This window comes from Protopterus annectens, chromosome 6.part0 (assembly GCF_019279795.1).
Source record: "Protopterus annectens isolate FY-2018-M chromosome 6.part0, PAN1.0, whole genome shotgun sequence".
Lineage (NCBI taxonomy): Eukaryota > Metazoa > Chordata > Ceratodontiformes > Protopteridae > Protopterus > Protopterus annectens.
This window is the reverse complement of record NC_056737.1, coordinates 537,670,025-537,814,203: the sequence shown is the minus strand read 5'-3', so window position 1 is coordinate 537,814,203 and position 144,179 is coordinate 537,670,025. Positions and strand designations below refer to the sequence as shown.

Below are 144,179 nucleotides of genomic sequence, written 5' to 3'. Positions count from 1 at the left end.
AATTTGTCAGGCAGTAGTTTTTCTATATCTTCTACCTCAGTATAGGTGACTCCATTAACAATGAGTTTTACACACAATTGTATATTGCCTTTGGAGGTTGCGGACTTAACTAAGGAATTCCTTGTGATTATCCTTGGCCTGGGAGGCCAAATGTACATCAACTTTGGCTTTGGTAGATTTTATTTGTTCTTTGAGTTGTTTGCTTAGCTTGATGAGAGTGCTTTTATCCTGCTGGGTGCACCTCCTAATTTTTGCCATGATTTACCTCCTTCAGTTGTACAGCCTATTGATGCGATTCCACCAGGGTGACTTTTTTTTTTTTTTTTAGTTAATTCTGTACTACTTCCTAGTGGGTAGAGCTGCCTCTGTGCAGCTCTTAGCATGCTTGTCTAGGTTGTTTTTAAACAGTTCTCCATAGGCATCAGTGTTCTCAAGGTTTATGGGGTCTTGAAATTTTGCTAGGTTATCACATAATAGGAAGTTAGCCTCGAGTTTTCAAAACATTACAGGGTTAGCAAGGGTTCCAGGTTTTATATTTTAATAGAAAAACTTTACAGACTGCAGAGAAAGTCCGATCCCGAATCAAAAAACAAAGTAGAAGCAGAAAAAAAAACGGTACGGTCAACACAGCCAAGGCCCAGTTTAAAACCACTTTAATAAAATAACAAGTAAACAGAACAGATATGCACTTTCAGGCTATATCAGCCCTTTATCAGATCTAATATTCTAACACAAAGACAAGCCTTTAAGAGAAAGAGACTGTAACAGGCATTAACAACCCAGCCAATCAGGATCTTACAACAGAAGTACTTAATAGGGTAATTAATGAAGCAATTTGCGTGCTCTCAATGCTGGCTTTAAAGAGGCAACCCCATTCAAGCCAGGTGATCTATTAGCTTTTAACTTCACTATCCATCTCATCTCGGCCTTCTCTGTGTTTTGCACATTGTCACCTCCCCTTTTGTCCTTAAGTACTGCCAGCCATAGGAGGAGGCAAGAATTTCTCTGGTAGTCAGGCCGGCCAAGGGCTTTCACTGCAGGAAATCCCACAAGTCAGGACTGCAACAGAATACACTCTGACATCACATGAAGATGTGCAGAATGTTCTATAGGAGGCAAGAAAGCCTGCTACTAGAAAATAAAATATATTGGTAAATGGAAGCAAAGTTTTAGTTAGTGCCTGTTCACTAACCAAGGGCCCATTAGGACTCCTGTATCACTGTTGTTCAAATGTATGTTGGTGTTACTTTACTCTGGTCTGTCTTATTCCTCTATAAAGTTCATCTTGTGACCATTTCAGTATGTCTGCCCAAGAATCCTCCTCTTTCCTCTCTGTGGTTAAACATTTTCCGAAGGGAGTTTTAATCTGAGGTTGCTTCTTCGTGGGAACCTCAACTTTGTGCTGGAGAAGTTGGCTTTGTCACCTTTTGAACCTGCCAGTCAAGCCATTTTAAGATTCTTGACTTGTAAAACTGTACTCATTGCTCTAACATCAGCAAGAATATCTGAGTTGCAGTCTCATGGTGGGTGAACCATATCTAATTTTCAGCATGAATAAGTTCTTTTTAAGAACAAACTCCTCTTTCATACGCAGAGTGGTTTCAAAGTTTACTTAAATCAAACCAGCAAGCTTCCTGTTTTTCTCAAGAACCTGAAAACTAGGGAGAAAGTATTCTGCATACTCTGCACATATGTGGGCAGCTCAGGTACTGTCTTCAAAAAACTAAGTCCTTTAAAAAAGCTATTTATTTCTTATCAAGTGGCACAAGGGACACAAGGGACACCCTGTGTCCAAGCAAACAATTCCCAGGTGGTTGTCCTCAGCTATTGCTCTTTGTTACTCGTGCCATGAATAAGCCATTCCAGACAGTATCAAGGAGCATTCTTCTACAGTCTTGTCTTCTTTGATGGCATATTGGAATGTGTGGACTCCAGAAACATTTCTTGGAGCAGCTATATGGTTCTCCATACATACTTTAGCAAAGCATTGTAAACTGTATTCCTTTTCTCCAGGGACTTCTGGATCAGTGTCCTTCGTACTCCCAGCTTAGATAGGCTTTGCTGAATGAGTATAGCCTAAAGGCTACTGCAGCAGTGGGCATGATGAGCATTATACAGTTTTGTAAGTTTCACTCCCCGATAACAGTAGATGTTCAAACTCCTCATTGCTGCAGTAGCCACACCCACACTCCACCCCCTACTCTTTTTTTTTCTTTCAAGCATCTTTATTGAATTATCACTTGTGATGCAGGCAAATTTACATTCATATAAAAGTAATCAAACTATAATTAACATAAAAAACATTAATTCACATATATTGTTATATATCGTGTAACCTAAGAAACATTACATAAATTATTCAATTTCTGCCTTTTTTTTTTAAACAAGAAACATCTTTATTAAACCATCACTTACTACATAGGGAGTTATACATTTATATAAATGAAAACAAACCACACCGACACAACCCTAGTTGCAAGCATTTTACATCACAAACCATACTGACACACTCCCATTTGGAAGCATAATAAATCACTTATAATCTACCCAGTCTTTTTCAGTCAAACATTACATAGCTCACGTAAGTCCTGCCACCTTTTAAACCTCATTTGTATATATTGTTTCAACAATTTTTGTTTTTTCCAATGTAGTTTGTTCCTACCCTTTTCTAAAGGTCTCAATTCCAGTGATTTTATCTCGTACTATAGTCACTTCTTGTAGTATATTTGGTTTAGATTCTGATTTCCATTTTCTAGTAATTGCTTTTTTTTGGCAGCCACCATTATTAGACACAGCAAGGCCTTACCACGACTAGGCAATTCCGATTCTGTATCATAGCTCAGAAAAATCATCACCCTCGTCAGACCAATCTGCCCACTCAGCATCTTCAACAGTGCATCCTGCAGGGAACTCTTAAAGTCCGCCAGTTCACTGCACGCCCAGAAAATGTACCCAGTTATGTCTTTCTTCCCAGTCACACCTCCAACATTTGCTGTCTGCCTGAGGAAAAATTCTCTGGAGTCTACTTGGGGTATAGAAATATCGGTGTAAATGTTTCCAGGCAAAAATCCTAAATCTTCTAGATTTTGTTGAATGTTTGGGAGATATACATATATCCTCTCATTGTTTCTTTGTGAATTGCTTATCCAGTCTCTCTTTCAAATCCTTTCTAAGCTCCTCTGATTGATTCTTATAGCTATCATGCAATATTTTATATGCTGTATTAATTATTCCTTTTTCAATGGCAGCTTCTATTCTGGATTCTGCTAAAAACTCTAAAAGTGCTGGTCTTTCTTTTAGGTCCCCCCTATTTGTTTCTCTTTGACGGTACTCTGATATGAATCTCTGATAGAGATGGTAGTCTCTAACCTGCAGTCCAAATAAATTCTTGGTGTCTTCCCATTCTATCATCTTTTCCTCTCTAGTTATTTACTCCCAGTACCTTGGCTCCTTTGCCAGTTTCTTCAACTAAATTCCACCCCCGTCTTGACAATTGTCTGTATCTCTAATTGCAGTCATCCCTCTTGGCAGAATCTCCTTTCTCCAATCCCATGTTGGCTTATTTCTTAGAATGCTTTCTGCTACTGTACGGATATAATATTCTGAGTCTATATTACCATGTCAAAAGACATGTTCACCGAACATGTCTTAATTGACACAGTAATATCGACTTGTCTAAAACTCGAACGGCCAGGTCAGCAAATTTTTTCCCAGAGTAAAAAATTGCTCGGCCGTACAGAAAAAAAAAACACAGTTTCAAACCCTACAATGTGGGGGGGACTCAATCCCCACCCCCAACTAAATATACCAACCCTGAGATTGCACAACAGTGGGGAAGAGGGCAATTCCCCGATGATGGCTGAGTGATTTTTTCCCCCCTGGGGAAAAAATTTGCTGACTCGGCCATTCAGGTATTAGACAAGTCGATATTACTGTGTCGATTAAGATGTGTTTGGCAAACATTCTTTTGACACTGTAATATAGATCCAATATTCTGTATGATTGTTATTCTCCTTAAAGGCCTGTATCAAAAATCCCAATCTTTGTTTCTTGAGTTTCCCCCCTGTTTCATCATTCCTTTCCACGTTGAATTATAGTTTTCTGTTTGTGCTATGTATAGGAATGCTAACTGTGTAACTCTGAAATACCTCTTCAAATTGGGTAATTCCAAAATCCATCCACCCTGTTCTATTGGAAGAATAAGCTTATCCCATGTGACACTTGCCATCTTCTCCTCCCAGATAAAGTCCTTCAGCTCTGTATTAATTGCTATCCACAGCTTCTCCTCTGGTTGATAAAAATATGCCTGACCCGTGTATTAGACTAGAGGCACTCTTCAGAGCAAAAAATTATCCCACTTCATGATTTCCAGACCTCTGCATACTTCATCCTTAAAGTTGATTGGGAGCCAATGATGAGGACCTTTTAAAGGCCCATGCAACTGGGCACGATCCCACCCCCCTCTGTTACCAGCAAAGATCAGGTTGGTCTCCCCAACTGCTTTTAGCTCCTTCCCTGGTACTGTTTTCTCCATTGGCGGACTTTTTGTTGGCTATCCACCCAGATATTTTCAGATCCGCACCAAAATCCTTACCTGTCTGTGTCATAAGTATTGCATCCAACACACTACTCCAGCCCTTGTGGCACTGAGTGAGTTTTTTCCCAAATGTTCAAAGTCAAGTCTTCATTGCTGTCTGCTGGAGTAAGGCACTTGGAACTAAAAAAAAAAAAAACAGAAATGAGCGACCAATATTTAAAAAACAACGAAGAACACCACCACTAGTGTTGTAAGTGCAGGAGTGCTAACTCGATGCAAGATAAATTGGAGCCAAAATGCAACTGAGTACTACCACTACAAAAAAACATTTATTTAAAAAAAAGTTAAGCTCTTTCATTTCATAAACAGGAACTTCATCAGAACTATACACTTGGTCCCATTCTCTTTGTTGGAATCTGTGTTTGAGTTGACAGTACCAGTCTCCATCTTGGGGCCATCTGGGTGTTTGGTATCAGGGTTTCCCTCCTTGGTGCCATCCACTTCTGCTTCATCCTGAGATGCCCATTCATCAGGTCCTCAGCCAGGTTCCCAGGAATAGAGCAGAGCTGTATCTTTTGGGGATTTACAAGTGTGATATAACTTTTCCATGTACACCAATCAGCCATGGTTGGAGATTCATAGGAATAGAACATGTAAAAGTAAACACAGCAGACTCCCCTTCAAAGCCTGTTACCTCCAGCATCAACTTGGTTGAAAGTGTGTGTCACCCCAATCCTCTCCTGTAAATGTCATTTTTGACAAAGTCATAGAATTAATGAAGCAGATGGGATCTTGGCCATCTGACCCACCCTCTCAGGAAGAGGAAATACTTTTTGAAGTATGTGGATCTGCCTCTTCTACGCCTTGAGTGGTCCCTCCTGCAGACCATTTCAAAGATGTGGTTGTGAGGAGGGCTTGGCAGGAACCTGACACTGAGGAAGCCATCCTACAAAAGAATGGACAAAGTCTTGTGCCCCTAATTATAAACAGTTTTGGTCTAAGGGATTCTCTTGTGGATTCAGCAGCCACTAAGAAAGAACTCACAGATGAGTTGTCTGCTCTCTGTCCCCTTAACAAGGAGTCCAGGTCAATCAACAAACTGGGAAGGTGTGTTTACACCTTAGGCAGTTATGCCTGAAGTCTTACATTACTTGACCCATATGAACAGTATCTAAAGGGACCTAGTTAAAGAAGCTATGGATGCTTTGCATCAGCCCATAACATAGGATTCTGCTGTACATCTACAGACTACCCTGAATACCATGCTCAAAATTGCAGATCTCTCCAAGCATGTATTTCACAATACAGCCATTGGGCAGCCAGGGCAGGAAGCACTACCACAGCACCTGGGAGACCATGCCTGGCTTTGCCTGTTTAACTTTATTGACAACTTTAAAGCATGTTTTATCAATGCCAGTTTTGATGGAGTCTCACTCTTTGGACTAACTGTTAAAAAGCTGATCAGATGTGAACAGGATACGAAAATGCTATCTGCTGTAGGAGTCAAATATGAGAACCCACTAAGATGCTTAAGCAGGAATTAAAAGGCTTCCAAATTTCTGTGGGTCTGAAGATCCCAGCATCAGCCCATTCACACCTTTTCTGATAGGAAATGCCATTGCAAAGGTGTCTCCTTCAGTGGACTCTGACAAAGAGGTCAAAGGGGTCTGTAAAATCAAGGGCACAGAAAAGCCTTCTCAGAGAGGCCAAATCAACACTCCTGAAGGCTTGCCTGACAGTCAACCTCTAGAGGCAGTTATTTTGACACCTAACTGCACCAGGGGGGCATCAAGCAGCATAACTGGTTGCAAGAAATTATATCCAGAGGCATTTTTACAAAAGTTATCACTTCATAAGCCACCATTACCAAATGTTCCACCCCACCAAGTGCATGTAGCTCATCCAGGGGGTTTCTGTCCTAAAAGAAGTAAGTTCCACCAGACCAGAGAGGGCCAGCAGTTTATTCAAGATTATTTTTGATTCCAAAAAAAAGGACCTTCATTCCAATTCTGGATCTCAGTGGCTTTAAACTTCTTCAGAAAAAAATCAATTCAGAATGATCATTGGTGTCGGTAATTTTGCCCTGTCTCCAGGCAGACAACTGCACTTGTTGTTGGATCCAGTGTTATGGTAAGGACATAGCTACCATTTCTGCAGTAAACCTTCAGTGAGTAGTGATTGAGGTGTATATACCTCTTGAATGATCAGGCTGGTATTGCTAAAGCTATCAGAGCTCATCTGCAATGCTCATTTCACACCCCCAGTGTCCACCCACTCCTGTAGTGGCTGTCACCAAGGACCTCTGTGCCCTAAGTTTGGGGACATTGTGCAGACAGTTTATTGATCACATGATGACAGTCATTGGCCAATCTGCACATTAGTGATATGAAGCTCAGAGTGTTCCTCTCAATACAGACCTTTTATAACTCCCTGCCCTGAGTTGAGATTGCCATTCACATTGGTGGCATTATAGTGATATTGTTCATAACAAGCAGGGGAGAATTTGTGTTAAAAGACTATGAGAGTATAGGAATAAACAATGATGACCAGTTGCTTTCTGATAGCAGTCCATATGCCTGAAGAAAGCCATTTTTCTTGCAGACAGGCTCAGCAGTTGCCTGGAGATGCCATATAAATAGTCTTTTTATCAGTAGCAATGGAGATCTTCTTTTGTTAAGGAAGCTTTGCTATAACCTGTTTACATTCCCAACCTGTACTAAATGCAGCAACTTCTATTTCCTTATCCCCTGTTGTAAGGTAATTCCCTTTGGATGTTGTCATCAAGAAGTGGCAATTAGGTTTGCTTTATGGCTTTCTCTCAGTCTCCCTTATACCAACGTTTTTTCCCCCAGAAAGCTTTGAGTTACAAGCCAAAAACATTATCATAAGGCCTGTATTGGGTTTAACAATTTAGGCTTCCTCTGCTTTGGCCTCACCTCCTGTAGGGGCTTTTATGACTGACTTCATTCAAGACCCTGTTAAGTCATCCATATGGCAAGTCTTGCCTAGGTCTTCATTCCCTTCATCTGACCACATGGTCACTTCACTTCTGTTAATGGTCAGGGAAGCTGCATACTCTTCTTGGATCAAATGGGTTCCCACTTCTAACTTTATAGATAGTATGAAGAAATCCTGTAAAAGCAAATTACCACATTTCTCCATTTAAGTTACATCTAAAGGATGGTATTATTTTTCATTGCCTGTGCTGGCTGTGTTAGATTATATCCTGTATTTTTGACATGCCTTGGCTATTCTTTCAAAATTCACTTTGTTGACTTGTCTAATTTTCATAAGGGACTTCACATTTCCCTTTTAGGTTCATAGATGGTTGCTAGGCTATCAGCCCAAAAGTCATTTTAAGCCTAACCAAGCTTACCCCAAATTAGCCAAATTATTGCTGACATATGTCAATACCTGAAGGAATTTCTACAGTTTCAGTATAGGTTTGCAGACATGAGGCAGCCACAGGCTACCGCTGTCCATTAGGGCATAGGTGCCAAACCAGGGGAAATTTGCAATTTTCCATCCATTGGTCGAAGTTATGTTTGAATAAGGTTAGGGGTGAGCTTTGCTTTACATGGATGGGAATTTTGTTCCAGAGAAGGGATAATCTTTGCAACACATTTTTTGTCCTGCCACCATATATTCTGTTTATGCCACAGACAAACCTTGTCCTTAGAATGGGTATCTCTGATGCTCTTTGTTTTGTAGATGTGCAACAAATCCTTCAGTGTGGGATCTGAGGATACCTTTTAGGCTAGGTGTATATCACCATACAGAGATCTGTAGGGCTAAGAGATGATCAACAAAATACTTTGTGTTTACCCCCTGTATTCTTTTTGTGAGAAACCATTGTAGTTTGTCAGGTTGTTTCATGTGCCTGGTCAGGTACATGCCGAATGGTGTGTTTTACTCAAAGCTTCTTCTGGTGAGTGCCTATTACAGTGGAACAATGACTTCCTTGGACCTGGATGCCATGCCCTTATTTATAATTTGTACAACATAGAAAGATTTTCTCACTACAGTAGACACGTGCTGGCCAAAAGTCAGGTTACCATCAATGTGTGTTCCCAGATCACTGACTACTAGGTCTACTTTTCAATTAGTTGTTACTAGACAGCAAATGTTTCCTGATCACTATAACTTTTGGGACCAGCCAGAGTTTCTCCAAACAAGACCAATACTAGAACATGCAATGTACATGCCATAGGAGCATGATCTGATAATACTTTTGGGTGTGTGGGTGTATCTTTAAAATTTTGTCTAAACAAGCATTCTGAGTGGTAATATGCACTTTATATTGTCAGTGTTGTGTATAATCAAATAAAATGTGCATTATATTGACTCGTAGCTAAGCTATAACCATTTAGTCTGCAGACAATTACAAGCCTAGCCAATAACTCTTATTCAGAAGTTCTCTACAGGCTTAAGTAGTAGTACAATACAAGGTAAACCGGAGGAAAATTTGAGGTTACCCTTCCAATTATCTAGCTTTACCTTAAAGGTGGCAAGGGTGTTACTCTGTTTGACATGTATTTTAAGTTTCTTCCAGAAGTAAGGATAAGTTATGATATGAATCTGTTGCACCAGCATCTTTGATTTATTTGTGTTGATGAAAATTAATTCAAAACAGATGACATTCTTTTCTGTAACCCTATAACATCAAAACTTTTTGAATTAACAGTCAGTCCATCTTTTTTCAAATCTCCAAATAGGATTAATTTAGAACATTTGAGATTGCCTTCTTTCCACAGTTAATTCTTTCCAAGGTGGGGTGGAAAGATGCCTGGCAAACTACTGCCACTTAAGACATCAACATCATGTGATCTAGTACAGTAGTTTCCAAGGAGTATTAGACTTGCACTGTAGAAGTTTGCATAGTGAAGAAGCAGAGATGGGATTATTTTTAAACTGCATTACATTTCAGCAGTCTGAGTGCATGTGTGTGAGCGAGCACACAAGCATTCTATATATATATATATATATATATATATATATATATATATACACACACACACACACACACACACACACACACAGTCGATAAAAAAGTGTACACACCCCTGTTAAAATGCTAGGTTTTTGTGATGTAAAAAAAAATTAGACCACAGTAAATCATTTCAAAACGTTTCCCATCCTTAATGTGACCTATAACCTGTACAATTCAATTGAAAAAAAATCTGTTAGGAAAAAAAATATAAAAAATAAAAAACATACAATATGCTGCTTGCATAAGTGTGCACACCCTTAAACTAATACTTCGTTGTGTGTGCACACCCTTAAACTAATACTTTGTTGAAGCACCTTTTGATTTAATTACAGCATTCAGTCTTCTTGGGTACACATCTGCCATTAATTAAAGACACTCTGATTAACCCAAATAAAATTCAGCTGTCCTAGTAGGATTTTTCTGACATTTACTTAGTTGCCTGCTACAGAAAAAGCCATTGTTTGCAGAGAGCTTACAAAGCCTCAAAGGAATCACATTGTTGAAAGGTATCAGTCAGGAGAAGGGTACAAAAAAATTTCCACAGCATTGGATATACAGTGGAACACAGGCCAGTCATCAAAAAGTGGAGAAAATATGGGACAACAGTGATGTTGCATAGAACTTAGCATCCCTCCAGAATTGATGAAAAGACAAGGTGAAAACTGGTCAAGGAGGCTGCCACGACACCTGCAGCAACACTGAATGAGCTGCATGAATTTCTGGCAAGTTCTGGTTGTGTACTCCATGTGACAACAGTCTCCAGTATTCTCCATATGTCTGGACTGTGGGGTTTGGTTCAAAGACAGAAACCTTTTCTTAGAACAACATCCAGGCCGAGCTAAAATTTGCAAAACAATACATCGAGTCTCCCAAAAGCATGTGGGAAAATGTGTTATGGTCTGATGAGCTCAAGGTTAAACTTTTTGGTGACAATTCCAAAAGGTACGTTTGGTGCAAAAACAACACTTCACATCACCAAAAAAACACCATCCCCATGATGAAGCATGGTGGTGGCAGTATCATGCTTTGGGGTTGCTTTTTTATAGCTGGAACTGGAGCTTTAATCAAGGTGGAGGGAATTATGAACAGTTCCAAATACCAGTCACTTTTGTCCCAAAACCTTCAGCCGTCTGCTAGAAAGCTGAAGATGAAGAGGAATTTCACCTTTCAACACGACAATGATCCCAAGCATACATCCATATAGACAAAAGAATGGCTTCACCAGAAGAAAATTAAAGTTTTGGAATGGCCCAGCCAGAGCCCAGACCTAAATCCAATAGAAAATCTGTGGGGGGGACCTGAAGATGGCTGTGCACAAAATAATGCCCTCATAATCTGACAGATTTGGAGCACTTTTGCAAGGAAGAGTGGACAAATATTGCTAAGTCAAGATGTGCCATGTTGATAGACTTCTACCCAAGAAGACTGAATGCTGTAATTAAATCAAAGGCGCTTCCGCATAGTATTAGTTTAAGGGTGTCCACACACACAACAAAGTATTATTTTAGGGGTGTACACACTTATGCAACCAGCGTATTGTATGTTTTTTTTTATTTTTTCCCCTAACAGATTTGTTTTTCAATTGAATTGTACAGGTTATAGGTCACATTAAAGGTGGAAAAAGTTTTGAAATGATTTATTGTGGTCTCATTTTTTATATCTCAAAAATTAGGCATTTTAACAGGGGTATGTACACTTTTTGTACAGGTTATAGGTCACATTAAAGGTGGAAAAAGTTTTGAAATGATTTATTGTGGTCTCATTTTTTATATCTCAAAAACTAGGCATTTTAACAGGGGTATGTACACTTTTTATATCCAATGTGTATGTGTGTGTGTGTGTGTGTGTGTGTGTATGTATATATATATATATATATATACACACACACACACACACACACACACACACACACACATAAAAATATGCCTTGCTTCTGTTTCCTGAGTCAGGATGTAGCACTTATGTGAGTTGCACGTTAGCTTTGGAAATTCTGCAGCAGGTAAACTAAAGCAAGTGATATCTGCTGTATGTCTGTTTTACGGTGAACTTCTGACTTTTTTTTCTGTAAAACGCAGAGAAAATGTGTATGCAGTTGTAACTGATGGAAACTGCGGTATTTATATATAGCATATGAAAATGTAATAATCCTGTCTTTGTAAGTCTGTAACTTTTCCTAGGCGAAGGATCCAGTAAATAATAAATGTGTAATTAGAAGATTCGTTAAGGAGATAGATTACCCAGAACAAGTAAACATGCTCATTAATATGTAAATGTAGCACTTTGCTCAATTGAATCTGAGATCTGTATGAATCACATGTAAACTAAAATAGTTGAGGCAGAAAAAAAACCCTAAAAAACTACTGCAATGGTGCTTGTTTATAATGACTCATTTTATTTTTTGCAGTTGCCTCTGCTTGCATTCTGGAAATTTAGTTAATGCAGCGTATTGGTCAGTAATTATTACAGTCAGGAATATCCAAGTAAAGATGAGTTTTCTTGTATTGTTTCCATGCGCAAGTCCAAATTTTGTCTGTATATTTAATTGTTCACTTCATTGCTTTACTCATTTCCAAAGTAAAGTATTTGCACAAGTGGAGGAATATATGCCCTGTTACTGTAAAAAGGATGGCCAGAGACAAGGCGGCAGAAATGTTAGCCTCTCTTGGGAGAGTGAGGAAGTGGGACATATGGAAGGACTATAAAGATACTGAGGTTTAGGACCTCAGACAGAGAGACTCAGCTATATTAGTGAACAGAACACATGAGGTACACAAGTAGGAAGAAGATTTGTGTTACTGATATTGGTGAATTACAGTAGGTGAACTGCTGAGTTTATCCCTTATAAAAACCCTGGGTTACTGAAAGAGGAGATCATGATGTCTTGTGAATAGTAAGGGAAATTAATTTTGTTGGACTGAAATTTGGGACTTACTTCTGTCATATGAAATGTTAGAGTAAAAATCTTTATTAGTAAGAAAGAGTGTTATGAGAATAAAACATTGCAAACTACTGGGTGACAAATGCACTGGGCAGACGATTGGAGTTGGGTTTCAGGTGTAATTCCTTGAAATAATGTCATATATTTCTCTCATATATATGTATGTATGCATTGTATACATGCAGTCTTTCTCTCTCTCTCTCATACATATAAAATATGTGCTCATAAAATCTTATCTCTTGCGTGCATTTTAAAACTTTGCTTACTTGTTATATACATTTTAAAATTTGATCTGTAAACATATTGCACAAATTACTGCATGTTTCTTTCACTAGATCCCCAAATATAAGGAAGTTATGTATGTGTATAAGGTGTGTATGTGTTGTATTTCTATATATATATATATATATATATATATATATATATATATATATATACAGAGAGAGAGAGAGATCCCAATCAGATGATAGAAACTTCTCATGATTGAAACTCATTTGATGGAGACCATAAGACTGAAATTTCAAAATACTGAAAAATCACTCGACTGAAACCCATAATACTGAAATCTTACAATGCAAAATTTCAACATACTGAATTGTAAAGTAGGCGATATAAAACCAGAATAGGTGGGGGGGCTGTGCCCCCCACGCCCCCCCTAACTATATATACTAACTCCAGGATCGCACTACAGTGGGGAAAATTACCTTTTACCCACTGTAGTGTGATCCTGGAGTTAGTATATAAAGTTAGGGGGGATGTGGGGTGCACAGCCCCCCACATTGGTCGGTCTGGTGGGCATAGCCCCCCCCCACCTATTCTGGTTTTATATCGTCCAGTTTACAATTCAGTATGTTGAAATTTAGCATTGTAAGATTTCAGTATTATGAGTTTCAGTCAAGTAATTTTTCAGTATTTTGAAATTTCAGTCTTATGGTCTTAGTCAAATGTATTCAGTCAAATGAAGTTTCTATCATCTGATAGGGATCCATGTATATATATATATATATATATGTGTGTGTGTGTGTGTGTGTGTGTGTGTGTGTGCGTAAAAAAAATGTGTGTGTTTATATAGTTGTAATGTATTCCTGTTTTATGGAACTGCTCATGGAAACCTATCCATTGCATGCATTTCAGATTAGTCTAATAAACATGCTAATTGATCTGAAAACTGTTTGAAAAATGCATATATGTATGTGCCCAGAAACTTACAAACCTCGCCAACAGGCTTAGAACTGTTGATGTGAAAACTGCATGTTCACATTACTTGAAACCTTAACAATTAATGTTTTTTTGGATAAGTGTTAAAGTACTTCTGACCACTAATGCAAAGTTGTCCTTTTTGTAGTAGACACCAATCAGTTTTTTTTCCTTACTTGTAAATAAAGTATTTTATAAAGAGTACAAATCTGGATATGTAAAATATAAACATTTGGCAGGATTTCTTGTTTGTAGTGTACTCATACTTAATACACTGTATCCGCCTCCCTCTGGCTGTCGGCAAGTTCACACTGTACAGATAAGAGGCTGTTTGTGCCCTGGGGAAAGTTCCCTCTAACTCAAGTTTGTTTTCATAGGTTTGATGCTTTCTTACTGAGTGGTTTGGCTTCCTGCCATGTGTTTTGGGATTTCAAAGTAAAGCATTTAAACTTTTAGATGTATTGAGGCAGTTTTATTTTCATATTAATAGCTAGTGCTTTGCCAGCACATTAGTGATTATTCTGCACATCATCTATAGAAATTCAATTGACAGAATTTTAGCAAATAAAAATGCATCTTGTATATTAGTAACATTTAAAATGTGCAAGTTCAGGTTCACATCCTAATATTTATTTCTCTTTCACACTTCAGCATTATAGATTTTTTTTTTAATTACAGTTTATTTTCAAAATGATCAAGTATACATTTATTTTTAATTGCTGGTTCTAATATAAGGCACTTCACTTCACTTTTTAATCATTTGAAAAAAATCCAGTAGGCTACTAATGGTCTACTGGATCAACAAGCTAATAAGACCCTATAATCAGTTTCCCTTGCTTTGACACTTGACCTTTCAGACAGTGATTTGTATGTGAGGAAATGCTCTGTGGACTGCATGTATAGCAGACATTTTTTTAATATAATGATGACTTGACCATATTACTGGAAGAAAAAGATGATCTAATAATAATGGTCATTAGCCATAGTATGTTATTCATTGAATATGCATGTGTATTTTAACTGTAATGATTCCGTCCGGTGTAGATGGCTGATATTGTTTATGAGGGGCTAACATAATGTTAGGGTACTTTATTAAGCACTTTTGTCCTTGGTACAACAGAACGTCTTCCGAGCAACTCTTCACAACAACTACTCACTTTTATAAGGTAATCAGTTAATTAACTAATCCCATCCCCCCAGTCAGTCACCATGGAGGCTGTTTAAGCTAGTACTACACACCACCTTCTTCTTTCGGCTTTTCCTGGTTAGGGGTCGCCACAGCGGATCACTTGTCCGCTCATGATTGGCAGTGGAATTTTACAGTGTCGAGTTGCCAGCCCGGCGCCCAACCTTCCACAGAAGGCACACACACTCACGCACTCACACCTAGGGCCAATTTAGAGTGTCCAATCCACTACACACCACCTAAAACCTTAAAAACAGATGTTACAACAAATTAAGTATGAATAACCATTGCATACATAAAATACATTCCTAACTAGATAAACCATAAACCATGACAAGTGATACTTAAAACAACTTTTTTATTTTGTTTTATTCTTTATTTTAAATAAAAAGCAACTCTCAGTTTTAGAATACTAGACAAAGAGGTGGTTTCATTCAGACCTGAGTATACAGTGGCATTAGTTCTTAACTGCCATCTAAGCTCCAGATATTCCAAAAAATCATTATGATTTATAAAGTGTGTATGTGTGTGTGTGTGTGTGTGTGTGTGTGTGTGTGTGTGTATATATATATATATATATATATATATATATAAAGTATTGATACACTGTAATGCAGTACACAATGGTAGATGTATGTAGATTTGCGTAAAATTACAGTTTTACCTTTAATATTAAAGACTGTAAAGATTAAAATAACTGGAACATGTTTCAACATTATTTGAGATGGTCAGTGTGCCATAGCTGAATCAAGACAGTGGAAAATCAGTCTTTGCTTTAGTAGCATGATAGCTATTAAATGTTGTTGTGTCTTTCGACTTTTCCCGGTTAGGGGTCGCCACAGCAGAACTCCGGTCCGCTAATGATTCGCAGTAGATTTTTTACTTGCCGAGTTGCCAGCTCTGATGCACAACCTTCAACGAAGGTACACCCATTCACGCATGTCTCCACACAGAAGACGCTCTAGCTGAGAATCAAACAGAACAGCGTCGTACTGTGAGGTGACAATGCTACCGCAGCACCACCACCGCAGTTACGATAGCTATTAAATATAGAATTTAAATAGATAAAACAAGTTAAAAAGTAAGTAATTCTGCCTTATTATAGGTTCTTAGTGTGCTGTTTTGATGTCATAGCAACTTAACTTTGCATGTTGAAGGAATAGAAACAGAGGAAAAAACTGGCACTTTATTGAACAAAAAGTTTAGCGCTTTCATCCCAAGTCACTGTTAGCAACTTCTTCAGAACAATAAATTACACACGTTACTTCCCCTTTATACACCCAATAAGACATAATTAAATGAACAATTACTAATCAAATACCCTATGCTTATGAATTAAGCAGTTAAATGTACAAACACGTTAAACATGAATAGTTATAATACAAATACTTTTGAAACACAATAGAATTAAGTTATTGAAATATGCACTTAAAAAGGGGCGTTAGTTCAAACCCATGCATACTTTAATTTTCAAACACTGTTGACACTTGTGTTATCATTCAAACCTGGGGCCATAGTGGCATTTAAATGTATTTGCCATCTAAGTTCACATAACTCTAAATGTTCTGAGACTACCCTACCCAGTGGCTCACCATTAACTTGTTGAATGACTAAGAATATAAAAATATTATCCTTATAATTATTTACATGTCTACCTATGCATTAGTTAAAACACCCTTGTTAATATCGCAGATAATATGCTCATATATTCAGTCCTTAAAACGCCTGGATGTTTTTCCAGTATAAAATGCTGGACAATTTAGGCACTTAGCTAAAGAAACATAATTTCTGGAATGACAGTTGTAGTGAGAATTAATATTAATCCTGGTCCTAGCCAAAATAAATTTATCCCCAGTTTCCAAAATGTGTGGGCATTGATTACACATGCCACATTTAAAATTTCCAAACCATTTATTGGTCTGTTTATAGCTATTATTAGGCCATCTTTCCAAAATATCTTTAAAAGTTTGATCTCTTCTGTAAATACATTTTGGTCTGTCCCCCATTTCTTTTACCAGGCTCTCTTCAGTACATAATAAATTCCATTTTTTCTTAACTATACCACGTACATCTGCACTAGCCTTATTGTAAGTTAAAATAAAGGAAAAGTTTCCATCAACCTTTTCCTTCAAAGTGGTATTCTCTATCACCTTTATGTTGCTATTTCCTAAAATAGGCTGAAAATACCCACTTTGCCTCTTATTTAATACCTTGTCTTAAAACTGAGTCAGTAGAGGCTGTGGATAACCCCCCATTTTAAACATGCTTAAAATAAAACTGACTTCCTAAGTAAAATCATACTAATTTGCCTTTCACAACAGACTTTTTTGATGGAAAGGGTGCCAACTTGTAAATTCAAGATAGGAAATGGAAAATGTGAGTTTCTTTTAAATCTTAGACATCAGTTTCTTACTTTCCTCATCCACACAAAACTCAACATCCAGATAATGAATCCTCTCACTACTATAGCTGTGTGTAAAATTCAAAAAATCAACAGTATCATTTATGTATCTCAAAAATTCTGCCAATTTGTCTAGTGTTTCACCCCAAATAAGAAAAATATCATCCAGCTACCTTGTATAATAAAGAATATACTCCTTGTATCTACTGTTAAACACATACTTGGTTTCCCAATAACACATAACATAATTTGCGAAAATGGGGGCACAAGCCACCCCAGTACTTTGCTTGTAAAATTGACCCTCAAAATAAAGTTGTTTTTGAAGACCACCTCCATTAGTTTGACCATGGTATTAATTCGATTTTTGTCAGTTATTAGAAGCACACAGTTGCCTCTCTAACCAAAATAAACCTTCCTCGTGAGGTATTACAGAAAATAAATTGTAAACATCAGTAGTGACAAAATCTGTGTTATCCACCAACCCTGCTTTATTCAGATGTGCTAAAAACAAGTGTCTTTGCAAATGTATTCAAAAGACTCCAATCCATTTTTTAAATGGTGGTCCAAAACCTCAAAATAAAAAATGTTTTTGATCTTTTAATACCTATAATGGATGTAACAGTTGTTTTTAATGATTTGTGTATTTTTGGGATACCAACGATTCTCCCAAACACTGGGTGTTCATTCTTCATTCATAAATTTTCATCAGTACTAATTTCACCCTTAAATAACATGTTACCCAACAACAAATCCACCTTCTTGTAAGCTACGTTAATTTCATTACATGAAACTAACTGGTATGTTCCATCAATAAGGAAAAGATTAGTAGAGTAAACATAATCAACTTTGTCCATAATTACTATGCCATTGTCCTTATCAGGCTTCATCACTCAGCAGCATTAACAGTACTTTAATTTGCATGATAGAGACCAATTGTAATTTTTACAGTTTGTGTTTGAATATTTATGTATTGCATTTGTATATTTTTGTGCATGCTGCATATATGTGTATATCTAAGAATGTATACATAAAATGTGTGTGGTGATTCTGTAATGCACTCTTAGCTCATGTACGCTATATAATGCTGCCATTATATCACTATCTGTTTTGAGTAGCTTTGCATCTCTGAATTGCATCTCATTGTAAGACATTTTTTCAGAGGACAGCTATATTACAAAACTGTAGCTGTCTTCGAGTTCATAGGTAGGTACTAGGCTATCTGCCCTAGGGCATTTATAAGCCTAGCCAGAATGTTGGCTTTCGCCTCCCTTTTAGACTAGATTCCTGAGCCTCTGTCCAGCAGGGTTATAGAAGTGATCCCAGGAGTAAATTTACGATTACCCATCCACTCATTAAGATTTCTCTTGAAGAGGGTCAGCGAGGGGCTATGCCTAACATGGACTGGGATTCTATTTCAGAGTGAGGGAAGCCTTTGGGATATTAATCTATCCCTCCAGCATGTCCTGTTTATTGTTGTGCTAAGGTTTAAATCCCTGGAGCGTGTAGTTCTAATGGATTTGGTTTTCTTGAGGTGGAGCATGTCCAACAATTCCGGGTTAGACATGGCCTTGAATGCCAGGCAGAGGTCGCCTCTGAGTAGGCGGTAAGCGACTGAGTAGAGCTGGAGCTTCTTTAGTTGAGCTGCATAGGGCATCTGTTTGGGGCCCACGATACTCTTGGTGAGGTATTTTTGAGGTCTCTCCAGTTGTTGCAGGTGTCGGGTAAGGTACAACCCAAATGGGGCATTGTACTCAATTATGGGCCTGATGAGTGATGAGTAAAGGGGCACAATGACCTCTTTTGATCTAGATGTGAACCCTTTTGTGATTAGGTGAGCTATATAGAAGGTTTTTCTAATTACTTTGGCAATGTGATTGTCAAAGGATAAGCTACTATCTATTTGGGTCCCCAGATCCCTAATTACTTCTTCGGTACTTAGTGGATTACCTCCTTTGTGGTAGTTTGTGGGCACTTTGTTTTTGTTGTGTAGCTCAATGTGTATGCTTGTCTTTGTGTCTATGTGTAGTAACACATCACTTCTGTAGCTGTACTATTCTGCTATCTATGAACTACAAGTTGACATTTTTCTATTTTTGTATACCCTAGCTTTGCACATAGTGTACTGTGTGTATGATTTAGAAAATGGTACTCTTAGATACTAAGAAATTTTGAAGCTAAGATACAGCATGATAGATGGGAAAAAAGGTATTTGCCTGTAAGTGCCCTAGTGTGCACCTATGAACTTTTGCAGGTGTGTGTGTGATTTCTTTATTCTTTGTGTCTACCATGGAGCATTGTGTGGTTCAAAAAAGGCATCTGGAATTGCTGAGGATCCGTCCATGTAACCAAGGGGCTAGATTACTGTGTACTCAGCAAATTTTATTTTTTAAGCTATTATTTTTGGGATGTGTTGTAGATGCAGATGTTCAATTCATTTACAGTGAAGGATAGATGCTCTTTGGCAAGAAAAACCTAATGGTGTGGGCAGACATAACTTTGATACTAGGAAGGTGCTGACAACACAAAAAGCATACTTCATCTCAAATAAGGAGGATTGATGCAGACATGTTCAACATTAGATCACTGTTGTAGTAGCCTAAGCTATTTGGGTTTTAAACCACAAACTGACCAGCTTTTCAAAGCTTTAAGAGCACCATCCATGATCTCCAAGTGTCAGGACCTGGAGCAGAGCTGTATATAAGAAGACCGTGCCAAAATGTTCAGAGCTTTCTTGCAACTAAAGTGGACTTCTCTGCTGGACTTTGTGGAGCTGTAAGATGACCTGCAGAAATTTTTTTTTGTTTAAACTAGGAAATTATATTTAGTACGGTCTTGTCTTGTCAGGGGATTATTTACTTTGTGAAGGATTCTGTGAGTCAACAGTAAAAATTTATTTTTGACACTGTTTCCTACATATTTGTTTAGGTTTTGTGCGTTAGGGCCAGGACATTATGCTTTTGGGAACTGTCAGTGGTTTTCTTACCTTAGAACCACCTTTTTTGAAGTTAGGATTTATAGACCATCTCAAACTTCTCTGCCTGTCTTCACTGCTCCCTTCTTGGGTGAACCTGTAGAGCAGTTATAGGTCTCAGGTTCTTCCTTCCCCCATCTGCAAGAAGAAAGTTGTGAGTATTTGAGTGTCATGCCAGCTCTAGTTATGACTCAGTTGATGATGGGTGACTCTTCTGTAGACTGGTTTGGTTCCTAGGACTGCTCATTTTCCCCGGTCTCTCTGGTTTAGCACATATAACCACTAAGGATGAAGGGATAGACATGTCCTCTACAGCTTCAGGGTTGCCCTTCATGGGCAAAGGAAAAGCATTCTTGTTGGTCTTGGGGGAAGGGACAGATGAAGTCTACCACATAACTAGGAAAGAGAACTTGAACCCTGGGATAGTAAGCTTGTTTTGAGTCAGTCTTTTCCCCAGGAGTTTATCAGAAAAAGAAAAGAAAAAGAAAAAAATGTCTTCATCTGTTTGTATTTCAGTGGATAGGAAGGATTTGCTGGGATTTGCTGTAGACTTAATTTCTGTTCTTCCTTTTCCTACTAGCTGTTCAGGAATGAAAATAAGGAGTTCCCTCATTTTCTGATTCTTAGTCAGAAGAGCATTGATTGGAGGACGAATGTTGTGCTTAAGGATTTTCTTCTCAGCCTGAAGATTCTTATTGTGAGGAAAGTGTTTCAGATTTTCCTCAGAAGTCCTTCTGTCTTTTTCTGAAACTTTATCTGAAATCAGAGTTTTTTCATTGGGATCAGAATTAAATTGCTATTTGCTAGCAAAAGCATTGTGCTTTTTTACAGATGGTTATTCCTAAGTGTGCAGCTGTTCCTCCTGTGCTATATGCTAGAGAATGATTTTCTGACCACTTGTATTTTACCTGATGGTCAGCCTCCTGCCCCAAGGAAGTGTGACAGGTTTTTCAGGGTATTTCAGCTTACAAATGCTAGTTTTTTTTAACACTAAAGCAGATCCTGTAATGATTTCCGTATGCCAGACTGTTACTGCTAGACAAATTGCTAATACTGATCCCATTCTCTTTGTCAAAGATAGAAAAGATTTTGAAAAATTTGGGAAGAAAGTTTGTTCTTCTAATTTAACATTTGGAATTTTAAACTGCCAAGCTCATATGTTGTTTTATTTTTGTCTATTGAGAACATGAAAAAGTAGACTGTTAACCTTTCCTTTTTTCACGTGAAAAAAAAAATCTTTGAATGCGTATTTTCTATCTGCTTCTCATGTGCTTAAACATCCTTAGTGTTCTTATGATGCTGATAATAATGGCTCCAAGGCTTCTGCTTCTGTTTAGCTGTGATAAGATTTGCTTGGCTATGTTCTCAAAATCTTCTGATGATAAAACTGATATTTTAAATTCTCCCTGGACAAGGATGTATTTGGCCCTTCTGCAGATGAGGTTCTTAAGAAGTTTGATGAGATGGGAAATTTGATTCAAAGGGTGACCCAAATTTTCCACCCTTTCTTTTTTAAGGCAAATAAGTTTTCTTTTTGCCTCCACTCCCTTTTTCAATAAGCGATTTAAAAGCAAGGTGCCTCTAAACAGGATTTTAATATGGCAAAGAGGCTCCAAAAAGAAAAGGAAAGCCAGTCAAATCAGTGACAAAACAAAAAGTCATGACTGTTGACCACTTCATCCGCCACCCTGGCAGTCTCTCTGAACTTACATATTCCTAGTGTGGCATTAGATTGTTTCAGACAAATCAGTTCTCCAAGTCACAGCAACGGGAGTTCCTCCTTCTCTTTCAGGGAATTCTTCCTTGACCTTTTTCTCACGGTCCCAAAGTTCAAAATGTTATCCTTTCAGATCCTGTTACCTCTTATTCCCTTATTAGCTTTCATGGTTAAGCCAGACTTAAACGATGCTTTTCATTGTATTCCTTTTGGCAAAAGTTTCAGGTGTGTAAGATTTTCTGTATCAGGCCCACATTATCAGTTGTCTGTCTTACCATTTGGACTATCTACTACTTCAAGGGTATTTGCAAAGTCTCTGTCTCCAGTAATTGCTTATTACAGATTTCAAGGCATTCGCATTCTTTCCATACTTGAATCATTATCTTATATTTGTAGACTCTTTTTCCAGTTGTCATGAGTCTTTTGCAAGTGTTCTGAATATTCTACTCAGTCTGTGTTTTCAGGTGAATTTAACAGAAATCTCCTCTTAGCCCTTGTCACAAAATTGTTTTTGCGGGATGGCTGTTAGATTCTGCAATGGAAGAGCCTTTCCTCCACCAGACAAAGTAGAAATATTACAAAAGTTCTTACTGAGCTTTTCAAGTCCAAGCAGGATATCTGACAGGGAATTTCTATGGAATCTAAAATACATGGCTTCTATGATTTTTAAGATTCCCCTGGCCAGACTTCACATGAGGAAATTCCAGTGGTACCACAGGCCATTCTGGACTTTGACTACACCCTTTACCTTTTCAGATCCCTATATTGGGGTTGTAAGGAAGGAGGTTCTATAGTGGGTAGAGCAGTTCTCCAATCCATCTCTCCCATTCTCACTTCCACCTACTCCTCATTTTGAAACAGGTACTTCAAACAGGGAGTGATGTGAGCAGTTTCAAAAGATGAGGAAGCACAAGGTCTTTGGAACAAACTTCACAGATAAAAGCACATAAAATGTTAAAGAGAAAATTGGATTAATAAATGCGTTGAGCTAATCCTTTTATGCCTAAAGTGGTCTGTTTACCTTCAGAAAGTCTGTTATCTCACTATGTTTTTTTCTTGAACCCAAATGCTTGGGAGAGAAAAATTCTCTATATTGTGGATGTCAGCAGGCAGCTAACTTACTACCCAAGCAAAAATCAGTCCTTCAGAAAAGCCAACCAGCTGTTTTGTCTCTTATGAAGGTTCAAGAAAGGGACAACTTGTGTCAAAGCAAATAATTTATTGATGGTTGTCTTATGCTGTCTATTTTTGATATTCTCAGCCTAACAAGCCACTTCCAGGCTGCAATCGTGTGCATTCCACTAGTGCTTTGGCTTCCTCTGTGGCTTTCTGGAAAAGGATGGACTCCAGAAGTAATCTAGATGCAGCAACATGGTCCACTATACATGCCTTTACAAAGCTTCACAAAATGGATTCCTTTTCCAGGTCAAGAACAGCCTTTGCTGGGGCTCCTGGATTCTCAGTTGACTTCCTCCCACCATTTTGGTTTCTAAGCTATGGAAGTGTACCCTAGTTGCTTAGGCTACTGTAACAGTGATCTATTGCTGAACTTTGAACAGTTGTGTATGTAAACTTATCATAACAGTAGATGTTCTTGTGTATCAATTTTGCTGTAGATGTCCTCTCCCTGCAGTCCCCTTTTGTTTTTGATGTGTTGCCAGGGTATGGATGTATATACCTTTGTGTATATAGTTTTATGTATTTTACTGTTGTGTTTCATTTCCTGGCATTTTTCTTTTCAGGGCTATAGCCTCCTTTCTTGAGGCAAGTAAGCTCTGAAGCTTTTGATGCCCAGTCTGCCTTTTTGTGTGGCTCTGCTCGAATCCCAGGCAGTTAGATGCTTGGAAGGTGCTCTGAAGATTTGAAAGCTGGGTGGTGGTCATATCAAATATAACCCAAATAATTTTATGGAACTGTAAGAGTGCTATGTTAGAACATCTACTGTTATGGTAAGTTTACTTGTACAACTGTACTTTGTCTATGCTTCCTTTGTGGTTAGATTTGACAAAAATGCTTATCTTTTATTCAAATGCATTCTTTTGTGTAAACTGATCAGAGTGCATTAGGAAGAGAATGAGGGTGAGAGTAGTACTTTTGTTAAACTGCAGAATACCAGAAAGGGGAGTTTTTCTTCTTTCTCTGGTATTGTGCAATTTCAGTGTGTGTGTGTGTGTGTGTGTGTGTGTGTGTGTGTGTATATATAAGTATCGGAGGGGTTAGTTTTTTTCCCCCTGCAAAACACTTGTTTTAATTTTTTTTTTTTTGAGAAGCCCATTTTTTATTAGGTTTGCTCGATAAAGCAGGCTTCAAAGACATTATTTGTTCATGTACTCCTTTAAACACACCTCTGAAATATATAAACTTGTTTTCTAAGAAAGTAGTAAATTCAACATCAGCAGAGGTTAGTGTTGCTGCTTCACAGTTCCTTTCACCCCGTGGCTTAATGCAGACTTTTGGCTAACCAGCATCTTTGTAAAGTTTACTTGCCCTTCTTTTATGAGCTTTTTAAAGAGGGGGTTCCTTAGATTGATTGGCTGCAGTAATTATTCTAGGGCTGGTTGTATGTGCCAGATGCTCTGCAAGAGACTGGGATGGGGGCTGGCATCCTATTCGGGGTGTGAAGTCATTTTTTCCAGTTGTTTCTAGTAGGTTATGACTAACCCTAAAATTGAACATTGCAGTTAAAGATGATGTTCTTCATCTCACATTGCTGCAGTCCTTACACTTGGGTAGTCGCATGACCGACGCCATATCCTCAGTCTTTGCCGCATGGTTATTTTTCGATTCGAGTTTCAATATTTTAGTTTTTTTTGCCCAGTGGTTTAAAAGTGAATAATTGTATTAGACTATCATACTTTGTGTATTCCTTGTTTAGGGCCTGAGCACGACGTTGTTGGGTGTCGCCGATTCAATAAGCCGCACTATAAAGAGAAGGTGGATTGTGCCAGGTTGGTCTTCGGGAGCGGTGCACTATAAATGCCGCCGGATGGGACAAAGCAGTTAAGCCTAGGTTAGAAGAAACCGCCCTGCACCGGCTGCCCTTTTTCTCGGTGGTGAGCCGGGAGTTCCCCGGGGAGGAGGTTTTTTGGATCCCAGGGAGAGACTTTGTTATTGCAGGATGTCCTTCCTAGGGTGGTTAGGCCCTCTGTTTCCAAGGCTTCTCCCAGAGGCAGGCCAGGTTTAGCTTCAGAGTTCTTCAGGAACTGTGCCCAAGAAGCATATGCTTAAAATGGCAGAAGATTTGATTACTTTGATTAGGGTTCTTTGCCCTCCTGATAAGAGACCTAGGGTGGAGCCTGAGCTAGGGAGTTTTGAGCAGGCTTCGGATGTTTCAGAGTCTTCGGCTGAAGACTTGCAGGAGTATTCCTTATTCTGATTCTGATGTGGATGATTCTACTCCTTCTGCTTCTCCTCCTGAGGATTTTTTTTTCAGAAACTCTTCATTCCATGAGGGAGCATTTTAAGTGGGAAGGTCAGGACTTCTCTGATTCCAGGAAAAGGCTTAGGAATTTTTGTTTTAGATGTGGTGGAAGATGTTTTACAGAGGCTTCTCTTAATCCTGATTCTTTGCCTCCTGCTTTAAGAGTCCTAGGGCAGACCCAGAAACTGTTAGTCAACAGATAAAGAGGCCAGGGCCTTGGATGGATGGGGAAAGAAAGTTTATACTTCTTCCACTCTAGCTATGAGGGCTTTGAATTGTCAGTTTTGATGCTCTGGCGGAAGGTATTGATTGTAAAGAGTTACAAGATTTAGTACATGTTTCTGAACAGGTGGGTAAGCATTCTTTGCAATGTGGTTTTGATGCTGTACAGGCCTCGGATCAGAATTTATCTGACCATGTTAAAACAAGGATTTTAGATGCTCCTTTACAATCTGATGTGTTGTTTGGTTCTCCTGTTGAGGCAGTTTTTAGAAATTGGCCTACTTCTAGACGTGGTAGGGGGCAGAGCTCAGGCTTTTTCAGGCCTAGAACAGGAGTTCTCCTGCACAGTCTTAACAGGCCCGATACCTTTTCAGCTGCCAGAGCCTTCTCGTCTGGCAGCACCTTTGGGAGGAAGGTTGGCACTTTTCAAAGAAAATTGGAGTTTAATTACCCAAGACAGATGGGTCCTCCTCAACAAAGAATAGAGGCTGAGACCAATTTTGGACTTATCTATCCTCAACACTTATCTGGACATTCCCAAGTTCAACATGTTGACGCTACAGCAGCTTTTACCTCTGCTGCCCCAAGGTCATTGGATGGTAACTTTGGATCTCAAGGCGGCTTATCTTCATGTTCCTATCAGACTAAGTTGCAGGTTGGCTTATCTAAAGTTCTGGCTCCAGTGATAGCTTTCCTCAGGTTAAAAGGAATACAGATTTATCCTTATTTTGCCTGATTCTGGCTCAAGAAAGTCCAGTCTAGTACCCTCTCAGGACATGTGCTTTCTGGGTGTGAGACTGAATACAGCATCCCAGATGGCCTTTTTGACCCCGGACAAACAAAAGAATCTTTCCCTTTACTTTCATCAGTTGTCTCATCAGTCCAGGCTGACTGCAAGGACAGTCCTTCAAGCCTGGTGCTTCCCAATGCCAAACTGCATATGAGGAAGCTACAATGGTATCTCAAAAATATATGGACACAGCACTGCCAGGATTTGGACACTGTCATTCAAATAATACCTTGCATTCAAAAGGAATTGTTGTGGTGGGCTCAGGAATGTCACCTAAACAAGGGATTCTCTGGACCCGCCAGAGGCCAGATGCCTCAGACAAAGCTTGGGGAGCTCATCTGAATGGAAAGTGGATACAAGACAAGTGGCCTGCCAGACTACAACATCTACATATCAACTTGAAAGAGATGTTAGCAGTCCAGTTTGCATTAATAGCTTTCAAGGATTTACTTTTCCAGGGCAGGTGTTGATTCTAACAGACAACACAACTGTCATGTGGTACATCAACAAGCAAGCAGATGTGTTGAGCAGACAAATTATGGATCCCAAATTGACAGTGTCATGGGGAACTCCAGACATAGATCTGTTCGCTTCTCCACTAAACCACCAGCTGCCAAAGTTTTGCACAAAGGTTTCATCCCACAGCTTGGAAAGTGGATGCTCTTTCTTTCAATTGGAGCAATCTTCATGTGTATGCCTTTCCGCCTCTGCCTCCTCCCAAAGGTACTACTAAAGGCCAGACAAGAGGATGATTTTGATAGCTCCAGATTGGTCTCGACAGCATTGGTACCCATTACTGAGAAGCCTGGTACGGAAGCCTCCATGGCCGATTCCACACCTGTTGTCTCAGGAGGACAGTCATTTGCTCAATGTCAAGCTTCATTCTCTGCACCTAACAGCCTGGCATATTCTGTTTTGAACCATAGTGGGCCTCCACTTCCACAGCAAGTTTTGAATGTTATTTTGAAGCTAGAAGGCCTGGTACAAGGAAAGTGTACGCAGATAAATGGAAGAGATTTTTAATTTTTTGATGTTTCTGAGCCTAATTTAAGTGTGGCTCTTCAATATCTTGTTGAGTTACTGGACAAAGGTTTGTCCTTCTCTTCTATCACTATGATTGTGACCCACCATTGTTTTCTCATCCTTTATTCAAGCAATTTCTTAGACTTGGGATCTCAATTTTGTGTTTGAGCCTGCAGCTACTACTGAATTAAAGGAAGACTGCTTTTTGTTGGCTATTACCTCTGCAAGAAGGGTTTCTGAGTTGCAGGCCCTTATGGCGGTTGAGCCTTTCTTAATTTTCCATAAGGATAGGGTATCAAGTGGTTTCTAGTGTGGCTTTAAACCAAACTATTCATTTGCCTACTTTTTATGCAAATCCCCAAAATAAAGGGGAAAAGATTTTGCACACTTTAGATGTACACAGGCAGTTGCGATATTATTTGGACAGAACTAAAGGGTTCAGGCAGTCTCAGCAGTTATTTGTTTCTTTTGCTTTGAGTTCAAACAAACTATTTCTAAGTGGATTGGGTTTTGCATTGCTTTCTGTTATTCCCATCATGGCAAGGAGATTCCAGCTGGGATTAGGCCTCATTCCACTAGGGCTACTGCCACTGACAGCTTTTTTGAGGGGTGGCAACTAAGGATATTTTGGAGGCAGCTACTTGGAGTTCAGTGCATACTTTCTCTAGGCATTATCACCTACCACTTTACTCTAAATCCAGGGCTGGTTTTGGCATTTTGGCAGCTCCTGCTTCCTTATAGTTTGGCCATCCTCCCTTACCTCTGCTTTGGGATTCTACCCAGTGTAAGGACTGCAGCAATGTGAGATGAAGAACATAGTACAGTTTTGTACCTACCATAAATGTAGATGTTCAAGATCCACATTGCTGCAGTCCAATTTACTCCCTCCTTCCCCTCTGTAGTTAGAGGCGGTTGTGTGGGTTGGGTTGTCAATATGATGTATATTGTATATATTGTACATATTTTTAGTGCTAGGATGGTTGGTTGTTTGTTTGCTGTCTTTTGGTTTTGACCTTTATTTTTAGGGTCTTCTGACATCTGGGGCAAGAAAAGACTGAGGATATGACGTTGGTCATGCGCATTTGTACCCTGACGTCCTGATGTCAGTCAAATGCGATGTCAGCCTTATACTTTGATATTCGACAGTGGACTACCCAAGTGTAAGGACTGCAGCAATGTGGATCTTCGAACATCTACATTTATGGTAGGTACAAAACTGTACTTTTCACTTTCTCCCACTGAGCAATGACCATCATATATGCAGATTTAATTTTATGATTTATATTTGCTATAGATTTATGAACTGATCTATAATATTGAACTGTTCGTAGCATCTTTTATGTAAAGAAATTTGTTGATTAAATTTTAACTGGCTATGGCTATTAGTTGACCATTTCCACAGCCTCATTCTGACAACTGAGTTGTCACTTTACTTTAACCAATGTTAACAGTTTTTATTTGCAAATTTTAAAAAAAAACTTTTTTGTTATGAGAATTTTTTTTCATTTGATTGGTGATGATTGCATCGTTATATGTAGTTTTCTGCAGAATTGTAATCCGAGGCACAAGTGTAGTTTCTTGCAGAATGCTAATCAGAAGTACATGTAAGCTAGTGATATGTTCTTTTACTTTAATGTCTGAGCAAAAATTCATGAATAACTAGAAAAAAATGAGGTAGCTATGCTAGAGGATTCATGGGGATTTTAAATGAAGCCCATTTAATCAGGGTAACACTGCTATTAATATTCATAAAGTCAGCTGGAACACAAATCATAGAATATACAGCCTCACGTTTTTTCACTTGGTGAATTTATTAAAAGCTGCTTAAAAAATTAATGGAATTTAGTTAATGTTCATGGAAATGAAAATCATTTGTTGTCCAACGCAGTCTGGAATTAGAACTTTCTGTAAAAAGCTTGTTTGAGGGATATATCTGACATATTGTAAAGGTACTTAATGAAATGGGTGCATGGACAATCATTTAGAAGGATTTAAACTCATTTATCACACATTTCTATTGATATGAATATTAAAAAGCTACTAAAAGTAATTCGCTGAAAGGCTACACATCTGAAACTGAAAAAAGGATACTGACAAAACAGGATAGACTAAAGAGGACATACATTGACATTGTTGGAATGACTTAGAATTAATAACTGCAGTAATAGCATTAGGCTAGTGATGTTTATTGTCTTGGTTTATTTGACATTCGAATTTCGAGCATCTTTGATTATCAGACAAAACAGATACTGTCACACATGTAGCTTATAATATAACATTCATTAAACTATTTTATATTTTGATTGCATATAAATTTTCTGAAGTATCTTAACTGTAATTTTTATGTAGGTTAACATTGTTCCTACCTATTTAAAAATCGCAATTACATCTTAGTCAGAGATGTTGTAGTTACTTTGTATTCAGCTAGTAAAACTGTTCATTGTTTATGATGCAGAATGGCCACTACAGATTTACACTTTTTCAGTGGGAGAAAAGCAGTGCATCTATCCAGGTAGTTACTGAGAATGTGTGAATAGTTGCTCATCATGGCAAGGAATATACAAGTATTTAATGTTTACTTGTATATTGTAGGTGTTCAGATTGCAGGCATTGTAAAACTGATTAGCATTTGTTGTGCATCTGTTCTGTACTCTTATCTGTTAGAGTAATATCTGCCTCATTGCTTTTATCTTTGCAACCACCAAACCCAGACGTTGTGCTGTGTACAGCAGGAAGGACAGTTTAAGCCTCTTGTGGGTCTACTACATTAGCTTTGCCCCAGTAGCTTGCTGGCTTTTGCCCAATACCATTTTGGTGTGGGATTCTTGCTTGGAGTACTGAGCTTAAATACTTTCCTTCTTCCTATTCCGTGGTTTCTCTCATACAAAGTAACATCCTTGCACTTTTTACATTAAATTTCTTGTGTGCCTTAATTGCTTCTTCCAGGTCTTGCTATAAGCTGGCCATGACAAATGGCCAGTATTATTTTGATATTGTCAAAAGTGAATAGATTGATCGTTATGTACTTGCACAATATGAGCTTTATGTTACAAATAGCACCCGGCCTGACACAAACCATGCGGTATACATGACATTCCTTCAGACAGTTTCCCTTTCACTAATGCTCTCTTGTCTATTGTCAGTCAACTAGTTTCTTGTTTGCGTACTCATTTGAACTTGCTTCCATACCTGTAAATTTCACTGCCATTCTTCTTTGAACTGCTTGTTTCAGCTCATTAGCTGTGCGAGTGTGCTAGTTTTACATGTCTTTGAATGCATACTTTGAAGACTCTCAGTGCTTTCTGTGGGTATTCTGGTTCCACATATTCCCATAAAAAAGCGTGCTCCATTATTTGATGGCTGATTTCATGTGTGATGTGAATTGAATGTCGCATGTAGACTTTAAAATTCAAGAATCTGAAATATGTAAACTAAGCTGTCTGGCAATATTCTACCTGTGTGTGTAAATATTCGTAAGTTGTTTTCATGAATTAGATTAGACAGGAGGGCTATTGCATTTGTGTTCCCCTGGAAGCAAGAATATTGTTAGTCAGTCATGTTTTGTTCCACTGAATTAAATGCTCTGTTTGGTCTTGTTCAAGGTAATATCATCTCATTTCTTGAGACATAACTAGGTACACATTTTAAATATTGCTCTTATAAACTTAGACAATTGCTAGAATAAAAGGCGGAGTATTAACATGCATTTTCTGAAGGATATGAAGTCTGAAAAACACATTTCATTTTGTGACTTCAGTCCTCTGTGACGTGCCGGAAAACCACCATTTTTATGAAAAACAGACCAAAATAGGAGTACAAAATCTGGACATTCTGCAGAAATCTGGACATTTGCAAGGTATGTAGGGCGATATATGTATGTTTACTATGGTGCAAGAAGTCAGTTACACTCCTTAGCAGCCTGCATATAAGAATGTAGCAGAATAACCATTAAAACATTCAAAATATTTTATACACTTTTTAGTTTACTTTGACCCATTTGGGTTGGATGGTAAGGAATTTTGTAAATTACATTTAGGTTTGTGATTTTAAAAGGCGTTGATAGTCATTCTAACTCAAGCATTTGCTTTTAACAAGTAATATGATGTGGAGAGATGTATTTTATATAAACTTATAGAATGCTGAATGTCCACAGTCATTCACCATTTTAAATTCATAAATTCATTCATTCTTCACTTACTTGCTCAATCCAATTTAGGGTCATGGAGAAATCTTAGCCTGTCTTGGCACTCACCAGGTGCAGCAAAGGTGTTCATTTCTGAATGGGGCTCTAAATCATCACATGGTGCACATACCCACATGCACACAACGCACATCTTTGGTCCATGTGGAAAAGTATCACTTCACCTATGACAAATCTGTAGAATGTGATAAAGTAAGTGAAGAACCCAGTGTAACCGTTCTTGGATACAAGGTAGACATGAAGACATTGCAGCCAGTAACTGAGCTGGAGAACTAAGGTCTTTTAAGCAAAGATGCATATGTAGATGCACAGACTGTGCTGCATAAATATTTTTGCGAGAAAATTTGCACATTTTCTTTTACAGATGTGTGCATCTTTAAATTTAAATAACTGTAATGCAAGATGCCACCTGTTTGTTTATACTGAATGTGAATATTGATGTAAGTCATTATTGTACTTTTGTCCAAGGTTTGGCAGCAGAAGGCTACTTGATAATTTGTGATGAATACTGCAACAAAGAATTATTTCAAACCTAAGCATTTAAGAAACGTAAGATGTAATGTGGTGGACTCGCCATGATATTTGATTTAGTTGGGTATTACTCCACCAGGTAGAATATAGCACTTACTTTTTCAGGATCCGTATATTCGGGGGCTTCCATACATACAACTGGTACACATTATGATTCTATGCAATGGCTACATTAGTGAACTCATTCCTGGTGCTTGATTTATTCCCCCCCCCCTGAAAAGTTCTTATATTGATCCTTGCTGTCAGTCGTCCACATGAGCATCACAGTGTGTCTATGTAGCTGTCAGACTACCAGCTAAGACCCACAACAGTGTTGTCTTTGCTGGCTGAGCAAAGAGCACGGCATTGGTAACTTCCATAAATGTTAAGTTCAGCCCAGCTATTCAGCAATGAAATCAGGAAAAGTTGTGAGCCCACTTTGTAAAAATGGCAGTAGTCAAATTTTGGAGATTATCAGTAGTGTTCTTTTCATTCACACCCCCCCCCCCCCAGCATATTTCAGAGCTCCACCACAAAGTCAAGCAGCTAAGGGTCCGTTCCAAGCCTAAGCATCTTGAAGGCAAGACTATTCATCAGATATTCCCCTAAACCCTTCAGACTGTAATGCTGCTTTTAACTATTGCTAAGGCCTTAAGCCTGAGGCAGGCTTCAGATGAGGGCTTCAAGGATGGGAAGAGAGACTGTTGTCTACCATCATAGGTTTTTATACTGTCTTAACACTTAGTGGTTGACTAAAGCATGAATGGTTAGCCTGGTCCCAAAGATTTATCCTTTGAGTTATCCTGATATGAATCAGGACTGCTAAGTTTTGAGGATTCTCCTCCTGGGACTGTTCTTCAGATTTACATGTGGCAGCAATCCCTGGTCCAAGAGGTTTCACCTAGTTATTTGCTTCTAGGCTTGCACATCAGGGCCAGAGCATTCAAGCACTTGTATGATGTCTGGTAGGCTCTTGAGATGCTATTGTAAGATTTCACAGTACCAGCCCTGGTGTAGGCCTTACCCCACATGATATTGCCAATAGTTAGCATAAGATACTGCACCGTTTCTCAGTTCTCCTGATGTCAGTGTGTGCCTTGCTTGATTTTGCACAAGCTCATGCCAAATTACTGGTGGCTAGGATCAGGATTCTCCTTTGCTTTCTGGATTATTTGAGAATTTGAGGCTGTTGAGACCGCTGTCTCCAAGACATGATAATCAAGCTAGTCTCCATCTGTGTCCCATCTTTATCATAGTTCATTAAGAGGAAAGTTTATTTTGTTTCACTCTCCAAAAAGTGCCTAGTGGAGTTTGAGGATAAGCCTGAGGAACTTTTGGCCATCCCTCTCTTGAAGCCTGCCATTAAGAATATTCTTGGAATAGCCTGGAGGCAGTCTTATTTAGCCCCATCGGTCCTGAGAAAATACGATGGCTTCAGAAGTCATTACCTGAGTGGGCTGTATCAACTTAGTATCCCACTGATGATGCCTAGCTCCAGTACAGGTCTAGAAGGTACAGCATTTTGCCATGTTGTTACTGAGCAAGGAGTCAAGTGCTTTAGACAGGTGTGGAAGGAGGGTCTACTTCTCTGGAATGTTGGTACTCGGGGATCTTTGCTGTCTCACCTGTCCCAAGAGGAGAAAGGTGACAGGTTAGAAGGCTTTTCTGAGTCTGTGCTTAAGGAGAACCTTTATGAGAAATAGTCCATGATATGATGCCATTGTTGTAATTATGACTGCATTGAGACTTTGGATGTGGCTGCAGACATAAATGCAGGCTTGTGCAGTATGTCATGGATGAGACTGTTTTCCCTCAGGAAGAAACTCATGACCAAGGTCTTGAATACCAATTTTGTTGAAGGATATGCTTGGCCAGATTGTACAGAACTAGTTGATGACATTCTGAAGAATCAGCAAGCCATCTCCTTAGTGAAAGTTATTTTGATCCTGCCTAGCCAATTTTACTCCTTCCTTTCCTAGACCTAGCCAAACACAGAAGATGAAGTCTCCTTGGTGCCTGAATAATGCCATTAAGCATCACCGTCCTGCCTGTTTGTACCATTGTAATTGCCCTCATTGTCCAATCTTCAGGAGGGCTTCCATCAGTCTAGACTGTGATCTGATACTTCCTCTGGTATGAGGTGGAGGGATGTTCTCTAACAAGAGACAAGTAAGGTCTAGACCTCATCACTTTTCTGTGGTATGAGATGGAGGGATGTTCTCTAACAAGAGATGAGTGAGATCTAGACCTCATCGCCTTAAGCTTTGTTCTGAAGCTGAGGGGCTGTGCTAGTTTGGGACAGGCTGATACTCTAGTGCTGGTATAGGTTGTCCCTGTGGGAGGAATGATGGGAGAGTTTAATCCTGTTTGTTGCTGGTTCCTAAGGGATTAGTCAGATTTTGACCCATTTTGTTCCTCAGCTATTTTAGCCATCATCCATGGTACATAGATTTCCAGATGGTCACTCTGTAGAAGGTTAAACCCTTCCACCAGAAGGGGGACTGGATGGAGGTCCGTAAACATGGTGAATGCCTTCTGTTATTTCTCATGAGACTTTTTTCTTCTGGAGTGAGTGAGAATCAGTTCTACAAAATGTCATCCTCTACCCAGAGCCTTCGTCAAGGTGTTTGTCATTATGGCCAGACCCCTGCAGGAGAAAGGTTCCCATACAGGAATGACTGGTGACAGATAGCCCCATCTGTGGACTCCCTGGAGGTCACAATCCTATGGATGCTTCATTGGGTGTAGACACTAGTTGTTACCATAAGTTGGAAGAAGTCCATTACTGTGGATCATATAAAGTCTTTTGTCGGGGAAAAATTAGATACACTCCAGTTTTGGCCATTCCTGCACTTGTAGAGGGTACAGTGGAAGTTCCAGGATTAACCTATGCTATGCCTTTTAAGCTAGATGGTTCTCCCAGTCTTCATGGTGGTCTTTGCATCCTTGAAGATGAGTGTTACAGTGGGCAGTGAGGCATCAGTAAAATGGGAGTCATCTTATGATTGTGTTGTGGTATTGATGCTGGACCTTGTCAACAGATCCTGCTTGTCTGATGGTGAGTATGAATCCTTTCATCCTGCAATGGATCCTGTCAGACTTCCTGATTACAGAGGCTAACACTGGTGGGATTGAGGGGAGGGTCTGGCTTGACTCTCGTATTAAAATGAGTTTATTCCATCCAGCCAGCCATCAAACTCTTTTCTCCTCAATCAATCCATGTTTCAAATGCTTAGTTATACTGTATCTTGCTGACATTATTATTTTCAGTAATGTATGCACTTCTAACTAAATGTGTATAATGTAAACTTTGTACTTTTTCTATCCAGTTGATGTGCTTGGAGTTTTTCTCCCTGTGCCTCCACTGGAAATGGGTATTGTTGACCCAGTCAGACATTCCAGGTAAACAAATGTCAGTAAATAACATCTGGCATTCAGAGTAGTTTTCCTGGCTGTGAAGGCCATGGAGGAAGAGATGCCTCCTGGGTGTCTCCTCATCCTGTTAGACAGTAGGTCCTTTTTTGCATTATATAAATAAGGACAAGGGCATGAGGTCATACCCTTGATCCATGCTGTTTTGGCATTAGACCTAAATACAGAGGCAATCATCAGTAGTTCACATCTCTGGATAGGCTAATTAGCTGACATATGCTCTGAGCTGCATTTACAGTAATTTCCAGAAGCTCCATATTGAGAAGCCATGCCTGCCTCTAGAAGTGAGGTGTCTTGATTGTTGATTTATTTGCCACTGATCTGAACTGAGTCCTCCAATTGTCTTCTCTATGCTCCAAGTTAATGGAGAAGTATGTCTGAACACTTTCTTTCATCTTTGGCATGGAATGTCCTGTATACCTTCACACTACTCTTCATCATGCAGTAGAAAAAAAAATGTGATTAATTTCTCATAGTACCTGAAAAGGGTATGGCTGTAGGCCTTAAGGGTGATATAGAAAACTTTTCCAGTCCTAACCACAGCTAATTGCACCTCAAAGCCTGGCAACTGATGCAGAACTCATTTCACCTGGCTTGCCATCAAAAGTGGTCTAGAAATGCCATTTTAATGACTTTTTTGTGGAGTTTGCTGTTTCAGCACACCAGTTCAGGAAGTCAGTTCATTTCTTTTGTTGCAATCAGAGGTGCTCATGTCATTTTTAAGTACAGCAGTACCCTGTGCCACTGTCATTATTTAGTTTGTAGGTTATTGCGCATTTCAGAAATCTTTTTGCCTTTGGCTGGAAAGGATGTATGTGTCAGTAGCTAGCTTGATATTGAAGTTGTATTACTTGAAATACATTTTCTGTTAGTCTCACATCAGAGAAAGTGGTTGTTGTGTAGGAAATTATTTGAGGGCTTTCACAAGGATAGGGTGGTTGTCAAAAAAGTCAATGCTCTTTGCTAAGGGGTCATTCAGAGGTTCCCTAAACCAGTCCATTCACCTTGAGGTGTTCCTTGTGGCAGAAGAATCCCAGAAAGAGAGAGTATGTGTGTACCTGCCTTCACAACTTTGTTGTACTCTGTCAACTCAGGTGTCACCCATGGAGTATGCATGATTTTATGAAGCTGGACCACATGTTCATGTGCTTTGCCTAGGGGATGGAATAGCTTGCATTTCAATGCATTCTGTTTCTTTATGGATTGCCAGCTGCATGGTAGCAAATGCTATAAAGTCCATTAGCTAAAAGAGTGCCTGCCTTCAGTAGTTACTTTCCAAATGTCTTTACTGCAGTCAAAGCCCCAACAGTTCAAGGCTTCAGTGTCTTCCACATATTTAGACCAGCAACCTCACAGACAGAGGCTAAAGGTGGAGTAGTCTTGTTCCACATCTGTAGCAAGCATACCTCTAGACTGGTTAAACAGAATAGTGCACTGAAGTACCTCCACATCCGGATTACGGTAGACAGTCCTATACCGTATCCTAGCAAGCTATAGCTTACCCTGTATGTCCCAGGAAACCCATAGCTTATACTTAGACCTACTGAAGACACTCCCCATTCAACCAGATGCCATACTTATTGAGGATTTTAATGATACCTCTATAAATCCTACAGACCCACAAATTAGTAGGCATAGAGAATCCTAGATTTAATAAACACAAACAGCCTGGACTAGTCAGTGCATATGTCTACTAGAGGTGCCACTATACTGGATCTGGTACTTAAAAACATGAAAGAATGTTTCCTCCACCCCCAAGTCATGTCTTCTCTGGTAAGGACAGACCACAAAGCAGCCTACTTCAAAGTCTGTATCCCCAGCAAACACTGTAACAGCTAGAAACTACTCCAAGGCAAACTGTCTTTTATTAAGTGATAACATGTCCAAATTTCAAACCCCTCCAAACCCAGATAACACAGCAGCCTATGTGGAATCATTCACTGAAGCTATGTGCAACCATGTCAGTGACTGCACAGAGGCTGTTATGCCTACCAGAAGTAAGCCCAAAACTAGCAACTATGGGGGAATGCAAAGTTTAACAGGTTATACAAGAAAAGGGAAAAAAGTCGTAGCTAAAATTAGGAAGTGCAACACCAAAAAAAGATTAAAACTCTGTCATCAAACTAAATGGACAACTCAGTGGACTAATTAAGTCCAACAAAGCAAATTTTGAGATAAAGGTAGCATTTCAGGCCAAGGACCAACCATAAGGCCTTCTTTATGTCCGAAACCTCAAAGGCAGCACACAGTATTGTGCCAAACTGTTGGTAAATAGAACCACATTCAGGAAACCAAGAAATATAACATATCTTCTGACTGACACATTCAGCTTCAGCTTGACACACACCCTCACCTCCCAGCAAATAACATCTAAGGTAATCCCTCCAGCTATCAGTAGGGAGAGGGTCTTAAATGCCCTCTCTAAGGCCAAGAATACAGCTTCAGTGGATCCCGATAATATTGCTTCATGCCATGCGAATGACATCTAGGTCCAGAGAAGTCATAAAACCACTGGACTCAGTCATCATCAGACTCATTATTGAGTGTAACTTCTCCTTCTGTATGTACCTGACCAGGCACTTGCAACAACTGGAAAGTCCACAGAGGTCCCTCACAAAAAGAATACGGGGTATAAACACAATGTCATATGCAGATTCCTCAAAATCTTATCTCTATACTCTGTTTCCTACAACCAACCGAGAGACAGTTTATACCTGGCAAACAGTGCATCATTGGATCCACTTGGATAGACCTTCTGCATATCTGCAAAATGAACAGCACTAGAACTACTAGATCTAAGGATTTAAACTTTGCTTGTGACTTAAATAGGACATATTGGAGGTGAGTGACATATCTCAGAGAATCCCCATTCACTGGAATAGGCTTCCCATCCATGTGAAGTACAGCCGTATTCTAAACCTATTCAAGCGCAACCAGGACCAGTGGATGGTAAGTTGAAAACTCATACCTGGTCTGACACTTATACATGTGATGGACAGAGGCAGCCATTAAGTCATGCTCTAACATACACCCCTTAAAATAACGTCTTAGGCACAATAACTCATAGGATACATTGGGTTGAATGGCTAGTCTTACAGAGGCCCCAGTAGTCATTAGCCTGTGAACCTGTAAATGTGCCTTTGTCCATAGCTAAAAGGGTGTGATCAGTGAATGTTCAAAGTGCAGTTGAAGTGCTGTGGCTGGATCAGAAACCATGTTGCTTGGAAGAGAAAAGGCAGCATTGACTTGTGTAGTTTGAGAGTTGATCATAGACTTTTTTCCTAAGATTTCCCAAGGGTTAGATTATTTGGAGAGAGGTATGATTTTTTTTTCTGTTTTCCAGATATTGGGCATACAGTTTTGAGTTAAGCAAAAGTTATAGATATGTAGCAAAGAAATATGAATCGGGGGGAAATGGTGTTTGTCCCTGCAGGCGAGTCAAGTTTTAGGTTTTCAAGGAGAGGTATAATGTCTTTGGTTATGATCTTTTTAAAGTTGAAGAGGGGAGTACTGAGAGGAAGTGAGGGAGAGGTTGAGTGAGGGAGTGAAGTAGGTGAGCTAGTGGAGGGTATGGTGGAGAAGTGAGTACTAAAGTCTGAAGATGAGAGAGAATAAGAGGAAAAGTGAGCATTAGAAGAAGTTTTTTGACCAGCTAACCAATTGACCTCTGCCCAGAATTGTTTAGGGGAGTGAAAAACATTTGGTCTGCTCTCATTTTTTTTTCACACTGAGCTGATCGAAGGAAAGACACTGAGGAAACTCGGAGCTATAATATATAACATTAAGTATCCTGTTTTTTGTTTATTTTGTTATTTATTTCTTTGTTATTTATAGCACTTTGTGTACTGTGTATTTTTTTAGCTAGTTTCACTGTGTGTGAGGTATTAACTGGAAATTGTCCGCTTTTATTAAGCATCTGTTAGTTTGTTTGTTTCTGATAACTTGTTGCAGTTAAACTCTTTTTTCTAGAGGCTCCTTTAGCTGTTTAAAACTTTCATTTAAAGGCTCACTGCTGCTTTTCAGCTGTGAGAAACATTTCTGCAGTTTGTTTCCCACCCTCCCTCGCTGTTGGTATAGCGTTTTTATAGTTGGTGGCTTTGCAGTTGCCCGCCCCTAGTGTAAATTTGATCTGGGACCCTCCGTCCAGTCTAGTGTCATTACCTCATTCTACCCAGTACAGGGAGAACATTTGAGAAGGCCAATAAGCTTAGTTTCTGCTACTCCTTTCTCTCTTTCCACTTAATTTTTTTTTATCTGCTTTTACTGTATTTGTGTTTCTTCCTACTTTATTTTGCTTTTGTCTCATCTTAAAAGTACTCAGTTGTATTTATTACTGCTTGGTGCAACTCATTCTAAGCCTTTTAGTTTAAGCACTTGGGCTTCAGACCAGTTGTTTTACATTAAAAAGGTTTGTGGTCTGCACTGTAGTGGCAGAACAGGTAGCTTACATCCTTCTAAGTTGGGAACTGCTGATTGAGGGCTCAGTGTCTGTTATTCTAAAAGTGTATTAATTATGGTTTAAGCACTTGGGCTTCAGGCCAATTATTTTACATTAAGAGGGTTCGTGGTCTGCACTCTTGTGGGAGGTGAGGCTGGACTCTGCCCTTCTGAGCTGGGAATTTCTAGTTAAAGGCTTATAGTGCCTACATATTTGAACTGCTTCTTACTGAAATTGGTACACCTTGTTTGCTGTAGCATAGACTAGATCCAGGCCTGCTGAATCTAGCTTTGTTTGTATAACTTGAGCACTAATCCAGGCATTCTTTAAAGTATTCAATTGTATTTATTACTGCTTGGTAGTAACTTGATTAAAGTGTGGCTGTCATTCTAAGTCTTTTGGATTAAGCACTTGGGCTTCAGACCAGTTGTTTTACATTAGGAAGTTTTGTGGCCTGCACTGTGGTGGCAGGACAGATAGCTTACATCCTTCTAAGTTGGGAACTGCTGATTGAGGGCTCAGTGTCGGTCTGCACTCTTGTGGGAGGAGAGGCTGGACTCTGCCCTTCTGAGCTGGGAATTTCTGGTTAAAGAATTATAGTGCCTGCATATTTGAACTGTTTCTTACTGAAATTGGTACACCTTGTTTGCTGTAGCATAGACTAGATCCAGGCCTGCTGAATCTAGCTTTGTTTGTATGCTTGTTGTTTGTTTGCTTGTTATTTCCCTGAAATGCTAATTCCATCTAAAATGCGGCTTTTCAGCGCTTCTGTGGATCCCTAGTGATATCTGCATTGCTTACTGTACTTATTTCCTTGTTTCACTTGAAAGAAAGTTACTGTTTGTCGTTTTTGCATTTAAGTCACCTGGCACTTGCTCACTAAGTCAGCACTAAAAAATTAAAAGCACTACACCCTCACAAACTCCCCTTGAGTACCTTGTTCCCCATTGGCCCTTTTTTCAATTATAAAGGAATTCCCAATACTATTCTAGCATGTCCAAAGGTCAGATGTCAATCTCCTCTCCGGTCCAGCTGGTGAATCTGGGAATCTTGAGGCAATGTTACAACTGCCTCATGTACACAGACAACCCTCTCCTCTTCCCAACAAATTCCAACACATGTGAGAGATGCAACCATATAGCCAAACTGGAGGCTAAGCTCTCTCAACTCAGTACTGGTGTAGCCAGTCAGGAGGAGAAGGAAACCACACTCACTACAATTCCAGTTTCACATAGACCTACCACGACAGCAAACCAAACACATAAACACATAAAAACATACTCGGAAGCTCTAAATAAAAATCTGCCTAAGTAGCAGAGACCACCAAAGCAAACACCCAAGCAACCGCTACCCCAAAACAAAACACGTGCAACACATAGCTCACAAAGCCAGTGTGCCGAACAGTCACAGCCCTTAAGGCTAAACAACACACCTGATACACTTGTAATAGGTGACTCTATCGTCAGGCACACTGACATCCCGCTCACCAGGCTGAACAAGGAGAAGGTCATGGTGAGCTGCCTGTCGGGCGTTAGGATCCGCCACACAACACAAGCACTCAGGTCACTCCAAGGCAAGTACAAATATGACTCATTGTCCATGCTGGTGTGAATGACCTGAGACGTACCTCCCTGGACTCCATGAAAAGAGACATAGAGGAGCTCTCTGAGCATGTAGCCCAGGCCGGTATGACCCTGACCTTGAGTAGCATCTTACCCTCACCAAGAATGATGCTACAATATGAAGACAAGATGATCAATTTCAACAATTGGCTTAAGTATTGGTGTCATTCAAAGGGGATCCAATGCCTGTCAGCCTGGAATGACATGCTCGACAAGCCACGATGCTTCGCTAGGGACGGCTTGCACCTGTCACCCCTGGGCTTTTGGATATTGGCAAAGGCTCTTGCTACCCCCATAGTGCCTTTTTTAGGCAAGGCTCAAAAGACAAACCCACCTCCATAGGTATCACATGGGATAAAAAGCTAGGAGTAATGCTACTCAGTGCCAGAAGTCTAAACCGCATGGAGAACATCGATATCTGTGCAGTAACAGAAACCTGGTTCAAGGCTCCCGCCCAGTGCTACCAGGTTATACCTCATACCATGCTTTTCGGCCCCAAAACTTGGACCGAACCACAAAAGGAGGGGGATTATCAATATTCGTCAAAGATACCCACACCTCCAGGTTGGTGGCACAGCACGAAGCATCAGAGACTATCCATGTGCAACTAACAGTGGGTAAAACTGCCTTCCAGTTTATAGCCTGCTACAGACCACCCTCCCAAACCCAGGAACCCCACTCGGCCTTCCTGAGAACACTGGAAAATATGAAGGTCTCTCCAAACACCATTATATTGGGCGACTTCAACTACCCAAACATAGACTGGGAGGATTACTCTAGCTCCAGCACCCTAGCCCAAAGGTTCCTAGAATTTATAAACTCAAATGCTATGGAACAACTTGTTACCACTCCCACAAGAGGGGAAAACATACTGGACCTGATCATCACCAACATACTCTATGCTCCAGACCAGAAGTGTATCCCTCACTGGTAAGATCAGACCATATTCACATCCTGACCCCACCCCCTGCCCAGAAAACCACAGTGAAAAACTTCTCTAAAGCAAATTTCACTCTCCTCAAAACCGAGGTGGAATCCTTCAAAGCTCCCGGGCCTGTGGAAAATCCTTCAATGCTCCTGGGCCTGTGGAAAATACGGCCCAGACCGCAGAATCCTTTATAAACGCATTCTATGAACACCTTCAGGAATGCATGGATCATGCAATCCCAAATAAAATCAAGACCCAATCCTCCAAAGGCAGACATCCTGTCTGGTGGAACCCCAGCCATAAACAAACTATACAATAGAAGGAGGAAGCTACTACATGATAGAGCAAAATCCCAAAAAGGGAAGGCATCTCTGATTAGTATTAGCAAAAAACTACGGGCACTCATAAAATCGTCTAAGGCCAGCTTTGAGAGAAAAATTGCACAGGACACTAAGGATAATCACAAGGCTTTCTTTAGTTATGTTAGGAACCTGGGTGGAATTCCCAGATATGCTCAGAATTAGTCCAAAATGACAAAAAATACACTGAACCCACAGACATTGCCAACATCCTAGCTGACAGGTTCACTGCAAACTTCTCCCCCCCTCCCCACCAAAAGGGCAAATATCTATCCCAGCAGAGTGTTGCCCCCCTGACATCTCAGATGCTCAGGTAAGAGCCGCCCTCTCCAAAGCAAAAAACACAGCATCAATGGGACCAGACGGTGTCCTGGGCTGCGTCCTACATGAACTCCAAGAAGAGCTAAACCCAAACATTAAACTACTGTTCAATCTCAGCCTTACTACAGGATATGTACCCAAAGAGTGGCGTACAGCAACAGTGCTCCCTCTCCACAAAGGTGGTGCCTCAATGGATCCTGGAAACTATCGCTCCATAAGCCTGACTAGCTTGGTCTGCAAAGCTATGGAAAGGATCATCATGGACCTCATAAATAAAGATATTGGGGACCTACAGACACTGTATCCTACCCAGTTCGGCTTTGTTAAGGGCAGATCCTGCCTCTTAAACCTGGTCGATTTCTTTGAAACAGTCACCAAGGCCATTGACGAGGGGAAGGTGGTCCACACAGCCTACCTGGACCTCGCAAAAGCCTTCGATACAATACCCCACTCGGGCATTATAGATAAGCTCACCAGCTTAAATATAAACCCCTATGTCACTAGATGGGTTGCAAACTGACTCAAGGACAGAACCCACATGGTTAGAATTGCTGGAGCCATGTCAGACTCCAAACCAGTTACAAGTGGCGTCCCACAAGGCTCAGTCCTGGGACCTCTCTTGTTCGGTATATATTTCTTGGAGGTACAGGCCAACACGGAAGGACTGTGGCTGACCAAGTTCGCAGATGACTGCAAACTGGGCGCCATAATCGACTCTCCAGCCGACACAAGCATCCTCCAAAAGGGCCTCATAGAAACAGACAACTGGTGCCAGAGCCATGGCCTCAAGATAAACGCCAAAAAGTGTATAGTCATCCCCTTTGGCAAAAACAAAGTGCCCACAAATTACCACATAGGTGGTAATCCATTAAGTACAGAAGAAGTAATTAGGAACCTGGGGACCCAAGTTGATAGCAGTCTCTCATTTGATAACCACGTGGCCAAAGTGGTTAGAAAAACATTTTATATAGCCCAGCTAATCATGAAGGGATTCACATCTAGATCAGGGGATGTCATCATGCCTCTTTACTCATCCCTCATCAGGCCCATAATTGAGTACAATGCCTCTTTTGGGATGTACCTTACCAGACACCTGCAGCAACTCGAAAGACCCCAAAAGTACCTCACCAAGAGGATCAAAAGGCTCAAACAGATGCCATATGCCCAGAAACTCCAGCTCTACTCAGTGGCATACCACCTGCTCAGAGGCGATCTGTGCTTGATGTATAAAGCCATGTCCAACCCAGAATTAATGGACATGCTGCACCTCAGAAAATCCAAATCCCATCGAGCTACGCGCTCGAGAGACTTGAACCTCAGCACTGAAATAAATAGGACATGCTGGAGGGACAGATTCATAACCCAGAGGCTCCCTTCACTTTGGAATAAAATCCCAGTCCAGGTTAGGTAGAGTCCCTCATTGACTCTCTTCAAGAGGAATCTTGATGAGTGGATGGGAAATCGTAGGTTTACCCCGGGTATCACTTCTGTGTCACTGTTAGACATTGGCACAGTATACTAACCTCGAAAAAGGGCATAGCAAAATTATTTTAAAATGGGTGGTGAAAGCCAAACACACTCTGGCTAGGCTTATAAATGCCCTAGGGCAGATAGCCTAGTATGAACCTATGAACCTATGTGACAGCTGTTATGGTGTCTAATTGCTTGTTTGAATTAATTTCTGAGGAGGGTTTAGTGTTGAATGGTAGAAGGAGCTGGGTCGGACTTCCAGGAGTGCCATGCTTGGTCTGTCTGAGAGATTGGAGGGTTTAGAGTTTGTAAGTGAATTACCACTTGTGACATAGGCAAATTTACATTTATACAAAAGTAATCAAATTATATTAACACATTAACAAACATTATATTTCACATATATTGCTATGTACCATATAACCTAAGCAACATTACATAAATTATTCAATTCCTGCCTGTTTTTTAAGCAAGAAAGATCTTTATTAAACCATCACTTACAACATAAGTAATCATACATGTATATAAATGAAAACAAGCCACACGGACACCATCCTAGTTGCAAGCATTTTACATCACAAACCGTACTGACGCACTCCAGGTTGTAGACACAGTATATCACTTATAATTTTCCCAGGCATTTTCATTCAGACATTACATAGCTCATTTAAGTCCTGCCTTCTTTTAAACCATATTCCTCCCCTGTATGTATTGTTCCCACAATTCCCATTTTTTTCCTATGTAGTTTATTCCTACCCTTTTCTAAAAATCTCAATTCCAGTTGTTTTATCTCTGTTACTATATTCAGTACTTCTAACATAAGCTGGTTTGGATTTTGATTTCCATTTTCTAATAATTGCTTTTTTTGGTAGCTACCATAAGTAGACAAAGCAAGGCTTTACCTTGTCTAGGCAATTCCGATTCTGTGTCATAGATCAGAAAAATCATTTTTCTGGTCACACCAATCTGTCCACTGAGAGTCTCCGACAGTGCACCCTGCTTGGAATTTTTAAAGTCTGCCACCTCACCGCATTTCCAGAAAATATGTTCCCAAGTACCTCTTTCTTCCCTGTCACACCTCCAAACTTTACTGTGTACCTGAGGAGGGTTTGTACAGTCTTGTGACTATAGGGAAGACTTGTAGGTTACAGAAAGGATGGGTGAAGAGGTAGGAAGCATTGTTCAGGTCTGAGAAGGAGGTATAAGGGCCCAATTGAGAGAGGATAGGTATGTTTTTAGTTTATTAATGTTTACTTAAGTTTTGTGATGAAATGTAATGAGTTTTGGAAGGGACTTTTTTGCAATTAAAGTGGATGTTGAAGCTTTTGGACAGTGATTGCTTGGCTTGGGAGCAGGGTTGCCAGACGTCCCTATTTGGGCGGCACTGTCTTGGGATCAGCAGCCTGATCCCGAGTCCCTCACTGCCAGTTTAAATCCTGGGCAGCCTCCGCTTTGTTTTTGATTGACCCGTATAGCGGCATATGGGTCAATCAAAAATCGCAAAACACAGAGCTTCTTGTGTTTAATGCGGAATATCGCAGTTCCGCATTAAACAGAAGTAGCTCTGTGTTTAGCAATTTTTGATTGGCCCGTATACCGGTATACGGGCCAATCAAAAAATCGCAAAATAGATCTACTTCTGTTTAATGCGGAACTGCAATGTTTCGCAGTAAACAGAAGTAGCTCCGTGTTTAGTGTTTTTTGATTGGCCCGTATACTGGTATATGGGCCAATCAAAAAAATCGCAAAACAGAGTTACTTCTGTTTAATGCGGAACTGCTATGTTTCGCATTAAACAGAAGTAGCTCCGTGTTTATTTTTGATTGGCCCGGGCCAATCAAAAAAAAAAAAACTAAACACAGAGCTACTTTTGTTTAATGAGGAACTCTGATGTTCCACATTAAAGACCTAGCGTGGAAGACCTTTTTTTTTTTTTTTAGTTTTCACTTGCTGTGAAAGACTTTTTTTGTCCTTACCTGGCCAGTCGGAAATCTGGCAACCCTGCTTGGGAGGGTGGATAGAGATGTGATAAGTGAGGGGTTGTCTGTGATTAGATCAATCAGTGAATGATTTGCTTAGAAAATATTTTCTGTTTGGTTCAGAGACAAGTTGTGTGAGATTAAATAGACTGAGAAGTTCAAGTATGCAGTTTTGTGAAAAACCAAGGAGATTGCGGTTAGTTACAGAGGAGAAGAATAACATTGTTGATGTTCCTAACAAGGGAGAGTTGGTTGTTGAGCTTTTGTAATGAAGCAGGAGGAAGGACATGGGCAACAGCTAGAATAGTTAGGGAGCTAAATGGAGAGTGGATTTGTGTTAGTAACCAGTTTGAAGAGAAGCTGAGAAGGCATTACTTTGAGCAGGGAAGTTCTGTGTTGATGTCTGACTTGAAAAAGAGGAGAGTAGCTCCTCCTTGCCCTAATCCTAGGATGGCATCAAGAAAGTAATCATAACTTTGGAAGTAGTTTCTGGAGGGATATTTTGGCTTAAGCCAGGATTCTGTTCATAGGTTGGTACTAGGCTATCGGCCCTAGGGCCTATGCAAGCCTAGCCATAACAATTCCCTGGCTATTTCTTCCCACAGTATTTACTTCCGTGGACCCCTGTCTAGGAGGGCGACTGACGTGATCCCTAGGGTAAGTTTCCTATCTCCCATCCAGTCATCAAGGTTCCTTTTGAAGAGGGCCAATGAGGCGCTCTGCTTGACATGTATGGGCAGTCTCTTCCAGAGTATGGGGAGTCTCTGGGTCAGGAACCTATCCCTCCAGCATGTTTTGTTCATTGTGATGACAAGGTTTAGGTCCCTGAAGCATGTGGCTCTGATGGACTGGGATCTCTAAGTGTAGCATGTCCAACAGCTCTGGGTTTGACATGGCCTTGTATGTTAAGCAGAGATTGCCTCTGAGTAGACAATATGCGACAAGAGTATATCTGGATTTTTTTTAGTCGGTCAGCATAGAGCATCTGCTTTAGGCCTGTGATTCTTTTAGTGAGGTGTTTCTGCGGCCTTTCCAGTTGTTGCAGATGTCTTGTGAGGTACATACCAAATGGGGCATTGTACTCTATGACTGGTCTAATGAGGGATAAGTACAGTGGGACAATGACCTCCTTTTTTCTCTGGATGAAAAGCCCTTAGTGATGAGGTGTGCCACATAGAAGGATTTCCTGACAGTTGTGGCAATGTGGTTATCGAAGGTGAGACCACTGCCCACCTGTGTTGCTAAGTCTCATCATACTTTCAGTGTTTAGTGTACTGCCACCTATGTGATAATTCATGGGTACATGTTTTTCCCAAAGGGGATAACGATACACTTCTTGGCATTGAGTTTTAGCCCATGGCTCTGGCACCAAGCATCTGTTTCTGTAAGGCCCTTTTGTAGAATATCCACATAATTTGGGGATTCAGTAATGGCTCCCAGTTTGCAGTCATCTGCGAACTTTGTTAGCCAGAGTCCTTTAGTGTTGGTCTGTACTTCAGAGAAGTAGATGCCAAACAAGAGAGGTCCCAGGACTGAACCCTGAGGTACTCCACTTTTCACTTGTCTGGAGCTGGATTTCGAGTCAGCTGCTTTTACATTGTGGGTTCTGTCAGTAAGCCAGTTGGCAACCCATTGAGTGACGTACGGATTTATGCCCAGCTTAGTAAGTTTATCTAGGATTCCAGAGTGGGGGATGGTGCCAAAAGCCTTGGAGAGGTCCAGATAGGTTGTGTGGTCCGCCTTACCCTCATCTGAAGCTCTAGTGACTGATTTGAAGAAGTCAGTCAGGTTCAGGAGACATGATCAGCCCTTCATGAACCCAAACTGGGCAGGGTCCAGTGTTTGAAGGTTGCCAATACCTTTGTTTATAAGTTCTATGATAATACGTTCCATGGCCTTGCAGATCAGGCTTGTCAGACTGATGGGACAGTAGTTCCCAGGATCCAAGGTGGATCCCTCCTTGTGGAGTAGGATAACTGTAGCTGTGCGTCACTCAGTGGGCATGAAGCCTGAGATGAGGCTATGATTAAACATGACACTTAGGTGAGGTGCCAGTTCATTTTGTAGCTCGTGTAGTACACAGCCCGGGATGTCGTCTGGTCCCTTAGATGCTGTATTCTTAGCTTTGGAGAGTGCAGTTTTTACCTGTGTGGCCGTGATTACCGGAATTTGGCAATCTTTCGGTATTGAGATGGGCCCTTTGGGGGATGAGAGGGGGGTGAAGTTGGCACTGATTCGATCTGCCAGGATATTGGCAATGTCCTTGGGATCAGTATATTTAATGCCATTCGGTTGTAGCTCAGAGCAGATCTGAGCATTGCCATGTAGATTCTTGACATAGCTATAGAATGGCTTGTGGTTCTCTTTGGAATGTTTGGCAATTTTTTTTTTCGTAACTAGTTTTGGAGGATTTTATGAGGGATCTCAGCTTCTTACTGAGGCTAGTAAGGGAGTTTTTTGCATCCTGGGATTTTCTTCTTTTCTGCAACAGTTTCTTTCTTCTGCTGTATAATTTGTTTATGACAGAGGACCACCAGATTGGCTTCCGTTTTTTGGAGGAGAGCATCTTGGTTCTATTTGGGATGACACGATTCATGCAAGAGTAGATGTGCTCGTACAGTGCTTTACTGTAGGATTCGGCAGTCGAACTTTCAGTTGTGATAGCAATTAGTATTAATACATTTGTGTCTTTCCTTATGATACAGATAGTGCATCCATTTGCGCTACTGGTGCCCAAGTTGATATATTAGCGTGGGTGTTAATGGACAGATGGGGAAGGGGAGTAAGTCGCCAGTGTCTGCAGCAGTATTGCTTGGGACAATAAGAGACACGCTCATTGTCTTATTGAAGTATCCATTGAGATGTGATGTGAGGGCTCCTGGAAGTCCTATATCACTGATAGTTGCATAGTGCATGGAATAGTGGAATACTGTGAGCATGCCACTGAGTTTTCCTATGTTGTATACCTGAATCATCTAAAAAGTCATGGGACAGCACTGTTACAGCCTCAGACACACTATCTACCCATAATAAGACATGTTTTTGCTCCGTATGGTACATGTAATCAGTAAACCATGCTGATGTATGCGTTTAACAGAAGTTTGCACATGTGGGTGTTGTAAGGCATAAGCCCAGTGGGTGAGGTCTTTATAGGTTAGTTATATAGCAGTGTTATTTTAGCAAATAACACAGCAAGCATTACTGTGCTTAAATTGTAGTTATTTGCTGTGTAGTCATTTTTTGTGTTTGAACATATTGTGCATGATCCTGTTACCCAAATATGTTTTTTTTCTCTTGGTCTTGTGTGCATATGGACACTTCTGCTTCTTCATTTCACTGCAGCCAAATTCAGTAACTGTTGATCTCTGTCAGCATTAACTCTTGATCTTTCTCTTCTTGAACTTCTGTTCCCACTCTTCCACAGCTGACTTACCCTAACTGTTCCTCCTTCACTGCTATGACCCCCTTTTGTATCTTCCTTCTTTTAACATCTGCTATTGTCACATACACACAACCCAAACTGTATCCCATATAGTTTAATTATTATTATAATTCAACTATAATAACTGTCCAACTACTTAAGCCAGCATTTCCTTGTAATGTCTTGCTTGTCACCCTTTTACTGAACTTCTCATTACAGTTGACATACCTTATCATCCCATCCTAACAAGTACTTATTATAATATCACTTCATTTAACCTCTCCTAATGAGACCACTTATGACAACTTGTTTGTAGTGTATGTACTCATCTCACTTAATATGTATTTATCTTGAGAATGCTGTTGTAACTACTGATAAGATTTTTTTAGTTTGCCACATTATTGCATTGCTACCATATTCGCAATGGATGTATTTTATCATCAGCTGATGTTTACTTGTGTAATTTTGCACTTAATAATGCTAATTACTTTTATGTATATATTACCTTCTAGTTTATATTCAGTACGTAATCCCTATACTTCAGATATTGTTTGTGCTCACAAACTGTCCGCTATAATATTTTTGTTTTTTCACTAAATATGTTTTGGAGCTTTTGTCCCCAGGACCTTCTGAAAAGGGGTGTCGTATATGACCCAGTCAGACCTTCCCAGTAATCAAATGGAAATTAAATATTTGCTATAATCGTGTATAGGTGTTATGTATTAGACCAATTGAATATTATGCTGAAATACCATTGTGTACTTTGGGTGGAGTGAGTAGCTACTGTAGATATGACTTGTGAACTTGTGCTACATAGTTGAAATGGAAGTTGGTAGAGTGGACTGCCACAAAAATGAGCTCAGTGCTGTTACTTATGCTTAGGAGATATGGAGTGCCCCTGTGTAAAAGGTACTTATTAAAAAAGATGGTGAAAAGTAATAATAGTGATGACATTAGATTTGTACAGCTAGAGATTGTGAAGGTTGGGAAGCATGCTACCAATGGCACACATGTTGCTGTTTTTGCCTCAGAGTAACTGGTAAACTACCATAGACTGAACAATATAACATTTGTTCCAGGAGTTGATTGGTGGTTTGTGAGCCTTAGAGACTTACATTTAGGTATTTATTACAGGGAACAGAATATGACTGAGAGAGAGGTGATCCTAGATGTGATCGGACTACAGATTTTGTTAGGAATTTTGTAGTTTTGTTTTTGGATTGAGACAAGGAAAGAAGCAATGCTTGATGTGAAAATGCATATAAACTGTACTGCATCATCAGTGGGCAAACGAGCCATCAGACATACAAGTATTACTGAACTTGTTAATGAGCTAAGTAAATGAATGTTGCAGGAGGGGGTCACAGTCCTGCATTATTTACAGTGGGTATAAAAAAGTTTACATACCCCTGTTAAAAAGTCAGGTTTTTGTGATATAAAAAAATGAGACCACGATAGTTAATTTCAAAATGTTTCCCACCATTAATGTGACCTATAACCTGTACAATTCAGTTGAAAAACAAACAAATCTGTTAGGAGAAAAAATATAAAAATAAAAAACATACAATAAGCTGATTGCATTAGTGCGCACGTCCTTAAATTAATACTTTGTTTTAGCACCTTTTGATTTAATTATAGCATTCAGTCCTCTGTGGTAATCCTTCAATACCATTGCTGGTATTCTTTCATTCTCTTTATTTACTTTCTAGAAAAAAAAAAAAAAAAAATCTGTATATATCTTTCCTCTTTACCTTTTTCGGTATTATTGGATTTGTATTGTGATACGATGTCTGATTAAAAAAAGGAGCTTCAGGGTTTAAACAGTGCGACAAGTGTAGTCGCAAGATGCCTAATAGTGATTCTCATGTTTCATGTGTATATTGTTTGGGAGTTCCCTATCTTTCTGTACAGCCTCCTTGTACTATTTGCCAGGGGTTCAGTTCCCAAACCCTTAATGAAAGAAAAAACAAGCTGATTCTGAAGAGCTTCCTTAAGACACCCTTCTCAGAGGCTATCTCTGCATCGGAGGGCTCACCGCCTTCCAGAAAAGAGCATAAAAAACATAAAAAGAGACCACATTCGGTTCCTTTTTCACCCTTCGGTGATAGGAAGGAGAAATCAAGACCAAAAATGCCCCTTTTAGCTCCAGAGTCGAAACCAGCTTCTACGACACCATCTTTGGTACAGTCAACAGTCATTTTATTGTCCGTGCCTATTTTGGCACCAACAACGGCTGCAGCACCAACCCTGCTTAAACTGCAAATTATGACTTCCACACCGACCATGGCACCGAGCTTGCCTACAACATCTGTTCCAAGTATGGACACCCCTGCTACACAGGTCTCTAAACTCGAGACATTGGTGCCAAAAGACCATACTGCATAGACCCGGTACTCCCCTTAAGTGAATCCTTTTTTTGGGCAGCAATTTTGCCCTTTCTTAGAATGGCCAGAGTCCTCATTGGGGATATCCACTAGATCAACTAGGAGCTTCTCGGAATTGGAAATGGTGCGTCTTGTTAACCAGCTGCTGACGGCCAGAGGAATTGCAACACCTTCTAAGACCCCATTCCCTTTTGGACTTGGGAATCTGTCTCCAAGGACTCCATCTTATCATCCTCCTTTGACCTCTTTGCAGGCTTTGAAGTACTCAGCACCAACACCTTTCTCTGTTCCCACACCTTTGGTGCCACTAGTAGATCCCACTGTGGCTCCGAGCCGACCCTTTGGCTTTTGACTCACTCAGAGCCAGGCCATCCTCAGGTTTAGGACTGGACTGCGAGCTCCTCGGAACCTGGTACGGCTCCGGGTTTTTCTATTATGCTGTCTGCCATGGTTCCAGGAGCACTGATGGTACCAATTCCTCTTGAGGCTCTGTCCTTGGGAGCAGGCTCATCAGAACAGAGTGTGACCTCGGTTCTGAGGTTGTCCTCCTCAGTTCTGGACTTCCATCCCTCTTTGGGCGGGCCAGCTTTCCAAGCGATAGAGAGGGCCCTTGCCTCTGCAGGCAAGCCATCAGCTTCGGAACCCCTGATATGTCCTTCCTCTGAGCCGCAGCTGACACAAGACACTGCTTTAGGATTTCAAGCACAAGAGCCTCAGGATACCTTACCACAGGGTGCCCCTTCTTCGGAGTCCTCTTCAGAAACTCCCGCTGAAGAGGTACCACGCAAGAGGACGTACAAGCAGAAGCAAGTGTACTCACCAGAGGAGTCTCTCACCGAGGACACAGACTATGATGAAAGGGAGGGATCCCCACGGTCACCCCTTGACAATGTCTCATTTGGAGACATCTTTGAAATATTAAATCAGAGAGGTGACTGGAAGCCCACCAATCCCTCCTCCGAGGAGTCCATGTTCCTGCAGGCTTTTTGTGTTTGACCCTCTACTTCCTGGGTGACCCTGCCTGCAGATGAGCTGGTTCAGCTCATCATGCAGCGTGTTTGAAAGAGTCCTGACACCATTGAACTGATTCCACAGAGGCCAAACAAAATTTTATCTCCTCCTGAGTAGCACCCTCACTGGTCCAAGGGACTTCAGTAGAAGCGATGGTGGTGGCGGCTAACACAAAAAAGGAAATGGCTGAGGAGAGCCCATCCCCAAACAGGAAATCTTGGGTGGAAGACAGACTAGGGAAGCAAGTTTTTGCATCATTGACCTTTGCTGTTAGGTCTTTGAATTATGTGGCGCACTTCACCAGGCTTCAGAGAGACTTAGTCCTCCATTCTTAATGCTCCAGTTGAAGCCTCTTCCCTTTTTGGCTTAAAGGTGAAAGACACATTAGCCAGCTGTGAGAAGGACAGTAAGACCCTGTCTGCTGTGGGCATATGTTTTAGCACTTCTCAGCATCCATACTCTAGGAACCAGAGGAGTGGAAAGATGTGGCACAAGAAATTGCAGGGTCGTTTCCGTGACACACATGGCAAGTATACTTCCTGGGGCAGAGGGGGTAACTCATCTGGATGGCACCCCTACAGGGGCAAACGGGGTCCGCATAACGAGGGCTCCAGAGATTCTTTCTCTGGACAACCCTGTCAGCGCCCCTGAGGAGTGGCCCAATTGCTTTGCAATGGAAGCAGTCTGAGGATGTTTTTTCTTTCACCTTTCTGCCTGGCTAACAATAACAATGGATCTATGGGTGCAACGGATCATAACCAGAGGAAACCACATCCCATTCAATCTTGACCCAAAGTCACCAAGTCAAATTTCCAACGTTCCACCTAGTCAAAGTGAAACAGCAGAGCTAGAAATTCAAAAGCTGCTTCAATAAAGAGTCATCCAGATAGTCCCACCAGACCAGTTGAGATCTGGATTCTATTCAAGATTATTTTTAGTGCCAAAGAAGACAGGGGACTGGAGACCGATTCTGGATCTCAGCATCCAAACAAAGTTGTCAAACAAGAAAAATTCCAGATGGTCACGATTCAGTCTATCCTCCCTTTCTTGGAGAAAGACAATTGGATGTGCTCAGTAGTATTACCACATAAAAATGCATTTATATCACGTTATTGAAAGATGAAAATAGCGAACGCTATTTCATCGAACCTAAAATATCGAGACCACATAATATCGAACATTCAGAGCAGCAAATTCTTTCCTTGGGAAAAAATTTGCTATTCCAAAACGCATACACACAACACAAGCACACCTAAAAAACATTAATACACACACATACACTTATAATCCTACAAATAACCCTACACTAAACTATACATACACTACTATCTATCCACTTACCTTAACCCAAACCCTAACCCTAAGGTCCGTCACTATCGCACACTCCCCTAACCCGTGCCCTAACCCTAACTCACTTAACCCACCCCTAAACCTAATTCACCTAACCCACACCCTAATCCTAACAACCACACAATCGCACACTTACCTGAACCCGACCCGTAAATCTTCACCATGGCTCTGAAAATAGAGAAGCCATAGAACCGGCCATCTGAATTCTTTCCCTAGGAAAGAATTCTGCATTCTGCAGCTTCGCTATTTTTAGCGTTCGATTAAAACAGGTCGATATTAGAATATTTGAAGTTTTAAAACTCTGATGTTCTGATATAGACCCCATAAAAATGGACAAGTTCTCCAGAAGATTTTTTCGCTTCTGGCTAGGGGCCAGTCACTTTCAACTTCATGCTACCTTCGGACTCTCTACAGCCCCCAGAGTGTTCACCAAGTGCATGGCAGTGGTAACAGCTCACTTGAGACTTCAAGGATTCTGGGTGTTTCCGTATCTGGACGTTTGACTTCTCACAGCTCCCACCAAGCTTCTACTGGAGATGGAGCTAAACTACACGCTCAGACTTGCAGAATCTCCGGGAATCTCAATAAACTGGAGAAAGTGCAACCTGATTAACCCTCAATTCTTAGAATTTATTGGGGAGATTTTCAGCACAAATGCTTGCCTAGTTTCTCTCCCGGACCACAGACTACACAGGATAAGATCCCAAATATGGGTGATAACTCTGTCAAGATCTAGTTCCAGCTCGAACAGTTTTTCAGCTCCTGGGTTCCATGGCAGCATCAACTACCATAGTGTCCTTGGCAAGACTACACATGAGAATTCTCTAGTGGCTCCTTGTAACTCAATGGTACCCCTTACAACATCCCTTGTCCTTTCAAGTACGGATAACTCAGCGATGCAAGCAGGATTTAATGTGGTGGATGAATCCAGATGAACAACAATGGAGTTGCCCCTTTTAACCCACAACAGCCCAGGGCCACAGTGACTACGGATGCTTCCCTGATAGGGTGGGAGGGGACTTTACTAGGGGAAGACGGTCCAAGGCACTTGGTCACACATAGAGGCCCACCTGCATATTAATGTCCTAGAACTGAGGGCGGTGCTTCTCGCATTGCAAGCATTTCAGTCCATCTTTCCATCAGGGACAATTGCTATTCAATCAGGCAACATGTCAGTAGTCCGCTACATCAGCAAACAAGGGGGAACCAAGTTCTACCCATTGTGTCGAGAAGCCATGAGAATTTGGCAATGGGCGATAGCCTCCAACCGCTTTCTAATTGCAATGCATATTCCCGGGAGTTCCAACGTGATTGTGAACAAGCTGAGCAGATGCATCCTACTGCCTCATGAGTGGCCTTGCTGTGACCTATTCGGTTCTCCAGCAAACCACCAATGCAGCAGCTATTTCGCCTTAATTCCCCCGCAGGTGGAATCCCTGAGGGATGCTGTGATGCATGACTGGCCCACGGGACTTCTGTATGTTTTCCCTCCCTTCCCCCTGATCCCCAGTTTCTAAAGAAAGCCATTCATCTGAGAAGCAGAGTAATCCTCATTGCTCCTTACTGGCCACGACAAATTTGATTTCCCTTCCTTTGGCCACATCTAGTAGATCACCCATGGATTCTGGATCCAATTGCAGAACTGATCTCACATCCACAAGGGTTATCTCATCCAAACTCCTCCAGTCTCAAGCTGACAGCTTGGTTTCTTCACTTCTGGTAATCGCCAGACAGAATAACCTTACCTCCCCAGTGCGTGATATCCTTCTGGCTTCACATAAACCATCCACCAAGAAAATCTGTCTCAGCAAGTAGAAGAGGTTCCTTATTTGGTCCCAACAAAGGCAATTAGATCCTTGATCAGCTCCTGTTAGTGTGATTTTGGATTATTTATCAAGTCTTCTCCATTCAGGAGCAGCAGTCTCAGCCATTCGTGTACACTTAGCTGCTATCTCAAACTTCCATAATGGGTTTCGAGACTCATCCCTAATCTCCCATCACCTCTGCAAAACTTTCTTAAAAGGTATCTTGCATATTAGACCACCATTCAGGGAACCCATCAAACCTTGGAATTTAACCCTAGTACTACAATCTCTGACACGTTCACCCTTTGAACCTGCTTTCACTTGCAACCTTAAGTTCCTCTCCTGGAAATCTCCATTTCTGATAGCTGTCACATCAGCCAGATGCATTTCAGTGTATTAAACGCCCTTACATGGTATTTCATAAAGGCAGAGTATCACTCCAGACCAATCCTTCCTTTCTGTCCAAGGTCATCTCAGACTTTACAATTAACCAAGTGATTGACCTTCCAGTCTTTTTCCCCAACTATTCAAACAAGGAAGAGTACTGTCGTCATTTGCTGGGTGTTCGTAGACAGTTACATTTTTACCTGGACAGAACAAAGTCAGTATGTAAATCAGACCAGCTGTTTGTGCCCTGTTCTGGCCCAAAATTGGGAAACTTTTTCTCAAAAGTAATCTTGTCCAAATGGCTGAGAAACTGTATATCCTTGATTTACCAACAAAATAAAATTCCTGTACCAAGCAAAGTTAGAGCACATTCTACCAGGTCAGTAGCAACTTCTGTTGCATTTCATGCAAAGGCTTCATTGAATGATATTTGTGCGGCTGCAGCTTGGGCTACCCCTCAGACCCTTTATCACTTATTGCAAATGGGATTTGGCCTCCAGGGGAAGAGTGTGTTTTTTTGTTCGATGGTGCTCAGGCACATCCTTCCATAAGGGCCTTCCAGGATTAAAGGTAGCTAGGGACTCTGTCCCATCAGTAAGGAATGAATGAAGATGAACAACATCAAATAAAGAAGTTATGTTCTTATCATAATGTTTCATCTGTGTTGTTCATCTTCATTCATTCATTATGTCCCCCCATCCTTCCCCCTCCAGAGGCTCCTGGGGAATCAAATTGAGTCCTACTCCTGCTTTAGGGTTTCTGCTCAGAAAGCTTCTGCTTTACTTGTAACGGGCAAACTCAATCTGAGGTAACAGGGAGAAGGGCATTGTGGGTAAAAGCTTAGCTCAAGAGTTTTTTGGCTGGCATGAGCTTGCTACAAGGCTGACTCAGTTCCAAGGACGAAACCGACATCTGTCAGTAATGAATGAATGAAGATGAACAGCACAGATGGAACGTTATGGTAAGAACATAAATTCTTTCTTGCGTTGTTACATCAGAATTAAAAATATGTATGTTTACACAAAAAATAACTTTTTCCCCACAGTGGAGCAATGCTGCTATTAAAATTCCATTAATTCCCTATGTGGATATATTGTATAGTCAAAATCAGCACTGAGGTTTATTTAAATGGTAAAATGTTAGCTTTGGCTGCATCTTTTACTTGAGTGTTCAGATAGAATTTTTGTTTTTGTTGCAATTGTACATTAACATTTTATCTGTATATCTCTACAGTAATGTGTAATACTTCCAGTTTTTAGCCAGGTATATTGGTATAAAGTGGTAACCCTGACAACAACTTAGATGACCTAAATATAATTAGTGTCTTGGTCTGGCTAAGTAGAAGTGGCATGACAAGACATTTTCTGCTTCCAAGGGGGAATGTATGGGGACATGCTAAGGACGTGGCTATTTCATAAGCCCTGGTGGTGATATTGGGACCATGAAGAGAAACATTTGCTAGGTTACGTGGGTGAACAAAGAGGGATATGCTGCATAGTTGGGGATATTTCCATCAGGATGCTGTTGCCCACTCACTTAAATGACATTAGCACTTTGTATCAGCGTCAGATAGAGCCTTAAGAAAAATCCATCTGGCCACAGTATGATGGTCCTGGCTGTTCCATTCCCCCCACCCACCCATTCATTTTGATGCTTCATAACCTAATGGCCAAGAGATCTTCCCTTCTGGTGAGATGAGACCCAGCCATCAAAGGGACATGCAGAGAATAACTACCAGTGCAGTGTCTCTGGGGAGAGCTCAGTGAGGTGAGCTGGGACCTGAAGTCTGTAATAGTCAACAACAAAAAAATTAATTCTAATATTAAGTTTTGCCTGTGATAAGGTCTGTATAATGATTTGTGTTGGTCATTATTCTCACTGTTTGAAAGTTAACAGTTTGTTGTAAATGGGATTTGTGACCCTACATAATGTTTGAGAATGTTTTTCGGACCATCTGACTTACCATTTAAGAAATAAAGCTTTAGCTAGGAAGTCTGAAAGCATAAATGGCATATGGCTTTTATATATAGTTTTCATTTGCTAGGTTTTAAAGACATCTAGCATATTGCATTTTATTCTTGTTGGTATTGATATTTGTGGACTTCTTTTTAGGGTGGTTAATGTAGTATTTATCTAGATTCTGTCTCTCTCTCTCTAGTGAATTGTCTTTGCCTTAGAAGTTAAGATCATACATGCGTCTGGTGTTACTGAAGGGATGCCACCATCAAAACTCTGACATGGCCTTTTATGCATAACTTCCAAATTGAAACTTTTAGACACTTCAGTGTAGTAATGTGACATGCTGCATTATAATTTGAATCCATTAAGGATGGTCATGTGACTTCTTTTCATGGCAGGGAATACCCAGTCTAGAATGTCTGTCTTCAGATGGTATTATAAAAGATGTAAAAAAAAATCAAATAGATCCCACCTTAATAATGAAGTTTTCTGACAAAATGTAGCAAATGTGCAGTGACATTTCCTGTGTTGCACTTAATTTAAAATTGTTTTTTCTCTAAAAACTGCATAGCACTCAAGTGTGGGGTCATTTATTGCACTGTTGTGATTATTTTGCTGCTTGTGTATCTCTGCTACCTTTAAACTACAACAAAAAGAAAAAAAAATCTTGCTTTTTTCACACTTTCTGAAAGTTAAGAAAGTTCAGTTACAGATTTGCTGTTCTGAACTGTTTGGAAGTTTCTAGAAGGCCAGTGCTTGCTTGGGCTAAAGGGAAGTCTCTGTGTTCACCAGTGGGAGTGGTTAACACTGAACAGCCTGCCTGTCCCTGGAGGAGTGGTTACTACCTAGAAGCTGTAGTTTTATTGGCCATTTTGGGTCAATTTTAAACTCCTTGATCTCTCTCTCTTAAAATCCTGCAACTCTCTTTTTGCGCGGTTTTGCGCACTGAGCAGCGTCGGGCAGCGCCGCCTAAACAGGTTTAAACTATTCCAGGCTCCACAAAGTCTGCTCTTCACTTTTTCCCTTAGAACTATTCAAACTCTCAAAGTAATCACTCTATTCTCTTTCTAAAGCCCTGCACTTGCTCAGCTCTTATAAGGAAACACTAACTAACTAAAGCACTACACCCTCCTTGACTTCTCATAAATATTAGACTCCCGATCGGTCCTTGCTGATCAAGTGAAAAATCAGTTCCCTTCCCTAATCTGATCAGTAAAAAAACAGTTCCCTATACTAATCTGGTATGTCCAAGGGTCAGTTTCAAGGTTATTCTCCAGTCCAGCTGGTGAATCCGGGAATTTTGAGGCAATGTTACAATTGCCTTATGTACACAGACAACCCTCTCCTCCTTCCAACAAACTCTAATACATGTGAGAGATGCAGTTACACAGCCAAACTGGAGGCAGAGCTCTCTCAACCCAAGACTGGCACAGTCAGTCAGGAGGAAAAGGTAACCACCCACACCACAAATCCAGTCTCACACAGACCTATTGCATCTGCATACCCAACACATAAATACACAAAAACATACTTGGAGGCTCTAAATAAAAATCTGCCTAAACAGCAAAGACCTCCTAAGCAGATATCCAAGCAACAGCCACCCCTCAACAATACCCACAAATCACATATCTCATAAAATCAGTGTGTCTCACAGTCACAGCCCTTAAGGGCAAACAACACACCAAATACACTTGTTATAGGGGACTCTATTGTCCGGCACACAGACGTCCTGCTCACCAGACTGAACAAGGAGATGGTCACTGTAAGCTGCCTGTCAGGTGCCAGGATCCACCACATAACGCAAGTACTCAGGTCACTCCAAAGCAAGTACAAGTATGACTCCATCATTGTCCATGCTGGTGTGAATGACCTGAGACGTACCTCCCTGGACTACATGAAAAGAGACATAGAGGAGCTCTCTGACCATGTAGCCCAGGCTGGTATGACCCTGACCTTGAGTAGCATCTTGCCCTCACCAAGAATGATGCCACAGTATAAAGACAAAATGATCAGTTTCAACAACTGGCTAAAGTATTGGTGTCATTCAAAGGGGATCCAGTGTCTGTCAGCCTGGGATGACATGCTCAACAAGCCACATTGCTTCGCTAGGGACGGCTTGCACCTGTCATCCTTAGGCTTTCATATACTGGCCAAGGCTCTTGCCACCCCCATAGTGCCTTTTTTAGGCAAGGCTCAAAGGACAAACCCACCTCCATAGACAACCCAAGGATAAAAAAACTAAAGGTAATGCTACTCAATGCCAGAAGTCTAAACCTCAAGATGCACGCACTCGAGACTTTCCTCAGTATGTAGAAAATCGATGTCTGTGCAGTAACAGAAACGTGGTTCAAGGCTCCTGAGAGCACCCCAACACTACTAGATTATAACTCATACCATGCGTTTCGGCCCCAAAACTCGGACCGAAGCACAAAAAGAGGGGGAGTATCTATATTCATCAAAGATAACTACACCTCCAGGTTAGTGGCACTGCACGAAGCATCGGAAACCATCCATGTGCAACTAACGGCGGGCAAAACTGCCTTTCAGTTTGTAGCCTGCTACAGAACACCCTCCCTATTACAGGAACCCCACTTGGCATTCCTGAGAACACTGGAGAATATAAAGGTCTCTCCAAACACTAAGTTATTGGGTGACTTCAACTACCCAAACATTGACTGGGAAAACTACTCAAGCCCAAACACCCTTGCCCAACGGTTCCTTGAATTTATAAACTCTAACGCAATGGAACAACTGGCCGCCACTCCCACAAGAGGGAACAACATATTGGACCTGGTCATCACCAACATGGGGACTCTATGTTCCACACCAGAGGTAAACCCCTCATTGGTAAGATCAGACCATAAACAAATTTCCCTGGACATCCATATCCCGTCCCCACCCCCAGCCAAGGAAATCACTGTAAAGAATTACTCAAAAGCCAACTTTGCACTTCTGAAGACTGAGGTGGAATCCTTCAAAGCCCCTGGGCCAGGGGATAATACAGCCCAATCCGCAGAATCCTTTACAAATGCATTCTATGAGCACCTGCAGGAATGCATGGATTGTGCTATCCCAAATAAAACCAAGACCCACTCCACCAAAAACAGGAGACCAGTCTGGCCATAAATAAGCTATACAACAGAAGGAGGAAGCTACTACATGACAGAGCAAAATCCCAAAAAGGGAAGGCATCTCTGATCAGTATTAGCAAGAAACTTCGATCCCTCATAAAATCATCAAAGGCCAGTTTCGAAAGAAAAATTGCCCTAGACACTAAAGATAATCACAAGGCCTTCTTTAGTTATGTCAGGAACATGGGCGGAAACTCCCAGATATGCTCTGAATTGTTGCATAACGGTACAAAATGTACCGAATCTACAGACATAGTCAACATCCTGGCAGACAGATTCAGCGCAAACCCCCCCCCCCCCCCAAAAGGAGCAAATGCCTATCCCAACTGAATGTAACCTTCCTGACATCACAGATGCACAGGTGAAAGCTGCCCTCTCCAAAGCAAAAAACACAGTATCTATGGAACCGGATGGTGTCCCAGGCTGTGTCTTACACGAGCTTCAAGAAGAACTGAACACTCACATTAAGTCACTGTTCAAACTTAGCCTTACTACAGGATATGTACCCAAAGAATGGCGTACAGCTACAGTGGTCCCACTCCACAAAGGTGGTGTCACAACGGACCCTGAAAACTATCGCCCCATAAGCCTGACTAGTCTGATCTGTAAACTATGGAGCGTATTATCATGGAACTCATAAACAGACATTGGGAGCCTCCAGACACTGGACCCTACCCAATTCGGCTTTGTTAAGGGCAGATCTTGCCTCTTAAACCTAGTTGATTTCTTTGAAACAGTTACCAAAGCCATAGATGAGGACAAGGTAGTCCACACAGCCTACCTGTATCTCGCAAAAGCCTTCGACACAATACCCCACTCGGGCATCATAAATAAGCTTACCAGCTTAAATATCAACCCCTATATCACAAGATGGGTTGCAAACTGGCTCAGAGATAGAACCCACATGGTCAGAGTCGCAGGTGCCATGTCCGAATCCAAACCAGTTACAAGTGGCGTCCCACAGGGCTCAGTTCTGGGACCTCTCTTGTTCGGTATATACTTCTCTGAGGTTCAGGCTAACACAGGGGGGATTATGGCTGACAAAGTTCACAGATGACTGCAAACTGGGGGCCATAATCAAATATCCAGCTGACACAAGCATCCTCCAAAAGGGTCTCATAGAGACGGATGCTTGGTGCCAGAGCCACGGCCTCAAGCTAATGCTAAAAAGTGCATAGTCATCCCCTTTGGGAAAAACAAGGTGCCCACAAATTACCACATAGGTGGTAATCCATTAAGTACGGAAGAAATAATTAGAGATTTGGGGACCAACGTAGATAGTAATCTCTCCTTTGATAATCACGTTACCAAAGTGGTTAGAAAGACCTTCTATATAGCCCACCTTATCACGAAAGGGTTCGCATCTAGATCGAGAGGTCATTGTGCCCCTCTACTCGTCACTCATCAGGCCCATAATTGAATACAATGCCCCTTTTGGGGTGTACCTTACTCGACACCTGCAGCAACTGGAGAGACCCCAAAAGTACCTCACCAAGAGGATCATGGGCTACAAACAGATGTCCTATGCAGCTCGACTAAAGAAACTCCAGCTCTACTCAGTTGCTTACCGCCTACTCAGAGGCGATCTATGCCTGACGTACAAAGCCATGTCAAACCCAGAGTTAATGGACATGCTCCACCTCAAAAAATCCAAGTTCCTTGGAGCTACACGCTCCAGGGACCTAAACGTCAACACAAAAATAAATAGGACATGCTGGAGGGACAGATTCATTTCCCAGAGGCTCCCCTCACTCTGGAATAGAATCCCAATTCATGTTAGACATAGCCCCTCCCTGACCCTCTTCAAGCGAAATTTGGACGCGTTGATGGGAAATCGCACATTCACCCCTGGGATCTCTCCTGTGTCCCTGCTAGACAGAGGCACAGTAAACTAATCTTAAAAGGGTACCTTCTGTGACCTACTTTACAGAGGCACAGTAGGCTAATCTAATAGGGAGGCGGAAGCCAAATACACTCTGGCTAGGCTTATAAATGCCCTAGGGCAGATAGCCTGGTATCTACCTATGAACCTATGAACATGCATTATATGAAGATAAACTAGAATTAATTTATTTATACCAAAAGTTATCTATTAAATGCATTCTGCAGTTGGATATCATAACATTGTTGTTTCAGAAATTGACATAGTGTCCTACATTGGTAAGTGCTACCATTAGGCCTACAGTAACCCTTAGTCTCCAATATTTTTGCCATTTGGTTCCCAAGAAATTAGTGGACTTCATGATTGAATTCTTTCTTGAATTCTTTTATTCTTTAGTTTCCTTTTGCCTCCCTTGAGAATTTGCGTAGTGTTTGGATCAGTGTTAGCCAGTTAACTATGCTCTTGGATCAGTCCTAAAAGTGGTTTTACACAATTGACAAAAGTCTTTGCTGTAAAAAAAAAAAAATTAAATTATCACATATGACATAAGCAGTCTTACATTACAAAAACAAACAAAATGACACCACTTTAGTTGCAAACATTATACATCGCAGACATCATTGAAACGAGTTGCAAACATTATACATCACCTTATAATCTATCCAGTCATCAGTTAAGCATTATATGACTCATTCAAATCCTGCCTCTTAAACCTCATTCCTGCTGTGCATATATTGTTCCCAAAATCCCCATTTTTTTCCTGTGTAGTTTGCTCCCTCCCTTTTCTAAAGATCACAATTCCAGTTGTTTTTTCTCTGTTACTATATTTACTAATTCTAGTATAGTTGGTCTAGACTTTGATTTCCATCTTCTAGTAATTGCTTTTTTGGCAGCCACCATAATTAGACTCAGCAAGGCATTATTATGTCTAGGCAATTCCGATACTGTTTCACAGCTCAAAAAAATCATCTCCCTAGTCAGTCCAATCTGCTCAACCAGCATCTCCGACAGAGCGGTCTGCAGGGAATCCCTAAAAGTCCGCCAGCTCATTACACTCCTAAAAAATATGTTCCCAGCCAACTCTTTCTTGCCAGTCACATCGCCAACATTTGCTATCCACCTAAGGAAAAATTCTACTTGGGGTATAAAAATATCTGTGTAAACTCTTCCGGGCAAAGATCCTAAGTCTTCTAGACTTTGTTGCATTATTTGGGAGATGTACCTATATTCCCCATTGTCTTTGTGAATTGCTCATCCAATCTGTCTTCCCAATACTTTCTAAGCTCCACTGATTGATTCTTGTAATTATCATCCAATATTTTATATGCTTTACTAATTATTCCTTTTTTAATGGCAACTTTTGTTCTTGATTCTATTAAAAATTCTACCAGTGTTGGTCTTTCATTTAGGACCCTCCTATTTCTTTCTCTTTGCCTATACTCTGATATCAATCCTTGATAAGGAAGGCAATTTCTAACCTGCAGTCCAAATAAGTTCTTGACCTCTTCCCATTCTATTACTTTTCCCTTTCTAGTTATTTGCTCCCAATACCTTGGTTCCTTTGCTAGTTTTTTCCAGTAAATTCCAGCTCCCTCTTGCCTATTATCTGTATCCTTAATAACAGTCATCCCTGTCAGCAGTATCTCTTTTCTCCATTCTCGTGCTGGTTTAGTTGTTAGAATACTCCCTGCTATTTTATGAATGTAACACTCTGTATGGTTTTTATTGTTCTCCTTAGGAGTCTGCATCCAAAATCCCAATCTCTCCTTATTTCTTGAGCTTCCTCTCGCTGTGTCATCATCATTCCTTTCCACTTTGAATTATAGTTTTCTACTTGTGCTATCTATAAGAGCCTTAACTGTGTTGCTGTAAAATACCCACTCAAATTTGGGTAATCCTAGTCTGCCTTGTTCTATTGGAAGAATCAGTTTATCCCACTTGACCTTTGCTGTCTTCCCATCCCAGATAAAATCCTTAAACTCTTTAAGTGCTATCCACAGCTTCTCCTGTCGTTGATAAAATATGCCTGACCTGTGTATAAGAATAAAGGGACTAAAATATTTTAATTGCTTGTACCTTAGTAGCCATATACATGTAACAAAGCTTCCAGTTTCTCAATTTTTGTATTATCTTCTGTTTAGTCTCTTCCCACATATCCTTAGCTGCCACAACAGAGTCATTTCTAATCCATAGTCCTAAATACTTTATTTTATCGTGTCCCCATAAATATGGATATTGTTGGACCAATTTGTGTGTGGGTACATAATTTACTGCTATTGCCTTTGTTTTAGCTTAATTAATTTTGTATCCCGAGAAGATCTGAAACTGTCTTAAAATGTTCCACAACACTGTACTGCCCCTTTCTGGTTTTATCATATATAAAATATCTGCAAATAGAGCCAGCTTTTCCTGACAGCCTTATCAATTATATCCTTTAATTTCTGAGTCCCTTATTTTCTTTGCCATGGTTCTAAATATAATGCAAACAACAAAGGGGAAAGTGGACGTCCCTTCCTGGTTCCTCTACTCAAGCAGAAGTCATCAGAGAAGACCCCACACACTTTAATTTTAGTCTCCAATCCCTCATATATACTCCTAATCTACCGTATAATTGTATCAGGGAAACACATGCTTTCATTGCCCTGCTCATGAAGTCTCAGTCTACTCTTTCAAATGCTTTGTCTGTATCAAGACCCACCAATAAAAGTGGTATTTTCTTACATTTGTCTTCCCTCTGGATCATCAGTGTTCTGTTAATATTGTCATATGTTTGCCTCCACTCCACAAAACCACACTGATCCTTATCTATCAATTTTGATAGCACTTTTGCCATTCATATAGCCATTATAGATATAAACACTTTATAATCATGGTTTAGTATTGAAATGGGCCTGTATGAAGCTGGATCTGATGGTTCTTTACCCTCTAAATATTACCGTTTCCACTGTCTTCTTCCAGAATGCTGGTACTTCTCCTGTTAAAATGCTGTTGAACAAAACCTTCCATATCTTTATCAGTTTTTGCCCTCCTAACTTATAAACTTCCACAGGAATGCCGTCTTTTCCTGGAGACTTTCCTGTAGACTGGTTATATACATAGGATAGGAAGAGATGAGATAAAAATGGCTGTTCGTAATTGAGCCTTATGTACCTCTAACCTTGCCGTATTTAATTCTTTCATAAACATTTCCATTTGTACCTTTTTTCTTGATTTCCTTATTTCTCTGCTTTATACAAACTTTCATAAGATTTCCGAAATATTTCTAATACTTCCACACGATCTCTTATCTTCCTTGTTATAGGCTCCTTAAGATTGGTGATAGCCCTTTCCACTTTCTGTTGCCTGAGTCATTGTGCTAAAACTTTTTGTGCTCTAGAATTATTATCGAAAAACTTAACAGCATTCTTTCTAAACTTGTGCATATTATCAAGGTAATCTCTTATTTTCTGTTTAGCATCCTCCAGTTGATCCTTTTGTTTTAAGAGATCCCCCTATTTTGCAATACTTTAACATTTGTCAGTCCCTATAAATAATTGTTGTTACTTCCTAACCATATCTCCCATTCCTTTATTTCCACCCTAGCTTTGAACTCCACTTTAATTTTATCCCACCCCCTAGCTATATTTTCAGAGGGAAATTCTATCTTCTCTAGTAGCTCCTGAATTAATAATTCCAAAACCCATTCCTTAAATTTCACTCTTTCCAACCAATAGGTTGACACATGATCTGAAGCAGTTATTGGGTACATTTCAAGACCTTCAGTTAAATGCACATGTTCCTGTGAGATATAAAATCTGTCTAGCCTAGCCCAGTTTTTGTATCGCTATGAATAATATGTAAATTCACTCCGGACTCGTAGTACTGAATTCACATCTTCCATGATACACATTTTCATAAATTTCTTCAAGAATCTATCCTCATTTGTTATATTTTCCCTTCTAGGCATGCCAGACACATCTTCACTGTTGGAAACCAAATTCCAGTCTCCACATATAAGTAATATTCCTTGCTGAAAGCTGATTATTTCTCCCAGAATTTTCTTAAGTTCCATTATATCAATTTTAGGTGGAATTTAAATTCATGCCGGTGTAATCCTCCTTTCTAGCCAGTAGCCCCTTAGTACTGTGTATCTTCCATTCTTATCTTTTTTTCCTTTTCTATCACTACAACCATATCAGTTTTCAAGGAAGAAACAATTATTTAATGAGTCAGCCTTGAGTTATAAGGTTATTCACAACTTGGCCTGCTATCACTGCATGTTACCCAGGAGGTTGATGCTTCATCCTTGCATTGGCAGTACTGACTACTGTCCAGGACTGTCATTGATGGGTGGTTCTTCAGGTTTGTCTTAGTTTGGAAAATCTTTACTAAAGATCAGTAGGTCATTGGTATGCTCTTGGCAGACTGCTTCCTAGTTTATTTAGGTCCATCCCAAGTAAAAGATCAGCTTTGAGAACTTAAGTGGTAGTATTCTGGAATTGACTAAAGAATATCCAGACTCTGGCTGTCACTTGTGGGTTAATTTGTCTCATCCTGAATCTTAGTGACTCAGCAATCCCATCCAGTACATCAGGTTTTGGATAATGACTCTCCAGGTGATAGACTGCTGTTACCACAAGACACTTGAATGGTGCCTTAGATATGATGGATGCTTTCTAGCACATCACAGCAAGGGTTCTGACAGAAGGTTGCTTTATTTTGCCATTAGTGGTCACCTCCATCAATACGTAGTGTTTCAATTTAGTTCATCCTCTGCACTCAGGGTTTTTAATAAAGTGCTAGCCATATTGGATGAGGCTTTGAAAGAGAGGGGATGCCATGAGTTCTCCTACCTGTACTTTTGATTTCTGGTGGTCCTCTTGTGGGACTGCAGGATGGCTTCCTTGACTTGGGTGCTTCCATGGTTGAAAGGCCGTGGAAATATCTTCACTTTTAACTCCTAGGCTAGGGGGGTTGGTCTTGCCATATAAGTGTTGCATCTCGTGTTATTTTTGCTAAAATATCTGAGTTTTGGCTGGCTAAGATCTACCTGCAATCAACTGGACGTATAAGCGAATTTAAGTACACTTTTATCTGCACTTTTTCATATAGTACTGCATTTTATTTTATTTTTTTCACTGAATATTAATTGAATTGAATATTGTGGGCTCTGTGTCTCTACAGTTAGTTTCCCACCCTCCTTGTTCTTGTTTTGGTGTTAATCTTGGTAGCTTTGAAATTGTCTGCCCTTCTTGTAAATTTGTATTTGGATACTCCTTCTGGGCTCATCTCATTTGCTCACTCAACAGAGTGCAGTGAGATCATATTCTGATTTCAGGCACTCCTATTAGTCCTATCTCTTCAGCTGTATCCACTGTGTACAAAGAGTATTTGGGAAGGACAACCCCTGTAGCCTCTTAATCCTGCTCTGTTTCCTTCCAAAAAAAAAAAAAAAATATATATATATATATATATATATATATATATATATATATATATATATATATACTTTATTCAGCTGTTCTTACTGTGACTGTCTTAGGTTGCTGTTCCGCGTGCTGTTGTCTGTTCATTTGCTCTTACTCTGCACTTATTACTGCTTGTTAGTAGCCTTCTAATTTACTGCATTCTGCGCTTGTTTTTAGTCATTGTTAATTTAATTGCATTTATTTAAACTGTATTTGCCGTAATATTGCTACACACTTGTGTGCTAGCCTGCACTGCATTTGAATTGTATTTACTGCTGTTTTAGCTGCTTTTCTGTATAAAAAAAAATGTTCTAACCTTGTTTCCTGCTTTTCCTGTAACTAGTCTAGTCCAGGTACAGATTTGCTGTATCCAGAACTGTTTGTAAGCTTCTGAGCCCCCCCAAGCCTTTCTGTGTTGGAGGGAAGCCTTCTAGCTTATCAGTGGGAGTGGTAATTACTAGGTAGCCTATCTACCACAGGAGGAGTAGTTTTTGGCCCAGGAATTGTAGTTTATTGACCATTTGGGCAGTTTTTCCATCTCTTTCAACTTTCTGGTTTAAAAGCCCACATTGGCGCTTGTTTCCCACCTTTCCTGTAACTAATCTAGTCCAGATACAGATTTGCTGTATCCAGGAGTGTCTGTAAGCTTCCAAGCAATGCTAAAGTGTGCTCTTCAATTTTTCCCTTAGATCTACTAGTTCTCTCCTCTACTGCACTTTTACTAGCTTGTTAATTTAGCACTTTAACAGACTTCTTGTAGCAATTATTGTAGTACACATTGGTGCTACCAGCACTAAACGTTCTACATGGAAACAGCTCCAGTACTTATTAATGCCCACCCCTCCAGGCATGTCTAAAGGTCAGTTCCCTGTGCTTTCTCCTATTAACCTAGTGAACTTGGGCATCCTGAGGCAATGTAGCAACTGTCTCATGTACACTGACAACCCTCCCGTCTTACCCCCCAACACTCAGACTTGTGAGAGATGCACTTATATATCCAAATTGGAAGCCATGCACTCGCCAGCCAAGACCGGAATAGCTGGTCAAGAGGAGAAGGTCAACACTGCACCGCACCACATGGAACATGTAGCCCTCCAGGACACACACCAGCATTGCCTTCACATAAAAACACAAACCACACACCCACCTTCGTGGTGGCTGTCATTAAAAATCTAACCAAACAGCAGAGACCTCCAAGGCAGAAATGCACTCGACCACCACAACACAACACTAATCACGAGACACATAACTCTCCTAAACAGTGTGCCACTCAACCAAAGCCCCTGAGGCAAAACAGCATGCCCAACACACTAGTCATAGATGATTTGATGGTGAGGCACACTGATGTCCCACTCACTAGATTGAATAAGGAGAAAGTAACAGTTAGCTGCCTGTCAGGTGCCTGGATCCATCAAATAAAGCACGCACTCAGGTCCCTCAACAACAGGTACAAATATGACTCTGTCATTTTACATGTGGGTGTGAATGACCTGAGACGTACCTCCCTGGACTACATGAAAAGAGACATGGAGGAGCTCTTGGATTATGTAGCCCAGGCGAGTATGATCCTAGCCCTGAGCAGCATCCTACCATCACCCAGAATGATACCACAGTACAAGCAGAAAATTATTGATTTCAACAATTGACTAAGTTTCTGGTGTCATTCTAAGGGGGTCCAGTATCTGTCTGCCTGGGATGACATGATTGACAGACCTCAATGCTTTGCCAGAGATGCCCTGCATCTCTCACCCCAGTGCTTCCGGATACTGGCCAAGGCTCTTGCCACCCCTATAGTGCCTTTTTTAGGTGGTATTCCAAAGACCAAATTACCACCGTAACAGCTAAAAACAAATGCAGTTTGAGGGTCATGCTGCTCAACGTTAGAAGTCTAAATCTCAAAATGCACGCACTTGAAGTACTCCTTAAAGTGGAGAACATCGACATTTGTACTGTAACAGAGACCTGGTTAAAGGCAGCAGAAAGCACCCCTGCACTACCAGGGTACAACTCATTCCACACCTTTCGGCCCCAGAACTTGGACCGAAGCTCCAAAGGCAGAGGTGTTTCCATATTTATAAAGGATGCACACACCTCCAGACTGGTAGCCCAACATAATGCATCTGAGATACTTCAGGTGCAACTAACATTGGGTAAGACAGCGATTCAGGTCATAGCCTGCCATAGGTCACCAACCATGTCCCAAGATTCACACTCCACATTCCTAAGCACCCTGGAGAATGTTAGGGAACCTAACACTCTCATACTGGGTGACTTCATCTACCCCTCCATTAACTGGCAAAACTATTCATGTACCAATACACTTGCCCAACGCTTTCTGGAATTCATTAATTCCAATGCCCTGGACCAGCTCGTTCTTACCTCCACTAGAGGTAGCAACATCCTTGACCTGGTCATTAATAACATGGGCGACCGTTGCTCTACACCAATAGTCAACTCCTCCCTGGTTAGATCCGATCACAAGCTAATCATCTTGGAAATCCACATCCACCCCCCCCCCCCCAACAAAGGTAACCACCATGAAAAACTTTGCCAAAGCTAACTTTGGGCTCCTAAAAACAGAAGTGGCTAACTTCACCGGACTCATGCAAATGGAGAATAATAGGATAACCGCCAAATCATACACCAATGCACTGTATGAACACATACACAAATGAATGGAACTCGCCATACCCAATAGAACTAAGACACTCTCCTCAAAAAAAAAAAAAAAAAGGAAGCCAATCTGGTGGACCCTTGCCATAAACAAACTCTACAGCAGAAGGAGGAAACTGATGCAGAATAAGGTGAAGTCCCAAGACTGGAAAAACTCCATTATCAGCCTCAACAAAAGGTTGAGATCCCTCATCAAATCCTCTAAAGCTAGCTATGAAAACAGAATTGCAGCAGATAGTAAAGACAACCACAAGGCCTTCTATAGTTATGTAAAGAATCTCCATGGCAATACCCAGATTTGCTCTGAGCTACAGCACAATGGTACCTCCTATATACTGGCGGACAGATTCAGTGCTATCTTTACCCCTCCCCCCACCAAGGGCCAATCACAATACTAGTAGATTGCCAGGCACCCAGTATTACTGATGCACAGGTTAAAATAACACTTTTCAAGGCCAAGAATACAGCTTCTATGGGACCTGACAATATCCCTGGCTGTATTCTACATGAACTACAGAGTGAACTGGCACCTCACCTGTGTGCCCTGTTCAATCGCAGCCTCACCTCAGGCTTTGTCCGTACTGAATGGCGCACTACTACAGTCATCCCTCCACAAAGGAGGAGCAACTACAGACCCCGGGAACTATCACCCCATTAGCTTGATGAGTTTGATATGCAAAGCTTTGGAACGCATCATCATGGACCTAATAAACAAGGATATAGGGAATCTCCAAACTCTGGATCCTACACAGTTTGGTTTTGTGAAGGGTTGATCATGCCTGCTCAACTTGGTCAACTTCTTCGAGTTAGTCATCAGAGCTATGGATGAATGTTAGGTGGCTCATACAGCCTACCTTGATCTGGCCAAGGCCTTTGATACCATTCCCCACTCAGAAATCATAGAAAAACTTACTAAACTAGGTATCAACCCCTATATCACTAGGTGGGTTGCACACTGGCTCACAGATAGAACCCACAGTGTGAAAGTAGCTGACTCCAAGTCAGACTGCTGACCAGTCATGAGTGGAGTCCCACAGGGTTCGGTCCTGGGTCCTCTCCTGTTTTGTATCTACTTGTCTGAAGTCCAGGCCAACACGAAGGGACTCTGGATAACAAAGTTCGCAGATGATTGCAGGTTAGGAGTCATTATTAACTCCCCAAGTGATGTTGACATCCTGCAGAAAGGCCTCAATGAGACCAATGACTGGTGTCAGAACCATGGCCTTAAGCTCAATGCCAAAAAATGTGCCTTCATCCCCTTTGGGAAAAAACCTAGTTCCCTTGAATTACAACATTGATGGTAGTCCACTGAACACAGAAGGTGTTATAAGAGATCTGGGAATACAGGTTGACCACAGCCTCTCTTTTGACCACCACATTGCCACTGCGGTCAGAAAATCCTTCTATGTGGCACATCTGTGTCTCCATCTACTCATCCCTCATTAGGTCAGTCATCGAGTAGAATGCCCCATTTGGCATGTACCTCACTAGACACCTGCAACAACTGGAGAGGCCGCAAAAGTACCTTACAAAGAGGATCCTAGGCCTTAAACACTTGCCCTATATGGACAGACTCAAAAAAACTCCCAACTATTCTCGGTCTCATATCGCCTACTTCGAGGCGCTCTCTGCTTGACTTACAAAGCCATGTCTGACCCAACTCTGTTAGAAATACTACATCTAAAGAAATCCCAGTCGCTCCACACCACACGCTCCAGAGACCTCAGCCTCATTACCACAATCAACAGAGAATGCTGGAGGGACAGGTTCATAACCCAAAGACTGCCCATGCTATGGAATAGACTTCCCATACATGTCAACAAGAAAAATCTTGATGAGTGGAAGGGAAATAGAAAATTCACACCGGGGATCACTCCAGTGGCTGTACTCGACAGAGGCACTAGGAACTAAGGTTGGGTGGCACGATGCCAGGATAATCCTATGGGCCAGGCTTGTAAAGGCTCCAGGGCCATTAGCCTAGTACACACCTATGAACCTATTAACGGAAATAATTCCTTTCTGAGCCCCACCCAGAGGATTGCTTATATCTAGGCAAACGTTGAAACTCTAAAGTGACAGTCATGCTGTCCTTCAGAAAGGGACAAAGAGATCATGTTTCTGGCTTCTTGGATGAAGGCATAGCAGAAGGGCCTCAGTTAAGATCCCTCCTGCATCTTCTGACCTTGATAGCTGGACATACTTCCCAGTTCTGTTTGCATACCTGAGAAAACAGGTGCTGCAGTGGGCTGTGAAATGTCATTTCTGATATAGTTAAAAGCTGATCAGTGAGCATCCATATCAGACCCTTGCCGCCAGACTTTTTAGTGGTGTAGTATTCCAGCCTGCTATAGTGCAACATTTCTATTCCTGCAGCAGAACACATCAGATTCATTGGCATGGTTTGGAATTATCCTGCACTCCTTCATGTTATAGTTACAGTCTTCAGGAGAGGAAGCTTCACACAAACCAGGTGGTGGTCAGGATGCCACTTCTTCACAGGGAGACGCACATGCAAAGACTCACACACCTGAGGAATTTTGAAACGTCTACATTCTGTCTGTTGTGTGTTTGTGATGTGGGAGGAAAGTATAGAGACAACTTCAAACATCCACTTGGATACTGGGACAGCATGCGAACTCTGTATAGAAAATACTGCAGGGACTAAATGAGCCAGAGGGCCAGTCTGTGTGAGACAGCATTGCTAACAGCTACACTTCTGTGCCATCCCACTCTGTATTTTTTAAGAAAACAGTATGCAAGTCATTGGCAGTATCTCCTGCTTGCTTGTTCAGTGTGCATACCATAGCTGTAATTTTTGTGGTGATGTAATCTGTGAAATGTAATGTTAGTGTTATTGCTGTTGTAATCTCCAGAATGTAATCATTTGTGTATATTTATAATCATTGCATTTTGGTGTTAAATAATTTGTTTTATTTTTATTTTCTCTATGAGAGTATGTTAATTGATACTTAGAAAAGCTGTTGAAATAATGCTTTTATAGCTTGAGTTTGTATTTTTGAAATGTAGTTTTTACTGTTGCTAATATTAAAGTTAAGAGCTTTACTGGCTAAGATATTTTGAATTTTAACACCCTTGAGAGGAAGGCAAAATATTATCTATACTTTTCTGAGCTTGTACTCAGGAACCAAGCCCATGCAGCTAATGGTTTCTGAAACAATCAAGTGGCCAAATTGGTCATGTCAGTTTTATTGTTTGTCTCTTTTATGGTTTTCCTTAAGTTATACCTGCAGGGTGGAATTTGTGGAGTTAGTGTGAGGAACCTTCCTGAAGTGAGCTTGGTAACCTGTCAGCTGCTATGCTTCTGAATGTGTAAAATTGTTTACTGTTTAGGACGGAATGCTATGCTTAAAACTATAAATTCAGTAAAAACTGCAAGAAAGACCCAGCCAACCGAGTCTTCACTGTGTAATACCTTAAATCTCCTCAAGAGGTGTCACTTGGAAAATATTAATTGACTCATGTTCTGAGCATCATTTAAGTAGAAATATACCTGTATTGATATAAATATTTTAAAAAAAAGTATTGTAAATGTTTGAAAATTATGTTAATGCTGGACTGTGTCTGCAATTCGTCCCTAGGGATCAGTGCTCTACTTAGTATATGACAATAATAAAGGAATAAACAAAAAGGTCACTATGACTTTAAACTGAAAATAATGTGTATCTTAGCCTAGTGTTCTGTACAGTGCTAATGTCCTTGTAGCACTGTTAATAGTAATGTTTTAATTTGTTGTATATCAAAATGATTTGTCAGGGGCAGCCATATTGACATGATATGACAATTTCTTTTGCTTCCTGTAATGCACTCTTTCCTCTGAATACAGATTTTTTAAAAATATCCCTCTCTTTATGATTGTCCATTCAAACTGCGTAACATTACTCTGCTGCTTATTTTCAGTCTTAAATGTATCAGTGACCTTTTTTTCTAATGATATTTTCTAGTGTGAGTTATTTGCCAATTTTAACTCATTGTTTATGAGCTTTTTTCCTTCTGCTACAAACAGTACTCGTTTTTATTTGGAAAGGTTATATATTAAGTATAGTCTTATTCAAGCTACATGTTGGCCACTGTTGTCACATTTCCTAGTATTACAGCATTGGCTGCTCAGCCATCTTTAACTTACAGTAAACAATAACAGAACTGTTAATACCCAGAGACCGAACAGGTTTATGGCCAGAGCAGGATGAAAACAAGACAGGACTGCAGATATCTGACTATGTGAGCTTCTACTGGTCCAAAAATAATATATCTGAAAGTCACTACAGTATAAGAACCGGTGAGTCAGATTTCTTAAGGAAATTTCTTAAGACCTGATGCAAACTTAACATGGTACACACACAGAGGAAGGTGAGTAGCATAGGAGTGCTACATGGACAGAGAAACAGCAAAGTCATACTTTATATAAGAGAGTTTGGATAATTTTCTAAGGAAGAAATGTTCTCTCAGATAATGTAAAATTGTGGTTTACTTTATAATTATCATTTATATTTATTTTAACTGAATCTTTGTTGAATTCAGAGATGAGGATAACTCATGCTAACATGCTAACATGCTTTATTCTCACATTCCGAAAGTGCTGCTCTTATATGACATAATTTAGCAGCAATCCACAATGCTGTGCAAGTATCTCAGGATTTTCCCCACTGTTGGCTTGGTTGAAAATCAAGAAGGCTAAGGTCAACTGTGGGTAAATTCTGTTAAAACCCACTTGTAGATTATTGCTATTATGTAATGACATTATTTAGGAATAAAAATGCTTACCTCCCTTAAATAATTTCATTGTATGATAGCATTTGTGTTCTGTGTACAGTAAGAATTATGAAACTCTAATATCTAGTATTATTGACAGGCAGAAATCCTCATTGATTTACAAGAAAAATAAAAATAAAAAAATCAGGGATTGGGCAAAAATATGAGAAAAATCAGGGACTTTTTGCAAAGCTCTTGGTAGTTGAGAATCATTGTTAGTAACCGTGCATCTCATCTGTCTGTCTAGTTTTGCAGAATATCCTGGATTTTCACATATTTTGCCCTTTACCTCAAAAAATGTTATGGGTGTAGTAAATGAGTACATAACCAATCAAATGTCTGGTTGCCTAAGAAGACTTCAGCACTGGGCTTCTTTCTGTTGGGATCTGCTTGATTGATAATGAGCATGCTGAATGCACTGTCAAGTCAGTGTAGTTGTTTCAGAATACTAAGCACCTTTGTTTTGTATAATCTTTCTTTCATCTTTCAGGTGGTTAATGCTTAGCAGTTCATCTACCAGTTCCTTTTAACAGCCATTCTTTTTGTGCTTTGGATATTTTGGTTTCACACACATTTTAAACAAAACTGCAGAATGTTTTGAATTTTATGAAGCACTGTAGTTTGCTTGCTTACTTTTTTGGCTACTTGTATCCCACCTTCAGTTGTCTGGAATCAGTTTAGTAAACAGAACACCAGCATTTTACATAGGGTATGGTATTAAAACTGTCAAGTTAATGTAGTATTTACAGACTCAGACAGTGGAAAAAGCAAACTAAAATACTTTCCACAAATACTGTTTTTATTTTGTATTTTATTTTATTTTTTTTTTTTTTAAGTGTTTTGTCACATTAGCATGATTTACCTTTTGCACCACTCTATCTGGTGCAGGAAGAGTCGACTAGGATCTTAATTCTAATAGCAATTTTTTTTGTTCCAAAATGAAAAAAAAAAAGCCTTTCAAAATGTGTTTTTTCTGCGCTAATGCCACTGAAAGGTAAGGGTGATCTTTAACCCTCAGTGATATTAACCTGGGGGAAAAAAGTAGGATGCGTACATAGACTTTAATAGACATTTACTGCACTTGTGTAGAGCCATATCTAGTCTGTGGATCCCTGCCTGATATGATGTCACCAGGGAAAGTACTAAATTTAATAGGGCCATGGTTTCAAAAAAAAAAAAAGTTTACAAAGCTTTTTATTAAAACAGCTATTCAAATAAATACTGGTAGACTGTGGCAAAATATATTGTGGCACTTGACTCACCAGACACTACAATGTTACAAAACACTTAGAGTCTAAGGTCAAGGCAGTGTTAGTTTTGTTAGTGCTAAAATGGGTGAAATAAAGTCATTGGGTATAAACATGGCATTTATTCAGCGGGTATTAGCAATTCAGAAACCTGACTGGCTAACAAATAAAACCCAGTAAATTAATTGTACTAGCTGCTGGAAAACCGGCAGTCTGTTTACGTAAGATCATTGCAATCACATTACCCTGCTTCTTTTTTTTTAAACACACAACTCTGATTCTTATCAGATCTATAGATGAAACCTTTGCTTAATTAAAAACTTTCAGAGATGCCACATAAAATCTCATTTAAAAGTAAATACTTTTTTACCTTGTAATTTTTTTTCTACTTGCTTTTGGTTCATTTTTAAAGTATATGCTTAAATATCTACGTATATATTTAATGTTGCTTCTTTGCAGAAACTCAACAATACTACTGTATTCCCTTCACCTCCGTTCAGTGCTGCTTTGGCTGCCTAACCAACTATAGTTGTGAAAAAGACCCTGGTTTCCTATGAAGCTTTCCTTGGTTAAATGTTTATATGTACATACAGGAGAGGGAATAAACAGTTTACCTTCATGTGTGTGTATTGCACACGGGCAAACAGAAATTGTCCGAAAGGCCGTTTGCAAATGCCAGATGGAAAAAGGTTTGAATATGCAATGAGCGAATGCACAGTGACATTCGCTCATTGCACATTTGATATTGTGGGGCAGATTGCACTATAGTGGGGATTGGAAAATGGTCCCTTTCCCCACTGTAGTGCAATCTCAGTTAGAATATTAAGTAGAGGGGGTGTGGGGGGCAGGGGGGCTTGCCCCTCTGCTTTACACTTCATTTTTTTTCTTTCGATATATATGTTCGAAAATCAGCGAATCTGCTTTTCAATTTGCTGATTTTCAAACATAAGGAATTGTCGCTGTTCTGACTTTCGTGGTTACGATTCACTCATATGAGCAATCGCACCAGTGTGATTCGGTTTTGTAAAGATAAACCGAATAAACACTGTAGCATTACAAGAAAACTCATATTAGAACTGTTGTATTATCTTTTCTCCAGCATAATGCCTTTTCAAACCTCAAACAACTATTTTAAAACTTTGGATACTGTGTACAGTCATATCTTTTTAATTTTTCATCAGATTTTAACAAAAATTTGCATGGTTGAAGAGGAAAATTCTCTCTCTAAATGTTTAATTTGCTGTTGCAGTTTACTTACTACATGAAAACTGGGGGGAAAGATGTTTATTTGTGTGCATTTTGCAGCTTATGTTTGCATAGAAGTTTGTAATTTTTGCATTTCAGTTTACAGATAAAAATAATTTGTTTGTAGTTCTTCCTTCTACTGGCTTGGTAAAAGTTGTATGATTATGCTTAGAAACACAGCAAATCTGTTGTCTTTCTTTTGCTGAAAGTGTTTTTTTTTCTTCTGTGAAATTAACTTCAACCAGAGATCAACCAGTGAAAAAGTATATTGGTAACAGCTGCAGCATAGTTTGCGCTACCAGGAGGACAGAGTATGCCAACATGCAGATCTTTAGTTTGCTTTAGTAACTAAAATGACATATTTAAGTTATGCATAGTTTTTATGTTGAAATTGTATATCTACAAAAGCTCAAACAACCCTAGCGGCAGACAACCTACCGACAGATTACTAAAACTTGCTTTTGAAGCTCTAGCCTTCCCTGTCTCTGTACTATTTAACTGAACTGTAACAGAAAACCATGTCTCAATAATCTGGAAGAAGTCTTTCATAATTCTATTCCACAAAGGTGGAAATTCAGCTGACCTATCCAACTATAGACCCATAGCTGTACTACCACCACTATCAAAAATATTAGAAAAATGTAACTATACCCAGCACCTCAGATGTCTTCCCCAAAATAAATTCTTCATGATCCCAACACGGTTTCCACCCCAGTCATAGCATGGTTACTGCTTTTATTAGCTTTACCAATGCTAGCAACCACAATAGAAATAATGACAACCTAGTATCAGCACTCTTCTTGGATCTGTCTAAGGCCTTTGACTCAGTTTCCCTTAAAACTTCTCAATAAACTTGCCTTCCTAGGTCTAAATAAATCATCTCTCACTTGGTTTAATAGCCGTTTCACAGACAACAATCAGTAAAATGGAAAAACAAGAATTCTCTTCTTTCCTTCCTGTCACAGTGTCCCTAAAGGATCAATACTGGGCTCACTTCTATTTAATATATTTGTAAACAAACTGCATACTGCTGCAAAAAAGCAAATGTAGCTTAGTATGCAGTTGCTGCAGCCTTCATCTGCTCCATCACAACACTACAAATCCTCCAAGAAATCACACAAGAGTCCTCATTTTTTGAGGCACTGCAGACCTACTCCTAAATGCAAAAAAGACTAAACTAATTTTTTTTTTTTTTACCAAAACAGTTTGATACTGAAAAACACAATTTCCATATTGTCATATCTGACAGTACACAAATTGAAACTGTGACAGAAGCCGAATTACTTGGAGTACTCCTTGATGGCAAATTCAAATATGACCAACATATTCTTCAACCTATCAATAATGCACAAAAAACTAGGCTCCTTATATAGAACAGATCAATATCATACAATATCCTCAAGACAATCCAAAGTAGCAACCTATTTACTCCAATCATATTGTATGTATCATCTATCTTCACTAATCTCAATGCCTGCAAGTCCAAATTTGATGCATGCAATAATAAAATAGCAAGATTCGCCACATATTCATCTCATAAAATCCACCACTGCACTGCCCTAAATGACCTAAACTGGCTAAAACTCCCAAATTAGCTAACCTACTCTCAACTCAACACTGCCTACAAAAATCGCTACCAGTTATATAGTTGCCCATCTCAAAAAAGCATATTACTACCATGCAACAACAACAGAACACAACGATCCATTAACAAATCTTTTCCAGCTGTACCTAACTCAAAAAACTCTGCCAGGAACTTTGTTTTTGCTGTATCTCAAAACTGTGCAACTCCATCCCATTAGAATTAAAGCTTATAGAAAACAACAAATGCTTTGTCTGCTAAAACAGCATCTGCAAGGCACTTGGCTCTGCTCTTGCTGTACACCTAGATAATTTCTGATCTTGAAGAAAATGCAAGCTGCCCTTTCTCTGACAAAACAATAGCTGTTCTGTACTAAGTTCCCATATTGTGATTATTACACTTTCCCTTCTGTCTACTACTGTAAACATTTAACTGATTATATTTCTTAACTATCTTTTTCTCTTTGATCGTTGTTTTCCCTCATTGTACTGCTATTTACTAATTTTAACCCAAATTTAAATCTGTTGCCATAGATTTTCTTTATATTTCTGTATGCTGCAACCTTATACAAATTAACAGGTAATCTCCTATTTTCTCATCTTCCTGTAGTCACAGATTGTATGATACAAGGTTAGCATTAATCATGTTACACCTAATTTTGTATGCAAGTATGTATATGTAACCAAGATGAAAATATGTACAGTGTGGAAAATGAAAGTATAGCGTATATTGCCTGTGTTTGTGAATATTGGAGCTTTTCTCCCCAGGCCTCAACTGCAAAAAGGTATCTATCTCAGTCAACAAAGATAAATAGAGTAAAATATATTGATACGTGATCAAACCTCTAGAACTTTCAAATTACTTGTCATTATAGTATGTGGTGAGTTTTCTGGATCTGCATTGTAAATTTAAATATTTAAATAAACCTTTAAATGCAGATTTGCTGTACATTATCTTTCTAGCAGGTGCGTAGTAAGACATTGGGCATGATGTGGATTTACCTTATTGCCTGGTATAGTTAATTATGTCTTCTCGCTCTTTTTCTTTCACTAAAACACATTGGGGAACATGGCTGTTAGCATTTACCAAAACTTAGCTACTTGGCTTTCTTCACCTCCCAAATAAGAGACCCAGACATTTAAAATATAAGTAATGGCAAATGCATTCACACTGTTGAAGTTCAAGACCTGACTTAAACAGATTTTACTGCTGATTTTCATCAAAAATTATTAAAAAAAAGAGCCTTGCAAGATATTACTTTTAACTAGTATTGCTGATTTTTCACTACAGTATATTTGTTAGTTAACTATGTGTGTCACAGTTGATTTTATATGACAATGTGCAATATCCTGTTCCTGTTTAAAGAACTTCAACAAGAGACTTCTGATTACGACTTGGGGAACTGTATTTTCCCAGTGCTTAAGTTAATAACTTATTGTAACTCACCAATGCTTTGTAGTAGTGTAAGTAAAATGCTGCTTATTTTAGACTTGTTGGTAATTCACATACCATGGATCAGAATTCAATGACATTATAGTGATAAACTTTAGTCCAGTTGCCTGCACAGTTGTGTATGCAAATGTTCCTGCACAAAGCCTGAGAGATGCATATTTTATATCTGGCAGATAACTTAGCAATTTTAGTCAGAGCTAATTTCTAAGCATATAAATTTTATGTTACCTGCGGTGGCGATATTGATAGTATGTACAGAGATCTGTAGTGTTGTAAAATAATAAACTGCGGACTGAACACGACTAGGCAAGACTTTTAAAACTGTATAATTTTATTGTGGTAAGCGCTTTCGCGTACCTTCCTGTACGCTTCCTCAGACCATAAATGTTTCAGCAAGATAGCAGCTTTTTATATACATTCTTTTAATTAGACTGATGTGCATGTTTAGTGATATTTTGATGTATTAATATTTCATATATTATATGCCTTACCATTATTGCTGTTTACACCCCCTTTTTCACTTTCCCCTTCCCCTCCCTCCCCCCTTCCGCCTTCCTTTATTTCTTCCTTATTTCTTCCCTATTTTCCTTCATCTTTGTTTTTATAATGGTTTTCCACAATGGTCCTTATAAAGGCCCTAATAGCCTTATGAAATTGTTATATACACATTTTTTCATATTTGTACACAGCAATTGGTATATTTATATATAAGTTAGTTGTATTCATTCCTTAATATATATTTATTTAAAGTATTTATATATATATATTTATTTTTACATATTTAAACATCTAAAAATTCATTTATTTATTTATTTGTTTGGACATGATGCATATTTTATATAGAGGTTATTTGTTAGGAACATGCCTTTATCAGTTTTTTGGTTTATTTGGTATATATACATGCCACAAAATGATCAACTTACTTCTTTATCTTATGTTCATAGAGAAAGTTTAGTATTTGTTCCTGTTTTACATAGTATTTTTAAGTTCTTTCTACATAAATGCTTTTTAGAGTTTGCCCCTTTTAAAGTAGCTGGTTTAAACTGTTTTAATTGTTTATTGAGTCTTTGATTGTGTCTAATTGATTGTGATTAAATAATTAAGTGTTCAAGTCTATGTATATAAAAAGCTGCTATCTTGCTGAAACATTTATGGTCTGAGGAAGCGTACAGGAAGGTACGCGAAAGCGCTTACCACAATACAATTATACAGTTTTAAAAGTCTTGCCTAGTCGTGTTCAGTCCGCAGTTTATTATTTTACTACAGTTATTTTTCTTTTAACTACGGTCTCTCAGTTGTAGTGGTATTTTGTTATATGTAAAAGATCTGTAGTGTTAAACAAGGTCAGTTTTAAAGTGTGAAACGGCAAAAATAATGCAAACTGCCACAGAGAACGGTAGTGAAAAAAATGGTTGAATGTTGATTATTGGAGATTCAATACTGAAAGGTATGAAAAATTATTAACTACAAATGAATGAATAAAAGGGTATGGTTCTATCATAGCATAGTGCAAGGATGAGGCATATTAAGGATGGAATCCTAAGGCTGGTAAAAAACTCATTTTTCTGCATTAGTGGTATGTGGTTGGAACAGTGATGTTGGGAATATTAGCATAGAGGAGGTAACCGCAGTTATTTTGTATTGCTCAAAGACTGGAGGTGAAGATTTTCTTCATGGACATTTTTACTTGAGCTAAATATGAGGATTGTAAAATGGGAGCTAGTAGATTAAATAATCACGATAGTAAGCATGTGCTTATATTTGGAAATTTCCAGTTATACATGAGTGTATGGTGGACAGACGACTGTTTTGCTAGGTATGGACTGCATTTAAGCCATATGGCAAATAAAACTTTTGCATCATACATTGGAGAAATTTATTAAATGTTTTTAGAAATAGAATTAGTAACACTGTAAGTAATAGAGTAAAAATAAGGGTTGGTTGAGATTATTGCTATCAAATGTGAGATTCTTCAATTGAGTACAATGTAGTTCAGTTATTAAGAGAATAGGATTAGGGGGATATCGCATTTATCATGGAAATATGGTTTAGTGATATATCACCTCCATTGGATTTGCCAGGTTATAAGAGGTTTCATAAAGTTAGTGTCCTCCAGTGGGGGTTGGGATGTCTGTATGTGTTACGGAATTCCTAAATTCTCATCTTTGTTTAATAAATGAACAGTGTGATTTTGTCAGTGGCTATTCAGAAAAATAATAGACAATATAGTAGTATCCTCTGTCTTTTTCATCTAGCTTCAACCTACAGGTTATCTGATATGATTCGCATCGGAGGCCGGCCATTTCTCAAAGATGTCAACTCAACAGGCTCCGCCTCTCATACCCACAGTCCCCCACTTCCCTAAGAATACCCTAGATTTACTTTGCCACCATTCCAGGATAGCAGCGTAATATTGGCTCCATTGGAGTGTACTCTTTTTATAAAGACTTTTGTCACTATTTTATTCTCCATTTTTCTCCTACCTTGTAGAAATTCAGTATAGCTAGCTGTAGGTAGTTTGTTAGGTCAGGTAAATAGGTAGTAAAGGTGTGCTTCTTGGGCTCTCAATGTCTTATTGACAGGCATTCTCACCTGTGTTTGTTTTTCTCTGCTCTTTAGTTGTCTAGTGTTGTAGTTGTTGCTAATAGCGTTAGTTGGTTAGGTAACAGTTTGTTTAGCCTGCTAGTGTGATTTTTCTCTTAGTGTAGTATTTATTTGTTACTTTTCAGTGATGGATCCAAAAGGATTACAAAAGTGTGTGGCATGTGGCACAAGCTCCTCTCAGAAGATGTTGATTATCGGTATGTCTGCTGCTTGGAGGCTACATATTTGGAGTCCCCTTGTGCCATTTATGAGGAGTTAGGTACTCAGCCCATCAGTGAAAGGAGAGCCAAGCTGATCATTAAGGGCCTCCTTCCAGCCAGTTCCTCCTCCTCTTAGTTTTCTTGCCCAGAGGAAAGTCAGATTGAGATCAGAAGCTGTCATCCAAGGATCCCAAGTCTGCTAAAGGGGACTGTAAGAGGTCTGTCTCCTCATCGGTGACTCTTTCATCGTCTGGTCCATGGACCCGAAAGTCCTGAGACTATCGGGTTCTACGATGACCTCCCCACTGGCGTCAGCTCTGACTCCTCAATGCCGATCGCCTCTGGTACCTGCATCGGGATAAGCATCCTCTCTGGCTATCAGTATTCCCAGCCCCTTTTTGGCTAAGGGAGCTCTCTTAGGATGTGTGGCTTCTCCTTTTTCACTTTCTAGCCCACTGGAGTATTCACCAGAGTTTTCCTCTTCCTCGCTTGGTTCAGAGCTGCTCCAGTTTGACCTTAAATGGTGGATTACACGCCATCTTTAGATAAATCAGCCCCTGCAAGTACGTCAACTGCACGGCTTCAAAAGACCTTATATCAGTAAAAAAGTTTGAGCCAGTAGACTGTAGCATAAATTGTTGTATTTATTAGCTCAAAAGCATGAAAAGGAGACAAAACAGACTGGTTTCAGCTGTAAAAAATGCAAAGCCTTCTTCAGTGCAATAGAAACATATTCACTTCATCTCCCTTATATAGTTTACCAATGAATGAAGCTTACAACTTGATTAATTAATTATTCAGTTAAACAAACCACTTAAAGATATTCATTAAGACCTGGTGAAAACAGTGCCCCCAGTTTGATAATCCATTTTTTCTCCTTGTTATTTAATATTTGATGCCATCCTGATTTATGGGTTCTCTGTCCAATGATTCTGTCAGTCACAGTAAAAATGAAAGATGCATTTTTATGTGCCACAGTATGTTTATATAGGGCATTTGTAAGCTTCTTGTGCCCGATGTCACCCAGATGTTCAGATATTCTGAATTTTAAAGGCCTGGATGTTTGTCCCAAGTGTTTTTGCTGCTGAACTGGCATGTCTTCCTCACCCTTCTTCAGTGGGTGCAGTGGCCACAGGGAAAACAACCTTTGAGTTGATCCCCCACCAAAGTGGTTTGTATAGGGTCACCTTTACTTCTCCAACCATGTTTGTAATGATTTAAGAATGAACCCAAATTCCTGCCTCTTCTGAAGGAATATTGACATCTATCATCCAGAAACTCACATAATTTGTTGTCTGCCAAAAGTATATTCCAATGTTCGTGGACAATGTTGAGTAGGACATCAGTATTTCTACCATATGTAGTGACTAGTCTAATGGTTGAATTCTTGTTCTTAGTCTTATCCCTATATGTTAAGAGATCTTGCCTATTATGACTGGCCACCCAATGCCTGGCCTGAAAGATATTTCCTGTTTTGTATCCTCTATTCCTGAATCTGGTAGTAAGATCTTCTTGATATACCTCATAAGTAGCATCATTTGAGCATATACGTTTCATTCGCAAAAATTGTGATTTTGGGATGTTTCTGCATATATGTGGAGAATGAAAGCTGGTAGCATGGAGAAGTGAATTATACTGGGGGGTATTTACGATATACTTCAGATGTTAGAGTATGGTTATCATTCCTACTTACTGTGACATCTAGAAAGGTGATCTTATTGGTGTCATAAGTGACAGTAAATTGAATACCCCATCTGTTACCATTTAGATATTCGACAAACTCCATAAGGTATTCCTGGTCTGATCTCTATACTAACCAGCAGTCATCCAAGTATCTTCTCCAAATGTCAATCTCATCTAGGTAGATGTTGTGTGAGTTATCATAGATGAGCTGTTCCTTAATGTGGGCCATAAATAAATTAGCATATATGGGAGCAAATGAAGCACCCATACCTTGTATTTGTAGGTAGCATTTATTTTGGTAATAAAATACATTTTTCGTAGGAACGTGTTCAGCCAGGCAAAGTAAAAAGGTGTTAAAATCCGGTTGATACAGCTCTGATTTGTATAACCTGTATTCCAATCGAAGTCCCACCCAGTGAGGAATGTTGGTATACAATGAAGAAACATTCAGGGTGCAAAATAACCACCCAGACTCGAGCTGCATGCCACCAATGCATCGCAATGTGTTAATGTTTCAGAATTGCATTCTCAAAGACCTGCATTTCAATTTTAGGGAATTCCGTGCCAAATCAAATAATCTCTTAAAGATTGAAAACTTGAAACTAACCATGATTTGGCAATATTGTCTGCAGATAAGGGTGGTGCAGTGGTGGTGAGAGAGCTAGCTGATGATCACTATTATACTCATATGACATTGGACCCAACTCCTGGTTTCAAGAAACAAAAAGACCAGTTTCTGACATCAGCCAAAAACAAGGGAATTATTACGGACAACACACTACACCACCTGACAGTGCCTGACCCATCCAGCCCATACATATATTTTTTACCCAAAATACACAAGAATCTGGAGAATGCACCTGGTAGACCCATAGTTTCAGGTAGGGGTTCACTCATGGAACCATTAGCCCAGTTCTTGACACAGTATGTAAAACCACTTCTAAAATGGGTTAGGGCCTGCATTCAAGACACAGTGGAATTCCTTAAAATTATCTCAGACATGCAGCTTGAGCCTGGGTGGTTACTTTGCACGCTGGATGTTTCTTCATTGTATACCAACATTCCTCACTGGGTGGGACTTGAAGCATTGGAATACAGGTTAGAGGTACAGGTAGATTCACTTGTCTGATTCAGATAAGTACCCCATTGGAGATCCTTCCCTTCTAACCTTTTGACTGTGTATTAACTTTTATTAGATGTCAGCTAGAATAGTAAGTGCGAGTGCTATAGGCAAATTCCATACAAGGACTTGCAGATTAAGTGGCTGTTCTGTCTTGGCCCCAAACATGACTACAAATCTTGTTCCATTTGTCAGTGGTTTGATCCTAGAACTCCACTGGTTAAGGCTCTTCATCTTAATACCTTCCTTGAGACACAGTAATTAAAATGCTTAGCCCACTCTACCAAGCTGTAATCCCAGAATCCCAGACATCGACCTTCCATTCTAATGAAAACTTAAAAGACCCAGGAAGGATTCATCTTTCACCAACTCTGAATTTGGAAGCACCCTTTGAGGTGGTTGAATCCATGGTATGTCAGTCCTTATCTCAAGAGCCTGCAACCATGCCCCCACCAGAGGCCTTGGAGATGACTGAAGCATCTGATGAACCATGCCTTTATTATTTCAGAGGACCCACGTTGAGTCTCTTGGTTCATAGTATGGGAAGAGTTTCCAAGAACACTTATTGAAACATGCCAAGGTTCTGAATCTCCTAAGCTGATACAGGCAGACTTTACCTCAAAAAGAAAAAACAAAATCTTAAAAATATTATGTCTCCTTTAGCTGCCAGTGAAAATGAATAGATTTTTCTCAGGGGTTATTTAAAGCCACTATGTCCCTGAAGCCTCTACCCTCTGTATCGCAGCCTACACAGGCTACACCACAGCAAGAAGTACTGGATCCTTTCTCTGAGGAGGAGAAACTGGAGGTGGATTCAGGTCATTCTTGGGACAATTCATCACAGCTACAGTCTCCAAAACAGCTATTCTCTGACAAGAGAGACTCCCTTTGTCCTGCATCCCCATTGGCAGAGGCTTCCTTTTGGAGATGAGGAGTCCTGCACTAACTCCACTTCCCCCTCTTCTAGAGGCTTACATGTATGCATTTCAAGCTATTGCCTCCACACCTGTTTCTTAGCATATCCAAAAGGCCAGCTGGGTTTTATAAAGTTCCTGATGCACCTAAGTACCTATACAAAAATCTTGTAACGGATCCTGCTGCAGTTTTCCTGGTCTCGGACAAGCCTTCCAGGCTGCTTTCTAGCACTAAATGTCCTTCCCACTAATAAGGATAGTCAAGCAATGGATAGGTGGGATAATAAAATGTGTATGTTCTCCACACTGGCTTTTAGAGCCATTAACTATCAAACAGACATGACTGAATAATCTCTCTGCTTCATTCCTTGAGTAAGGCCATCACAGAGCCTCAGAAACTAGAATCAAAAACAGCATATGCAGACCCTAGTGGGCCAGGCTTCTCAGACACAGTATTAAATGCAGCTTTGATGCCATGGATGCTTCTTCCAGGGCAGCTGCTGCTTGGCTCAGCCATCAGGCAGTATGCCTAGCTGTGAGGTCAGCCTATCCCTGAAGGCTACAAGTCTAAACCTTTAGACTGTCTTCTGGATAGTAATGTTTTGTTTGGCTCACAAGTTAATAGTCTTTCCAAAACATTGCAAGAACAAGGCAAAACAATGAAAGACTGCTGCCAGATTCTTCTCTCCACAGTTCCTAGGTACATTAGAAATTATCCAGCAAAATCTACCTCCTTTGTGAAGAGACTTAAGGCCCTCTATAAGCAAAGGAAAACACCTAGGAAAAGATTACCAGATAAACCTCACAGGGATATCCCTTCACGGAGGCCTAAATTTGGAAGCAGGCCCCCATAACCATTTTCCCTCCTCATTCCCAGCACCACTACTCCCCCTGTCAAGAAGACCCCCCCCCCCAATTCTGGAAAACGCTGACCTCAAACAAATGGGCCCTGAACATTATCAAGGAAGGCTACACTATGACTTGGGAAAGCATTCCTTCTCTTGGGGGAATGCTCCTGCTTCCCAACCAGATTCACCTTCTGGACCCTATCATCCAAGACTTGCTAGTAAAGGGAACCGTAGTGGAGGTCCTTTTAAGCTTCTTAGGAAAACATTGCCATTTAAGAATTGTTCTTGTTCCAAGGAAGGTGGTCGAGTATATACCCATTCTAAAGCTCTGTCAACTAAACACCTTCATAAAAATCCCCACATTCAAAATGCTTTCTTTGCATACTCTTCTGCGTTTTCTTTCTCAGACTTTCCTGGTATCCTTAGACCTAAAGGAAGCCTATTTGTACATTCCCATTCATCCTTCCTGCAGAAAATTTGAGTTTTTTTTAATGGATCATCACATTTTCAGTTTACTGCTTTGCCCTTTAGTGTCTCTACATCTCCAAAGGTTTTCACAAAATGTTTAGTTTCAGTGGTGGCCTTTTGCCACAATCAAGCCATGCAAATCTTCCCTTACCTGGATAGCCTTCTAATCCAGGGTCTGTCCAAGGATGTCTTTCTCAAGCGTCTTCATTACAAAGTATGTCTCCTGATTCTTTTCAGGTTCATTGTCAGTTTCAGAAATACTTATCTCAATCCCACCCAAGACTTGACATTTCTGGGCTGCAGACTGAACACTTGCCTCTGTCCCTCAGGAGAAAGTTGCCACCCTAGCCAACTACTTCAGGACACACTCCACCAAGACTCACTGCACAGCAAGAGAGAGAGATCCTCAGGGCTCTGAGGTTCATGGCTGCCATAATTCCTATGCTTCCCCTCACTAGAGTACAAATGAGAAAAATATAGTGATATCTGAAATTGATGTGGTTCCAACATTCTCATCCTCTTGATGCCCCATCCTTCTAATCTGCATCCTCCAACCTCACACAACCAAGTCCAACATCTCTGACAGGGCATGGAGGGTTTGGACTGGTAAAAGAACACATCAACCTAAAAGAACAGAGAGCACTTCTGCAGGCCCTGCAGATCCTCACATTTCTGGAAGCCAGCCACTCTGCTGGCATACACAGACAACACAAAGGTGATGTGATACATAAACAAGTAGGGAGGGACACGATCCTACTACCTGTGTAGGCTGGCACAGGAGGCCTGGCACTTTGCATTGAGTGTAAGATTCCAGTAGGAAACAATGTAAATTCTCTCTCAGGAGAACGTGGTGGCAGACTCTTTAAGCAGGGATGTGGAGGACCCTCATGAACAGCCTTTGAACATGAAGGGCTTCAAAGCTATCATGCTGCAGTGGGAATGCCATAGAACTTTTTGCTTCCCTGGAACATCTTAAAACCTACTCAGTTGTGTTACAACCAGTGAAATGCTTCCATACATTGAATCTCATTCATTGATTCATAGCTGTTATTCAACCCCACCCCCTACAGTCTGTTGCACATTCACTGCAGTATACTTTTACTACTGACTGTTTCATTCAAACCTGGAGACATTGTAGAGATCAACTTCAACTGCCAATGCAATTCCTTTTCCTCTAAAACATTTTCCTAGGGATTACTTCTTAGTTCACATTTAATTTTTTCATGTACAAGGAGTTCAAACCCTTTACAATTTTTGCAAAACAAGAGTGTTTTTGCAGTGCCTTTGTCATCTCTTTCCTATTTATGTCATAAATGTGCTCATATATTCTTTTACACTGGGCTCTGTTAGTTTTCCCTGCATAATATCCTCAGCATGTCTGACAAAGTGCAAGGTATACTACCTTTGTCATGTTGCAGTTATAGTACCTAGTACTTTTGACCTTGTATTTCATATTTTCTAAATAGAACGATTCAACATTCATGATGTATGGGTATTGTATGCACCTACCACATTTGAAGGTGCCCTGTTTGTTTTCACTTTGCGTCTATATCCTGCATTCTAGGATTTGTGCTTCTTTTAAAGATAAATCGGGAGGTCTGTCCTGCATGTCCCATGAATTCATTGTGATGTGCCTCAAGTGTCCAGTTCTCATGTATTGCTTTCATCACATCCTTCGTATTGTCAGTGAATATTATGACCATTGCATGTTCAACCCCCCCCTTTGTTAACCATACTGACCCATAGAGCTGTTTTACCAGAGTCCCCCAACAGTGGTACATATTAACCATTATACCTGTTTAACACTACTTCATCCAAAATGGGTAAAATAAATTCCTCAGGATACCGCTACTCCATGTAAGAAGAAATCTTCCTTTGATGCCTTCAGATGAGGATCTGGATTCTGGGGAAGAGTCCCTTCGTTACTCTTCTCAAAATCCTTCCCCCTAGACTATGATTCAGAGGAAGAGGGTTCTCTTAGTCAAGATTCTCCTTTGGAGGAACTCTCCTTCGGGGATGCTGTTACCCACATGATGGAGTTCTTTAAGTGGGATTGTTCTAAATTGTCAGACATTCAGAAAAGGTATTATGAGCTCCTCCATCTGGAGTCTTCTAAGTTATCAGCTGTTCCCCTGTTCTGGATGCCCTCCTGGATAGTTTTTCAGCAGCATTTGTGGCCTCTGATTCTCATCCCCCTGCACTCAAGAAACCTGATGGATTTTAAAAGGTGGCTGATGCGTGTACATTTCTTTATAAATGCCCTTCTGCTGACATTTCTGTAGTGTCGGTCTCTTCTGACAAGTCCTTCAAGTTGTTACCTCCTTTCGAGTTGCTTCCTTCAGATAAGGAAAGTAGGGCTGTGGAGAGGCTGGGCAAAAAGGTTTACACTGCTGCCACTTTATCCTTTTGGGTTGTCAACTACCAGACTCCTATGACCAGATATGTTTTGGACGTCCTTTCTCAGGTGTCCAAGGTGATTTCTGACCTTCATGACTCTGAAGGACAGTCTTCTGCCCTTTCCTTGTTGAGATGCAATTCCCAAGTTGCTTACCATTCTATCAAATGCAGCTACGATGTAGCTGATACATCCTACGGCCTTTGGGTCTGTCATGAGGCATTACCCTTGGAGTTGAAACATATTTTTGTTTATCTTATTCCCAAGTTTCAACAGAATTGTCCCTCCAAATCGGCTTTTGTTTGTAGGCAGTCTTGCCTTCTGCCTAAGGGAAAAAGAGTCCTAGACATGTGCCTCCTGCTAAGTCTACTCAACCCCCTACCTCCCAGAAGCCTGTTTTTCAGGAGAAGCTGGGGTGCATTTAATAATTTGTTTCCCCTTTCCCTTAGCCAGGTTCCCTTATCCCTCCATCTTTCAAATTGGTTAAAGACTACAACAGACTCTTGGGTTCTGTTCATTATCCACCATGGTTTGGAAATTCCCTTCCTCTCTTTTTGGGCATACCCTCAACCTCCTCTGGAATGCCTTCCTCTTTTCCTAAAGGTGATCCATTGTCTTTTGGTCCTGGGCAGCATTCATGCTGTGCCTTCTGCCCAATGTTTTTGGTTCCCAAAAAAGAGGGCACTTGGAGACCAATTTTGGATCTTTCCCAGTTCAACACCTTTCTCAAGATTCTCTCCTTTCAAATGTTGTCTCATCCGAATCTTTCCCCTTCTACCCCCAGGCCTTTCTAGTCTCTCTGGATCTCGAAGATGCCTACCTTCCCATCCGCATTCACTCCCTTTTCAGGAAATGTTTGCATTTCTGTGTTTCTTCCTAGCATTTTCAGTTCTCTACTTTGCCCTCTGGCCTCTGTACTGCCCCAAGGGTATTCACCAAATACCTTGCTCCTGAGAGGAGTTCATATATTTTCCTAGCTGGGCAATTTGCTCATTCAAGCTTCTTCCCTGGTGTTCTGCTTTAGGATCTCCAGTTTACTGTTTCCCTGTTACAGAGTCTAGAGTTAGCCATAAACTTCCAGAAATCCACTTTGACGCATTCTCAGAATCATATTTTCCTCTGTTGCAGGCTTCAGACCATCCTCATGCTGACATCTCTGCCTGCCTCCAAGGCCCTGGCTCTTACTGCCTTTTTCCAGTCCCTTCTTCCTCTGGCTTCAATCTCATCCAGGAAATTTCTCAAGGTTTCAGGGTGATGGCTTCTATCATTCCCATGCTCCCTCTGATCAGGCTTCACATGAGAAAACTTTTATTTTATTTATTTTTATTTTTTTTTATTTAACATTTGTTGACCGGGAATGTCCGACTAGGTTCCACAGATCCTGTTTTCAGCGGAGGCCCGGGGAGAAATTCTCCAGTGGTATCTCATCGGTGTGGCTGCAACATTGCCACCCCTTGGACTTCCTGTACCATTCCTTCCTGGTCTCAAGCTCAAACTTCATTGTTGGATTCCTCCACTTTCTGTCAACCCGGGGCCTCCTTTTCAGGCTCCAGTTCTAACTCAAGCTCTTTATAGACACCTCAGACAGGGGGCGGGGCCTCCTTCAGCTCTCTCAAGGTTCAGGGTCTCTGGCCTCTTCGTCAGAGATCAGACCACATCAGTATAAAGGAAATAAGGGCTCTTCTTTTAGCTCTTCAGACTTTTATTTACCTCTTTCATCCTGGGACCCTCAACATTTTCACAGACAATGCAACAGTGATGTGGAATGCCAACAAACAAGGGGGTGCAAGGTCCTGTTTTTACAGACAAGCTCTTCTAGTTTGGGATCACTCTGTCCAGTATCAAGTGACTGTTCAGCCAGTTTACATTCTCTTGAAGCACAATCTAGTGGCAGACTCTTTCAGCAGGTCTAGCACACAAGATCACAAATGGATGCTTCACAGAGATTGCTCGTTGGTGGGGTATTCCTCAGGTAGATCTTTTTGCATCGTCTCTGAACAGACAACTTCTTCTATTCTGTTCCAGAGTTCCAAGTCCTCTGGCTTGGAAAGAGGATGCCTTGTAGGCCTTCCTCTGTTACAGAGAGTCTTGCACAAGATCAAGCAGGACTCTTCCAAAATCTTTCTGCTGACTCCCTTTTGCCCCAGAGAACACTGGTTCTCCCTTATTTCTCCCTTGGCCATGGGGAGTCACCACAACTTACCTCAGTGGTTGGATCTTTTCACACAAAATAAAGGCTCTCTTATCCATCCTCACCTGTCCACTCATCAACTGATGCTGTGGGGGATAGGGTTTTGATCCTTTCAGGCACTTGTTTTCTGAAGCTGTGCTTCAGGTTCTGCAGGAGGCTAGGTAGCCCACTATCAGGAAATCGTATATGTCCAAATGGAAAAGATTTTCTGTTTGGTGCATGTCTTGCCATTAGGATCCCCTATCTGTGAAGGTTCTTCTGGTTCTTTCTCATTTCTGTGATCTGCTCCATGCTGGGTTAGCATATTCTTCAGTTAAATCTCACCTTTCAGCAGTTTCTGCTTTTCCTGTCCTTGACTTCTCCTCTGACCTCTAGATTTCAAGTCAAGCAATTTCTTAAAGATGTCCTTCATATCAGGCCATACAGGAGGCATATTCCACCTTCCTGGGACCTTAATTGAGCCAGCTGCTTCAGCTTCCTTACAACATTGTACTTGGGAGACTGTTCTTTTGGATTAATTCAGCCAAGAGAGTGTCTGAACTTCAGACTCTCATGGATTTTCATCCTTTCTTAGTTTTTGATAGTAACAGGGTGTCTGTTCATACTAACCCTTCTTCTATGCCCAAGGAGGTCAATGAGTTGTCACTTAATCAGTCTGTTCATCTTTCTTCCTTTTTACCTTTTCTGCAGTCTGTCCGTGAGAACTTTCTCCACACTTTGGATTTGCATTGACAGCTCAGATATTATTTGGATAAAACTAAAGTTATTCGCAAATTTGAGCAGCTTTTTGTTTTCTTTCATCTCAGATCTTTGAATGTGATTGTTTCTAAGCATCTAAGCAAATCCTCTCTTCCTGGATTTCTAAGGCCATTTCTTTTTGTTCTTTTCGTGGTAAATGTGTTTCTTTATCAGTAAAGACTCACTACCAGGGCTGTTGCCAACTCTAATGCCCTTTTCAAGGGACTGTATGCAAGTTTTATCCTTGAGCCTCTCTTTATACTTTCACCAAGCATTACAAGTTAGATGTTATTTCTAGGGCCAGAGTGGTCTTTGCCAGGCTATCCTGCATGGGTTTCTGGAGGGCTGTTCCATGCTGTTTTCCTCCTAGCTTCCTCATGAGCGTTTGTACTGTCCCTTAGGTTAATACTGCAACAGTGATATGGGAGGACATAGCACAGTCGTGTAAAAATCTTGCCATAACAGTAGAGGTCCATCTCTTCACAGTTGCAGTATTTTCTCTCTTCCTCTTACTGCCCACAGATCTAACCTGTTCTTCTTGCCCTACTGGCCGAGGGTCTTTTATCCTTTTTCTCCTTCTGGATGCATGTTTTTCCTTGTCCCTAGGGCATTCGGTTCCTTCTTAGGCTTTTCCAGTTCTGGGTGTGTCTGTCCGTATATCACCTTTATGCCCTACTCCTTGTACAAGGCGCACACGTGATGTACGACATCTGTGACTACTAAAGGCTTTGGAAATTGGCTGGACATAGGGCTATCCTTGGCAGGCAGTCCCTTAGGTTATGATTACTGCAACAATGAGGAGAAACACATCAGCTGTTAAGGTAAGATTTTACATGGCTGTAATTTCATCCTCCTCCACTGGCCAAGGTCACTACAGACACCTACCTTCCCCCCTGGTGGGAGGGAGGACTTAGTCTTCTTTGGAGGCCAGCCTTCACATCAGTATCTTGGAGGTGAGAACTATCCTCCTTGCTTTGCAGAAAACTCTCCCCAGCAGTGTGATTTGGATCCAAATGGACAGTACATCAGTTTTTTTGGCATCTGAACAAATGGGGGAACCTGATCTTGCCCACTAGGTCATGAGGATTTGACAACTGGAGAGTTTCTGTCAGCATTTTATGATTGCAATGTACATCCCAGGGAAGTGGAGAAATACAACACTCTTGCAGACAGTTTAAACATGAACATTCTTTGTCCTCACAAATTATTCCTAGATTCAAGGGTAGCTGCTCAGATTTTTTGGCATTGGGGCACTCTCTCTTGCAAACCATTTTCTTACACCTCCAACACCAAGTGCAGCAGCTATAATGCCTTAGTTTCTTCTCAGGGACAGTCACCCAGAGTATCTCTCCTCTATGTTTCGCTCCTGGGTCTCCTTTGTGCATATCCACTAGTCACCTAATAATTAGGTTCCTTCAGAAGACAGCCTGCTGCAGAAAGACTTTGATCCGCATTGTTCCCTTTTGGCCCAGTCAGTTGTGGTTCCCCTTCCTCTGGCTTCTTCTGAGATAAGTGCAGTGGATGTTAAATCACATTCCAGGTCTCATCTCCCATCAGACCCTCAGATTAACTGCTTAGTTTCTCCAGTACCCAAGATGGCTAGAAATCTCAAGCTTTCACGTTGTGTTGTACATGTATTGTCCTCTTCCTAGATGTCTCTACTACAAAGGTGCATGCTAAATGGAAATGTTTTGCCATTTGAGCTGATTCTCTGAGCTTGGACTGGGTTCTACATGAACTACAGAGTGAACTGGCACCACAGCTGTGTGCTCTTTTTGGTCACAGCGTCACCTCAGACTTTGTCCCTACCAAATGGTGCACTGCTACAGTCATCTCTCTCCACAAAGGAGGAGCGACTACAGACCCTGGGAACTATCGCCCCATTATGCAAAGCTATGGAACGCATCATCATGGACCTAATAAACAAGAATATAGGGAATCTGCAAACTCTGGATCCCACACAGTTTGGTTTTGTGAAGGGTAGAGCATGCCTGCTCAACCTGGTCGACAACTTTGAGTCAGTCACTAGAGCTGTGGATGAAGGCAAGGGGGTTCATACAGCCTACCTTGATCTGGCCAAGGCCTTTGATACCATTCCCCACTCAGGAATATTAGAAAAACCCACTATGCTAGGCATCTACCCCTATATCACTAGGTAGGTTGCAAACTGGCTCACAGATAGAACCCACAGTATGAAAGTAGCTGACTCCAAGTCAGACTACTGACCAGTCATGAGTGGAGTCCCACAGGGTTCCATCCTGGGTCCTCTCCTGTTTGGTATCTACTTCTCTGATGTCCAGGCCAACACGAAGGCACTCTGGCTGACAAAGTTTGCAGATGATTGCAAGTTGGGAGTTATTATCCTCCCCAAGTGATGTTGACATCCTGCAGAAGGCCTCACTGAAACAAACGACTGGTGTCAGAACCATGGTCTTAAGCTCAATGCCAAAAAATGTGCCGTCATCCCCTTTGGGAAAAACTCTGTTTCCATGAATTGCCACTGAACACAGAAGGTGTTCTAAGAGATCTGACAACACAGATTGGTAGCAACCTCTCTTTTGACCACCACATTGCCATTGTGGTCAGAAAGTCCTTCTATGTGGCACATCTCATTACTAAGGGTTTTGCACCCAGGAAGAAAGAGGTAATTGTCTCCCTCTACTTTTCCCTCATTAGGCCATTCATCGAGTACAATCCCCCATTTGGCATGTACCTCACTAGACACCTGCAACAACTGGAGAGGCCGCAAAAGTACCTCACAAAAATGATCACTCCAGTAGCTCTACTCGACAGAGGCACTGGGAACTAATGTCTGATGACACGATGCCAGGGTAATCCTATGGGCTAGGCTTGTAAAGCCTCCAGGACCAATAGCCTAGTACACACCTATGAACCGGTGAACCCTTTCTCAGCTCTGTTGGAGGTATTCCTAGACTTTCTTGTGGACTTGTTCAACAGTTCCAGTTATTCCACAGTTAAGGTACAGTTGGCAGCCATATCTGATTTTCATGTAGGCAGGGATAATGTACCTTTGAAACTCTCCAAAGCTTTTCTCAAATGTGCTTTTCTGTTGCATAGCCCCTCCCATTTTAGGACCCCATACTTTTGTGGGATTTACTGTTTGTGCTGCAGGTCCTTGCAGGCCCTTTCTTTGAGCCTTCTGCTACCTCAGATTTTAAGCTTTTGTCTTGGAAGACATTGCTCTTGCTGGTCATTACTTCTGCCAGGCATGTGTCCGAATTACAGGCTCTTTCTGCTATTCCCCCACATCTGGTTTTCCATAAAGAAAGGGTGTCTGTTAGCACAGACCTTTTTTTTTTCCTTCCAAAGGTAGCTACTGAAAATAACCTGAGCCATACTATTTACTTTCCAGTATTTTTCCCAATTTATTTGCACAGGACGAAGTCTTTTAGATAGTCTGACCAGTTAATTTCCTTTTCATGGTCAAGACTGGGTAAACCTGTTTCTAAAATTACACTATCCAAGTGGCTATCAGACTCCATTTCCTTTGTTTATACTTTGACAGGTAAACCCTTCATCGCAAACCAAAAAAGTCATTCTGTCCAAGCTATGACTACTTCCATGGCCTGTAAGACATTGTCCTGTTTGATTCTAAGCTAGAGCGTCTTCTGTGTGGAGACATGCGTGAATGGGCGTACCTTCATTGAAGGTTGTGCGTCAGGGCTGGCAACTCGGCACGTAAAAATCTACTGCCAGTTATTAACGGACCGGAGTTCTGCTGTGGCGACCCCTAATTGGGAAAAGCCGAAAGACCCAAAAACAATTTTATGGAGAAAATGTAATAGAGCTGACTACCTCTCTGCTAATAAAAAAATGATGTGAAGTTGTTCTATCTCACCGTTCATTCTTACAGATGGGTTCAGAGTCGATCCTTGGCAATGAGTTGGCCTACTACAAAGCTCGAGGTCTTCAGACAGCTTGAAGCCAAGTCCCTATCCCATGATGTACCTAAAGTTACCCCGTATCTAGTTTGCTGCTGCAGTAGATCGGAGGTTCCTCTCATAGCTTGGGCCAGTACAAGTTTCTTTTCTAAATATTATCTAAATGACATTATTTCTGTACTTTTATAGTTAGTCTTTAGTACCTTTAGCTTTTATAGCTTTATAGTGTATATTCCCTTTCCCTTTGGTGTGCTTTTTTCATCATTAGATATAGCTCTCTTTGGTCTTCGTTTTTTTCTATAGGCCTGTTATATTTAGAGTAGTTTAAATAGTAGTTTGTGTGCTTTTGAACAGTAACAGTTTTGTCACAGTATTTTGATATATATATATATATTTAGCTATTTAGAGTGGTTTAAATAAATACTGTGTGTGTGTGTGTGTGTGTGTGTGTGTGTGTGTGTGTGTGTGTGTGTGTTTAATAGTGACACTTTGTCACAGCATATTTAGCCCATAGTTTTTTTCATGGCTTATTTAAATAGTTTTGGGTGTGTCTAGTCTTTTTTATACTACAGTAGTTTTTTTTTTTATAAATACTGTATAGTTCATTATGGCTGACCAGGATTAGGGATAAGCATCCTAAGTCAGGCTTTAAAAAATGTCGACAAAGAATGTCTGTTACAGATAGCAATGTTAATTGATTGTATTGTCTGGAAGCCTTGCACCTTCAGGAAAGCTGCTCCATTTGTCATTCCTTTTCTTCCAGGGTTCTTCAGTAGAGAAAGTTAATAGCTAGAGGAAGTCTCAAACCGTCCTTTCAGGAAGCTTTGAGTGACCAGGACAGGTCTAGTAAATCTTCAAAGTCTTCTAAGGCTTCTACTTCTTCAGAAGTAAAAAAATCAAGAAAACCATCGATGTCGGCTCCACAGCCCTCGGAGCCAAGTGTCTTGTCTTTTCGGAGCCGGTCCCCAGTCCTGGAACTGGTATCCGAGGTACCTAAATCGCCAGTCCTTCAATCAGTGCCTCCATCCATCCATTCATCTCGGTCCTTGATCAGCCTTTCTGATTTGGATGTGGATCGTGTGGTGCAGAAGTTGCTACAGGCACCGGCGTTTGCAAAAATTTTTATCGGCGCCGAACCAAGCGGTTTCGGAACCGAAGACTGTATTGCCGTCAACTGCATTTCCTCCTCCGAGCCAAACCGGTCCTTCAGAGCTGGAGGAGTCAGACCTGATGATTGTTGAGCCTTCGGATCCGACACCTGTTCCAGTGTCATCGGTTCTGTTTACTTGGATGTCCTCGGTGCCAGTTGAGGAGTCTAGGAGCCGACACTGTCTGGTCGGGTCCGGGGAGGATAGTCAGACTGACTTGTCAGTTCTGACTTTGCTTCTCGGGGCTTCAGCTCGGATGAGCTCGGCTCCTGCCTCTGGTTTGGAGGCCACTGTCCCGATGCTGAGGGGATCAATGGTTTCCTTGGATCCAGCAGTCCCTTCTCATCAGAGCAGAGGTGCCTTTGAGGCCATGAGGAGAGTGATGTCTCCCAAAACATCTGCAGCTTCAGGTCGAACCACCTCCTCCCCAAAAGCATCTGTGTCCACTTCTGCCTCACAGATCCTGTCAAAGCGTAGAAACCCTGAGCCTCAGGAAGCCCCACCAGTTGGCCCCTGCTCTTCCGAGACCTCACCAGAAGTTCCCACTAATGAGGTTCCCAGGAAGAGAATTTGTAAGAGGAAGCATCTAGACTCCCCACAGGAGTCTGTCTCGTCAGACACTGACTTAGATGAATCAGAAGGGTCCCCATGGTCCGCCGCTGAAGATATCTCATTTGCTGAGACGTTAGAAATTCTTAGGCAGAGAGGTGGCTGGAAGTCCACCAACCCTAGTGAAGATGAGTCTGTTCTCCTGAAGGCTTTTGGGCCTCAACCCTGCACCTCTTGGGTGTCTCCGCCCTTCAAAGAGCTCATGGAGCTGGTCTCACGAAGGGCGTGAGAGTCTCCAGACACCATGGAGCCTGTTCCTAGGAGGCCCAATAAATTTATTTCTGCCCCCCAGGAAAAGTCTTTCCTTACCAAGGGAATGCCAGTTGATGCCATGGTGGTGGCAGCAGCCATCAAAAAGGAGATGTCCAAAACTTCATCTATCCATCCTCCTAACAGAGACTCTAGGATCATGGATAGATACAGGAAGCGCACATACAGTTCAGCGACTTTTGCCATGTGTTCACTGAGCTATCTCACTCATTTTACGAGACTTCAAAGAGACTGCCTTAAAGAGCTTGGAGATACTCTTCAGGGTACGGTAGCTGCAGGAGCTTCAGACAAAGTCACCTCCCAGCTCGCTACCCTGAATTCCATAGTAAACTCGTCCATGTGCCTCATTTCATATGCAGCTGATGGAGCAAGTAGGGCAGCAGGTACAGGAATTGCTCTCAGGCGACATTCCTGGATGCGCTTGTGTTCCTTCGCGGAGCCCTTTAAGTCATCCTTTGTCAGTACCCCTTTTGATGGCTCGTCCCGTTTCGGACCCAAGGTTAAGGAAACTTTGACCGGGTGTGAGCAAGAAGGAAAGAGACTGCCGTCAGAGTCCATTTTTCCACCCCTACTAGACCCTACCCTAAGGGTCAAAGGGGGGGGGAATGTGGTTCTGAAAAGCCCAAGGAGCCTTTCTGGACACATGTGGCGAAACCCCCTCCAGGGGCAGAGGAGGGGGCAATAATGGAAAGCACCGACCTCGCGGCAGAGGGGGGTACACAAAATCAGGGTGACAGAGATCAGTTCTTTGGGAAGCCCTACCAGCGCTCCCTGAAAGGAGGCCCAATTGTACTGCTCCAAAGACAGTCGGGGGTCGCTAATCTTTGTATCCAGACGCCTGTCTCAAAATAACAAACGACAACTGGGTACAAAGTTTAGTTTCCAGAGGATAATTCATTCCTTTTGTCACTCCCCCTCCATTGACAACAAAAATCCCAGACGTTCCACCCAGTTACAGGAAACAAGCAACAGTAGAGGTCGAAACATTGCTAAAAAAAAAAAAAAAAAAAGTCATCCAACCAGTCCCAGCAGACCAGACAGGATTCGGAACTTGCTCAAGATTCTTTTTAGTTCCAAAAAAGACAGGGGTCTGGAGACCTATTTTGGACCTCAGTAAACTAAACAGATCTGTCAAGAAAGAGAAATTCCGGATGGTCACGCTTCAGTTGATAATTCCCTTTTTAGGGAAAGACAATTGGATGTGCTCGATAGATCTACAGGATGCGTACTACCATATAAAAATAACCAGACCATCCAGGGATCATCTGCGATTCTGGCTGGGAGCCAATCATTACCAGTTTCGAGCCCTGCCCTTTGGCCTCACTACAGTCCCCAGAGTGTTCACCAAATGTATGGCAGTGGTCATGGCTCACCTGAGGCATTTAGGATTCCAGGTGTTTCCATCCTCAGACGATTGGCTCCTCACTGCCACCACCAGGCATCAGCTAATAAAAGCCAGGGGCACCACTCTTTCTCTCTGCAGTCATCTGGGCATTACGATAAATTCAGAAAAATCTGCCTTGTCGCCATCGCAACATATCATTTTTATCGGAGCAGAATTGGACACCACCACTTTGAGACTTCCAACAGAAAGAGTTTTATTACTCTGTCAACAGGTTCACATTATCATATCCAAAGACAAGGCTCCAGCATCAGAAGTGCTAAAATTGTTAGGCATGATGGCAGCTGCAATATTAGTGATACCATTGGGTCACATGCACATGTGGATTCTGCAATGGCTGTTATTCACTCAATAGTCTTACCAAGAGCTCCCATTCTCTCATCTCATAATGATCACAAACACATGCAAAAAGCATCTTCAGTGGTGGTTGACCTCTCTTCATGTAACGATAGGTCGTCCTTTTGTACTACCCCCACCAGCGGCCACAATGACCACGGATGCTTCCCTGATAGGTGGGGGGGGGGGCATTTTCAGGAAAGTACAGCCCAAGGCACATGGACCGAACAGGAAACGCATCTGCATATCAATGTCCTGGAGATGAGAGCGGTACTTTTAGCATTGCAGTACTTCCTGGACTCTCTTCCTCTGGGAACAATTGCGATTCAGATGGACAACATGTCAGTGGTGTGCTACTTGAACAAACAAGGAGGAACCAGGTCGTATCCCCTTTGTTGCAAGGGCCTAAGAGTATGGCAGTGGGCTACATCCACCCAGCACTTTCTATTAGCAATGCACATCCCGGGGAACTCCAAGTCAATTTTGTTGCCTCACGAGTAGTTCCTTAAGAAAGAAATAGAGGACAGAATTTTCCACAGGTGGAGCCAGCCTTGCTGCGACCTTTTTACCAACCACATGAACACAAAATGCCGAAGCTACTTTGCCCTGATTCCCCCTCTAGGAGAAGCCCCAAGGGACGCACTCGTACATGATTAGCCTCCGGGTCTCATCTATGCATTCCCACTAATCCCCTTGATACTCAAAGTATTGCAGAAAGCAAAAGCCCTGGGAAGGACCATCATTCTGATAGTCTCTCATTGGCCTCATCAAATTTCCCCTTCCTTCGACTTCATCAATTGGAAGACCCTTGGATTCTGGACCCATTTCCAGATCTTTGGACGCATTAGTCGGGGGCTCTTCATCCGTCTCTTCAGTCCCTGAAATTGACAGCTTGGCTGCTCCAATTTCCAACATAGCCAGGTTCCATAACCTCTCAAATTAAACATCGCAGATATTGATATCTTCTCATAAGTCCTCCACTTGGAAGCTATATCTTAGCAAATGGAGAAGATTTTCTATATGGGCTTTTCAAAATAACATTGATCCCTACCAAGCCCCTATTGCCTCCATATTAGAGTTCTTGACTATGCTCTTCAATAAAGGAGCTGCAGCAGCAACAGTTCAGGTTCAACTTGCTGCCATCTCTAATTTCCACCTTGGCTTTGAAGGATTAAACATAATGTCACACAAACTATCCAAAGCTTTTCTCAAAGGGACCTTTCATCTCAGACCACCTGTGAAATCCCCTTATACTCCATGGAGTCTAAGCTTTATGCTTTCACGCATTATTCTCCCACCTTTCGAACCAACTTCATCATGTGATTTGAAATATTTGTCATGAAGACTATCTTTAGTAGCCATCACTTCTGCCAGTAGAGTGTCAGAGCTTCAGGCCTTGTCCATAAAGCCTTCTTATTTGATTTTCCATGCTGACAGAGTGTCCCTGCGAACAAACCCTTAATTTTTTACCCAGAGTTTGTACTGAAACTAACCTTAACCAGATCATAGATTTGCCAATGTTCTTTCCCAAACACACAAACAACTTGGAGTATATGCTGCACAAGCTTGATGTTCATAGACAGCTCAGATTTTATCTTGATAGAACAAAAGACTTTAGAAAATCTGAACAGCTTTTCATTTCCTTTTCAGATTCCAGAAAAGGTATGCCAGTGGCAAAAACAACACTGTGTAAATGGTTGTCTGATTGTATCACATTTACTTATTCAGCTGCTAATCTACCTTTACAACACAAGATTAAGGCGCATTCAACCAGAGCAGTGTCCACATCTTCTGCTTCTGCTAGGCTTCTTAAAGGCAATATTTGTGCAGCAGCCACTTGGTCAGAACCTCATACCTTTATCATTACAAAGTTGACAAGGGCTCCAGGGACAGGGCCTCCTTTGGGTCTACTGTGCTAAAAAACATACTCCTCTGAGGCACCCGAGAAAGATGGTGCTTAGGATGCTACCCATCTGTAAGAATGAATGGCGAGATAGAACAACTTCACATAAAGAAGTTATGTACTCACCGTAACATTCCATGTGAGTTGTTCATCTCACCTTCATTTTTACTTCACACCGTCCTTCCCCCTCCAGGGTTTTTGTGGACCAAGATACTAGATTTTTCCTGGTTGCTCAATCTTTCTATGGGTTTCTCCTAAAGAGTGATAGAATGACACATGGTATTATTATACGCAGCAAACAAGATCTGAGGTAACTCTAAGTGTATCATGAGATAGGGACTTGGCCTCGAGCTTTGTAGTAGGCCGACTAGGAGCTGAGGATTGGCACCGAACCCATCTGTAAGAATGAAGGCGAGATGAACAACTCGCATGGGACGTTATGGTAAGTATATAACTTCATTTTTAAAGATGCTGGAATTGGAAGGTCTTCCTATTGGAAAGATAACTTTTTTTAATGAAATAAACGTATAAAACTATAAGGTCCTATGTGCCCTCAGTTAGGAAATTAGGAAGTACGAAGTCTTCTATTCCACTATGGTTGTATATTAATATTAAAAATAGTATTAGGAAGAAAAGGAAGTGCTGGGAGAGGTTGACATTTTTCCCACTTAGCAAAACTGAGTATTATATAAAGAAGCTGTTGCTAGAGTTAGATGGTTAGGGAGGCTAAGGGTAAACATGAGATGAATGTAGCCAAAAATATGGTTAATAGAAAATAATTTTATAAATATGTGAGACAATGCAGTAAAGTGGTTAATTCTAATATTTATTTAATTCGGGATCAAAAAATGGTAACTGCCCATTGTGTATTAGTTGACTGTTTTTCTGAATATTTTGAGAAGCAAGTGGGGGAATAGTTAGAGGAGTAACTAAATACTAAAAATGGAGACCGGCGGAGGATTGTCATATTATTTTACAAGATATGGTGGAGAAACTCTGGCGAAGGTAAAATCAGATACAGCTGCAGGGCCTGCTGAGGCAAATGGCCTCTTATTTGGTTTCGGTCAAGGATAGTATTAGGAAAATATTACTTTTGTATCAAAAATCTTTAATTTCAGATGTAGCCCCCAGTCAGTGGAAGTGTGCCTATATTGTACCAATTCATAAGGGCAGATTAGAGTATGACACTGAACATTTTACATCTGTTATTCTTACCTGTCTTTTTAGAAAAAGCTACGAGAGAATACTGATTCAGGTAATACAGTAAACAGTAAAGAATTTATATGTCGATATACATCAGTAAGTTTTTTCAGCAGGAAGATCAACTATTTCAAACCTTAGTCTTTATTCTGATGTAGTAAAGTCTTTGGATAATGAGATAGTTGTGGATTTGATTAATTTAGACGTGGCAAAACCGCTTGTTATGGTACCACATTATCTGATTATTAACGCATTTGCGGCAGCATTCTGTTCTCAGTGAAATAACATGCTGCTGACAATGCTGACATATGCGGTTGTGATAATATGTTCAGAATCAGTTGAAAGAATACCATCTACATTGAAACTTTTGTTTTTCTTCTTCACATTCAAGTTACATATTAGGAAGTAGAAAACCTCAAAAAAATGCTTGGTATTTCAGTAAAATTGTCTGCCTTCAGAATATTCACAGGATCCATTGTTTTTAACACCTTAAACTAAATACATCTTTTCAGCAGGGGTGCATACATGGGCTAAGTTACCTGTCAATCGCAATCGATCAGATCAGTCCGTGTTTCTGCAGACCCAAAACTGTGCAAAGTTTTCTTAGAAGGAAGGACTCGTACTCCACTTGCTTTATTTTCATCATCAGTTAATAGCAGCTCCCGACTTGACAATGGACCAGTGATCCACCGTCTGCACATTTTCCCCCAAATTGCAGTAATGTCATTACTGAGGCACACCTTTTAGTTTAATAGTAAGACCACCACTCAGGCTAGTCCTGACAAACTGACAACACAACGGTCCTTTTTTTTTTTTTTAACATAACATCTACTGAAAGTGAAGACTGTACACACGCTGGAAATGATGATACAAACACAAGTCAGCAAAGTGTCAGGTTTTCTTACCTTCCACTTCACAGAGTTAAAATTAGCCAGATGACCTTATGAAAACCACTATCAACACCATAAACAAACAGTTTAGACTGATTCTGTTCAACCATGTCAGTCACTGTGTTCTATTGCACATTCATTGCAGAAGCGTACTTACAGCTACTGCAATGAATGCATGGTTGGGATAATATGCAAGTACCAAAGAAGTTTACTGTATTTGTTATTAGATGGATAATTAACTGGTTAAATGATAGGATTGTGAAAGTTCAAAATCTTGTTTTCCGGGATGTAAGCATAAATTGCTAAGTATGGGTGTCTCTATGGGATCAGTTTTGGACCCATTTGTGTTTCATGCATTTGTCCTTTTTTTTTTTTTTTCCTCCCCCGATGTCAAGTAAGTACTAGGCTGGGAAATTTGCTGATATTATAATAGCAAGAATCATTTTTCCATAAATGATCCATATGAATTCCAGCATTATCTACGTAGCCTATATTGTTGGGCAGAAAACCTTGAAATGCATTTTAATGAATCAAAATGCAGACTGCTGCATCTGGGAAGAAGTAATTTAGGGTTACCTGTACAGAATCCCAACCCAAAAAGTAATCTAAAATACAGCAGGTAAGATACACAAATGCAAAGACATCTGGGTTGCTTTTTGAGAGTGGGGTGACATTATTATTCTCTTCAGATGTCTTTTTATGAGATGGAAGTCTTGAGACATTTTGCAAACTTCCTTAGTTTTGAAATAAGAAACCATCTGAAGTAGTTAACTTCATTTTATCTGCGACCTGTGGGTGTTCGGATCCATATCGGATCCGAGCCGGCAACTTTTTGTCTAACATCTGCTCCAAGCTCCTCCCCCTACCCATAATGCACTACCATCTCCTACCTTCCCTCAGATCTCTTTTGCCGCACCAGTAATGTGCATCGTGGTCTCCTTCACTCTGAGCTCAGGGATAGTAAGTTTTATTAATACTTAGTCTTTAGTGTGTCTGAGTTAATTGATGTTCTTCATCTCACATTGCTGCAGTCCTAACACTTGGGTAGTCCGCTGTCCCTCGGTCGGCCCGAATATCAGAGTATAAGGCTGACGTCGGTCAAGGCGCATTTGACTGACATCAGAACGTCAGGGTACAAATGCGCATGACCGACGTCATATCCTCAGTCTTTTTTGCCGCATGGTCCGATGCAGAAGCAGTGTTGCAAGTGCCGTTCGCGTTCTGAAATTTTTCAATTCGGAGTTTCAGACCAAAGTCAGAGTTGGTTAAGTACCCTGGGGAATATTTTGTTTTTCTTGCCTCAGTGGTTTACCGGATGTCAGAAAAAGTGAATAACTGTATTTCTTGTGGGAAACAGATACCGCATAGGGATTACCATAATTTGTGTATACCTTGTTTAGGACCTGAGCACGACGTTGTTGGATGCCGCTTTTGTGCTAGGTTTAATAAACGCACTATAAAGCGGAGGTTGGATTGTGCAAGGTTGGTCTTTGGGAAGCGGTGCAATTACAAAATGCCGCCGGATGCTCCGACACCGCTTCCTCAAAGAAGCGCAAGGACAAGGCAATTAAACCTAGGTTAGAGAGTCGTCCGAACCGACGCCGGTTCTTTAGAGGCGCCAGTGGAACCGGTGGTTCCACGGAGGCCTCTCTGGAGTCCCAGGGAGAAACTTTGATTTTACAGGATGTGGCCTCCCAGGAGGCAGGGCAGGCTGTAGGGGCTTCTCAAGTAACTGTACTCCCCTCCCTTCCTAAGGGGTCTAGGCCCTCTCTTTCTGCTTCCAAGGCTTCTTCTAGAGGCAGGTCTAGTTTAGCTTCTGTGGGTGTCACTCCCAGTTCTTCAGGTGCTGTGCCCAAGAAGCACATGCTCAAAATGGCAGAGGATTTAATTACTTTAATTAGAGGCTCTATGCCCCCTCCTGATAAGAGGCCTAGGATGGAACCTGTGTTGGGGAATTATGAGCAGGCTTCGGATGTGTCTGAGTCTTTGAAGACTTGCAGGAGTATTCTCATTATTCTGATTCTGATATGGATGATTCTACTCCTTCTGCTTCTCCTCCTGAGGATTTTTCTTTTTCAGAGACCCTTCACTCCATGAGAGAGCATTTTAAATGGGAAGGTCAGGATTTCTCTGATTCCAGGAAAAGGCTTAGGGAATTTTTGTTTTACCCCAGCATAGGCCTTTAGCTATACCTCCTGTTCTGAATGTGGTGGAAGATGTGTTTGCAGAGGCTTCTCTTAATCCTGATTCTTTGCCTCCTGCTCCTGTTAAACCAGATAGGTATTACAGGGTGCCTGAAGCTCATAAGTATCTTTTTAGAGTCCTAGGGCAGACCCAGAAACTGTTAGCCAGGGGCCTAAGGGTGTTAAGGCTTCTGTTGTCAAGAATCCGGTTCCTGCAGATAAAGAGGCCAGGGCCTTGGATAGATGGGGAAAGAAAGTTTATACTTCTTCCACTCTAGCCATGAGAGCTTTGAATTGCCAGTTTCACATGTTGAAATATCAAAATTATCTCCTTTCTCAGTTGAAATCTAAGGTTGATGCTCTGGCGGAAGGTATTGACTGTAAAGAGTTACAAGATTTAGTGCATGTTTCTGAACAGGTGGGTAAGCATTCTTTGCAATGTGGTTTTGATGCTGTACAGGCCTCGTCTAGGGTGGCTGCCACTGGGTCAGTTCTTCGGCGCCATGCCTGGCTGAGGGATCAAAATTTATCTGACCATGTTAAAACTAGGATTTTGGATGCCCCTTTGCAATCTGATGTCTTGTTTGGTTCTCCTGTTGAGGCAGTTTTAAAGAAAATGGAAGACAAGGCTAAGTCTATGCAGACTGTTAAAGATTTTTTGCAGGTTCAGCCTCCAAAGTTTAGTAGAAATTGGCCTACTAAAGGGTGGACGTATCCTTCTTATGATTCCCAGTCTAGGGGTAGATCTAGACGGGGCAGGGGCAGAGGTCAGGGCTCTTTCAGGCCTAGAACAGGGAGTTCTCCTGCACAGTCTTCGAGTGAGGGCAGGGGTCAGTCCTTTCGTAAACAGACACAATGACCTACCTTTTCAGCTGCCAGAACCTTCTCGCCTGGCAGCACCTTTGGGAGGAAGGTTGGCACTTTTCAAAGAAAATTGGAGTTTGATTACCCAAGACAAATGGGTACTGGATATCGACAAATGGGTACTGGATATCATACATCACGGTTACAGGTTTTATTTCCATACCTTGCCTCCTTTCAAAGGCATGCCAGACATTCCTCCTCAACAAAGAATAGAGGCTCACAAGCAAATTTCACTGTTACTCCAAATAGGGGCCATACAGCCGGTTCCTATGCCAGAAAGGGGCCTAGGATTTTATTCTCGCCTGTTCCTAGTACCAAAGAAGGGGAACACGTGGAGACCAATTTTGGATTTATCTATCCTCAACACTTATCTGGACATTCCCAAGTTCAAAATGTTGACGTTGCAGCAGCTTTTACCTCTGCTGGGCAAAGATCATTGGATGGTAACTTTGGATCTCAAGGAGGCTTACCTTCATGTTCCTATCAGACTAAGTTGCAGGAAGTATCTGCTGAGCTGGGACTTCTCACTATCAGTTCTCTGCATTGCTCTTTGGCTTATCTACTGCCCAGAGTATTCACGAAAGTTCTGGCTCCAGTGATAGCTTTCTTCAGGCTAAAAGGAATACAGATCTATCCTTATTTGGACGACTGCCTGATTCTGGCTCAAGGAAGGAAGAGCTTCTTCATCATTTGGAATATGTGATAGCAGTGCTAAGATGCCTGGGGTATTCTGTGAACTAAATAAAGTCCAGTCTAGTACCCTGTCAGGACATGTGCTTTCTGGGTGTGAGACTGAATACAGCATCCCAGATGGCCTTTTAACCCGGACAAACAAAAGTCTATCCCTTTACTTCCATCAGCTATCTCATCAGTCCGGGCTGACTGCGACAGTCCTTCAAGCCTTAGGGTTCATGGCATCTTGTATTCTGGTGCTTCCCAATGCCAAACTGCATATCAGGAAGCTACAATGGTATCTCAAAACTGTATGGACACAGCACTGCCAGGATCTGGACACTGTCATTCAAATAATACCTTGCATTCAAAAGGAATTTTTGTGGTGGGCTCAGGAATGTCACCTAAACAAGGGACTCTCTGTGACCCGGCCAGAGGCGAGTCAGATTTTAACAACAGATGCCTCAGACATAGCTTGGGGAGCTCATCTAAATGGAAAGTGGATACAAGACAAGTGGCCTGCCAGACTACAACATCTACATATCAACATGAAGGAGATGTTAGCAGTCCAGGTTGCATTAATAGCTTTCAAGGATTTACTTCTTCCAGGGCAGGTGTTGATTCTAACAGACAACACAACTGTCATGTGGTACATCAACAAGCAAGGGGGAACACATTCTTATCCTCTATGCAGGCAAGCAATGATTTTGTGGGAGACTGCTCTCAGTTTACAACTAAGTCTTCAGGCAAGGTTTCTGCCGAGCACAGAACTCCTTAGCAGATGTGTTAAGCAGACAAATCATGGATCCCCACGAGTGGAAACTGGATCTTCATGTATTTCAGAAATTGACAGTGTCCTGGGGAACTCCAGACATAGATCTGTTCGCTTCTCCACTAAACCACCAGCTGCCAAAGTTTTGCACAAAGGTTTCATCCCACAGTTTGGAAAGTGGATGCTCTTTCTTTCAGTTGGAAAAATCTTCATGTGTATGCCTTTCCACCTCTGCCTCTCCTCCCAAAGGTACTTCTGAAGGTCAGACAGGACAAGCCAAGGATGATTTTGATAGCTCCAGATTGGCCTCGACAGCACTGGTACCCACTACTGAGAAGTCTAGTACTGAAGCCTCCATGGCCTTTGCCTTTGATTCCACATCTGTTGTCCCAGGAGGACAGTCATTTGCTCAATGTCAAACTTCACTCTCTTCACCTAACAGCATGGCATATTCTGTTTTAAACCATAGAGGGTCTCAACTTCCACAACAAGTTTTGAATGTGATTTTGGAAGCTAGAAGGCCTAGTACAAGGAAAGTGTACGAGATAAATGGAAGAGATTTTTATTTTGGAGTGCAGCAAAGGATTTGGATGTTTCTGAGCCTGATTTAAGTGTGGCTCTTCAATATCTTACTGAGTTATTGGACAAAGGTTTGTCCTTCTCTTCTATTAAGATTCATGCTGCAGCAATTTCAGCTCACTACGATTGTGACCCACCATTGTTTTCTCATCCTTTATTCAAGCAATTTCTTAGAGGCAAAGAATATAAGACCCCACGAAGAGCTCCTACTCCTGCTTGGGATCTCAATTTTGTGTTGGAGAAACTCACTCTACAACCTTGAGCCTGCAGCTACTGCTGAGTTGAAATATTTGTCATGGAAGACTGCTTTTTGTTGGCCATTACCTCTGCAAGAAGGGTTTCTGAATTGCAGGCCCTGAGCCTTCTTAATTTTCCACAAGGATAGGGTATCTTTACCTACTAATCCTTCCTTTATGCCTAAAGTGGTTTCTACTGTGGCTTTAAACCAAACTATTCATTTGCCTACTTTTTATGCAAATCCCCAAACTAAAGGGGAAAAGATTTTGCACACTTTAGATGTACACAGGCAGTTGCGATATTATTTGGACAGAACTAAAGGGTTCAGACAATCTCAGCAGTTATTAGTTTCTTTTGCTTTGTGCTCTCAGGGCAAGCCCGTGTCAAAACAAACTATTTCTAAGTGGATTGGATTTTGCATTGCTTTCTGTTATTCCCATCATGGCAAAGAGATTCCAGCTGGGATTAGACCTCATTCCACTAGGGCTGCTGCCGGGGTGGCTACTAAGGATATTTTGGAGGCAGCCACTTGGAGTTCAGTGCATACCTTCTAGGCATTACCACCTTCCATTGTACTCTAAATCCAGGGCTGGTTTTGCCACTGCTGTGTTGCAGGGCATTTTGGCAGCTCCTGCTTCATTATAGTTTAGCCATCCTCCCTTACCTCTGCTTTGGGATTCTACTGCAGCAATGTGAGATGAAGAACATAGTACAGTTTTGTACCTACCATAAATGTACATGTTCAAGATCCACATTGTGTTGTTTGAGGTGGTTGTGTGGGTTGGGTTATCCATCTGAGGTATATTGCATTTTGTATATATTGTATATATTATACATATTTTGGTGTTTAGGCTAGTTGGTTGTTTAGTTGTTGTCTATGGTTTTGACCTTTCTTTTAGGGTCTTCTGACATCTGGGGCAAGAAAAGACTGAGGATATGACGCCGGTCATGCGCGTTTTTGTACCCTATGATGTCAGTCAAATGCGCCCTGACCGACGCCAGCCTTCTACTGATATTCGGACTACCCAAGTGTTAGGACTGCAGCAATGTGGATCTTCGAACATCTACATTTATGGTAGGTACAAAACTGTACTTTTCCCTTCCTCCCCCACTAGTACATCGCTTGTTCGTCGATTAGTCAAAAAAAAAAAGTTTTTGTTGTAAAACTCTGTAGAGTAGTTCTTAGGCCAGCCCTTCCCCTACATGTGTTTTGTGTGTGGTGATTTAGTAGGTAGTGGTGTTTGGTGCAGGACCATGGCTGATCAGACAAAATCTGTGTTTAAGAAATGCACAGAGTGTGGCCATAAGCTCTCCCCGGCTGATGGTCACACTCTGTGTGTTATGTGTTTGGGAGTGTCACATTTGTCGACACAATGTGCAGTCTGCACTGGGTTCAATCCTAGAGCCCTCAGGGATCGGAAGGCCAAATTAGTAGCTACAGGCCTTCTCCCCACATTCATGCTGGAATCTGCCACGGCCTCGGTACCTAGTACTCAACCTCCCACCCAGATAGGGACTCAAATTCCCACTTCTTCTGGTGCTGGGTCAAGCAAGGAAAAGGCTACAGTCAGTGTAGGACCGAGAAAGGCGCAAGGAGGATAGGGACAAGAAAAGGGACAGACCTTGCAAGAATATCCCCTGGCAGGGTGCTCTTCCTTATTCCCCCTTCTAAGTCCATGAGGCCAGTTTCTCCATGGCTCCGGTCTCCTCGATTTACACCGGAGCCGTTGGAACCTTTGGATTTGAGGCCTTCCTCGCCCTCACTGAGTAGACCAGCTAGATCCGAGTCGGTGGCTTCTTCGCCATCGACTCTGAGCTTATCAGACTTACACATGGACAGGATGATGCGGAGATTCATTCAGACCCAAATAGAGATGGGAGTCTTGCCAGGCCCCTCTCCCTCTGGAGGGGGGACCTCCATGCCCCTTTTACACCCCATCTCTCTTTCCCCGATCCGTGCATCGGGGCTTTTGGATCCGAGGATTTTCGGAGCTGGTAGCTCGGCGCCGATGGTTCCCCCAGCCTTGACTCCAGCTATTATCTTGAGCTCCTCAGATATGACTAGTTCAGACCCGAGCAACTCTCAGAGCTGTGGACAGGGAGTCGGACCCAAGGGAATGGATTCTTTGGCTCCACTCTTTTCGGATCCAACCCATTTCCTCGGACCTCAGGCTACCCTTGCTTCGGCTCTGGTCCCTACTTCAGATCCGGGGAGGGCGTCTTCCTTGCTGGGTGCCAAGGAGGTGCACTCTCTTCGGCCTTCAAAGTGGTGGAGAGGATTCTCTCCCAGGGATTGAGATCCCAGCCCATCCCCTCGGATTCCACCCAGACACCCCTGGATTTGGCGACGACTCCATTCATCCTGTCTCAGGGACAGCCCATGCCAGAGGATCCCCAGGTTATTTCCCCTGAGGAACCCCCTGCGGCTCGCGAGCCTTCTTCTGAGAGTCCCACTGAAGAGGGTCACCATAAGCACAAGTGCAAAAGGAGGCATTTGGACTCCCCAGAGTCCCCCACTACAGACACTGACTTAGATGAAGGAGAAGGTTCCCCCAGGTCACCTCCCGAAGATGTCTCCTTCGGAGAAATCATGGAGATCCTCCGCCAGAGGGGAGGTTGGTCAGCCCCAAAACCTTCTGGAGATGAGTCAGTGTTCCTGGAGGCCTTTGGCATGGGCCCATCTACTTCCTGGGTGTCCCCGCCAGCAGACCGCTTGGTAGACCTTATCACCACGCAGGCATGGAAGGAGCCTGACACTGTAGAGCCCATCCCCAAACACCCCAACAAAATTTTATCTCCCCCTTCAGACAGACAACCTTGGTCAAAAGGAGCCGCCGTTGATGCTGTGTTGGTCGCAGCAGCCACCAAGAAGGAACTAGCACAGGAGAGTTCCTCAGTCCACCCTCCAGGCAAGGAGTCCCGGTCGGTGGATAGGTTTGGGAAGTGCATTTATGCCTCAGCGACATTTTCAATCCATGCGCTGAACTATTTGGCACATATGATCAGGCTTCAGCGAGACCTTACATCAGAATTTGCTGAGTCGCCCCCAGAGTCTTATCGCCGCATGACAAACAGTTGTTCTCTGTGAAAATGTCTACTCTGAAGTTGGTCTCAAACACGTCTATGCAGCTCCTTTCCCATGCCACGGAAGGAGCAGCTAGGGCAGCCGGGACAGGCATAGCCATGAGGCGTCATACCTGGCTCAGGTTATGTCAGTTCGCAGACCCTTTCAAAGCGTTGTTTATTAATGCTCCCTTTAACGATTCTTCCCTTTTCGGGAAGACCGTACATGATACACTTGTCCAGAGGGAAAAGGACGGGAAGACTTTGTCTGCTGTCGGGATCCGCTTCTCTAACCCTCAGCGGTCCTTCTCTAGGAATCAAAGAGGGCAAAAGAAGATGTGGTTCCATAAATCTCAGTTTTCCTGGGATTCTCAGGACAACTATTTCCCCAGAGGAAGAGGAGGACAGGATCGACGCCGACCCAGAGGTAGAGGGGATCCCAGGAATTTTGGGTCTAGGGAACCTTTTTCTGATAGACCCGGTCAGCAGCCCTGAGGGGTTGCCCAGCTGTCCTACTCTTTAGGCAGTCAGGGGAAGATTGTCCTTACACCTAGTGACATGGGAGTCCATTACGACAGATCACTGGGTGTTACAGATTATATCCAGAGGCTACACTATCCCATTTGTTGCCCCTCCAAATATTCCAAAACACCTCCCGGATGTTCCACCCACTCACAGGAAGGCCACAGCTCTAGAGGTTTCAAAGCGTCTTCTCAAACGAGCCATTGAACAGTTCCCCCCAGACCAGTCTGGATCAGGCATCTACTCAAGCTTCTTTTTAGTGCCAAAAAAGACGGGGGACCTCAGGCCCATTCTAGACCTGTCAACTTTGAACCTGTCTGTAGCCAAACAGAAATTCCGGATGGTCACCCTACAGTCCATTCTACCCTAGCTCCGAGAGTGTGACTGGATGTGCTCATTAGACCTCCAGGATGATTACTACCACATCAAGATCCACAGAAGCTCCAGGAGGTTTCTGCACTTGTGGCTGGGAGCCAGTCATTTTCAGTTCAGAGCCCTAACCTTCGGTCTCACCACAGCGCCCAGGGTGTTCACCAAGATAATGGCAGTTGTAGCGGCTCACCTGAGGCTTCAGGGTATTCACATATTTCCTTACCTGGACGACTGGCTCTTCGCTGCACCCATCAAGCGTCTGCTTTGTCTGGCCCAAGACTGCTTCATTCGGTTGGCAGATCTATTGGGGATTACAGTCAATGTTCAGAAATCCCAATTGCAACCAGTACACGTTTTAGACTGCATTGGGGCACGGCCCAGCCAGTCATTTTCAGTTCAGAGCCCTAACATTCGGTCTCACCACAGCCCCCAGGGTGTTCACCAGGATAATGGCAGCTGTAGCGGCTCACCTGAGACTTCAGGGTATTCACATATTTCCTTACCTGGACGACTGGCTCTTCACTGCGCCCATCAAGCATCTGCTTTGTCTGGCCCAAGACTACTTCATTTAGTTGGCAGATCTATTGGGGTTTACAGTCAATGTTCAGAAATCCCAATTGCAACCAGTACAAGTTTTAGACTGCACTGGGGCACGGCTAGACACCTTGCAGATGAAAGTATTCTTAACTCCAGACAGGATCTTACACCTTAGGTGCCACATAGCTCAAATAGCGAACTTCAAGTCTCCAAAGGTGAGCGAGGGTCTCCAGGCACTGGGCTCCATGGCTGCCTCCATATCGATTCTCCCTTGTGTGCGCCGTCATATGAGGGTTCTTCAATGGACTCTGGCTGTTCAATGGTCTTGGCTAGACCTGCCCATGGAACATCCGATCAGGATCAGTCACGTCTGCAGGACGTCCCTTCTTTGGTGGTTAAATTCACCGGAGATATTAGGACGCCCCTTCATGTCATCTCCAGTCCAAGCCACAGTGACCACAGATGTCTCCCAAGTTGGGTGGGGGGGACACTGTTCAGGAAGGACAGTCCAAGGCATGTGGACCCAGTCAGAGACCAAGTTGCACATAAATGTTCTAGAGATGATGGCAGTGCTTTTAACATTGGAAGCTTTTCACACTGTCCTTCCTCTCGGATTGATTGCAGTTCAGTCAGACAACATGTCGGTTGTCTGTTATATCAACAAGCAGGGGGGGAAGCCAGATCCTATCCCCTATGTCACGAGGCCATGAGAGTGTGGGAGTGGGCAATCTCCACCGGTCGGTTTCTGATAGCAACGCACATCCTGGGGAGCTCCAACATTTTAGCGGACAGATTGAGTCGGGCTATTCTGATGCCGTACGAGTGGTCTCTGAAGCAGTCAGTAGCGGTGGAGATATTCCTTGCATGGAGTCAGCCTTGCTGTGATCTCTTCGCATTTCCTTCCAACGCGAAGTGCAGTGAGTTCTTCACTCTGATTCCCTCACCAGGGGAAGCCCCCAAAGATGCCCTAGTCCATGCTTGGCCCCCCAGGCTTCTGTATGCTTACCCATCATTGCCATTCATTCCTAAGTTTCTTCAGAAATCTTGCCGACTGCGGGGCAAAGTTATCCTCGTCCCGTTCTGGCCTCGTCAGATTTGGTTCCCATTCCTTTGGTCTCATCTCTTAGCTCCTCCGTGGGTTCTGGATCCCTGCCCGGATCTAATCTGCCATCCTTCAGGTGTCCGTCCGCCTGACCTGGGCAGCCTCAAGCTGACAGCTTGGTTGCTCCAGTTCCATTGATTGCCAGAACTCCCGGTCTTTCATCCCTGGTAAAATCCATCCTGGTGGCTTCTCTTAAAGAATCCACTATGAAACTTTATCGCAGTAAATGGAAGCATTTTTCCATTTGGGCCTCACAGAGAAACCTAGATCCCTTTACAGCCCCTGTTCCAGCGTTATTGGATTTCTTGTCTGGCATTTTTCAGTAAGGAGCTAGCTCCTCCACAGTGAAAGTACAATTGGCAGCCATTTCTAATTTTCATGTTGGTGAAGACAACATTGCCTTAGCCTCTTCTAGGCTGTGTAAGGCCTTTCTTAAAGGCACTTTTCTGTTGCGCCCTCCTGTCAAGGATTCAGTGCCCCCTTGGGACCTTACCTTTGTCCTACAGGCATTGGTGGCTCCACCATTCGAACCTGCAGCTTCGGTGGATTTAAAATTTTTATCCTGGAAGACAGCTTTCTTATTCACCATTACATCTGCTAGGAGGGTTTCTGAGCTTCAAGCTCTGTTTGCTGTGCCTCCTTATTTGGCCTTCCATAAGGATAGGGTCTCCACTGTACTAATCCTTTCTTCTTACCCAAAGTGGCATCTGAAGCAAACATAAGCCAGTCCATTAATCTGCCTGTTTTCTTTCCTAATTTCCAAAACAAGGGTGAATACAAACTTCATTTGTTAGATGTTCGTAGACAACTTCGCTTCTGTCGTCATAGAACAAAATCATTCCGCAAGACTGACCAGTTGTTTGTTTCCTTTTCCAAATTCTTTCTGGGAAAGGCTATTTCTAAGGTTTCTTTGGCCAGATGGATCACTCTTTGCATTTCGTATGTTTGCAAAGCAAAAGGTTTATTTCCTCCTGGTATTGTTAAAGCTCGCTCTACCAAGTCCATGGCGACTTGTGCTGCTTTTTGGTCTAGGGTTCCTTTGGACGACATTTGTGCACCAGCGACCTGGGCCAATTCACATACCTTCATTTCCCATTACAAATTAGATCTGATTTCTAGGGGTTGAGCATCCTTTGGCTCTGCAGTGCTCAGGGATATCCTTCCATAAGGGCCTCCCAGGATTGGAGTAGCTGGGGACTGTGTCCCACAGGTTGCAGATAAAATGAAGTTAACTACTTCAGATAAAGATGTACTCACCATAACATTTCATCTGAGTAGTTATACTTCATTTTTCTGCAACCTTCCCTGCCTCCGTCCCCCGGACCTTGTCCTGTCTATACAGGTTTGGTTCATTGGGCTGAGTTGCTTATGTATTTAGTTGCAGCAAACTCGATCTGAGGGAAGGTAGGAGATGGTAGTGCATTATGGGTAAGGGGAGGAGCTCGGAGCTTGGAGCAGATGCTAGAAAAAAAGTTGCCGGCTCGGATCCGATATGGATCCGAATACTCACAGGTTGCAGAAAAATGAAGTATAACTACTCAGATGGAACGTTATGGTGAGTACATAACTTCTTTTTTTGTATAGCATTTATTTTAAGTTTTTATTGGATTTTCAGTTTGTAAAATAATCACAATATTTACAGTCAGATTTGTGAACATAATAAATGAAAAAAACTTCAAGTAAACCTCATACACAAAAGAAAAAACTATTTACAGAAGTGTCCATTAACCATCGAGTCATTCAGGTTATTATACATTACATTTTTGTATAGCATTTTAAAACACTGAAATGCAAGAAACACAATGGTAAACAGATCTGTGTTTCTTTCCCAGAGACTGGGGATTGGATGGGAATATTTATCACCTTCAAATATTTTTGATGACGTGATAATGGCCATTAAGCAAACCTGAAACTTTGCCACCTTCCTTACATTTGCCACCTTCCTTACAATTTAAAAAAAATATATAATGAGTTGAACTACACCTCAAGCTGTCCTTAAAATATAAAGATGAGAATTTCATCTGCAAATGAACAAACTGAACTGCCATTTATATGTTTAAATATTCATATGGTAACTGAAAAGGCTGACAGCGCCCTTAAATGCTGCATAGCCAGGAAAGGATGCCATGCTTTTTTACCTGTTAAGCAGAATCCATCCACAACCCCTTTTTCCCATTTGTGTACATGGGGTGAGCATATCACTTCTCAGTAGTAACAGTAGTCTAACTAGAGAGGGAAAGATGATAGATTGGGAAGACTCTGATAATTGATTTGGACTGCAGGTTAGAGATTGCCTTCCTGTCAAGGATTGATATCAGCGCATTTAGGCAAAGAGAAAGAAATAGGGTTGTCCTAAATGAAAGTCCAGCACTGGTACAGTTTTTAGTAGAGCCTAGAACAGAAGCTGCCATTAAAAAAGGAATAATTAGTACAGCGTATAAAATATTGCATAATAACTATAAGAATCAATCAGAGGATGTTAAAAAGGATTTGGAAGAGAGGCTGGAGAAGCAATTCACAAAGAAACAATGAGAGGATATTTTTGTGTCTCCCAAATATGCAACAAAATCTAGAAGTGAAAATACAAACAGGAGGTCCTCCACCAAGGTAAACTGCTCACACAAAACACAAATCCAAAGAGAAAAAAGCAGTTACCAAATAATATGGAAATAATTTATTCTTCAGATGAATACGATGACAGGTAAAAAACAAAATAAAATCCAAACACTGTATTGTACGTGCTTTTGGGTGACTACCCTTCTTCAGACAAATGAAAATACAAACAGAAAGCATTTTAAACTAAAATTAACCAATTAGTGTTCAGTATTGAACCCGCCTTTTCTTTAAGGCTGGCTTAATAGGAATGACTTCATTGAGACCAGGCTGTCTGTGTGCTGTCAGTTCTGTGATCCGTTTAGCCTCTTCACATTCTGTTTTGTTAACAGGATCACCCCCTCTGTTTCCTTGAGGTATGAGGCTAATAACCTGAAATTTAAATGCATGTCTGAAGCAACTAGAATGTGTCTGTAAAGTGCATTATGTTCATTTCTAAGCCTAATAGCTGGTAAATGATTCAAAATCCTAGTTTTTAGCATGCAGTTGGTTTTACCTACGTAATAACTACTGCAGAACTGACATGTGGCTAGGTATATCACGTTCATTGAACTACAGTTTGCATTCATTACAAAATTATAAGTTCTACATGTATGGGGATGGGTGAATGTAGTCGCAGAGCTGATATAACAACATGCCTTACAAGAACCACATGGCCTTGTCCCTTTTCTCATAGTCATCTGTCTAGGAACTCTACCAAGCTATTCCTTAAGGTTCTTGTTCCGCCTGAACCCAAATGACGGTGTAGCCCCTGCAATAGTAGACAACTTCTCATCTGAAGTAAGTATTTTCCAATTATTTCTAATGATATCACAGACGCCATGTATATTGCTACTATAGGTGAGCATGAACCTGGGGCATCTATTTGATGGATTACCAATGGTGGAAAAACTCCTATCAGCTCCACCTGAACTAAACCATGGTCGCATTTTACTTTGCCTATGAACCTTCTGTCTGGCTAGAGTCTTCCCCACTTGCAGTTCATTATAACCCCTATCCATAAAATGATCTTGTAACTCATATATTTTTGTCTCAAAATCTTCTGTTCAGTACATAACCTGGAAATCCTATCCAATTGACCCTTAATAATATTATTGAAGGTGAATTAAGGATGCATGCTGTCTCGTGCCAGCAAGCTATTTCTCCAACATTGCTTTCTGAAAAGTGTCGTATTAAAGCCCCTTGCATCTTGTATCAATCTGATGTCTAGAATATCTCTGTAGTTGAGTGCTTCATAGAGAATTTCAAGAACGTGGTAGATGTACCCATGTAGTTGACGAGGTCAGTCAGCTCTGCCTCATCCCCCCCCCCACAAAAAAAAATATCATCCACGAATTGCATGTAAAGATGTATCATATCCTTCCACATATTCTGTTCCCCTAATATATAATGCTTTTCCCAGAATGCTAGGACTAAGTTAGCATAGGTGTTCGCACAGGGGTTGCCCATGGCTACCCCCTGTGTCTGCCTATAATAACACCCTTCACATAAAAAAAAATTATATTCCAGGACCATCCTCAACATCTCTGTCATCAATTTAAGCTTATCCTCCCCTATAATACTTGATTCCTTGAGCAACTGTGCTATGGCATCTATGAAGTAGTTGTTATTGATCACAGTGAAAAGACTCTGTATATCACGTGTTACCATTATATACTGCCTGGCCTCATTCGCTTCTACAGTTTCCTTTAATGTAGTTAAACAATGTCCTGAATCTCTCAGTATCTCTGTAATCTCTGTTGTACATGGTCTCAACAGACATTCTAACCATATGGACATATTTTCAGTGATCCATCCCCTTCCTGAGACGATGGGTCTCGGGGGGGGGGGGGTCAATAGGGTCCCTGTGCATCTTCGGACTTATAATTTTGTAATGAATGTAAACTGTAGATCCAGGAACGTGATATACCTAGCCACATGTCAGTTCTGCAGTCGTTATTACATAGGCAAAACCAACTGCATGCTAAAAACTAGGATTTTTAATCATTTATCAGCTGTTAGGCTTAGAAATTAACATAAAGCACTTTACAGACACATTTTAGTTGCTTCAGGACATGCATTTAAATTTCAAGTTATTAGCCTCGTACCTCAAGGAAACAAAGGGGGCGATACTGTTAATAGAACAGAATGTGAAGAGGCTAAAAGAGGCTAAATGGATCATAGAACTGACAGCACACAGACGGCCTGGTCTCAGTGAAGTCATTCCTATTAAGCCAGCCTTAAAGAAAAGGCGGGTTCAATGCTGAACACTAATTGGTTAATTTTAGTTTAAAATGCTTTCTGTTTGTATCGTCATTTGTCTGAAGAAGGGTAGTCACCTGAAAGCGCTTGCAATATAGTGTTTGGATTTTATTGTGTTTTTTACCTGTCATCGTATTCATCTGAAGAATAAATTATTTCCATATTATTTGGTAACTGCTTTTTTCTTTTTGGATTTGAACAAAATCTAGAAGATTTAGGATTTTTGCTTTGAAATGTGTACGTAGATATTTTTATACCCAAAGTAGAATCCAGAGAATTTTTCCTCAGGTAGGCAGCAAATGTTGGGAGGTGTGATGGGGAAGAAAGAAGTAATTGGAAACATACTTTCTGGGAGTGCGGTGAGCTGCAGAGTTTAAGGATGATTCACTGTTGGAGATGCATGTTGGGCAGATTGGTGTGACGAGTGAGATGATTTTTCTGAGCTATAATACAGAATCAGAATTGCCTAGACTTCGTAAGGCCTTGCTGTATCTAATTAGTGTGGCTGCCAAAAAAGCAACTACTAGAAAATGGAAATCAGATTTTAAACAAACTATACTAGAAGTAGTGAATATAGTAACAGAGACAAAACAACTGGAACTGAGATCTTTAGAAAAGGGTAGTAGCAAACTACATAGATAAAATGGGAATTGTGGGAACAATAAATACAGGGGAGGAGTGAGGGTTAAAAGAAGGCAGGACTTAAAAACGAGCTATGTAATGTTTGACTGAAAATGATTGGTTAGCTTATAAGTGATCCATAATGTTTGCAGCTGGGAGTATATGGTTTGTGATGTAAAATGCATGCAGCTAGGATTGTGTCGGTGTGGATTTTCATTTATATAAAAGTATGATTGCCTATGTCATAAGTGATTGTTCAATAAAGATGTTTCTTGTTTAAAAAAGAGAGATGCAGGAAATGAATAATTTATGTAATACGGCTTAGGTTATATGATGTACAGTAATATAAAGTATAATGTGTGTAAAAGTGGACTTGTTAATACAATTTGATTGCTTTTATATAAATGTAAATTTGCCTATGTCACAAGTGACAATTCTATAAAGGTGTTTAAAAAAAAAAGAAAACAGTAATCTAGGGCGAATGTTTACACCACCAGGTGGCTAGCCCTGCCTCAGATATCCTTTCATACCCCCCCCCCCCCACACACACACACACATGCCTATGGCCAATTTAGAGTGCCCATTCCAACTAATAATGCTAACTCTTGCTAAATGGCCAACAGAAAATTAAAGCATTAAAATATGCCAAATATATGCCGCTGCTTCAGTCATTCATTCTGTATCACAGCATGAAGCTAGGTATGTTCCAAGGTTTAAAGTTCACGGGTCAAAAAGAGTAGCTTAACAGAAAGAGCTGCAAAAGAAATGGAAGTTGTGGCATTGAGGTCCTTCTTTTTTTGTGTGCCGTGGTTAGGTTAATCCATTCCACCATTCAGAATTCAATATCCTTTTCCCATGTTTTGCAAATGCCATGATATGACTTATTGCATAACCATGCCCATCTTCCGCATCTATCGCATTCTCTCTTTTTTTTGTCACTTTTACAGTTCAAATTTAGATACTTGCTATTTTTGGTAAAATGTTCAGAATTTGCATGCCTTTTCTTCCAGATTATGGATGATGTATGGAAGTGTGTCTGAACATTCCACCAGAAGGTAGAAGAAAGCCCCTTATGCTATCAGAGTGAGTGTGTTTGTCAGGAGGGTCTTTCTGGTGGTCTGAGGGGAAGGCTGGAGTTTCTTCAGTTGGAATTAGTTTCAGTGGCCTGAATGAGGCCCACTCCTGCTAGAGTTTTGTCATGATCTCCTGTTTCTTGCAAAGGTGGAAAAGATTTCCCAATTAAAAGAAGTTGAAGTCATCCTGATCCACCAATGTGGTGATATACAGAGGCCTTGTAGTAACATGTCTGTGGCCCCACTTCCTGGGGTGCAATTTAGAGAGCTTTTACTGTACATTTTCCGAGCTGACTGGGATGGACTGGGGCTATTCATCCTCATCAGGAATAGGTGAGTGAGGTACATCATATCACCTGGTTATGGATTTGAAGTACTCTGGTGGGGACTACTTTCAACCCTGGAGAGCTGATAGTCTCAGTAGAGGATGGTCGATAAAGTGAACCCCCATCAAGGCTTTGCCCAGGAACAAGATATTAAAAGTGTGCTTGTTTCTTATAGGGTGTCTTTTCCTTGGGATTACAGTGAGATAACAATATCAGGTCTGTTGAACACCTACATTACTTTGTATGCCACCTCTGTTGTGCAGGTGATGTTTCTACCACATGGCACATGCATGTTTAATGCTTGCATGACCTTGTGCATGATCCTTTCTTTGTGGGGTCTTTGGAAGATGTGAAGTTCCCTCCCCCAGCCTTCACCTGGGCCTGGCCACTGTTAGGACCTTATTTTAGCAATGGTCAAAGACGGTGAGACTTCTACTGTACTTCAATTCAAAGATGTAGCTTGCTTTGGCCTCCATCTCCTTCTACTTCCTTGATTTTCATGCTGCAGGAGTTGTTGTTGGACATCATAGTCATGGCTGTATTTGGAACCAACATTTAACTATCATTTAGGGATTTATGGAAGCCCTGGTCTACCCTCATTGTCCTACTGTGGCTTCTGAAATGGCCATTGTATGACACATATCCCAGGTTAATTTACTTTTTAGTATCCTAAAATGGAGTGTTTTATGGTGTTTGTCAGCTGTCAATGGCTGTCAGACCACTGCTTGTTTCGTTCTACTGCCTCGTATAGAGTCTGGAGTTTTGGACAAGTGTGGCTAGAAGCTGTACTGCTCTGGCATATTGTGCCTTAGATCCTAAAGTCTGCATTATTTATATGAATTCCATTCCTTCCATGTGGAGTTGGTGCTGAAAAGGCACAAGGAGGGCCACTTTCAGACACTGTGCCCACGTGTTCACTTGGCTTCTAGGTAGTCTTCTTCTGTGACAATTTTTAAGCAAAACCTTAAAACTTATTTTTATGAACTGGCCTTTAATGAGGTAATATGATTTTTAATGTTGTTTGTTTTATGTTATTGTTATTTTTAGCTATATTTTATGTTATATGTTATTTATTGTTTCCATTATTGTTTTGTAAAGCACTTTGGTGGCATTTATTGCTTGTAAGGTGCTATATAAATAAATTTTGACTTGACTTGACTTGACTAGTCATTTGTGATTTGAATTGTAGGGATGCTGTGGTTAGGGCTACATGATTGAGCCTGGGTCTGCAGAAAATGTTGTCTAATGTTGCTCTTCAAAGACTTACTCAAATACTGTAGTCTGGACTCTCAAATTCTTAGTGGTAAGATCTCTCACATTTGGATAACTGATCTCTTTTAGAAGAAACAGATCCCCCTCTTTTCTTCCAAAACTTTCATCATCTCTTGAGCAAACCCAAATATCCTGAGGTATCATCCTGTTTGCCATTTGGAAACCCAGAGGGGCTGCCTGTACTAGCTTTAGTGGAGTCCAAACTCCTGTCTGTGCTTGTTTTGCCTAGAGAGTTGGCAGTTGGCTCTCTTGTCTGATTTCCTGTGGCCAGGAAAGAGGCCTTTTTGAGTAAGTAGATTTGTGGCTGAGCTGTTCTCAGTCACTCCACTAACTTCTGTTCCTGTGGTTTTTTAAACACAATTCTTATGCAGTGAAACTGCTATGACATATACAGACTGTATGGCTTGAGGGGGATAAGAGCACATCCACTTTTCAGGAGTAAGGTGAAGGCAAACTTTCTTCCATCCTTGTCAGAATAGGATGGGTTCTTCAGTCTTTGCATCCTTCCTGTCTTTAATGGACTGTTGTCCTGTACCGCTGTGCTGTTCCAGCAGTAGACTGAATAGATCACTGTTGCAGTAACCTAAGCTATATGGAATACCCTGTCAAGTACTGGACTATCTGCTCAGCCTCCAAAACTTTAAGGCTCCTTCCATTCTCCATAGCTCCTGCACAGCTCAAGGAAAGCAGTAGAGAATCCATGTCTAGGACACAAGAATGTGAAAATGTTCTTGCCACAGAAGAAGGAGGCTAGTTTCTCTGCCAAATAAGAGCAGCAATAATAAAAAAAATGTCACATCCTGGATTAAAAATAGTTAAAAAAGAGGGGTATGGAGGGATAGAGTGTGATGTTAATTTAACAGTGATCAATTTGAATATCTGTTATGGTAAAATTTTAATTATGCAACTAAACTATATTCATCATTATACCATGACCCCCCCAAAACGTGCACGCTGATTGGCCAGCGTGCCCGTTGTAAATCGAGTTATACTAATGGAAAAAGGTCCGGTTGCCGGACTTTTTTCCATTAGTATAACTCGGATTTAACACTGTTCGCTATGTTAAATGCGTGTAACATGGCGAGACAGCTTTAAAATAAGCACCGTAGATGTCCGTTGCTTATTTTAAAGCTGTCTCGCTATGTTAAACCCATTTAACATAGCGAGACAGTGTTTGCACGGAGAAAGAAGATCTCCGTTGCTTTAGTGTTCAGCTATGTTAAATGAGTTTAACATAGCGAGACAGTTTTAAAATAAGCAATGGACATCTCTGTTGCTTATTTTAAACTGTCTCGCCATGTTAAACTCATTTAACATAGCGAACACTAAAAAGCAACGGAGATCTTGCTTTCTCTCATGCTTTTGCTCACAACTCTGATGTACCGCGCAGGCGCAGTACATCAGAACTGCCGCAGATGCCAGACATCTGCGGAAGGGCAGTAAACAGGCATTATACTATGCCATTATTTAAGAAAAGTAATAGTTTCTTTTCTTAAATAATGTCATATATAGTAATAACCCACTTCTGGGTGTGGGTAATTGTAAATTTACCCACGGTTGGCTTTGTTTGCCAACCGTGGGTAAATTTAGCATTACCCACACCCAGGCGTGGGTTATTGCTATATTAGATCACTGTTGCATTGCATTAGCCTAATCTATATGGGAGAAATACCAAAGCTTAGAAAGAAATAGAGGATGAAGATAGACGAGTTCAGAAGCCCGTGGAAAATAGTCTTAGTAAAGCTTGCTGTAGACCTAGAGTAGGAATCTACTTTGTAGTCTTTGTTAATGCCTTTAGTATATTTCTAGAGTTGACCCCTTTGTAAAAAGCCACAGAAGTAGCCAAAGCCATTGTAGAGTGGGCCCTGATTTTGTATGGAAAAGTCTTGTTTCGGTGAAAATAACAAAAAGCAACAGCATGACTCAGCCGTTTAAAAAAATGCTGTTTTGACAACGATTGTCAATGTAGTATGTAAATTACCAGTGAATTTCCAGAACCTACAAAATTCTTGCTCCCTGAATTTTTTTTTTTTTGGTTCTACGAAGAAAATGGGGAGATGAATTGCCTGGCTCTATGTAAACTCTGGAATGACCTTAAGTATAAAGAGAGGGCTCTGTTCTCAATGTCACCCTTTCTCCGTGAACAATGAGGTAGGGAAGGCTTAACTATAACCGCTTGTAACTCACATACTTGTTTTGCAGAAGTCAAAACAGTGAATAACACTGTTTTCTTAATAAGAACTTCAAATAGTATCATGAGCAGGTTCAAAAAGAATTTTTGTTTTTGGAGTACAAAAATAAGATCACAAAAAATAGCCACCTGCCCTTTAGGTGGAAGGATGTTAAAAAAAACCCTTTCAAAACTTGTTTCACTTGTGGTAGGGTAGAAAGATGGGTGTCAAAGGGCAAACAAGCAAAGGCTGACTAAAGGTGAGTCTTGACAGAAAAGTAAGAAGGAGTAGAAGATAATCTTGCAAATACTGCAAAACCATGGAATCTTGATGTTTATAGGGTCTTTCTTTCCGTGGCACCAACTAGAAAATCTTTTCTACTTACCAATGTATGATTTCCTAGTAGCAGGTTTGTTTTGCCTCCCATAATACCTTGCTGTATGTCCTCAGAAATAAGATAAAAAAAAGGGTACTAAATTTCTGTCATCCTGGCAATCAGTTGAAGTTGGTCTGAATCAAACAACTCATGTCTTAGTGAATAAGCCCATTCTTTGAGGAAGTTTGTGGTATTTACTCTTGGCCATTTTTTAAAGAAAGTGAGAACCATCGATGCCTGGCCAAAAGTGGGTCAGCACAATTATCCTTAGAGACTTCTGTACCTTTAGAAGAACCCTGGTTATCACAGGAAGGATGGAGAGGAACATTCCTGATCATGGGAATGAAAGGTATCTATCTTCCAGACCTGTGTGCAAAGAAGTTTGGTGCACAATTTATTTAACTGATTGTTGTGGCTGGGGGCAAGTAGATATACCTAAGGAGTTTTTCACAGATGGACACAATCCTGCAAGAATCTCTCTGTTTCCATTTGAGAAAGTGTGCCTTGGTCCTACTCAGCTTGTCTGCAGTATGTTTTGTTCTGATTACATTTAGGTAGCTGGGAGGAACGAGTTGAACAAAGTCTCAAATTTCCAGGTTATCACAGGTAGTCTGCAAAGGGGGAAGGAACTGCTTCCCTTGTTTATATACCACATCACAGTGGTGTAGATTGTAATTACAAGCAGAGGATCTGTAGTCCAAAGACGGTTTAGAAATTTAAGAACAATGGTTAGAGCCATCATTTCTTCGACATCGATGTGGTTTAACTTGTCTTGCTTGTTCCAGAGGCTGCAGGCTTTCATCATCCCCCTTGGACAAAGCTCCACAAGAAAAGTCTGATGTATCTGTGGTTATATACTGAATAGAGGTGGGAGGTGAAAAAGGGAGACCTGGATTAAGAGAGAATTAATTCATCCACCAGAATAACTACTTTCTAATAAACCCAAACACTGCACTTTGAAATAAACGAGGATGCTGGCTCCAAGCCATTTTCATGAACCATTGAATATTCTCCATGTGAAGTTGTTGAAGAGTAGAAGCCATGAAATGTAGAATTCTGAGATCACCTGGAAGATAACATAGTCTGGTTGGAAATATCATCAAACTATTTCTTGTATCATTCCATTCCTTCCTGAGGAAGAAAAGCCAACATGAGGGATGTGTCTAATAGATATCCCATAAACAATATCCTGTGAAAATCGATGAGAGAAAATGTTGCTATATTCACCTGGAAACCCAAAGTGAGAAAATGTTTTTACAGAGGCCAAGGATTATTTATGACTTGTAAAAGAATCTGTAAACATAAGGCAACCTAAATGCAGAAAAATGTGAATGCCCTGCAACCTGCCATGGTTAAAGGAGCCAGGCACTTTGTAAATACTGTTGGAGCAAACCAAAGGGAAAAGCTGAAAACTGAAAGGTAAACAAGAAACAGCAGCAAAAAAAAAAAAAAAATGTAAAAAGGAGCCTAAATTCTTTGAGAACTAGAATGTGATGTGAATGTTTAGAAAGAAAGGTCTAGGACAGGACGCCAGGTTTCATCTTTCTTTGGCGCCAAGAAGATCCTTTAATATAATATGTTCCCCCAGGACTAAGAGGAAAAAGATTTTAAAGCCCCAGTACAGCATCTGGCTTAGAATAGGAAGGAAAGATGTTTGATTGGTTGGATGAAGTGAAATCCCTTGAGAAAGAGGAAGGGAATCCCACTGCCAGTTGTAACATTTTTGAATAATTCTTGGAACCCAAGTGTCTGAAGTTGTGTGGTTCCACAGAATAAATTGAAGACCTAGACTTGGTAAAGCATTTCGAGACTACCAGGCTGGGGAGGGGAAAGCACATGAAGAGGCATATAGTCACTCTATTTTCTTAGATTATCCACTGTTTGGCAGGACCCTCCTTTCTTGAGTTGCCCTGCCATTTTTTTTTTCTAAATTTTGTTTACCTGTGCCTTGCTGGCAGTGTTTATTCTGGTTCCTGAAAAGCAAACCTGAACTGGAGGAATAGTTTCTATTATATACTAGCAAGAAGGGTTGTAGAATCTGCATTTCCCCCAAATTAACTTTTCTTTTTTCTTCACCCTTTTAAGGACTTCTGCAAAGGACCAAATAACACTTTTTATCCAGGTGAGCATTCAGGATCTCGGCTCTGATATCCTTTGGTAAATTCTGAGAAACTAGCTGGACAAATTTTCTTGTCACTAGCCAGGTGGCAGCTGCCTTAAACAGCATCAGCAGTGTCATGAGCACATTTTAGAGAATGGTTATCTAAGACAGAGGATACTAATAAATTCAGTGATGCCTTGGTGTCAGAAGAAGGAAAGGTCAGCAGTTAACTTTCTCATATTATCAAAGAAAACCTGCAGAATCTTAGACATGTGAGCCTGACAATTACCTTTTCCTGAATGCTAAAGTGGCAGAAGTAAAGTCTGTAATGGCTTTTAAGCTTGTCAGAAGGAATAAAGCTAGCTAATATAAGCAGTTTTTAAGAAGCTCATTTTGACAGAGAAGTTATAGCAGGGTTGGAAAAATAGAATTTGTAGGACTAGAACATATAGTATAATTTTTCAGTCTTTCTGAGAGCAGATGTGTTATTGTCAGGCAAATACTGGCTGCAAGAAAGTACTCCAAAACTCAACCTACTGTTCCAAAAAACATTTCTGCTGTTTCCTAGCTAAATAAGCAACAACCTCACTGCCCCCCTTCTTCACCTCATTACTCAGCTGACTTTCTATCTGTTTTCCATACCTGTTAACCCCAAACCTCTGACCCTTTCCTTACTCATGTCTGAAATGCAGTTTCCTCGCACCATTTTCTGTTTTGCCAAATGACTAACTTAACCCACCCATTCACTATATGTAATTCCAACTCTCTTCCATCAGTGATTTCTCTGTACTTTTCCAAGTGCACAAAATAGTCTTCTTCTTCCTTCCTTTCTCTAGATCTTTTTCCATAGGAACAGACTTTTTCATACTCCTCTCATATTGTGACCATATGTGTAAACTATCTTCTTTCTTCTCTCCTACTCCACATCAAACATGAGAAATCATTCCACTAACCCTCATTTTTCTTCACTTAGGAGCTCTGTGCCATCAATGGTAGTCATAAATGCTAATGTTACACAGAATACAGCTGTCTAGAATTTCAGTCGCATCACACTGTTCAATTCACCACTTGTCAAACTTAGAGAGATTGCTTTCCTTTTCCTTTCTGTTATGTAGCCTTTCTATCTCCCTTTCCACTGCCATCCTCCCCAAGTCTATACAAAAATCCCAGTATTCCTCTTCTGAACTTTAAACCACTTGATCACTTTCCTCTACCACCTGACCTACAATTCTCCTTATTTCAAAGCCATAAAACTATCTTGCTTACCTATCTCCTTATTGTTAGGTAGTCCATTTGAGTTGGAGGGCTCCTTTCATCCCATTTAAATTAGAGCACTTTCCAACTTCCCCATTCCCTTTTTCCTCTGAGGAGTTTGTTGTTTAAATTAGAGACTTCTCCTCTGACTGTGAGGAGGCTGTCATTTAAGTTAGCGACTTCTCCTCTGGCTACTTTTTGCTCCTTATTGTAGTTTGTTTAAAAAAAATAGTTTTTGTTGTTGTTGGTACAGTTATTAGTTGTTGACTTTGTTGTGGATTAGTCATGTCTAAAGATGCTAAAGAAGCAAAGCCCTCAGGCTTTAAAAAATGTGATCAATGCAACCAAAAAATGTCCTTGACAGATGGGCACACCAGTTGTGTATATTGTTTATGTGCTGTCCATCTGCAAGAGTCATGTTCTTTTTGCTATGCATTCAGCTGCAGAGTGTTATTGGAGAGAAAAAATAAGTTGATTGTAAGGGGATTGTTGAAAGTTCCTTTTTCTGAGGCGCTAGAAGGGGAAACAGAGTTCCTCCAAATCCTCTCACCAGTCTCAATCTCTTAGGTCGGAGAAGTCTTCAAAGAGATCATCTTCCACGGCTCCAGCATCAGAACTGTCAAAGAAGCAGGCAAAAGAATCATCCATGGACCTGAAGGCTTTTAGGCCTGAAAAAGCTACCTCTTCAATTCCACTAGTCATTTTGGAGTTGGTCCCCAGTTCTGGAACTGATCTCCTCAGTATTGCATTCGCCTATCCTGCAATCAGTCAGATCCTAGACCCCGTCCTCTCGGTCCTCCAGGAGTCTTTCAGATGACGATGTGGAGCAGGTGGTCAAGAGGCTGTTACGGATGCTGGCCAAGATTCTGTCAACCCTGACCCAGAAGGATTCGGGACCGGCAACCACCACTTCCCCCTTCATCGATTCCTCCTCCGACCCATGTTATGGCTTCGGAGCCAGAGTGCTTGGATCCGATTGTAGAGGAAATGTTGGGGCCAAGACCTGGTCCAGTATCTTCTGTCCCGACTACCGCTCTGACCTCCTCGGTTCCATCTCTTGAGGAGTCTAGGGTCCGATGCTCCCCCATCGGGCCCAGGGAGGAGAGTCAAACTGGACAATTGTCTGACCTGAATCTACCTCTTGGGGCTTAGCCACAGGTGAGCTCAGTGCCTACTTCAGCCTTGGAGTCCACAGCCTTGGTTTGGGGGAGTCTTCTGGTTCCTGAGAGCTGGGAGCTCCCTTGGAGCTGGGCCATGGTGCTTTCAAGGTCATGAGGAGTGTACTGTCACATATATATATATTTATATATATGCATATATATATTATTTTGACCACTTCACTATCACATTTCAGTAAATTTTTGGGGTTCTTTTTTATTTTCTGATATTTGAATTAGGGTTTTGGACTTATTGTTCATTGCATTTTAACATATTTTGCCTATGCAAATACGCAGTGTATTATTTTGATCTTTGGCTGCTTATTGTATTTGTATAGACTAATGAATGTTTATATTCATTAAACCTATACACAGTGTGAAGCCCAAAATTACGTGCTTCATGACTGTTTATGGTATTAGGTTTTTTTGGTTGTTTTTGTATATGAACAGGTCCGAACCTTACATCAATGAAGTGTTGTTGATGGTATTGGTGGATACCCCTGATTATTCTGATGCTGGTGTGGTGGTTGTATTGTAATAGTGGTTATTTATAAAGAACATACATATATAATTTTTTTTGAGTGATCAAGTCCTTTGCATCAAATCATGGCATTATCACCCCTTATTCAGGGGTTAGCATCCGATATGGATGATTTATCGGTTTTTGGTTTGGGCCCATTGGGTTCTACACATGTTCCTTCTTCTAGTGCATCTAATAGTGAATGTGACATGTTTTTTGGTTTACTTAGTAAAAACATGAGAATGGTTAGGACTAATGTCTGGCACTTACGTTTATTTAAAGCATATCAACGTAAAACATCACCGGGCCTTAGAGTTAAGGTGCAACCTTTGGTCTCTGATATTGACGACAAATTATTGGAAGATTGGGGACAGGTTCAACAGTTGGCTAGTTCTAAGTTTGTTGATGCATTAACAGCTTTTTATGAACGGAAAGTACAGAAAGGGGTTAAAGATCTGGAAACAATATGTGTTGATGCTAGCAAGTTTGAAACTTGTGACTCTTTTTCAACACAGATTAAAAAACTTACATCAGATCTCCAAGATGGAATTGGTACTAGAGGAAGATTAAAAAATTTTTTAGAGATGTTGGGGACTACGAAAAGAGGAAACCTTTTGATAGCTCCAAAAATGTTTCGTTTAGGGTACCTGGAGAGTATGATAGGGGGATTAAGAGATTTTCTACCCCAAAAAGAAAAAGACCTAAATCAGTTCTTAAGAATACTTCTGAATCTTCTAATTTTACTTCAGGTGATGAAAATTCATCCAATACAGAAGGGGAATTTGAGGAGAACCAGTCTGATGCTTTGCCAAATGCAAAACGTGACAATTTGTCACACCCTCCCGCACTTACAGACGCGAAGGAAACATAGGAAAGGATACGCCAAAACAAAGCATGGAGGCATTATTGAAACTGATGACAGCACAGTAATGTTCCATTCCAATGTTCATAACATTTCTTCTATTGAGTTAACTACTACACAGAGTTTATTATTAAATAAAGGATTGAACTTTGTCCCGGTTTTTGTACCTGAACAGTCTTTAGCCTTGGATGTGGTTAACTTTTGTAGATTATTAAATCTAAAACTGTTATTTGCTGATAGTGATAGTGACAAATCTCATGAGTTTAGATTTAAGAAATCTTTTAGTCCACCTATGACTCAATTGGTGGGTGTTTTTCAAAGGAATGTATTATATGATCTACACTATCACTATAAGGATTTTCCTCTGTCTTACAACAATTTATCCAGGGATGAAGTGTGTAGTTTGGATGAGTTAGCTCAAAATAAAAATGTGGTGATTACACAGTCAGATAAAGGTGGGGCTGTGGTGATTCAGGATAAAGATTCTTATGATCAGGAGGCTATGAGACAGTTGGGGAATAGAGACCACTATATGGCCATGCCTTTGGATCCATCCTCCAATTTACAGCGTAAGATTGATGAGTTTCTCACATCAGCAGTAGAGGAGGGTATAATCCAACAGGCTACCAAGGAACAATTGATGGTGTCGCCCCCAAAACAATATCTCTATATGCTTCCCAAAATACATAAAAATGTTAGTAATCCCCCTGGCCGACCAATTGTTTCTGGACATGGGTCCTTGACGGAACCCTTATCGGAATATCTGACTTTCTATTTGAAACCTTTATTAGGGTTGATTAGAGCTCGAATCCAAGACACCACACAATTTTTGGATATTATTGGTGATATTCAATTGGAGCCCGAATGGCTATTATGTACCCTTGATATTACGTCCCTCTATACCAACATTCCACACTGGGCAGGCCTACAAGCATTAGAATATTGGTTGGTTAGATCTGATTTATACAAACCAGGTTTCAACACTTTTCTGGTTTGTCTCACGGAATATGTGCTAACTAGCAATATCTTCTATTATCAGAATAAATGCTTTTGGCAAACTAAGGGAACTGCTATGGGTGCATCTTTTGCACCCATTTATGCAGATTTGTTTATGGCATATATCGAGGAGATTATAATTTATGACGCCAGCCATAACATCTACATGTGTGAAATGGATATGTGGCGTCGATATCTGGATGATTGTTGGTTGGTGTGGAAGGCTGATGACAAGTATCTTATGGAATTTCTTGATTATCTTAATAACAACATATGGGGTATTGAATTTAAGATAAGTTTTGACAGGTGCAAAATAATTTTTTTGGATGTTGAAATTCATAGGAATATGGACAATACTCTTTCTACTACCCTATTCAGGAAATTTCCAGAGTATAATTCTTTATTGCATGCCACCAGCTTCCACCCACAACATATCATCCGGAATATTCCTAAGTCTCAGTTTTTACGAGCTAGGAGAATTTGTTCCAACCAAGGGTCTTATGCTAAGATCAGTGATGACTTGGCCGCCAGATTTAAGGATAGGGGGTATCGTTCAGGGACAATATATATGGCTAAACAGTGGGCTTCAAAATTTGACAGAACTGATTTATTGCGTTATAAAGATCATAACCGAGATGGGTTGCAGCAACCGCTCAGGTTAGTTACTTCTTATGGACGCAATACTCGAGGCTTTATGAAAATTATCGATAGACATTGGAATATTCTTTTGGCGGATAACAGATTGCATAATTTTCTTAGGGACAGATGTTCTTTTTCTTTCAAAAGGGGACGCACTATTGGGTCACATTTGAGTCATTATAAGAAGTCTTTGCCTGATTCCAAAGTTTATACTCAATCAACTCTTACAGGGGCTCCAGTGGTTGGATGTTTTCCATGTGGCCACTGTAAATTTTGTAACAAGGTTCCACATATTGGGGAATTTAGCAGTCAGAATACACCTGACATTTTTGAGATCAATTTTTGGGCCAACTGCAGTTCTGGGTGGGTTATATATTTAGTGACCTGTACCTGTTCTGCGTTTTATGTGGGCCAGACCTCTAGGGCATTCCGTCTTAGAATTGGCGAACACATCAGTGATATTAAAAACAAGCGTAGTAATAATGCACTATATAAGCATAGTTTAAAACATACTACAGCTAGTTTTATGTTTTGCATTATTGATTACATCAAGGGTAAATGTCAGGATAAAACAAAGTGGCATGAATTGCTGACTTCCAAAGAGAGGAAATGGATAATAAAACTTGGGGCAATGTTTCCACCTGGTCTTAATGACCAATTGTGACTTGTTAATCATGATTGGCTAATTATTTACTGTGATTGGTTTTTGCCAATATATATACTGTGTTTGGAGCTTTTGTGAGCAGACATTTAAAAAATTTTTTTCATTGAGGAAGGCTCTGTCGAGCCGAAACCGGTCTGTATTGTATATCTGACATCTGAGGGATTTGTCTCTCAGTTATCATGTAATAAATTATCTGTACTTTGGTACCAACAGCTGCTGGCTTTATTTGTTTGGAGTGTACTGTCACCCCAGATGGCTCCACTGTCTGATCCAAACACTCTTACCCCTAAAGCACTAGAGTTTGTGTCTTTATCATCTCTCCCTCCCAGGTGTGGACCCGAAGTCCCAGGATACCCCACTGGGCGATACCATCTCCTCCAAAACCTTTCCTGAGTACCCCTCTGAAGAGGTCTATCAGAAGAGGTTATGTAAGAAGAAACATCTAGATTCCCCTGAGGAGTCCATCACTTCAGACATGGACATCGATGATTAAGGAGGGTCCCCACGGTCACCCTCTGAGGATGTCTCCTGTGTGGACATCCTAGAGATCCTTAAACAGAGAGGTGGCTGGAATTCTATCAAGCTTTCTGAGGATGAGTCTGTGTACCTGGAGGTTTTCGGGTCTCACCCCTCCACCTCTTGGGTGACTCCGCCTTTCGACTAACTCCAGAATGTAGTCAGTCGGAAGGCGTGGGGCTCTCCATAGTCTGTGGAGCCTGTTCCTAGGAGGCCAAATTTATTACAGTGCACTCTGATAAAGAGTTCCTCACAAAGGGTATACTGGTAGATGCTGTGGTGGTGGTGGCAGTCACCAAAAAGGAATTCTCTGAGACTTCTTCATCTGTCCATCCACCGAATAAAGAATCTTGCACGATGGACAGATACAGAAAGTGTATATTTTCGGTTTCCTTCACCCTTAGGTCTCTGAACTATTTGACGCATTTTACGAGGCTTGAGAGGGATTACCTGAAAGAGCTAGGTGATACCCTCCAAGGTTTAACAGCTGCGGGAGTTTCAGACAAGGTGACCTTTCAGCTTTCCACCTTAAATTCCGTGGTAAACTCTTCCATGTGTCTTATCTGTTATGCGGCCAATGGAGCGAGTAGGGCACCGGTACACAAATCTCCTTAAGGAGGCATTCCTGGATGCGCTTGTGCGAGTTTGCAGAACCCTTCAAGTATTCCTTTATCAATGCCCCTTTTGATGGTTCGTCCTTATTCGGGCCGAAAGTGAAAGAGACTTTGACCAGGTCCGAGCTAGAGGGAAAGACTCTTTCTGCTGTTGGGAGTCCATTTTTCCCTTCCTACCAGGCCTTACCCCAGAGGCCAGAAGGGGGGGGTGTGGTTCTGCAAGTCCCAGAGAGCTTTTCTGGATGCACATGGTGATTCTTCCCCCAGGGGCAGAGGGGGACATAACAATGGAAGACACCAACCTTGTGGCAAGGCGACAGGGATACATTCCTTGGTACGCCCTTTCAGTGCTCCTGAAAGGAGGCCCATCTGTCCACCTCTGGAGGCAGTCGGGGGTTGCTTGTCACTGTACCCAAAAGCCTGGCTAAAAATAACAAAAGACAAATGGGTACAAGCGATCATATCCAGAGGCTACTGTATACCCTTTTCCTCTCCTCCCTTAGAGAAAAGTTCAGTCCCAGATGTTCCACCCAGTCAGAGGGACCAGGCAACCCTGGCGGTACAAAGGTTGGTAGAAGAAAGTCAGCCAAAACGTCCACGCAGACCAAATGGGATCCCAAACTTACTCAAGGTTCTTTTTAGTTCCAAAAGAGACGGGACTGGAAGCCCATTCTGGATCTCAGCAGGCTAAACAAGTCCGTAAAAAACATCAAAGTTCTGGATGTTGACACTGCAGTCAATACTTGTCTTTCTGTGGAAAGACAATTGGATGTGCTCAATAGATCTCCAGGATGCATACTACCATATAAAGATGGACAGGCGGTCCAGGTGTCACTTACGCTGCCGGCTGGGAGCCAGTCATTACCAATTCCGAGGTCTGCCCTTGGTCTCATTAGAGCCTCCAGAGTGTTCACCAAATGCATGGCAGTAGTCACGGCTCACTTGAGGCGTCTAGGATTCCGGGTGTTTCCGTACTTGGACGACTGGCTCCTAACCACCACCACCAAGTATCTAACCAGAGTAAGAGACACCACCATCTACCTTTGCTCTCAATTGCAAGCATGTTTACAGTCTTCCCAAAAGGCTCCAGAAATCAAGTCTGCAAGTCCCTGCACTTCTTTTTCCATAACCAAGGTAAAAAGTGAAGGGAAAACAGATACCCTGAACTGTCGCCCTACCTAGCTGCATCTGCTGGATACTTACACATTATCCATATCCAAGGGCCTTGATATAATGTTTTTATTCTCCTCAAAATTACCCCCCCCAACTGCCTGAAACAAAGTACAAAAGTCAGAACTCCCAAATGATGTGCCAAACACCTTTTGTACATCCATTTGAACTATTCCCACTTTTCTGTGTCTCCCTGTCTGTATGCCACAGAATTTAACAATAGGTGCCTGTGACGACTGGGTAGAGATGGGCGAAGGCTGCCAGTCTAGTCAAATAGAATTTGATATATAATTCTGGCATTTGTAAAGAAATGTAAAATACAGGCATGTTTCTTGAGTGTAAAAGAATACGGTGAAATGTGGAACTGCAAAATATGTGACAACATTGCACTCTACTGGACCAGTGAAGCATGTTGTGACCCTTTCATGTTAGAATTTGGTTCCAGTGCATCTGGGTGAAGGTTTAATGCCCATTGATTTAAGGCTAAAGTTTATGACCAGAATTTAGATGTGGAATGTGCTTTATTGCTCTGGTTTCTGTTAGAATATACATGTGAAATGACTTGTATTGTTGTAAGTTTCTGAGCAGGTGTTAGATTGCTAAATAATGTAGTTTGTGGCCTGTGAACTCCAGACTAAGTGTCAAAAATGATGTAATTTGGGAGGGCCTTAGAGGCATGTTTGTTAGTAATGTTTAAATACTATTTCTCACAAGAGACTGAAAGCATTTTGATCTTGGATACCTAACTCAGCACTCTGCCTTATGCTCACATGTAAGTTTTAGCACTGTGATTTCTTGTTGGAATAGTTAAAGCTAGTAAAGATTAATTAGGTATTTTTCTTTGAAATCAGACCTGTCATACTGTATTATTTTAAGTTTCTGTGTGTTCTGTAAACTGTTAGATATCTCTGTGGTGTAGTAGTTTTGTCTTGTGTTTTAATTATTTATTATTAAATATTTTTAAAACCTTCTACCTGTGGCTGGTTTGTGTAGAGATAAGCTCTAGGGTACATTGCATATTTATGGAGGTTATTGTAATAGGCCACTCTAAAGTAAGCCTTGACTGTTAGTCATACTACCATTGGATAATAATATTACACAGTAATAATTGGACACCATTTTAAGGGCCTTTTAGTACCTGATATTATTAGTTGGGTAGTGGCAGGGATTACTACCGTATAGTCTGGGTAAAGGGGCACAGCTGGAGAATCTGTGTCAACCTTTCCCAGGAGTGTCTGTGAAGTTTTATAAATGCTTATCTCAAAGTGTGTGTGTGTTGTGTCAGCTACTTGGCAGGGGCATGAAGCACTGGTTGGACAGAGAGGGTACTGGAGGTTTTAGCTTGCCCAGCTAGGCTGAGACCTGGACCCTATAGCTGTGCCAGTGGGGAGTCTTATCGGGGACCTGGTGAGCAAGGGAGCATCCAGCCTCAGACTGACTGTGATCTCTGTGTGCACTTAAGGGAAATTGTACTTTACTGTATATATTAGTTATCCTTTCCCTCTTCTACGAGATGACCTCTCTGGTGTTAGTGGTGAGAATTGAGGCTCCTTGATTGCTGGGCCAGGGCACGGTTGTCACAGTGCTAATGATTCATGAAGGACTACCTTTTTGCACATCCCATCTGTGGATGTTCCAGGAGCCTGTGTATGACTTTCTTAAGCCTAGCCCGCCTGTACCTTCTCATACAATTTAACATTGACACTGTAAAGAAATATGGAGCAGAAATGTAGAATCTATTGGGTTGCACTTTTGTTTTAGATAAAACTGCAACTATTGCCACCTTCGTCTATTCCAGGCTTACACCTTTTTCTAATACCACGTTCAGCATGCCATTCAGCATCTCACAAATTTCTGTTCCTATCACTTCACAAAATTAAACAGAAAAATCTGTTTGAACCTCCTACCTCCCGTCACTTCATATATTTAATAAATGTCAAATACCTTTCCCTGTCCTATCCACTTCTGTCTCTTCTTCTTGTTTTAACAGTCATCCTTAGTACCTAATAACTGCCCTGTACTCATCTACAGGTCTGCGCCACATACTTTTGAAACTTCTGAATTCCTCCATATTGTTTACACTCTTGACTATAAGGTTTGTCTCCTGTGTCATCATACTTGACCTTGCTGCCTGCCTTTAGTCCTTCAGTTTTCAAGCAAGCATTTTTGCATCTGACACTCCTTTCTCCAATTAACAACACTGTTATAAATTGAGAGTTTCCTAAATGCATTATTTCATCTAGTCTTAATTTGTTTCCTGCCTGTTCCATAACAGTCTTGCCCTTCTTCATTTGTGATTTCTGTAGAGCAGTATCTCTGCCTAATCTTATCCTGCGTGGATCTTCTTTCTTCCCTCCTATAACCCATGATGCTCTTTCTCCATGATCCCATTTCATTGATTCCATTAATCGTATCCATCCATTCTCTCCTCTGTTGCTCTCCAACACCTGTTTGACCATACTTTGTAATCATCTCTACTGACACATTTCCATTTCCATGTGCTTCATTTCTACCTCTGAACTACTTTCTCCTTCCCCAGCTCACTTACTAAAACCATTCCATGATTTCGTACATTACAGATGTGTACTGTCTCAACTTTTTCTGCACTCTGGAAATCCACCAGCAGTGTAGCTAACCTACTAGTCTGGCAATCTTAGTAGTAGGGAAATGTAATCTGCTTCTTCACCTTCTTCCATTTTATGTCCAAAATTCTACCGAACTTAAATTTGCCATATTTCTACTTAATTCCTATCTCACTGTAACATGAAATTCCACCCTCAAGCTTATCCAGTTTCAGATCAAATACAAAATCAAACTTTACCCCAATAGTAACCCTATTCTCCACACTGCAAATAGCAGTAAAGAACTCCTTCAGCACAGCACAAGACTTAGAGTTTTAACATCAGTCTTGGTCCTGAATCAAATTTGTCCAGAAAACAGTAGATAACTAAGGTTGCCTACTGCATTAAGAAGAGCCATCCAAAAGCCTTCAAACTAGCTGTGCCCCACTCAGTATGTTAATAAAGTAGCTCATTATTAATGTAATTAACAGTACTTCATACCGTATTCAAACACCTGCAGAGTGAGAGCATCCATAAGTAAAAACTGTTGAGTATCAATGGCTATACCAGATATTATGTACAACAACCCTAATCAGTGAAAATTACCAACCAATTTATAAGACATTCACTGAATATACTTAAGTACAATGAGATGCCATTGTATGTTATTAGTTCATGACTTGGGATTTGTTTATGTTAGGATTTAAGTCAGTTTCACTTTGGAAATAAAACCAGTATCACACTGTTTAAAACCTAGCATAACCCGCACACAGACTGTGCAGTATTTCTATAATAATGTTTTTATCTCCTCCAGAAATCCTTAGTTAAGTATTGATTCCTCAGTTACTGGCTGTCCTCCTTTGAATTTGTGTGGTCTTGAGGTGGTCACTTTTTTGTTTGTTTTCTGACACAAGCTATACTGTAACACTTTATAACTATGATTATCAAAATAGGCTATTTGCTAGTTCTAGCTTAAAGGTGAAGTTTTGCAGGCATTAGTGTAGAACAATTAGGACTACTCTGCCATTATTCCAAAATAAAGCAAGTGAGTGAGTTTTGGAGTAACAGTATTTTAAGTATATATGGTAATAAACTAGCTGTAAATTATGACTCAGTGTTTTCTGCTTTTAAAAATTAGCATTGTAACCTTGTGTTAAGAAAAAAAAACTGCATTATTAGGTAATTGTATGTTTGTTAGTTCATGCTTTATGATTTGACAGTTCTGAAAAATTAATTTTGCTTTTGAAATGTAGAAGTTATTTTTACTACTTATGCAAGCTGCATGAAGTATTTCAATTTTTTTTTGTGGTGAGTTGCATGCTAAATATTACTTTTCTTATACAAGATGAAATAAAAATACAATGTACATGCTTTTTTGGATGTTTACTTTCACTTTTGATTCAGTATTTATTCTGCTAACAAACTACTTTTCCAGGTGCCTCAATGAATTTCTTTGTATTAGTGTGCTTCATCTGTCATCTGAAAATCTTTAGAAAATTAGGTTCATGTTTTAATGAGCATGCTAGAGTTCCTTCAGCTGCTGCACCTTTGCACAGAATGAGTTTATTGTTCTTTCCACCAGAGGACAGCATTTTCTTATACGAGTTACATGAAGGTTTGGTTGAGACTGTGAATGTATCTGGTAATTGCTCCCAGTCTATTTGTTGCTTGCTCATGAATTAACTTGCATTTATGGAACTAAATCATTCCAATCATTTAATTACACCTGAGGAGCTGAACTATAATTGCTTCCTGCTAACTAGGATCTGATATGGCTTGAACAGTATTAATTTGGTGTTTACTTTTCTGAGTGCTAAAAGCATTAAAATGATTGTGCAATGGGATTACATTTTGCTAATTGCTAGCATTCATTAGCTGTGTAAATGATGAAGAAAAGTGACTGTACGTAGTGAAGAGATAAAATTATGATTTAGCTTACTATTTTGTTAGTCACATAAGGCCATCTGCCATGTTTTAAACTACGCCCAAGGTTATTAAAGACCGACTTGTCTTTGTGCAGTACTACAAGAACCTATTATTAAAAGACTGTAATAATTATTAACCTTTTTGAGCAATATACACTCTGAATGCTTTATTGACTAAAGCACATTGCCTTTATATTGATTAATAAAACTGCTGTTATTTTCAGCTAATCCTAAAGTAAATGAGGAACTCAGAGGACGACTGCCAGCTGCAAGACAGCACCTTAGCTCAGAACTGGTGAAAGAAGAGCTTGCAGCTTCATTTCAAGACTTTTGTTTGGGGATTGGTGTGTTAGAGACCAGGTAAAAAGTCAGACTTGTGGCTGT

At 41.0% G+C, this 144,179-nt stretch overlaps 1 protein-coding gene across 1 annotated transcript in view; it reads left to right on the top strand.

The window, feature by feature from the left end:
- The first annotated feature begins 143,427 nt into the window (after nt 1-143,427).
- Nucleotides 143,428-144,179, top strand: part of MIPOL1 (mirror-image polydactyly 1) — a 3,346,766-nt gene continuing 3,346,014 nt past the window's right edge. Inside the window, exons 1-2 of the mRNA XM_044073550.1 lie at nt 143,428-143,512; nt 144,020-144,155. Of these exons, the coding sequence (XP_043929485.1) occupies nt 143,428-143,512; nt 144,020-144,155 (221 nt within the window). The remainder of the gene's footprint in view (nt 143,513-144,019; nt 144,156-144,179) is intronic.